The sequence below is a fragment of the Cupressus sempervirens genome, chromosome 6 (assembly GCF_028749045.1).
Source record: "Cupressus sempervirens isolate cs-2001-9-10 chromosome 6, ASM2874904v1, whole genome shotgun sequence".
Taxonomy (NCBI): domain Eukaryota; kingdom Viridiplantae; phylum Streptophyta; class Pinopsida; order Cupressales; family Cupressaceae; genus Cupressus; species Cupressus sempervirens.
The window spans coordinates 357,483,218-357,627,396 of record NC_143123.1 but is presented as its reverse complement, the minus strand read 5'-3'; positions in this window follow the sequence as shown (position 1 = coordinate 357,627,396).

Sequence of the window (144,179 nt, the reverse complement as noted above, 5' to 3'; positions counted from 1 at the left end):
GAAAGAAAAGGTGCAACAGGCACCAAAAAAAATTCTACCACCTCGAGCCTTAGCAAAAGAAGACTCCTGGTCAGTACCCAAAAGAGCCTAAATAGAGATGATGGTTGTAGGTGTAAAGAGGAGACTAAAGAAGAAGAGTAACCCCTTACCACAAATGCCAAAAACCATCCATGAGGTGGAATATGAGGAGGAAGAGAAAAAATTAAATTTGTACCTTTGAGTAAGAGAACTCACTCAACTACCATGGTTGAACAATAGAGGAGAAGAAGTTCAACTTAGATACCTCCATCTATCCATAGGGAGCCCATCAAGGTTTAGACCTTTGAAGATGAGAAACAAAAATAGATTGTAGAAATGGAGGGAAAAGGGGAAGAAAATTTTGACCTCTCAAACTTTGATTTTATGTCTGTAGGCATCAAGATGGTAGTACAAAAAATATGGGACACCCTTAGGAAGGAGCCATTGGGGTAAGATTTCTCTAGAAAATGCATTGGAAATTAGGGAGACAGGGCCACAAATGGATTCCTTTTTGGATGCTTTTCAGAAATGGCTTCACAGTTTGGAGGAAAGCGGAGTGCAAATAATACAAGGTAATTTGAACCTTTTGCACAACATCTAGAAAAATGCTTACAAATTGGTTGTCGTTATTAACCATAATTTTGGGCTGATGGATGAGGTATGTACCTAGGCCAATGAATTGAAAGCACTCATATCTATTAAAGGGAAAAAGTACTGGAAGTTTACGAAAATATAATTGGTGAAGGAACTAGATAATTTAGATGGCTGGATAGAGAAGATATCTTTTGGGAATAAAGTCATGGAAGGACTACACAAGGATATTCAACAAATAAACAATAAGACTCGAGAGAAATTGTTGGAAGTGGATAAATAATACAACATTGCGAGCCTTGAGATTTTTGAAGGTGATTCAAAGACTAAACTATCCTTAGTACAAATAGTAGTTCAACAATTTAAGGATACATTTGAGAAAACTTCATCAGAAGATGATATTAGACAAGCTTTCAAAATAGAAGAACCATTATTAGAAATTGATTCTTAGCTTGAGGATTTTGTGGATATGAGGATAGAAGTGAGAAACTATTGACAAGTAATTTGAAAAAAGTATGATTCATTAGATTTACTAGAGGCTAAGGAAGTAATGGAGATAATAAAGAAATTCAAAAGAAAGCATCCGAATATCATTTTGGTATAAAAGGGAAGAAAACCTGGATGTTGGAAATCAAGCATTGATAGTTAGAAGAATTTTTGGATTTTTGGGTCCTGTCACCAAGGTGCACTTTTCCAAGGAGCACTTTTTGAAGGTAAACTTTTCCAAGGAGCACTTTTTTAAGGTGCACTTTTTTCAGAAGTGCACCAACAATTTTGAATAAGAAGCAGTGCATTGATAGTTAATTTTTAGTTACTATTTTAGATTGTTCTATGCATCGGAAGCACATTTTGATGGTAGTTCAACTCCCAAAAACACCTAGAGAAGTTTAAGCTTCCATTTTTAGAGCTCTAAGTGACACCTAGATCATCTCATGGCCTCTATCTTCTTTTATCCTTCTTCTTTTATTATTTTAAGTCATGTAGAAGCTCATACACCCGGTAATTGATAAAACCAAGGGTGGAAACTTGCTTAACACCATTTAGAGAGTTATTTTGTAAGTAAATAAATTTATTTTATTAGTTCTTTTAGTATGAGTCATATTAGAAGAGCTCTCACTCCTTAAAAAAAAGGAGGGGAGGATCTTTTTTAAATACATAGATGTAATATGTACTCTAAGCTGTCATTTTGATGCAATAATATATGTTATTATAGCTCTCATTTTGAGTGTAGTAAATCTTGTTGGAGGGTGTTATTTTTTGTGAATGCATGTTCATGAATAATAGTGGAGCTAGTGGTTTTATTATGTTGTTATGATTGTGTGACCTTTTAGTTCTAATATTTTCCTTATGTTAACAAATTTTGTTGTTGTGACAAATTGGAGAAAGGATCAATATTGTTCTTGCATACCATTTTATCTCATGTGAACTTTTTGTGGCCTCGTGATTTGATGAAATGTGAAACATCTTTTGGTTACTGTTGAAGTTCCTATCGACAATTGTATATGTGATGTTGAGGAGTGTTGCTCCAATTTTCAATGGTTTCCTACCAGATCCTTTTGATAATAATTTGCAGACATGTTGTTACTTTGGCTTATATCCATTAGGAATTTCCTATTCAATAATTTTATTTACTTTTTTGTTACTCTATCTTCATTATTTTATTTTTAGAACATTTGATTAAAATATGAATTCATATAGTTACATTATTTAGAAATTAACAAAAAATACAAAAATATCTCTTTTGTGGTTACATTTAAGCAAAGTTGTGCAGATTGATGGGTACCAACAAAGACCTCCTTGTGAACATTCACATTTATCTTTAATTCAGTTACCTAGCAGGTTGTAAAATAGCCATCTAGAACCTTGGAGTTGGTCATTGATCAACTTTTCAAGAGAGAGATATGAAAGGATTTCTTTCATTAAGCATTGTGCAAAATGATCACTCAATAAAGTGTTCTCATGGAGATTTTTAGTTCCTACAAAGGGAAAAATAGGAATATTTTCCTATATTAATGTCATGCCCAAAATAATGGGGCTAAGATACACGATTTTTTTTTTAAAGGTCAATAAGTCCACTATGTTGATGACTAAGGCTCACATGACAATTGGGGTTTGACATGATTCTATATATTCATTTTACAAGTTAAACTATAGGTATATTAAAATGCAGACATAGGCTTCCCTAGCACTACCTTAATACATTACCTAAGGATTTATTACTCAAGGATGCATTAATGTTTCATCAAATCAAATAAAGCAGCAAATACAATTTTCCAATCGTAATATGAATTTCATCTTATTGTTAAGTTCATGACACAATTATAAAGTGAGATACATTATTTATCCCTAATATAACATCCCCACTAACTATCTTCACTAACTAACTCATTTCACTTTCGAATCAAAACAATCGATTATTTAAAATAAAGCAACCATATACAATTTAATTAAAAAGATCTAAAGCATTAATACTTTTAAATCATAAACTAATTAAACAAACTATTGTAACTACTATCCACTAACTAATTTCTAAAATAACATTAATTTCTACTTTTAACCCTTTTTAAACCTTTATTAAAAATATATCAAATTAAATTATAATAGGCTAAAATAATACTTCATAAATACTAATTCTACTTACAAAAGAAAGTTAAATAAAAACAAACTTAAATTTTACTATATTACTATTAATTAAAACTAATTATAAATCTAAACACTTAACAATAAAAATTTATCTAAGACTAAATAATACTAACTAACCAAAAATTAATATTAAAACATTTAAATAAAACTTACTACAACTATCTACAACTATCACCTAACTACATACATATTAACCATTCTACTAACCAAATCCTGACATATCCTAACACCTTAATCCCTTACCTATTGTCTAACCTTACCCCCTTAACCCCATTATATTTTCCACAGCCCCCTTTCCATGCTACCCTAGGCTCATGTGGACACCCCATACATGGGTCATATTGACCAAGGAATATTGCAGGTGGGTGTGACTTGGAGTGTGTGGAGGGAAAGTCAAGGGTGGCAGATGTACGTCTCCTCCCCTCTACCAGCTTTAAATATGACCTTGTTTATAATGTTGGACCCCTCCTTTCATCAACCAAACTCCCTCCACATGTCATCAACAAATTTTTTAGAAGGTTTCACATGGACCTAGGCATGTACTAATAGCCACCAAGTATAGACCCTAATCTTAGTATGCAAGGTTTCATAAAGACATGCTTTGAAGTCTAAAATTTTATTGGAGGGTGGGGTTTAAAAAGATAGTTATGTTTATGTGTTAAAGTTTATTAGGTAAAGCTTAGGATAAACATAGATAGGTTTTTAAATATTTTATTTATTATTTATTTTTTATTCATTTCTTTTTATTACATAATTCTCTTTTAAAATGTATCCGAAGATACTAAATGGGATCTTAAAAGGAATATTGGTGCAGGAGCATCTTGGGTTGCCTTGTTATCCTACTCATTTTTTGTTCATTATATATGTTGATGCCAAGTTACTATAGTTCTAGTGGATGTTGAGTTATTGTAACTCTAATGGATTTTGAGTTATTGTGGCTCTAATGTGTGCTAAGTTATTATAGCTCTAGTGGATGTCAAGATCCTATAGCAATCTAGTGTCAATCAAGTGCTCCTTCATGTGTTGAGATACCTAGTGTATGCTGAGTGTCTCTTCATGTGCTGAGTTATCTAGTGTATGTTGAGTGACCCTTCATGTGCCAAGTTTTCCTAATTTTAGGTTTAAGTATATTTTAGTTTTGAAGTATAATTGTTCAAGTTTTGAAAATATACAACTAAAAGTTTCAGTTCTATTTCAGTTCAACTAGTTCAAGTTTCAGTTTGTAATGGATATATATAATAGTCTAATTTTTGGTTTTAGTTCAACTAGTTAACAACTAGTAGTGTTCCAATATAACCAGAGCTCCCAATATAGAAACTTAGGCTCTGATACTAGATTTAACACCCCACCAAGGGATCCAAAAGAATTAACCTAAAGTCTTACTAAGTTTTACCAAGCAATAACATATAGTCATAATTAAGCAACTAAAATAGATTGCATTCCTTAAGGATCCCAAGATGTTGAATCATATTTAAATATAATTTATACTAAGTCTAATAAATGCCACATCCATAAGAAAGAATAATTCAAAGTCCAAAGTCCCTATAATAATATACATTTGTTCTAAATGGCGCTTGGCAATAAAATTTAGAATACTCAATCACCTACTGTACATGTCATAGGGTATGAAAAGCTAAAAGAATATACAATTATAAAAATAGAATTACATTATCCCATTCAGATCCATGATACAAAGTACAATATAATAAATGAAATCATCCATCATAAAGATATAACTATCCATCATAAAGATACAACCATCCATCATAATACACAAGAATAGAATGAAAGGAAATGCAGACAAGGAAACTCTAGCCACGGCATCTATAGATGGATCTCAATGGTAAGAGTAACAAGCACTACTACCTAACCACATGGTAACCCAAAAAGGCCCACTCCCACCATGCTAAGGAGATAGTCTCAAGTCCCAAATAGGATATCAATCCAAATATCAAAAGTACTCTCTAAGTCTAGGAAACCCTAAAAGTAATCTAACTCAAAGGTTCCAAGATAAATCAACATCTAGACCTAGAGGCACAAAAAACACATAGGAAACCTACTATGTAAGTGGATAAGTGTCATCACAAGAATCAACACTAGAGTTACCCTAGCAATCTATTAGGACCCCAACCCCCTTGTGTTCCTATGTGACACTAGAATCCTCTCATACTAACAATACAAGGTCACAACCAAGAATTCTCTCTACTCTCATCCTCATCTATATTAGCACTCAAGGCATGGACAAGAACATACAAAGACTCTTATTAGGTTCATTTTACTCTCATTTAGTGTAGTGTTTTCACTTATTAAACAACTTACAATGGGTTACCCTGGTAACTACTTAGGGCCCCAACCTCCATTGTGAGCCACTTCTTGACATTACATATAGATAACCTACCCTAAACTTATGAAATCACAAATCAAAAAATCATAGTAAATCACCTTACTCCTACACAAGTGACTAGAAATCATCAAAAGATAAATCACAATACCCATCAGTTCTCTATTACCATCTACAAAGTATTCCAAAAATACTGATTGAAGACTCAAAATGTTTAAGTCAAGTAGGTCATAACACTCATCCTGTTATCCCATAATAACACTAAAAACAATAACTAACAATATAAACAAAATCATCAAGGAGCATACCAATCACATTACCATGGTTGAGTTTAAAAGATCAATCAACATAATACCACAATCACAGAACTCTCAAGCCTTTGGTAGATGTCCTAAAATTGGTCAACACTCTAGTCAACCCAAACCAAAAACATAGACAACATACATACAACAGAGTGTAGGTTTCATAGTTTGGTTTGATTTTAAAAATATATTATTGAGTTAAATGTAAGGTTTTAGTTTTCATTTGAATGTATATTCTAGGTAGATGAGATTCATAGTTTACCATAAAATTTAACTCATTCATTTATTCAAATTAACTATAGAATTACCCACTACTAACATTATTCCCCTTTGAAAGTGATGAAATAGATTAACAAAACAAAACAACTAACATTATTCCCCATTATGAATGCAAAAATTGGGCATGACAGGAACAATGATATTAAACATTGGGGTCAACATGTGGTTAAATTGACAAGTGAATGGATTAGGAAACCTTTTTGGATGGATCCAATTCCTATATCTCTACCTCTTCAAGCTACAACCTAACCAAAGAAAGGAAAAGGAACAAAGGTCACCATATCAACTTACCCTACCAAATCACTAGTGAAGCCAAAGATGGTACACTAGCATGACAAGGAGGTTGATTATTTTGAGACACAAAAGGGTAAGGGTAAGAAGATAATGGAAGCCCCTAGAAGGAGAGAGAAAGAGGAAGTGGCTCAAAAAAAAATGGCTATTCAAGAAGAACAAGCTCAACAAGAGAAAGAACAGGTGCAATAGGCACCAAAAAATATTTTGCCACCTTGAGTCTAAGCAAAAGAAGACTCCTCATCAGTGCCCAAAAGAGCATGAATAGAGATGATGGTTGTGTATATACTAATATGTTAGCAAAGGAATACTAATCTATCAAAAGAAAAAAGCATTAACTAACAAAGATTAACATAACATATAAGAGAGACTAAAAGAGGAAACAACTCAAATGAGAATATGAGCCATGGAAGAGGCTCTCTCAATGAGATTGTTCTCTTGATTTGGTGATGAGTCTATTTGCTTAGATTTGGTATGTATGCTCAAGGTTCTTAAAATAGCTTCAATGAAGATGGATGGGTAAGGGAAAATTGGTAGCTTTGTGAGCTCTCAATTTGGCATTATAAGGGTATGATTAAAAGGCTTTGTTTCTCAAACTAGCAGTATAATTTTAGCTCAAAGGTTTTGATGAAATTTCTTGGGAGGGGATTCAATTTATAGGATAAGGGCTTGAGGGATGGAGGGATAAGATGCAAGGAGAGATGAAAGCTTAAGGAGGGCTAGGATGCACTCAAAGGGGAGCACATGGATTCTTCTTGTTTAGCACCAACCAGGGAGTGACACATGTCACAGGGTGAGTGGATGGAGGAAAGAGCAAGGATGAGTCAACAAAGGAGGCTCAAGGGATAATATATTCATAAAGACCCTTCATAAATGGCTTGTAAGAGAAATGAATGGGCTTGTAAGAGTCTTTATGGCTTATGGTTGGGATATTTTGGAGGGAGCTGAGATTGTTGACTTTGCTTGGCTTAGGAAAGTCTTAAGCTTACTTAGGGAATGTGACAAGGTTAGGGGGGGGATTAGAGATAGTTTAGGATTAGACTAAGCTTGTTAGAGATATGCAAGTGAATGGAATTCATGAGGGTGGGTGAGTTAGTGACTAAGCTTAGTTAGTATGGGTTGATGGGGAGGATTAGGCTAAATAGAGGATTAGGAATAGGTTAGGGGTTATTGAGGGCTTTATTTATCAAATAGATTTATTTAATAAATGGGGATTTTGGAATTAGATAGAAGAATAGGATTTAATTGTTAAATGATAAGTTATTTTATTTATCAATTAGGACTATAGATGATTAATTATATTAATCAGCTAGGGGATGGTAAAGGATTAAATAAATAGGAATTTAATTAATGATGCCTTTAGAGATAGCCAAATAGGATTACCAAAGTGATGTAATCAAATTTAGGTGTCTACATTTTGCCCCTCTTTGACATAGTGTTGAGACAACATTATTTTAAAGAAGTTCGAATGAAGATGACATGAGGAAGATGTTTTAGCAACAAGGTTGTCCCAGTCTCGGATAAGAAGAGGAGAGACTAGACTTAGATGATGCCCCCTCAAGAAGGTGGCAAAGAGAGAAATGAGGCTCGACGACTTCTTGAAAAGCACCAAAAATTGAGATGAGCAGAGACACAAATTGGCAAAGAGAAGGGGTTGAATTAGCTCAAACTCTCACTATGAGAGAATGATAAAGGGAGGTCAGATTCACCAAAGGAAGCAAGCTTAAGACATTCCAAGATTGGGGGGAGGAAAGAGAGGAGTGCTATAAAAAGGAATCCAGGATAGGGTGAGGGATGAGGGGATGAAAAAGCTGATGCAATAGGATTTCAAAGAGTTAGATTGGCGGAAGATGGGTTTCAGAGATCCCTAGGACTAGGATTGTGGATCTTGAAAGATGAGGCTTGGGGGATTGATTGGATTGGTGGATCCCTAAGGCTAAAAGTGAATATTGATTCAAAGGGATACTGATGCATATGCTGGGGTAGGAGAGAAAGATGCTAGATATAGATGGGGGATAATGGAGATGAAGGGAATCCATTGAAGCTTTTTGAGCGGGGGGATACTTCAAAGAGAAGTACCACCATGTAGTTGAGTACTAGATTTTATATAGGACTATTGGTTAATTTCCAAGGTTACCAATAACATCAAGGCCTTTTCACCAATGGTCCAGAGGACTAACAAACTGACTCAAAACAAACACGTAAGGATTGCCCCAGCATCACACATGAATCCCAGAGGAAGCAGCATGGAACCGACATTGGGTAACCCTTAAGCAGAAAAGAAAAATAAAAAAAAGATCTGATCAAGACCTCATGCTCAGATTGCCCCATTTGCAGCATACCATGATATGGAAGATTGTGGAAACCTTGAGGAGGGAACAAAAATATTTCTTGGAAAAGATATTTCAAGACCCAAAAGGGAAGATTCGAAATCAAAAGAAATCAAAAATCCAAAAGAGAACTGTTTGCCAACAAAATGGGTAGGACGAGGTACTAACAGACCAAGATTAGACATGAGGAAAGCTATATCCTATAAGGATCTATTGGAGGGTACCTAAGCTGATGGATCTTGATGAGTGATGTGTCTGGCAAGCTGAACTAAGAAGGATAACACTTTGGTGACAGGAGTTCTAGCTAAAGGATGCATTGGAATAGCTAACCAAGGGTTGTACAATGTGTACAAGATGTTGATCAAGGATGAACTGACACAAAAGTTGGATAGATACAATGGTACGAAGCTAAAGAGGATGTACAAGCTGACAGACCAAGATATGTTACAAATGTACAAGGTTGTTTTGGACAAGATTGGATATACAAGCTATGATACAAGCGTGTGATACATGCATTGGATACAAGATTATTTACAAGCTGTATAGGAACTTTGGATGATAAGATAGTGGGATAGCTCAAGTTGGTGCAAGATGCAGAAGCTAAGGATGAGGTGATAGTGGAAGATATGGATTTGGTAGGATGCATCCAATGATGATGATAAATGTGTGACCAAGGATGGGGACAATGCTAAGGCTGGTGGTAGTTGAGCTAATAGAAAGTGCTAGAGTAAATGGCTAATGAGAGGATGACATTGGATTTGCATGAGGATAACCTAGAGAGAGATACCAATGACAAGGGAGGATGGACAAGACAAGATCTCCAAGGAATACAGTGGCCCTAGTTAGAAGATGACATGTGGAAGGAGGTCTTATGATGGATGTGATAGGATTGAACCTAGGATGGAAAAGCTGAAGGCGCTAGGGAGATGGATGATAGAAAGGATGATGGGGTGAGGTTGCAGAAGATAAGTGGATAGTGATAGATAAAAGCTGGAGGATGAAAGATAGGTGGATAAATTGAAAGATGGAGCTGGATGGCAAGATGTGACCAAAAGCATGAGGATGATAGGCTAAGCTGGGGATGGTTGGATTATGCATGATGCTTGTTTGCCAAGTTTTCACCAGTGGACACTTTATTTTTCTTTTCTTTTTTTGACTTTTTGACATTAGACTTAGCTGGAATGATTTTGGCTTTCTTCAGCTATTTTTCACTTTTTTGGGATTTTTCACTAGTTGTTGGAATGTTCAATTTTGTTGCTAGTTGTTGGTACACTAGATGTGTGATTTATGCAAGAGATTGGATTAGATGGGATTGATGGTAGGAGATGGAGGGATGAAATGGCTAGAAAGGAGCATGAGATGGGGATGATTGCACGATCAACATTGGTGCATGTTGGGACGAGTGTGAAAAGAGCATATGGGAGATAGATGGTAGATGCAGGATTGATGGAGGATTTGTGGAAGCATGCTTGGGGATATAGGCACCCAAGATGGAGTTAGGAGATGGGGGACACAAGTCACTGGATTAGGGATTAGCAATGGTGGATGTCATTATGCATTGGGTTTCAACTTTTTTCTTTGGGATCGACATGGTTTTGGATTTTCTTTTCATAGGCTTTTGCATTGTTTTGCATTCTTTGATTGTATTTTTCCTTTTTGGAGTATGTCTTTTAGAATAGACATATGATTGCCTAGGATGTGGATTTTCAGCTTTGTGCATTTTGAAGTTGGCATTCACATTGCTGTGGTAAGCTTTGGGAAGATGGTTAGGAGAAGCCTTGCGAGATGGAGAGGATATGTAGGAGCTTATAATTGGAGGATGATGGATAATAGGTAGAGAGGTGTGCCTTTGTTGATCTTGAATAGGAATGAAAGGAGTGGGATTTTTATGCTGGATGACAGGAGGATGGAGGATGGTAGATTTTGGGACATAGGGACCCAAAATAGATTTAGCGGATGAAGGGGGGAATATGGTAGGTTGTTTTGGGTTGCAAAGATGGTGGAGGAGGGATGACATAACATTTCTTGAAGGAGTGATGGGAGGCTAGCATGGTGGGCCTAGAGATAGGCTTGCTTTGGGGATGGCATGTACCAACACTTTTAGATGGTGAGCCTTTGGATACATATCCAAGACCATGAAATCCTGGATTCTTTTGTGTAATAATAGGCTTTATGATTTCTTTCTCTTGTGGTCCTAAACCTTGACCTTGATAATGCCATTGATTGAGCATTTGAACGAGCTGAGGAAACTTTTTGCTTATAGAAAATGGTAGAAGTGCTTTATTAGATGTACTACAATAGGGAGATATTGTACTTAATTCTTTTGCTGAGAGGAGGCCACCATGGATGAATGTAAGTGAACCAAGAGGGTAGATTATAGATGGTGGAATAGCTTGGATAAGTGGTAAGATGGAAGCATGGAGTGGAGGAGATGGTAGGATAGGATCTTGATTTAGTAGTAGAGGAGGTATGGCTTGAGGTTTTGGAGATGGAGGGAATGGTGACTGGACTATGGATGGAAGACATGGTATGATGATCTCTTCATTTATGCTTTGAGGGATGTCAACATGCTTTTGGGTAGGATCTTGATAGGATTGGATTGGAGTGGATGGTGCAATAGGAGGTGAAGGGATGGATTCTTCAAAGGCAGCAGATGGATAGACAGGAGATTTGGTAGTGGAGATGGATGAGTAGAAGATGGATGCATAAGGGCCATTACGGGATATTTGGGAAATGCTTGGAGGTGATGTGGATAGGATTTGGAGGGATTTGATAGGTGGTGGGGTTTTAATGCTTGTAGGAAGTGGAAAGATTTTAAGCAATTTGATGGATGGTATGGGGATGATAGCTATGGGAGATGGAGGTGATATTATAGATGGGGAAGCTTCATCACTGACTACTTCACATGGTTGGATTAGATGACATGGCTTATCGGCTATTGGAGGTAGCCTTTCTTATATTTTCTCTAGGAGATTCCTTGGAGACTCATGTGTTGGAGGTGGAGGTGGAGGTGGATTGATAGGAATAGCTAGTGTGATGGGGGTGGAAGATTGGAAGCTTGGTTGATTGGGTGATGGAGGAGAAGCTGGGATATCAGATGGCATGACTAGATAGTTTGGAATAACTCTTTGATTTTGGAGGATGGTTGGTGAAAGGCTTCTAAGACTCTCAAGATACCTGTCATAGTCAACAAGATTTTCATCATCATTAGAATAGGATGTAGTGGGAGAAATGACAATATGAGCAAACATATCATGATAGGTTTGGGATTTCATGTTTTGATGATGAGTTGGATGGGGATGGGGTCTTGCATATGGATGAACACGGAAGCTTATGGTTGGATTTGGATTAAGCATTGATTTTGGATTGGCTGATGAAAGATTTCTTAGGGAGAGTCAAAGCTGCATGAAAAACCTAAGGAGGATTGGCTGGAGAGTTTTGGCTTTCCTGTGGATGGAAGACTTCAAGGGCATGCTGTCAAAAAGTGAGAGTTTTGTTTTCATATGTGCAGGATTGGTGGTTGTGTCAACTTGAGGATAGACTAATGATCCTATGGGCATGGCACAAGATTGACCAGTTCTGGATCCCAAACTTTAGCTCAAGGTGATGAGGGATACAAGTGACAAAGTAGGATTACCCTAGACAATGCTCTGTCAGAGGGATAACCTTGGTGAGATTGGTTGATTTGGATGGATTGATTGGATAGCAAACTCTGGTAGAGTAACAACAATTCTGAAGGCTTGGGTGATTTTGGATTGGGTTTCTAGTTGGCTGGGGGGATGATTTGGATGGACTTTCTAATGAGGCAGTGACTACACTAAGTATGCCTTGAGCTAGTAGATTTTTTATTTTCTAGGATTTTGACTGAAGTTGGCAAACATTCATTTCAAAAGCTATGAACAAGCAAACAAAAATTTTGGAGCAAGCATGTCAAACACACCAACATCCTAGGAAGCTTTCTACAAGGATGAAATTTGGTTTAGCTAGGGAGTCCTCGATATACCCAAGGTACGTGAGGCCCAAATCTGTAGATGAAACCAAAAAGATGTCATATAGCCAAGAGGAGTGGTAACTGACTTCTCCTCTTTCACTTCTCAAGGGTATAAAGTTCCTTGAGGCTTAGCCCGAGTGACAAAATCTTGATCCCAAGAGAGGTGTCTTTTGATTCACCTCCCAATTCTTATACTCTTCTGAAATGCTGGAGTTGAGTTCATCCTAAGGGGTGATGAAATCCACAAGCAGGCCTCCTAAAAAGTGTAAAACAAGACTACATACATGATCTTGGTTTTAAAAGACACGCGTTCATTCCAATTGATGATTTAGATTTTGTAAGCTATGATTGAAGACACTTGTCATTATGACATACAATGTTCATTTGAATTTGACAGTGTCATCAACATAATGGAAATTGAGAGATCGTGAACATAAGAAATGCAAGCGTCATTGAAATGTGTCAAAACCACGCAATGTTCATTGATTTTTAAGCATTCAAGATTGAGTGAACTCTTTTTAAAGCCCAAAGTTGAAGTGTTAGCGAGCCTAATGTGCATTCAAAGAATTTTTTAAGTTAAAAAAATCACTAAAAACCTAAGTGAGTAGAGTTTGATATTTGTAGAGCACTTAACACCCTCTTAGGTGGACCCATCCCCATAGATGGCACTGAGATTGCAACCAATGGTTAAATTGATGGGTGATTAAAGAGGGTGAGTCCAATGAAAAACTCACTCAAAGCATTCTTATTTATTTTTATAACTTAGAAGATTACAAAAATGTGGATTTAAATATTTTGTATGCCCAAAAATTGAAATGTGAGATACTGCAATGGTTAATTGATCTTTTTCATTCAAGATTGATTTTGTTTGTTTTAAGCATGCATTCTAAGAAAGATTGATTTTAATCCATGGAATTAGGGATTATGTTTGAGCAATATTCATTCAAAAAAAAATGTGTTTAACCATGCAAGTTCATTCCAAGAAAAACCTAAAAAACATGATTAAGTTCGTTGCTCCAACCTACAATGAGACAAAAAAGCAATTTGATTAGTCACCCAAAATCTTCCAAAAGGAAAGCTTAACTATGGGAAATTTTTTTTTAACTTTTTTTGTTATTTTTCCTAGGCGGAGATGCCAAACTACAAAGATGCTGAAATGTTAAGATGCCAATTTGCATAGATGACAGAGAAAAGGGAAAAGATGATAGCTTAGTTTGGCGGTGCAGTTAATTGGAAAACAGATAGAGATGCCGATTTGCAGAGACGATAGTTGAGGTTAGTGGCGGCGGAGATGACAAAAGACTACAGGCAGCGGCAAAGATGATAGAGTATTTGACAAAGGCACTAATTTGCGGAGACAATAGACAAGGATGCAAGGAGAGATGAAAGCTTAAGGAGGGCTAGGATGCACTCAAAGGGGAGCACATGGATTGTGCTTGTTTAGCACCAACCAAAGAGTGACACATGTCATTGGGTGAGTGGATGGAAGAAAGGGCAAGGATGAGTCAACAAAGAAGGCTCAAGGGATAATATCTTCATAAAGACCCTTCATAAATGGCTTATAAGAGCAATGAATAGGCTTGTAAGAGTCTTTATGGCTTATGGTTGGGATATTTTGGAGGGAGTTGAGATTGTTGACTTTGCTTGGCTTAGGAAAGTCTTAATCTTACTTAGGGAATGTTACAAGGTTAGGGGGGTGATTAGAGATGGTTTAGGATTAGACTAAGCTTGTTAGAGATATGCAAGTGGATGGCATTCATGAGGGTGGGTGAGTTAGTGACTAAGCTTAGTTAGTATGGGTGGATGGGGTGGATTAGGCTAAATAGAGAATTAGAAATAGGTTAGGGGTTATTGAGGGCTTTATTTATCAAATAGATTTATTTAATAAATGAAGATTTTTGAATTAGATAGAAGAATAAGATTTAATTGATAAATGATAAGTTATTTGATTTATCAATTAGGACTATAGATGATTAATTAAATTAATCAGCTAGGGGATTGCAAAGGATTAAATAAATAGGAATTTAATTAATGATGCCTTTAGAGATAGCTAAATAAAATTACCAAAGCAGTGTAATCAAATTTAGGCATCTACAGGTTGTAGATGTGAAGAGGAGACTAAAGAATAAGAGTAACCACTTGTCACAAATTCCAAAAAAAATCCCTAAGGTGGAAGATGGGAGGAAGGGAAAAAAATTAAGTTTGTACCTTTGAATAAGAGAACTCACTCACCTACTATGGGTAAAGAAGGGAGGAGAAGAAGCTCAACTTAGACACCATCTTCTATCCATAGGAAGCCCATCTAGGTTTAGACCTTTGAAGATGAGAAACATAAATAGATTATAGAAATGGAGGGCAAGGGGGTAGACATTTTTTACCTCTCAAACTTTGATTTCACATTTGTAGGCATCAAGATGGTAGGATAGAAAATATGGGACACCTTAGGAAGGATCCATTGGCGGAAGATTGGAGTCAACTACCTCTACTACCACAAGGACCTCTTGGCATTCCTCCCCCGCTAGCACAAGGTATGCCAAAATTAATAGAACAAGGATGAGTGGCTCCACCTCCTCTGATGATTGAATCTAAAAGTCAAAATCTAGAAGAAGGAGAATATGTTGCATAACGATGAACTATCCAAGGATAGATAGTAGGAGAAATGCAACTAGATCCTCTGCATACAGAGGCTAGGTCTCCAACCCAACATGATATAGAAACTCACTCTAGAGTTCTTCCTCAACATAAGAACACTCTAGAGAAGAGCAATAAGGGAAAGGAACCTAGAACAGAACCAACCTCTTTAGCACAATATATGTCATAAATTGGCATGACACCATCATGGTTGAAGAAGGAGGTTATGTTCAAACAAAAGAGATAGACGGAATTAATTGAACAAGATGAAATTTTGGAATTAATAAAGGTAATCTGGAAACCTGAGCCACTTAAGGGTGATGTTAGAACAATTGCCTTCATAATGAATAATTAAGATCAAGACCTCTTGGCACACATTTTCATTCCACCTCCCCATCTAAACACTAAATAGTTGACTCTAAAGAACTATCAGATGAAGGAGATCATAATGGGTAAGTCTATGGTGGATATTGTAAAGCTTTTGAATAACTAAATGAGGTAGTGGAGCCAATAGACTTTGTGTATCATGATATTTCTCTTGCAAATGCATTGGAAAGGAGGCAGACGAGGCCACAAATGGATTCCTTTTTGGATGCTCTTCAGAAATGGCATCATGATTTTGAGGAAAGGGTAGTGCAAATAATACAAGGTAATTTGAACCTTTTGCACAACATCTAGACTAGTACCGATAAATTGGTTGTCATTATTAACCATAATTTTGGGCTGATGGATGAGGTATGTACCTAGGCCAATGAATTGAAAGCACTCAAATCTATTATAGTAAGAAGGTACTAGATGTTTATGGAAATATAATTGGTGGAGAAACTAGATAATTTAGATTATTGGATAGAGAAGATATCTTTTGGGAATAAAGTCATGGAAGGACCACATGAAGATATTTAGCAAATAAAGAATAAGACTCGAGAGAAATTTTTGGAAGCAATAAATAATACAACATCGCTAGCCTTGAGATATTTGAAGATGATTCAAAGACTAAAATATCCTTAGTACAAATAGTTGTTCAACAATTTAGGGATACATTTCAGACAACTTCATCAGAAGATGATATTAGACAAGCTTTCAAAATAGAAGAAGCATTATTAGAAATTGATTCTTAGCTTGAGGATTTTGTGGATATGAGGATAGAAGTGAGAAACTATCAAAAAGTAATTCGAAATAAGTATGATTCATTAGATTTACTAGAGGCTAAGGAGGTAATGGATATAATAGACAAATTCAAAAAAAAGCATCTAGATATCATTTTGGTATAAAAGGGAAGAAAACTTCGATGTTGGAAATCAAGTTTTGATAGTTAGAAGAATTTTTGGATTTTTGGGTCTTGTCACCAAGATGCACTTTTCCAAGGTGCACTTTTTTAAGGTACACTTTTTGAAGGTGAACTTTTCCAAGGATCACTTTTTGAAGGTGCACTTTTTCAGAGGTGCACCAACAATTTTGAATAAGAAGCAATGCACCGATAGTTAACTATCAATTGCTATTTTAGATCATTCTATGCATCGAAAACACATTTTGATGGTGTTCAACTCCTAGAAACACCTAGAGAAGGTTAAGCTTCCATTTCTAGAGCTCTCAGTGACTCGTAGATCATCTCATGGCTTCTATCTTCTTATATCCTTCTTATTTTATTCTTTTAAGTCATGTAGAAGCTTATACACCCATTAATTGATAAAAACAAGGGTGGAGACCTACTTAACACCATTTAGAGAGTTAGTTTGTATGTAAATAGACTTATTTTATTAGTTCTTTTAATATGAGTCATATTAGAAGAGCTCTCGCTCCTAAAACAAAAGGAGGAGAGGATCTATTTTAAATACATTGATGTAATATGTACTCTAAGCTATTATTTTGATGCAATAATATATGTTATTGTTGCTCTCATTTTGAGTGTAGTAACTCTTGTCAGAGTGTGTTATTTTTTTGAATGAATGTTCATGAATAATAGTGGAGCTAGTGGTTTTTTTATATTTTTATGATAATGTGGTCTTTTAGTTCTAATATTTTTCTTATGTTAACAAATTTTGTTGTTGTGACAAATTGGAGAAAGGATCAATATTTTTCTTGGATAGCATTTTATCTCATGTGAACACACTTTTTGTGGACTCACAATTTGATGAAATGTGAAACATTTTTTGGCTATTATTGAAGTTCCTATCGATAATTGCATTAGTGGAGTTGAGGATGTGTTACTCCTAATTTTAATGGTTTCCTACTAGATCCTTTCGATAATAATTTGTAGACATGTTGTTACTCTAGCTTATATCCATTAGGAATTTCCCTTTCAATAATTTTATTTAGTTTCTTGTTACTTTATCTTCATTATTTTATTTTTAGAACATTTGGTTAAAATAGGAATTTGTATATTTGTATTGTTTAGAAATTTCATTCATCATAAAACATAAAATACAAAAATATATCTCTTTTGTGGTTTCAACAAAGTTGTGCAAATTGGTGGGTACAAGCAAAGGCCTCCTTGTGAACATTCACATTTATCTTCAATTGAGTTACCTAGCAGGTTGTAAAATAGCCATCTAGAACCTTAGAGCTGGTCATTAATCAACTTTTCAAGAGAGAGATCTAAAAGGATTTATGTCATTAAGCATTGTGCAAAATAATTTCTCAACAAAGTATTCCATGCAAATTTTTAGTTCCTACAAAGGGAAAAATAGGAATATTTTCATATATTAGTGTCATGCCCAAAATAATAGGGAAAAGATACACAATTTTTTTTTAAAAATGTTAATAAGTCCACTACGTTGATACATGTTTGACTAAGGCTCACATGACAATTGGGGTGTGACATGATTCTAAATATTCATTTTACAAGTTAAATTATAGGTATGTTGAAATGTAGACATAGGCTTCCCTAAAAATACCTTAATACATTACCTAAGGATTTATTACTCAAGGATGCATTAATGTTTCATTAAATCAAATAAAGGAGCAAATACAATTTTCCAATCATAATATGAATTTCATCTTATTGTTAAGTTCATGATACAATTATAAAGTGAGATACATTATTTATCCCTAATATAACATCCCCACTAACTCTCTTCACTAACTAACTCATTTTACTTTTGAATCAAAACAATCAATTATTTAAAATAAAGCAACCATATAAAATTTAATTAGCATTAATACTTTTAAATCATAAGCTAATTAAAAAGACTATTGTAACTATTATCCACTTACTAATTTCTAAAATAACATTACTTTCTACTTCTTACCCTTTTTAAATCTTCATTAAATATATATCAAATTAAATTCAAATAGACTAAAATAATACTTCATAAATACTAATTCTAATTACAAAAGAAAGTTACATAAAACCAAACTTAAATTTTAATATATTGTTTAGAAGGTTTCACATGGAGCTAGGCATGTACCGGTAGCCCCCAAGTGTAGACCCTAACCTTAGTATGCAAGGCTTCATAAAGACTTGCTTTGAAGTCTAAAATGTGATTGGAGGGTGGGGTTTAATAAGATAGTTCATTTTATTACATAATTCTCTTTTAAAATGTGTCCAAATATACTAAATGAGATCTTAGAAAGAATATTGGTGCAGGAGCATCCTGGGTTGCCTTATTATCCTATTCATTTTTTTTCATTCTACATGTTGATGTCAAGTTACTATAGCTCTAGTGGATGTCGAGTTACTGTAGCTTTAATGGATGTTGAGTTATTCTAGCTCTAATAGATGCCAAGCTATTGTAGCTTTAGTTGATGTCAAGTTATTATAGCAATCTAGTGTCGATTGAGTGTTCCTTCATGTGACGAGTTACCCATAACTCAAGTAGTTTAAAGTAAGAACCCTGCATCAATAGGAATAAATCATTGGAATATCAGAAGAATGATGGAGAGGATGACAGAAGGAGCAGAAACTCCAAATCAGTCACAAGCATGGTGACAGAGGGAGAAGACATCAAGAAGCCAAAGCTTATATTTTTCATCATAAAGATGCTACATCTTTAGGATTTATGTCAAAGAGGGAGAAATATGTACAAAACTGATCAATACAAAGAAAGAGCGAGATATATATGAAAAAGGTAGCTATAAGAGATTAGTAGTAAGGATGCAATAGCCAAGAAAAGTAGCAGACAATGTATACAATCTTGGTGGTAACTAAGTTGATCAATTGATCAGTTTGGTTTGCCATCAATGTCAAAGAGGGAGATTGTTGGAAATGATTGAAAAGATCATGAGGGAGATTGATGTCAAACAATGGAACTAGTAAAGAATGTTCTCAATCATTGTTTTGTCATTGATATCAAACTTGCTACTTGCAGGAATGACAATTGCTTTAGTGATCCAAATACTATCAATTTGTTGGTTGATAAGGAGGAGGCAATCAATAAAGATGTAACTAGAACACCTATAGAAAGGTTGAAGTTATGATGTTACAATGAAGTACAAGGATCAGCTAAGTCATTGATGAAAAAGTGTATTGATGACATACTCTAAGACACAGAAAATGGGCACACTAAAACATATCAAAGATGTAAGGTTTTAGCTAAGACATTTGTAAAGCCTAACTAAGTAAAAAGGAAGTTGAGCAAGCTATTAAGTGTCCAACAGATTCCTAGTTGAAGCCAAGCAAGTTCAACTTCAAGTGCTGAGTGAACTTCAGATGCCGAGCAGATACAAGTGCCGAGTAAAATCAAGTGCTAAGAAAATACAAGTGCCGAGTAAAATCAAGTGCCAAGAAGAATCAAGTGCTGAGAAAATACAAGTGCCGAGTAACACAGAGGTTCTGAGCATCAGTAAACCAATAGTGTCGAGTTGCTACATTATTTCAAAAATTGAAGGTTTTCCAGAACTAAGCCGAAAAGATTGTTATCTAGAATTCTGTGAATCAAATAGATGATAAGAATGATGAGCTGGTGGCACAGAACACCATGTAGAACATTTTTGGAGAATACAACTAGACTCTAGATGAAGTTTTCTAGATAAAAGCAAGATATGGGGTAGATATATTGTATTCTACCTAATCCATTTGAAACCCTAAAGTTGGAAAGGGAGAATCGAGTAGCAAAGGCAAATTAGATTTCTATTTAAGGAGTCATAAGGTCATGAAGCAAAGTGAGAGAGGAGGTCAAGCATGAAAGCATAATTGCTGAAGGAGGTGCTAAAGAGAAAGAAAGCACATTCACTTCACTTCAACAGATGACCACAGATATGGATCCATTGGTATGATGAGTAAGAAGACTCAAGGAGACGATGCTTGAGATGTCAAGATATAACAATTGAAGTGATTAAAAGCCAAGCAAAAGGACTGAACTAAAGAGTGATCTAAAATCTGCAAAGTATGTTGTAAGTTGTATTAGATCAACAATCCATTATTATCACTCTCTAGCAATTGTAATAGATAGTTTAAATCCTATGGACTTAGCTTGGTTTAATAGCCATGTTGTAAATCCTTTAACAGGGTGACATTCCAAGTGAATGTTCTAAAGTCTTTTGATCAGGCCCATTCCTAACAGTATGGTGAAATCCTCTAACAAGGTCACATTTAATAGTGTGTTGTAAGCCTTTAACAGGGTAGGCTTTTAACAGGGAATCACTTTAGAAGAGTGAAAATCAAGTAGCATGTTACTGGTGGTGTTTCCCAAATTGGGTTTCCACGTAAATCACTGTGTCATGTGTTGATCTTGCATGTTTTATTCCTGCATATTGATTTACTGCAATTTGCTAAGATGATTATTTTAAGCTTGTATGGATGAAAAGTTTATGGATTCATTATAAGAAGTGAAAAAGTATTATTAGGGCATTTGGACCTTGGATAACTGATTCACCCCCCCCCCCCCCCCCCCCCCCCTCAGTTATTCTAAAGAATTCTAACAATTCGATCGTGACATTTATGTTATGATCTTTTATTGGGATGTATCCAGACCATTGTTCAGTCGACCTTTCTCTTATGTAATGTTTTAGAATAATCTATAAGGAATTTTGACAAGTAGATATAGAGTGTTTAGACTTAGAGTTAGGGTATTTTTTGAGGGATTTTGGAGTAGAATGTGAAATTTTGGAAAGTTTGTTGCATATTTATTTGGAGCTACAAACTTGATGTTGGATCTTTGATCTGGAATATATTTTTTATCTATCCATAACCCAGGAGGTCTTATATTTGGGCATGTATGCTTATTATTTGATGAATGAACAAGTGTCTTCTTTTCTTCCTTCTTTGGTTGTTGTTCAGTGTATTGTGTTTCTGCTGTGTTAACTCATGAAAAGTGGTTCAGATAGCTAGATGTGCCTTTGGCCTTAGTTATTCATCCCTCCTTGTGTTAGGTGGTATCAAATCTTGAGGTTCATCCTTGTGGTGATTGGATCATGTAGAACCTTGAGTGAATTGGGTTGTAGGGTTGCAGATCTATGAATTTGACCTATAACTTGTAGAGGGTTATGATCTTGTAGGAACCTAATTTGTAAAGATTGTTTGAGGTAGAGGAAATGTTAAAAATGTAATATTAAATACATTGAGACAAATTGCAGCCATATTAGATTCTATGAAGACATCCTAGAGGATAGGAGCACATCTAGATGATGTAAGTGATGATGAATTAGTTGTACCAAACTCTAATCTAGAACCTAAAGAAGACCAAGATGAAGCAAGGTTATTGAGAATGTTGTTTAGGGAAAATTCAAAGCTTGTTGTAGAAGTTGTTCATTATGATTGAAAATTTGATACCAATGTTGTGTTGGATTGGATCTCAAATATGGAGAAGTTTTTTGAGTATGAAAACACTCTTAATAATAAGACGGTGAATACTGCAATTACTAGGTTTAAAGGTCATGCTTCACTATGGTGGGAGCATTTCCAAACTCATAGACAAAGGAGAGGAAAGGAGAAGATCGAAACTTGGCCAAAGATAGTGAATAAGGTAAAGAAAAAATTTCTTCCGATTGATTACCAAGTTAGCTTGCGAAGAATGATGCCAAACTTGAGACAAAGAGACATGAGTGTGAAGGAGTATATTGAGGAATTCAACAGATTGGAGAGGTAATTCTTATTCTAGAGGTGGTTTTCGTGGTGATTGTTTTACATGTGGTAAAGAGAGACATAGATCTTTTAAATGTAGATCCTTTGAAAGTGGACAAGGTAACATAAATGTTATGACTCAAGGAGATGATGAGGGTTCACCAAGTGGACCTAAGGCTGGAAAAAATCTAATGGTAAGAGGAACCTTATGTAATAAGGGAAGTGGTGAGGAACTTGTTTTAAGGAGAAGTCTTTTCAAGACAAGATGTAAGATGGATTGAAAATGCTACAAAGTGATCATTGACAGTGGAAGTTCTAAAAATTTGGCATCATAAGAGTTGGTTACAAAGTTGCAATTGCAAAGGCTAAAGCATCCTAAACCCTATCATGTTTCATGGATCAAAGATGAGCACAAGATATTTGCAAGTGAGAAATGCCTTGTGAAGTTCAAGATTGAACATTACTTTGATGAAGTTTTGTGTGATATCATGCCTATGGATTTTTGTCATATTTTGTTGGGTAGACCTTGGCAATACAATAGATATGCTATGCATGATGGAAGATTGAATCAATATACTCTTTTGGTGAATAGGAAGAAACAAATATATTTGCCTTTAATTAGAAGTCCAACTGAGCTTAATTATATTGCTGTAAAAATTTTTATGGTTAATGGGAAACAATTTGACAATGAAATGAAAAAGAGTCAAGTTTTTTTTGCTATAATTACAAAGAAACTAAGTTATGTCAACACTAACCAAGTGTTAAAAAATAGTGTTAACCGAGTGCCAATCAGTGGTGACCTAGGGATAGCTAGTAGTATTGATCGAGTACCAGAAGAAATTATAGAATTGTTGAATGAGTTTAAAGAGATTATTGTAGAGAATATACCTAATGGTTTACCTCTAATGAGAAGTATAAGTTACTTTATGGATTTGATTCCTGGAGCTAGTTTTTCAAACAAAGCACCATATAAATTTACACCTACAAAGAATGAAGAACTTAATAGATAAGTGCATGAGTTATTGTCGAAAGGTTTGATCAGAGAAAGCTTGAGTCCTTGTGTTGTACCTATTGTATTAGCACTTAAAAAGAATGGAGAATGGAGAATGTGTACTAATTCTAGAACTATTAACAAAACCATAGTAAAATATAGGTTTCCTATGCCAAGGATGGATGACATAATTGATTTTTTGAGTGGAGCAAAGTATTTTACAAAGATTGATTTGAAGAGTGGCTATTATTAGATTAGAATTAGAGAAGGCGATGAACGGAAGACTGCTTTCAAGACAAAAGATGGTTTGTATGAATGGTTGGTTATGCCTTTTGGTTTGACTAATGCACCTAATACTTTCATGAGGTTGATGAATTAAGTTCTAAAAAGATTCTTGGGTAAGTTTGTGATTTTTTATTTGAATGATATTTTGATATTCAATGAGACTAAGGCAGAACATCTTAAGCATATTAGACAAGTATTACAGAGGTTGAAAGAGGAAAAGTTTCTGATCAATCTAAAAAAGTGTTCTTTTATGCATGAGGAGATTATGTATTTGGAATTTGTGATTTCAGCTGATGGATTGAAGATGGATCCTTAGAAGGTTAAAGTAATTTTTGAATGGCCTACAACTAAAAATGTGGGTGAGGTAAGATCATTTCATGGTTTGGCTAGATTCTATAGAAAGTTTATAAATAATTTTAGTGTTTTTTGTAATGCTATGACTGAGACAATGAGGGGAGATAAAAAGGAATTCAAGTGGACACATGGAGCTGATAAGAGTTTTGAGACTTTGAAATAAAAGGTTGTTGAATTACTTGTATTGGCTTTGCCTAATTTCAAAAAAGTATTTTAAGCTGAATGTGATGCAAGTGGTAATGCAATAGGAGCTGTATTAAGTCAAGAAGGTAAACCATTTTCTTTCTTTAGTGAAAAGTTGAATGATGCTGAAAGGAAGTATTCTATGTATGATCAAGAAATTTATGCTATTATTCAACCATTGAAGAAGTGGAGATATTATTTGATTCCTAAGGAGTTTGTGTTGTATATTGATCACAAAGCTTTATAATACTTGGGAAATCAACATAAATTGAATCAAAGACATATGAAGTGGGTTGAGTACTTGCAAATTTTCACATTTTTCATTAAGCATAAGAGTGGAGTTACTAACAGAGTTGCTGATGTATTAAGTAGAAGACATTCTTTGTTGACTAAAATGAAGGGCGAATTTGTTGGTTTTGATGAAATGAAAGAGTTGTATGATGCTGATCCTAATTTTTTTGAGGTGTGGAGAGAGTGCAGAGCACCAAATCTGACATATCACATAAGTAAGTATGATGAGTATTTCATTCAAGAAGATATGTTGTTCAAAGGCATTTATTTGTGTATTCCTAGAAGCTCTATGAGGTCAAATCTAATTAAAGAAAAGCATAGTGGTGGATTGGCTAGACATTTTTGAATTGATAAGACATTGAAATTTCTAAAGAATAAGTATTATTGGCCACAAATGTATAATGATGTTTAGAAATTTGTAAAGAGTTGTGGAGATTGTCAAGTTGCAAAGGAGTAAGTCAAAATATTGGTTTGTATACACCTATTACTATTCCTGAGAAACCTTGGAGTGATGTCAGTATGGAATTTGTTCTTGGATTACCTAAGATAGTGAAGGGGTATGATTCTATATTTGTTGTGGTGGATAGATTTTTTAAGATGGCTCATTTTATACAATGTAAGAAGATATTAGATGCTAAGCATGTTGTTAAACTTTTTTTTAAAAGATTGTGAGATTGCATAGTGTCATGCCCAAACTACAAGGGCAAAAACACAAATCTTTTTTTTTTTTTTTTAATTATAATAATTAATTAAGTGCTCTAAGTTGAAATGATTGTGATAACTATTTAAATACAGGTTCTCTACATCACGTCTTAAGATAATAAACATGAGGACGATTACATCATTAAGATTTTAAAACTTTTTTTATAAGATTGATATCGATAAAATTATGTTCTTACCTTTTTTATACCACACTATAGTTAAAATTATTTAAATTAAAAAGTGTAGATGACTCCGAGTTAGTTGGGTCGAAATATCTAAGCAAATAGAATCTACTTTAAACTTGTTTTAATTAGCCAATAACCTTTAAATTAAACTAATTAATACTCAAAAATAAAACTAGCTAACCATCTTTAAAATTTAACCAACTTATCGACACCAATAACAAATCTAACTAAATTTAAAGAAAACTTTATTCCATAAGTAAAGCTTCTAATCTAGAAATACTTTAATACAAATAAAACAACACTAAACAAAATTGTATTAAACACTTAAAATTCTAAACTATCTAAAAACATACTTAGTTAAAACTAAATACTATTTAACATTTCAACTATCTTAATAAAGCAACTAAAATTGCTAACATTAATTAAAATCTAATATTTTAAAAATATATAAATCAACAATACTACTTCCACTTATTAATTATATTAAAACCTAAAACTTATTATTATTCTCTTTTAAAACTTACTAATACTATTTACTTAACAATAAAAAAAAAAGTAAGTTAATCAAACTAAATTACCCAACATCTAGCTTGACCCACTCCACAACTAACATATAATAACAACTTGAGATGATGTAACTCCATAATTTAAATCATTAATTGCATGATCTTAAACAAATAATTCTTTAAGACTTCCCTCCCATTCTTAACAAATTTTAAAAAAACTACTAACAAACTGACTATTGCTAACTCATAACATTAACAACTAACATTATTTGATAAATAAATAACACATGTTAATACTAATCTAACTCAATTAACTAACCACAACATTTAACATACCTAACTCTAACCTATACTAACCCATCCCAAACCATAACACTAACTCATAATCAAAACCATCTAATCCTACCTTATTTCCTTGATACCTATACTAGGTCTGCGCTATCCACTCTCCCTTCTCTCTTGGTGGTGCCCAACTACCACATAGATAACCATCATGACCAAGTTTCAGCACTTCCCAAGTGTTTTCCAAGTTGAACACTCTACCTGAGGTGATATAGTGCGTTGACCAAGGTGGAGTGCAAGGATAATTTTAAAAAAATACTATGCAAGACTTGGCCAAAAACTTACTTCCCCTTGCACTTTTCCCAAATGCACTGACCACATGAGGCACTTTGCCCAAGAGTTCCCAGCACTGACCCGAATCTAACAAGAGAAGAGGCAACCAAAGATGGAAAAAGGTGGGAGAAAGTTTTGAACAAATTCTCTCTGAAAAAGCATAAACAAAAAGTCACTTCTCAAGATTGCAAGAGCTACGAATTCTTATGGGGAAGCCAGGGTGATGTCACCCTGACAAGCTAAAATCTACTAGCAAAAAAAAAAAATCGTATCCTTCCTAAAGAGCTCATGCCAAGAAGTGGAAAATGCAAAAATGTTTATTTGGTGGAAGATAGATATTTAAGATATTTAAGCTATAAAGGTTTTATAACTTAGGCATTTTACTAGATATCGTTTACTTTTAATTTCTAAATTTAAACACAAAAAGATTTTCAAAATATTCTCTGTTTCAAATCAAGAATTATTGCATTCTCTCATACAAACTCCAACATCTTGTAGGTGGATATTTGATAATTTTTCTTCTCTCTCTCTCTCTCTCTCTCTCTCTCTCTCTCTCTCTCTCTCTCTCTTGAAAATCATTGTATATTTCTTGGCAACTATATTTCAACAATAGGTGTATGCATTCTCTTATGAATTCCTGATTAATAATTTCCATGAACCTCAAATGCCATGCATTTCAATGAAACCCAAATTACCTCATATATTCATCTACATATTCATTTATCTATCTATTATAAGTGATAGAGCTCATAATTGAATAACATAGTAACTAAACTCATCTTAGGGAAATTGAGAAAATAAGAAGATCAGAATGATAATGTTCTATTCATTTAGAAGGGAGTATCAAACACACAAAGTTCTTTCCTCTATCATGTTTCAAATTTAAGTTTGGATATCTTGACATAATTCTTTCCTACATGTTCTTGCACATTTACTTTCAACACAACCAATAATGAACTAAATCATTTCAAATTCAATGGAGATACCATACATTTACATGGATTTGAAATATCTCTCTCTATGGCCCATATGAATGGAGACAACACCACACTTTAAAAATTGAATCTTGCATAATTGAAGATCATCGTTTTACCTTATCCTTGATATACATTCATATATTAGAAGAAGAAAAAAAAATATCAAAACCTCAAGAGAAGCAAAATTACTCAATCACTTATTTTATTTACAACCTGATTCAAGGGCTCAGCTGGGAAAGAACCAGAAAGAAAACCCGGCTTCATTACCATTACAACAAACTTATTAAATACAATTTTCCATAGGATTTTAATCCCAAATTTTCAACAATCAAATAATTTCCTTCATGTCCCTTATCAAGGGATCTATATCATATTCTGCAACACATTGCTAAGATCATGGAGAGAATAGAATCTAATAAAGTGTCAACAAGCATGACTAAAAGACAAATCAAACATGCATATTCACACTAGGTTTTTACAATAGGATTCACAATGAATCAAAAACTAGGGAAAGGTGGATTCTTCCAACCAGGAGAAGTCAAGCACAACACCAAATAAATGCCCAATCGGAGCTATATACCAAGAACTTCCGTTCTTCCATTTCAACTTACCATTATCATACAAGGTTTGTGCTAATAGGTAGGGGCCCATAACACCCTACCCTTTCTCCCTCTTCTCATCCTGAGAAGAGACTCTACACTGGTTGGAGTCCGAGTAAATAGACCTTTCCCAAAATTGGTCACTTCTGCCCTCTCCAAGGGTGAGTAATACCAAAACACCCATGCAAGAAAAATCTCAAAATTTCAAACATAAATATTAAAAGAAATCATCCAAAATAACATGGTTTTCAAATCTTCCCAACATACACACAAACATACAAACATTCAAACAACAACAAGGTAGCATAAGCATGAAACAAGAATAAAATTTGAATAAAGGATATGAGAATTCCAACCTTCACAAAGAGGTAATGGCAATGAACAAGTTTGAGTAGAGTTTCCTTCTCCTTGCTTCAATCTTCAAGAACTCCTCTCTAAATCTAGAGATTGGGTAACACCCTCCACTAGTCCAAGAAAGGCCTCAAATAAGCCTCCAACTCAACCACCCAAAAGGAGAAATAACTACTTCCACCCACTAGCAATTCTAGAAACTCCTAACTCAACCCACACTAGGGTTAAACACTAAGTGGAGGTGAGGTGAGGTGACTCAAGATAACTACTTGCAATTTTCGCACAAAGGTAAAATGAGACTTTTTGAGTGATCTCAAAAGTCAACAAAAGGGGCTTAGGGGTTGGAAAAGACCCCTAACCCACACCCATACCCCTTGGGTATAAAAATTTCATGTTTTAAGGCCTTAGGAATAGGTTTAGAGCCAAACAAAATTTAGGAATAATTAGGACCAACTAACAACTCAAGAAATACAGATTAAGCACTAATCTGGATTAGGGTGACAAAACTCGATTAAGAACCAAATTAGCAAAAGATACTAACTTAATCCAACTTAGGTCCAAGGGTTACATAGCTAACCCTAACTAGCACACTAAAGATCACAAATAATTCACGAGTGTCAAGTGACACTAAAAGAACATAGTTACAAACATTAACATTCACTGAACACAGAAATAAAATACATACATCTCATAGTTAAAATACTTGAATTACGAATAACAAGGTTTTCAAAATTAACACATAGAGATCAGTTCTATTCCTCCATCAGTTTCCTCGCCTAAAATATTTGTACACTTATTGCACACATCAGTAGTCCCAAAAATCACATGTACATATGTATATATAAGTATCAAAAATTCACATAAATTGCAACATACATCAATCAGTGTTTCTTTCATCCTACTTATATCCTTAATCATAAAGATTCCAAAAATCAATGTGTTAATCCTACATTTTACTTAATTCATCGACATACATATACATAAAGCATTAAATGAAGGACATCAAATTTCTGAAAATAACATCACACAACATGAAATAATATGATATGTTCAAGTATCTGATAGTCTCTTGACATCTCGAGTCATGAGTATCAAAAAGATAAAATAAAAACTAAGGCTACGAAGGGTTAGGGCAAGGCCTCACATCCTCCCCCACTAGGCATGAACTTCCTCTTGGAGTTCATCAAAAGACAAGGGTATTGAGATTGCATACGTGCTGCATCCTCTGAAGAAATTGTGACCTCTTCGTAACATTCCCACTAGACCCTAACTTGGTCCAGCTCTCGACCTCAAGGAGCTAGGGTCTGTCGAGCAATAATAAGGATAGGCTCTAGAGCTAACTGGCCAACCAACTCCATCTATAGCCCCAATATCTGTAGCCTAATACTCAACCTGGTGGTTGTCAACCTCTGCAAAAATACTGTGGAACCTGCCCATGTCTCCAACTGTCGGCTCTGAAAAAGCCCCTCTCTGACCACTAGATGACTATCCCTACGGACACTCTCTAGCTATATGACCCATGCCACCACAAGTATAGCATGGCCCACAAGTATACATCACTAGATGAGTAAGACTTAGTTTTGAAACTTGACTTAGTCATTTTCCTAATTTAACATTGCTTACACAACACATTATCAATTTTTGATAAGCTTAACAATCCTCTTACTCTTTTCTTTCTACAAACCTTGTTTATGTTGTCAAAATTAACATGACATAGCCTTTTGTGACATAGATAAACAAATTCAATTCTTGTAATAAAACATGTATTCTCAATAGAACCCAAGAAAAATAAGCTACCTCTTGAATATTCACTAGTACCCATCAGATTTCTAGCATCATCATATATCTTCACTTTTTGGTTTTGAAATTCTAGTTAGTGACATGTGTTGTTCAGCTGAGCCATACTCAACATATTATTCTTTATTCCTTGTATCCAATATGCATTATCACATTTGATCTTCTCATTCAAAATAATATAACCTTTTTCCTTTCATAGGGAATGGATCATAAATTCCAAGTTTAACATATTCACCATCATAGTGTTCTAGACTCTCAGATTTACCAATATCACTAGTCATATGGTGAGTGCAACCACTATCAATAATCCATAAATCATTTTTACTTACTTGAAAAATGAGAGTCTTCCTCCATTGCAATATACAAAACTTCCTCACCATCCTCTTGATTAGAAGTTTATTATTCAATGTCTTCATCTTCAACTATGTAACAAGCCTTCTTTCCTTTATCTTTGTAGTCTCTCTTTTGTCATTCCTTTCATCTTTTTTCTAGACATATATGTACATGCAATGTGACCAACCTTGTTAAATTTAAATAAAATAAAAGATAGTCTACCTTTATACTTTCCTTCACCTCTCACTAGCCTCTTAGAAAATAGTACTTCAAGTTCTTCTTGGTCATTATCATCTGACTCATAATCACTGTCATTCTTAGTATGATGAGAACTCTTATCTTTCCTTGAACTTCCAATAGTTAGAGATGTCTTAAATAAATATACAATATTAGGAACTAAACAATCATCAAATTTATTCATCTCAAAATTAGCTAGTTTACCAACCAAAGCATCAAGAGTAATTTTATTTCCAGGTATAGATCTCAACTCTTGAATAGAAGAAACTCTAATAGCATAGATAGGTAAAAGTGTTCTAAGAAATTTTCTTACAACAACTTCATCACTTATGACTCCACCAACTGCTTTGATAACATTAACAACTTCCTTGATTTAGTTATTTTTTTAAATAATGTTCTCACCTTCTTTCATTCTCATGTTGTCAAACTTACCTCTAAATTTTTTAAGCCTTTTCTCTTAGCACATTCTGATCTCCTCCATGGAAAAGTATTGATTTGCCCCACATATCCTTAGTAGTATCACAATATTTGATGTCACCAAAATCAAGATCATTCAAGGAAGAACCAAGCTCTATCATTAGAGAATTGTGCTCTTTTTTTTCTCTCATCTTCATAATAGTCATAGGACGAGGGGGTGCTGCTAAGTATTGATTTTCTAGGTAGTACAATACACAGTTTCTAGTTCTAGATAATGTATAGTCTCATTCTTCTTTGCAATGATGGAAATTTCTCCTTGTCATCTTCAATAACTCTCTCTTAGATATCTTTGGATCTTTAGCTTAAGTATGTAAAGCTTGTTACTCCAACCACCAATGCTATGATACCAATTGTTCGATAACTAAGAGGGGGTGGCTAGAAAGTTATACTAAGGCCCTTTAAAAAAATTCACCACTTTTATAACAACTTATACTTATCAATAATCAACTTAGTAAACACGTTAACTTTATCAATATGTAAACTGATATTCTATCTGTAACTTCCACTGAGTATCAACATCATTAACCAACTTACATAAATGATAAAATTTTAACATATAAAAGAAAATAACATGAAAAATATCCATAAACATATGAACACCAATATTTTAAACTTGGAAACCCAATTAGGGTAAAATCCACAAGGTACTAGTCCCCAAAATATATTTACTCTTATGAAGTGAGCTTCATTAAGATCCAACCCTGTTAAAGGTTACGAGTACAGTGTTATGGGTGACCCTATTAGGGTATTTTTACCAAATTTCATCTAGACCTTTTCACTCTTTAATAAGTGGCCTCTCTAAATGATTTTCAAACATTCAATGGAATATCACCATACAAATAGATTTAAAAACTAAGACTGTTAATTCTAATTGGTTAATCATTTTTTGCTACAATGGTTACAAAGCAAAAATCAAATGATCTATTAAAAGTAACAACTCACTTTTTTTTATAAGATCTTCATTTTTTTCAATATCTCTTCTCATTGTTTGACCATCACAATAACACTTCACTTTGTTTCAACTTCGCACTCTGATTTACTTGATAGAATATTCTTTAGCACTTCACATTGACTTATCTATTAACTATACAAGTAATGAATTCCTTCTTGTATCTTCCTCTTATAGACATATTTTTGTTGCTTCAACCCCTTCATATATTTTTCCAGTCAACCACAATCGTCGATTAATATTTTCCAACTCATATTCATTGAATTTAGATACACTTTGACCTCAAACTTTGAACTTCTCCTTAGATCACCATGTTGGAAATATTCAAGATATGATAGCTTACTGAGAGGGGAGGGGTGAATCAGTAACATCAAAACTTTAAAAAAATTCAACACTTTAACCATATATACTATTCACCATTCATTCATCTAATCTACTGCATATATGAGAGAACAAACATTTATAACACATGTACACAGTTATTTGGTGACCCAGAAAGCTTCCAAATAGAAAGTAAAACTGGGGTGGGGATGATACCCACAAAACTTCATTACTATAGTAAGAAGTTGGCCTATTAAGGCTTACATTGACCACTTCTGCTGATCTTCCTAGTTAGGAGCACAAAGGACTGCTAGGTCCACCTTGTTAGAGAATTTTACAAACATACACTGAAATATGCACTCTGTTAGGAGATTTATATAAAAGACTGTTAAGTCTACCCTATTAAAGGATTTACGAAATTGATTCACCTATTAGGATGAAATAGTGGATCTACTTACAAACTTGATTGCTGATTAGATCCTTGAAAGATAGATCACCTCTTGTGACTAATGAATCTTTACTACTCCTTGTAGACCTTGCTGAATACTCTACTCTACTGATGATTCGCTTTCATTCAAATCTTTTCATATCCATTCCTTCACATACATCTCTGACTTGTAAATGATATATTACATTACATATATACCATTCCAATAATTATAATTGCAAGGTCAGCTAAAACACAAGTGAACAAAACATTACTAAGTCGGCCAAACAGTAGAAAACTCAGGTTCTTCAAGCTAACTTGGTGACCTTCTAATACTTGACATCCACTGTATTACTCAGCATCACCATGCACTCTGTAGAAGTAGAGGCTCAATCCATACTAACCACACAATGAAGCTTGGAACTCGGTAACCATTGGAGACTCGATAGATATAGTGTCACTTGGTAAAAACTAGATCCTTTGTTTACCTTGATTTCACTCGATAAACACTATACTTTCGTTACTTGGTAAACACTACACTTCCATCACTTGGTAAACATTGTGAAGCTCGGTGAACACTGTAAACTTGGTAGACACTGCTAGATTTCACATTCACTTAGGAGCTTCATGAATGCTGGTAAGTGATGAACCTACAAGGCAACCAAGAAATGCTCGGTATACACTGTAGATGCTCGGTGTAAACTGCAAAGCTCAGTTAACACTAGAATGCTTGGTGTGAACTGTGAAGTTTGGTTAACACTAGAATGCTCGGTGGCTATACTGATGTAGATAAGTGTTGTCACTAATGGAAATAATAACTTAATGCCAACAATCTCCCCCTTTGGCATTAGTGACAAAATAGTTATAAGCCAAAACATATGTACATAACTTGACTCAATGAATTTTGGATCTTCAAAATTGATCTTTGTAGAACTATTGCATATACATTTCTATATATCTTCTTGATGACTTATAATTTATATATAAATATTATTATGTACACATGCTAACTCTATTGAGTTCTAACTCCCCCTATCACTTATAGTGATAACTCTCCTCATTTATTAGGTTGAATCTCTCCCCCTTTTTTATAGTAATGCCAAAGGACTACATATATACAATTTTTTTGACTACACCAAAGTGAGATAGAAATTCTTGATATACCTTGAGGATGGTGGAAAACATATTATCCCAAGTCTGTTGCAAGATTTGATAGGTGGAGAGAGAAATTTGAACTTCTACTGATAATTGGATCAAGTGATCAGCCACTAAGAAGTTATGATCTTGGACCAATGTTTTGCAATGAGTAATATGTTTCTACATTATGTCCATGATAGGAAGGATCATGTTTTGGATGTCTATGAGTGTAGACCAAATCCTTGATTCCTCTCTCAATAGTCCTGCTTGTACATTTGCCAAATATCTAATTTTGGTGTGATGGGAGGTTGTACAAGAGGAGTCCACCTTTAGCTTGGAAGCACTTGATTGCATATCAATGTCAATCTTAATTAACTTATCCTTTATTTCTTTGGTAAAACTAGAAACATCACAAAGTTTGGCAAAAAGTGATGCTACATTATTAAATGAATTTTCAAAATTTCTCAAAAATGTTGAGAATTCAACTTGCTTGATTGCTATCTTTTGAGCAATATGCTCTAGCACCTTATTATCAAATTTCTTTTTAGCTTTCTCAATAATTTTCTCTTGTTTGGAAGAATCTTCATTAAAGTTTTGTATAGCCTCTTCTAAATAAATCAAAATGTGTTGAGTATAATCTACTTCAACATTTATAGCATCTGTAATTATATTCTTGGAATTTTCAATTATTCTATCTTCCTTATCCCTTTCTGATCTTAACTATTTTTGCATAGCTTTCATCTCTATGAGGTGACTGGCTAACCTCATCTCTTCAATGGTAGCATTGTCATAGTCAATATTTGGAATCACTATCTCTGTGTCTAAGTCAACGTCTTCTGCAATTTCCTTTCCAGTGATCAAAAGTTTTAATGGATACTTTTGTTTGACTTTTGTGATGACTGGTTTGACCTTAGGAATAGACACAATAGTGGAGATAGAAGGGCTAGTAGTGAAAACTAGGATAAGACTTGAGGATTGAATGCTAATAGAAATACTAACCAGATCAAAAATTGAAACACTTCCCAAAAATGGTATCGTACTTAGTAGAGTACCCATAGTAGTATCTAAACTAAATGTAGTCGAAGTGGATATAGATGATGCTGACAGAAACAAAATTGTAGAACTTACTAGAACTGACTGAGACAAAATTGTAGGACTTGCTGTTGCACTTACTGATGATGAAAGGGTTAAGAAGGATGACTCGGTGGCTGAAGAAGTGATAGATAGCTTGGTAGATGAAGTGCTTCGCACATCTATTTCAGATACCTAGAGCTGGGAGGATGTTGGTGAAGATTGAGCAATTGATGTGACTATTGTGCTCACAATCTCACTTGCAAAAACTATCTCCAAAGTAGATGTAACTGTCTTTTGTGGAGAGTGAGGAAGGGATGCAATAACTTCTGCTATAATTTTTACTGGATCTTCTTCATCTATTTCTTCCTCCTTGTCCTCTTCCTCTTTTTGTTCCATTAGTGCATGCAACTCTCCTAGAGTAACTGTGATGGATGGAGTGCTATCAAAATCATCACTGTCACTGCTATCATCATCCTTGATTTCAACAGGATCATCACTAGGATTTTGTAGATGATAGATGTTCTTCCACATGTTTGTTGTATCACTTACAACATGCTCAATGCCCTTAGTTAAAATCAAACATGTGTAAAATCCAATCATCATTTTACCTTTATGGTTCTTTATTGCTGCCTTTATGTCTGGTTTAGTAAGACTCGGTAGAAGATTCTTTAAGGATTTCTCATATATATCTTTGGCTGTTTGGGTGGCTGACTCCCACCTAGGTTGCAATCTCTCCAATAGTTCTTTGGAGATTTGAGGGGCAAGCTGGTCTGGGGAGTATTTCTATTTTCCCATCTTATTGAGTACCAGTTCCTCAATTGGCATTTTCTCTACATCTGTCTTTGTTTCAAATTCCAATGCCTTGAAATTTGTGATGCCAACTCCTTCTTCCAATTGTTTCAATATTTCTTGGAAGGTCAGTTGGGGCTTGCTAAATACTACTTCACCTTTGTTCTTACCTTTTTCTCACCTAGTGAAAATAGTTGTGGAGGCTTTGGTTTGCTTGGTAATGATTACCTTACCTTTCTTTTCGAATGGCTCTACCTTGTTCTCTATTTCTTCCTCTCTATCTTCTAGTTCCTACTTCCCTTCTTCATCTTCACCTTTTCCTTTAGTAAGCATAAGAGGGTCGGTTTCAGTTTTCAACTTGGCTATCTTCCTCTTTCTTTTGCTTATAGCCTAGGGTAGCTTGATTTCAAGCTCAATTTTGGCCTTGGCTTCATCAAAGGTGCCAAAGTTAGGAAGCTTAGGATCTATAGGCTCATTTACTAGTGCTTCAATAATGTCCCTAGTTTCATCAATATTAACTTCATAGGGAAGAGGTTTTACCCATACAACTTGGGGTTTGACTGCCTGAATGTACACTTTATCATAGTCAACCATGAAGCATACATCATCTTTGTAATCTTCAACAAGTTTTGGTGGAATTCGAAACCTATTATTCATCCATTCCTTGAAATCTTCAAAATAATTATCCATGATGGTATCAAATTTTTCACCCATTTTTGCTACAAACTCATTTATCTAATATAGAATAGGAATGTCTTTTCTCCACACTACAGTTCCTTTTGATGGAAAGAATTTTTGAACATAGAAAATAAAACAAGTCAATAAGGAACCAAATTTGTAGGGATTAATCTTTGAATTCCTTATGCTTTCCATCTTCTTGTTCAATTATTTCAATAATAATTCTGACAGGTCAAATTCAAGGTTCTTTTTCACAATTTTGAAAGCCAAATCCATAGCCTCACAGGGCACACTATTCAGATGACTGGAGCTATAAATTTTGTGGGCAATGATGTGAATGCCAGACCTTAATTCAATGTCAAAAATAGTGCTAACCTTTAAACCTCTCCCATCCCACTCAGCTAGGGTTTTCTTCTACAACTCCTCCCGACCTAGGGTTTTGATGGTTTTTGCATTGCTGAGTATGGGGAGAGCAATAATCTTATGAATCATCTTCTTGGTGATTAACACTAGTTACTCTAACCATAGTTTCCCATTTTGACAATAAATGAGTATGCACCTAATCCACTTAGTTTGAAAACTTCTTGGCATATGCGAGATGTGGGTTAACCCTTTGGTCTCTAGATGTTTATGCTTAGGTTTCAAATAACTATCAACACTCATTTCTCCTAGGGAATTATCCATCTCTAAGTTTCCAATCTCTTGAACAGAACATTGAAATGATTATGAATGTCATTTATGAGAAGTACCTTTGGTGGAGTTTGTGATTGAGCTCCATTAGGGTTGAGTGATTCTGCAATTGTTGGAACTAGTTTGAAATTCGATGTATTCCACTCCACACCTTTAACTAGCATTTTTTAACCTCATTTTGCCTTGGTGCTACTACTACTCCCGGATGCCATTGCTGCTCAGTAGTGTAAGAAAATTTTGAACAAATTCTCCTCTTAAAAATTTCTTGAAATTACTTTAGAATTTTCTTTGTAATTGTTGGAAATTTATTAGCTTTGTAATCGTGGTGAAAAATGAAATGAAATTTTGCTCTTTTGATAAAAAATTTGTCATAAATGCTTAGTACAAAGGTAGCTGAGATGACATAGTGCTTGATCGGTTGTCATTCAATTGCTTGGTAGAAGCTTGCAACTCGATGATTGAATAAAAATTTTGTTGCTCCCAACCTAGCTCGGTAAGGTCTTCAACTGACTTTCCTCGGTAGATGCAACTTAGCAAAAGATACACTTTCTTTGATCGTTGTGTATCTAGAATACTGATTTGATCATTTTGCTTTCTTTTATTTTGGAACTGCGTGAGATATCACTAGAAGATGTAATTCCATATTCTTCTTTATGAATCTAATTGGAAATGGTGGAGTCACCCACTTCTTGAGTGACATTGCCATCATTTGAACTATCTTGCTCAATAGATTTTGGAATCCATTGTTGCCTCATCTACTTCTGAATGTTATCAACTTTAGTTTTCTTTTCATCTTTGATTCTTCCTATGTTCATTTAGTGTTTAGCTATATGACCATGTTCAGTGCATGTATAACATCTTACAATAATGTCCTTTTTCCTTAGGTGTTGTCTTGCACAGTTTATACCAATATGTCCATATTCTCCACAATGATGACATCTACACTAGGTATTGTAGTCCCATCCAAATATTGCTTTAACAAGTTTTTCTTCTAGATTAAATGATTTGAATTTGCATTGTAGTTCATTGTGACCATGCTTCTTGCATTTGTGACAATTGCCTTCAAATTTTGGTTTCTCCTTACATCCATTAGCTTTATGACCATGTGACTACAATTGTAGCATTTACCATTGAATTTAGCTTTTCCATTACTCCAATTTTTTTTTGATGTATGACCTAACTTACAACAGTGATTTCAAGTAGGTCTTTGATTCCTTCGGGCACCTTTTTTGGAGGTTTCACCTTTTTCCTTATAACCAAGTCCAACTTTACCTTTTTGTTTATGAAAATTCTGCTCACTTTGTTGATTTAATTGAGTCATGTTTGCTTGAGATTTCATCATTCTCTCATTGATTTGTTTTTCAGCATTTAGGTCATTTTCCAAACTTTCATTGATTTTTCTTTCAGTGATTATATCATTCCTCAGGCTTTCATTCTCAAATTTTAGATTCATAACTTCTTTATTTGCATTAGATAGTTGATCTACAAGATCTTCATGCTGAAGGAATTGATTATTTCTTACCTCTAAGTCTTCATTTGCCTTGTTTCTCTGTTCCAAAACTTCACATAGCCTGATTGATTGCATTTCTTGTTCTCTTTTAAGCTTTCTTAACTCTTCCTACAGAGAGCCATTCTTTGTTAGGAGTTCCTTGATAGCCTCATTTGCTTCATTTGAGCTACTTGATGCTAAAAGGTCTTCAATCTTCTCTTCAACATACTGATGGTCATTCCTTTGTTTTGCAAGTTCCTTCCTTCTCTTTAGGGATTGAGAAAGATGCTCCTTAGCTTCTTTGAGTTGAGCCATGGCCATTTCCAGATCTAGCTTTTCATTTTCAACAACTTTGTCAAGTCTAAATATCTCCATTTTCCTTGATCTTTGCTCAAGTTGTCAAGCTTTGTCCTGAGAACCAAACTACTCTAATACCAATTGTTGGAAATATTCAAGATATGATAGGTTACTAAGAGGGGATGGATGAATTAGTAATGTCAAAACTTTAAAACAATTTAGCACTTTAACCATATATACTATTCACCATTCATCCATCTAATCTACTACATATATGAGAGAACAAACATTTATAACACATGTACACAGTGATTTGGTGACCTAGAAACCTTCCAAATAGAAAGTAAAATGGGGGTGGGGATGATACCCACAAAACTTTGTTACCACAATATGAAGTTGGCCTGTTAAGGCTTACATTGACCACTTCTGGTGATCTACCTTGTTAGGAGCACAAAGGACTGCTAGGTCCGCCTTGTTAGAGGATTTTACAAACATACACTAAAGTATGCACTTACATAAATTAGTACTATTAGATAGCTTGACATTAATGACAATATGATGATTGATCTAACTCTTCTACATATACTTTGTAGCTTGGTTCTGACCTTCATCTTCATTAGCTTCACTTTGTCATGCCCAAAACCTATAGGGCAAAAACACCACAACAAAAATAAATTAAAAATTGAAGGAACCTTTATGTTATGCAATGGGGTCGGATGGTGTGATGTTAGTTAGATGAAATTTACATTTTCATTGAGTTGGGTTAATTTTTAAAAGGTAAACTATTATACTTAATGTGTATCCATTTCATTCTAAGGTTACGAGTTATGATGGGAATTTAGACATTGGTTGACTACTTTGAATGTCAATAAGAGAAGTAGGGTATACTTCAACTTCGTTAGTTAGTTTAATGTAGTTTTTTTGTAAGTTACATCAAAATTATGAGGTATGGTTATGTTGTTCTTAACCTAATGTATATCATGTTTCAAATACTTCTAAATTGCTTTTATAATTATTGTTACATATGTCTATCAACTAGCAATTAATCCTTGCATGGTGATGATGATTCATTAGTTTTCAATATCGAGGTTTGATACCCTATCTAATCATTAATTCATATCTTATAAAACTTACTAAATTATCATCTCATTACATCACTTCTAACCACAATTTATTGAAGAAATTCATTGCTTCCTAAGTTAACTTTTACACCAAATCAATTTCAAATCTATTTTACTTCTACTCCCTAATTTATTCCAATTTCCTAATTAAACCTTGGTATACTATATGTAAACATTAATTTACTTTTTGTTTAAAAAAAAATCCTTAATATAAATATAAATTAACATTTCCTTTAAAACCTAACTATCCCATTTTAAAATTTCCTAAGAATAATCAACACTAACCTACTACCCATCTACCTATCTTACTACCTTATCATGATAATTCATTTAAACTATCCTACCCATAATATACCATAGATTACATGTACTTACTATTTATTATTTTACCCTTTACATACTAATTTATATCTTATTTTACCTACCCCACATTTTCCTCAGTCTTAGCCCTCCTTTTTCCTAGCTACTTTCCCCCCCCTACCTCCTAAGTACATATGTCCTAAGTACTACCCATGCTTTACTTCTCTTATAAGGAGATGTAAATTGGCATGGATTTAATATAAGCTAGCTCTTTAAATTAATGCCAAGGTAGGTGGGAGGTGTGGGAAGTGATGAGGGGGTACTAAGGAAGAGTAAAAATTTTAATACTTCTTTTTTTGAAGGGTACTTGCAAATATTTAAGACCCCCTTGTCCCCTATATATATATATATATATATATATATATATTTCCTTTTTGTTTTTTCACCTTATAATTGATTTGCTAACATTGTACCTGGTCCCTTCATTTTGATTAACTTCTTGTAAGGCAATATTATTATAATGGGTATTGGTAGGAAAATGTTTATTTTATTCTGATTGTATTATTTTATTGATTGTATTTGAGGAGAGGCTTTTGTTTGAGTTGTCATACATTTTCCAGCAAGTGAATATGCACCTACAGGCCTCTTTTTTTATAGAGTTAAACTTATTCTCTATGATTGTTTTAAAATTGAGTTGATGATATTTTAACATTGTATAATCCAATCCAATGCATATTCTATATAGTAAATCTAATGATTGTGTACATAGCAATTACCTTATTGCTATCAACCTTAATTACAAGATACTTTTATATGAAACATAACTAAAATATTTTGCATGCAACTTCATGAAAAACAAGTATTCAAATTTCATTAATGATTTCCACTTTATGACTATAACTAAATATGAATTATATTAACTATTGAATGCCTATTCTACATCGATATATAACTCAAGATTGATCATATAATACATCTAATTGTTTCTATGAGAATGGAGAATAATATGATACAAGAGATAATTTCCTTTCAATCTTACTAATTTATACAATGATGCTTAATCCTTTTCTCCAATACATTCGTAAGCAAGATAATGAAACAACAACATGAATACAATGAAATACTCTTTCATGATCCTCTCAAAGCTTCCATCCAACACACTTGTCAAGCATAAGCATAGGGTGGTGAAATCACCATATCAAAATATACACAATGTCAAGAACTTTTTACAATACATGGAGGATTCACAACCTCTCTATTGACAAAGGGATGAGAACAATAACAATACTCTTACAAATACAAATAAATCACATAATAAGATGGAGCTTATTTCTCCATTTTCAACACAAATACAATAGTATCCTCCCTTCCTATGCAATGGAGAATCTTGAAGAACTCCAAAAGTCCAAGGCCTTAGTAAAACCTGCAATAAGAGACAAAATGTAGAACCATGGAGGCTCATCTCCCATCCTAGGCCTCAAGGAGGCCATCCACTGAGCTTGGGGAAACAAGGCACAACTGGTTGCACACCTTCAAACTCACATATCATGCATAACCATAACAACTCAACTAAACACAACACAACACAATACAACCCATCCCAAGGCTTGCACAAAGATTCAACAATAGAATCAAGAAATGTGGTGAAGGTGGGCTCTCCATGAGGAGAATGCCATATCCATGAATCATATATACTCACAATTTCTTCAAGGCTTAACAATGATTTTCCTTTTCATACACCTCCTTATACCTCCTAAGAATGCAAGTAATCATGAAGTCCATACTCCATTGAAACACATCAAATTCATCTCCACACATGGGAGAGTTTCTCAACTACATGGTTGAGCCCAACTAACCCCTTCACCCAAGCATCTCTTCCCTCCCAAGGGTGAGTGATACTTCACACCCATTTACACAAACAAGCAACAAGAACAAAGCAAGATTCAAGGAAAATATACACATAAACTTTTCACATTCAACAATACATACAACAAGATTCTTCACAAAGCCATAACAACACCATATCAAAACCTACAATACAATGAAGAGAACACCCTTGATCATGGATACCAACCTTACTCCAAGCAATGGAAATGGAAGTTGTTGTAGATCTCCTTATCCTCCTTCCTTCAAACCCTAAGTGTCTCTAAAATTAAAGAGTAGGTAAGTGGGTTCCTAATTTGGCCAATCCTCTATATAAGACTTCCATTTTCGGATTTAATTAAAAAATGCATTCTTTTTGGGGTCTCATTGGTCTTCTAGGCACTCTAGTGGTCAATTTTAGCCCCCTAACTTGAAGTATTATCATGGGTAAGGTTTATTTTCATCACAAATACACTTTGGAGCTACTTTTTGGCCCTCATAATGCCAATTTCAAATTTCCTATGGTGGTAACCTTTGTTTCCCTTACTAAGTCAAAGAAATATGTCTAATTCTTAATTAAGGATTTTAACTTGAGATAAGGTGGCCACATAATCCATCTTAAGAGAACATGTCATTTTCACATAACAAGTACAAGTGTCAAGTGACACACACAAAAATCACTACACAACACACATGACATGTTTTGAATCTACTCATGAAATACATACTACACACATACATCTCACATTTGCAAAATAAACACATCACAATGAGGTTTACAAATCTTCTAAAGATTCACCTTGGCAATGTCATATTAACATGTGTTTATACCTTGTTTCCCCATTATGTTTCCATGTTTCCTTTCCTGCACACTAAACTCGAGCATTAGTATACCAATGAAAAGTTGCATATAAAATACATATGAAAGTAATTGTACATGATAATTCCATTATTTGATAATTTACATATAACACATTTCATAATTAACTTCCTATTCTCCATCATTTTCTTATAAAGCATTTAATTATTAAACCTCAAAAATCTACATATTACTGACTTTCCCAACAAGATCAATTTAAGCATTTTGAATCACGTTATTTTTCCATTTTCTATCATAATAATGAAGTACTGACTAAATATCCATTAATTCATTGACTATGCCAATTAAGTCCTAATACATATCATAATGGAAAATCACAAGGTAACTATCATCGGATAAGTAGCAAAATTTACTGTTCATCAAGTCTAAAAATAAATAAATGTCAAGATATCTAGTACTAAGTAACAAAATGAAAATATAGTATCTATGTTATGATGGGTCAGGGTGAGGCCTCACACACTTCTATCCAACAATCTCCCCTTTACTTTCATCAGCATTAGTTGTGTCCAACAATTTCTTTATAGAGTATCCTTGTAAAGACCTAATGGTTTACCATAATGGAATAAGTTACACCAAATAGATCTATTCCAATAGATGCTCCCATCTTTCTCCATTAAATTGCTACCACCAATTTCCAGTGCTCCGAATCCTCCAAATGGGTATAAAAATATCAAACTAATGATTTTGATACCCACCCTTATTTAGCATGAGTAGCGACAAACCTAAAAATGTTGTTCCTAATAGGAATCATCTAGGGCTCATCCCCTTGGCTTGCCATTGACAATCTATTTTGTAGCTCAGACAACCCTTTGAGTCCTCAAGTCCTTTAATCTTAGACTCGCTAGTTCTCTACTTCTAGTGCAACAATCCCAACTAATAGCATGCCTCTTTGTATTTCCCTTTCCATCAAAATACAAGAAATATTGGGTATTTTGTTGCAAGAAATTAAACTATCCATGGTTAAACAACCAGGATTAGAAGAAATAAATGGAGTAGGAGGGTAGTACCTTTTGATAAATCTAAATTCTAGTAGAAAGAGACATAAATCTATTGTTCCACTTATTGAGTTTCTTCTCAACTTTAATTCTTATCCAGTCCCACACACTCTTCAAATTGAGATTAACTACAAATGGGATACCTAGATATTTGACCACGTGATTAGGAACCCCCCACTAAATAGAGAACTTACCATACCAAGATAGAAAATTCTCATCCCATATAAGGAGAATGGATTTAGAGAGGAAACTTTACTACATGGTGGTAAACAACACAGATCCAACTTTTTCATGAGATTTTTCATGTTTTCTTCATTTAGACCAAACATAATAGTTGTGTCATCTGTAAATTGTATATTCAAGGTCTCACTATTTTCTAGAAAGACTATTTCATCCACCTTGGGAGATATGGATTCATCTCTTAGAATATAAGTTTTTGTAATTACAAATAGGGAAGGTGTCAGAGGACATCCTTGTCTAATAGATCTAGAAAGAGAAAGTTATCCTGATCTAACATCAATGATCTTGATAGCGGCTACTATTTCATTCATAAGAGTAGAGACCATTTTATATAAGGTTGGAGGAAACACAATTCCTTCTAACATTGCAATAATAAAACTCCATTTAATCCTATCATAGGCCATTTCATAGTCTATCCACAACATATTACCACATTTTGACCTAGAGACTTGTCCTAATCCATAGATTCCCAAGAAGTAACGAGATTTTCCAAGATGCATCTATCTTTAAGAAAACCAATTTGAGAATGATTGATGATATTTGGGAGAGATTCTTCCATTTTGATCACCAACACTTTTTCTAAAATCTTATATGATACATTGAGAAGGGTGATTAGCCTTTAGTTCTTGATCAAAGTCTTGTCTTTGCCTTTTGGTAACAACTTAATTAGTCTAGGGTTAATGTCTAAACCCAAGGACTTATTGTTAATTTCTTCAGGTCATAAATCTATAGTAGCTCATCTCTAATCCATTCCAAATTCTTCTTGAAGAACTCCACATGAAGACCGTCTAGTCTACATGCTTTATCATTACACATCTTGCATATAGCATTCCTAATCTCCTAATCTAATATGTCTAGGCCCAACATTCCAACATCTTCCTCCAAGACCTTGGTTGGGATGAGCTCCTTGATATTACACTTAGCATCATCTATACATTGACCCTCATCTTCTAACTTAAACAATCTAATATAGAAAGAAGAAAAGGAAAATATGGTATCCTCCTAAGAGTCAAGAGTTGTCTCATCATCTATAATGAGATGTATTATATCCTTGTTTTCCTTAGTTATAAGAGTTTTAAAGAAGAACTATGAATCCATATTCTAAGGGTTGAGATAATGGGTCATGTTCTTAACCTTAGTTCTTTGGATCCTCTTTACTAAGCAATCTCCTTTGTGCTTCTTTGATATGCGACAGGAGATCTGTTGATTACATATCAAAAGGGTTGGACTACACTCCTAGTTCAACCTCCTGAAGGGAGGGGGAAAGGCACACCTCATCTTTCCTTGCATCCTTGGCAAACTTCTTACCTACCACTTGGAATACTAATCTCTAAGAAACCACATTCTGCTTCAATCTCTCAATGGCACTCTCATGATTGGGAATCTTTTGACTGAACAATTTAATAACATATACTATAGCCAAAACATCATCCTCACATAGGAGAGAGGTATTAAGGGTGAATCCATGCTTACTCCTTCCTTCCATCATATTCAAGTATTTCTAAAATAAAATGAGTTGACAATATGGTGGTGATCAAATAAAGAATATGAGATCACCTCTACACACCCACCCTTAGATCTATTAGGACAATAAAAAAGTCCTTGTTCATATAGAATCTATCCAACCTATTATACATTCTCTTGGAACCCTTCTGAAAATGGTGAACCAAATATGTTTAGTCTTAAAAAAATTTAATACTTTTGGTTGTGAAAGGTTAGAATAATTGATTAATTAACACATATACTATTTTTAAATAATTAAAATTTTCATCTAATTGTGCATCATGTTTGTAGTGGCTCATGATACAACTAACTCAATTGGAGTTGAATAATGAGTTTTATAGTGTAGAAATGGTCAACTTCTATTATGTGACATATAACCTATGATATCATGGACCATCACCATAGTTGGATAGTTTCTTTCGATGTATTTAGCAATAGGATTGAAATTTGAATTTTTTTTCCCTAATTTTATACAACATATTATAACTTCAAAATTGGTTAGATTATCTAAATTTATATGTTACAAAACTGTATATATAATCTTTTCAATTAACAATAAACCTATAAAGGATCTTCTAAATATAAATAACATATTATTAAATACAATAAACTATTCTCACTTGTAATGTGTATATAAGACATTTTTTGACATTCTTATAAAAGTATAAAAATTGTCAAAATATTGATTTTTTAAAATTTTTAAAATAATTTTTAATATAAAATATAATTTGAATTCATGCATTTAGCAAATTAATTTAGCAATTTCTAATTTTCTTTTTCCGTGATGCTACATGTTACTTTATTTTAGCAATTTTGATCTTGGTTTAAATATAAATTTTTTGCAATTTGATTGTTTCAGAGTATGGTAACTTTCTTATTTTGTCTGCACTACCGCTGCTAATGTTGAACATGGATGGTAACTTTCTTATTACTAAAGTTTGCAATTTTTTTTAGGTTTGATTATTACTAAAGTTTTAATAAATATTTCTTTAATTTAAAATTTGATATAATTGATTTAATTCCCTTCTAATTGACTCAATCAATTTTCTCCCTTTCTTGGAGGAGTTCTCCATATTCATAATTTTTGGCAAGGTTTTAGGATTTGTTAAATTTTATTTCTCCTTGAAAATCTCTAAATTAATTTTATTTTGCACTAATGCTTTATCTATTATTTGAATTTGTGGCTATAACTTAACCTTTTATTAAACTACAACTAGGAGTGTTTTCATGATTTTTAAGTCTTGAATGGTATTAAACAACTAATTTAATTTTTAAATTGAACTATCTTTTGTAATCAATTTTCTCTATTCTTATGATGATAAATTATTAGTATTTAGTAGTTTTTTATTATTAGTATTTAGTAGTTTTTTAATTTAACAATTCATATATTCATAATGGAAATATTGCTCATTGTACTTTTCTTGGTAAAATTTATACTACAAACAAAAGAAAATCTAAATTTTCAAACATTGATCATCATAACTTAACTATTACAATTTGACAAAAATCATACTTCAAACAATGTTTAAATTTTAAAATTAAAATAGATAATTATTATGTGAATTTTTTTTTTATGTATATATTATTAAATTTTAATGATATTGATAATGTGTATATTTCAAAATAGTATATCACTTTGATTAATTATTTTGATTTTCTTCTTAACATTGTGTGTTTTCTTAACTATATGTTATTTATTTTTTTCAAAATTTAAAAGAAAATCACTTTCTATTCTTATTACAATTTACTATAAGGTAAGTACACGCCACTAGTGGCACTTGTTAACATGGTAATGAGTTTAGAACATGATTGTCCAATATTTTGTATTATTTCACATTTCTTGTCGATGCCTCTAGAATGTCTCACATACTTGTTGTGAGACTACAATCTCATCAAATATATATTATTATAGTATGAGAAAATCCTAATAAAACTAAAAATTTCTCACTCATTACTAATATATAATATTTTGAAAAATAAATATTTATTATTTTTGACATTTTTTACTTTAATCAGTTTGCTTTTAATAATTTTATTTCTACACATCACTCGCCATTTCAACTTCAAATATTGTAGACTTTATAATGAAGACAGACATGAAATGATTTTGTTTGATTATGACAATTATTTTTTTTCTCCTACTAATTTAGTATAGGTTACAATTCACCGCTATACTGTGAAATGAGCTTTCCATGTCTTGTAATTAATCAACACACAAATATATAATTAACATTTTAGCATTTTACCGCTTCCTCGAATGAGAGCAATCTACGTAAAATGACAAATAAAACCACAATTCAAAATTTCATTCAACCATGAAAATTTCATCAAAATAAGAAAGTTGAAATTATATTTCTTGGTAAGTTGGATGTCGCAGTAGCAGTGCAGACGAAAAATGCCATCTACGTTCAACACAGAGGGAAACTTGTCATGAAAAAAATAAGAAAGTTACCATACTATGAAACAATCAAACTGCAAAAAATTTATATTTAAACCAAGATTAAACCTTTCTTGCAGCAACCCATCGCACAACCCAAAAAAATGGAAAAAGAGCAAGAAATTTCAAAGAGTAGAATGGCAATTGATGAGATAATAATGAGAAGAATTGTGGATCCAACCAAGCATTTTATTAAAGAATATGTTGTAAAATGCTTCAAATTCATCTCGAGGAAGCGCACATTTGAACAAGCAGTGGAGGAAGATGTGCAAGATGCAGAGCCACAATGGAGAAAAAAGGCAAGGACTGAAAGAAATGTCAGTTTTGTGCTGCAGCATGCAGAGCCAGAACAAAAGAAAATGAGGAGGGAAGGAAAACATGTTCGTTTTGCTTTAGAGCATGTAGAGCCAGAAAGGAAAGATAAAAATGCCAGTTTTAAGAACAGAAAAACAAGTCAATTTTGTCCTGCAATTGCATGGAATACAATTGCAGAACAAGAACAGGGGAAGCAGGGGCAAGAAATTGATGTTTCTAAATCTGATCCTGTCAAAATTGCTAAAGATTACAAGGCTGAGCTATCTCATGAGCATTTTGTGAAGAAGTCATTTCAAAGGCATCAAATTGCTGGAAATAGGCCTCAGTTTCTCAAGCACGGTAGCAATTTGTTTACAATTGCAGAGGACACCAATATAAATACCTCAGAATTGGGGAGGGCACCATTGCAATCTCCAATTGCAGGTGAAAGACGGGTGAGAATTTAAATTTTACAATAGTTTTCTCAAGTTTTTTCATTTTCTTTGATTTTGGTTTTATAGATTAATTGTTCACGATTCTCTTTGATTTCAATTTTTGTTTCTAGATCCATCATCAAAATAAGAGAATTAACTCAGGATGATAGATGAGCTACTGGTTATAATTTTCTCTACAGGCATTGAAAAGGAGGAGTAACTTAGAATTTGAAGACCCTTTAAGGAGGACTCGACGAAGGATGGGCTCTTACAATTCATGGGGTAATTTTAATTCATATAATTCAAAATTTGTAACTCTGTTTAGTTAAGTTTTGATCAAATGATTTCTTTATCATTACATAGGAATAAATCTTAATCTTCATAAAATGCAAACTGATTGCAGTTAATAAGAAACTAATGGACACAAAGAAGTAGACTATTTTGCCAGCAATTGGATGGGGAGTGCCACAACAATCGAAAGAAAATGCTCAAAATTTTTTAGAGCATGTCGAACAAGCTCAGTCATGTTTTAAGGAAAAGTCTTGAAGGTTGTACACTGATGATCTTCCAATTTTATCACAATCTTCAAAACCTTTGGATTTAACATTTAAAGGTAGGTGCATTTTCTTCATATATACAATTATTGACATATTGTTTAAAGGTAGGTGCATTTGAAGTTTATATGTACAATTACAGAGGATACTAATATGAATACACCCATAAACACCCTAGAATCTGAGAAGGTACCTCAACACTCTGCAATTACAGGTGAAAGACAGGTGAGAATCCATGTTTAACAACATTTTGCCCAAAAATTTCTTTAATTCTCCTTAATTTTGGTTTTAGAGATTAACTATTTGTTTATGATCTATGGATATTAAAAAGAGGAGTGGATTAGAATTCAGAGATCTCTTAAGGGAGACCCAACAAAGAATGAGCGCGTTAACCTCATTGGGTAATTTTAGTTCATTTTTTTTTCAATTAGGCCAGTATATCACATATTCTTTATCACTTCAATCAAATGAATTATTTTTATCATTATATGTGAACAATTCTTAATCTAAATGAAATGCAAATTGATTGTAGTTAACAAGAGACCAATGGAAAAGGAGAAACAAAATGTTCCATGGGCATTTGATTTCGAAGTGCCACCACATTTGAAAGAAACATTTCAAAAAACTTTAGAGAATGTGGAGAGTGTTCAATCACTTTCTAAGGAAAAGCCTACGACTGATTATTTTATTTGACATATCTGCTGTTCAATAAAAAATTCTAGATTTCTTCTTTATTTGGAATGCTGAAAATGAGAATTTTTTTGTGATAGTAATAGCTCAAAAAATCAGTATCTTGAATTGCAAACATTGTTGCTATGCAGGTGAAAAACAAAAGAGATAATATTGAAGGAAGATCCATTGCTAATAGACAAAGTGAAGAATGGGGAATGACAACTGATGACACTGTTTATGATTCTGATGGATGCCCAATTCATAAAGATGTGAAAGATTAACAACAAAATTAATATAGATTTGTATTGTTATTTATTAGCATTGAGGATTGTTGTTCTTTTGGAAGCTTTGTGATCAAATTCAAGTCATACCCATTTGAGATATCTTCAGCAAAAGCTCAGAGACATTGGTAGAAGTCACAATATGTCAATTTGGTCTTGTGAGATAAGAAAATGAGCCCAATTAGAAAATTACCTTTCCTATAAATTAGATCTTCTGAATCAACCATGAAGACATATTCTGTGGAATTAATTTTATTTCGTCTCCTTATATAATCATCTCCAATTGATTAGTAATAAACTAATAAAATCCATACTACATTTGGCCAAGAAGTTAATCTAAAAAAATTACTATGCAGAACCGATTATAAATTGGCTTTCATTTTCATAGAAGAGAACTAACCTTTCATTTCCAAATCATGCCTTCATTCTCAGACCCGATAGCATTAGCATTTTTTTTAAAACTTTTAAAAGGGAGATCCTTTTAATATCAAACATTAAAACTATATTGTAAAATAATATTTAACTCATTTAGTAACAGATTCATGGAACCAATTTATATTCCCATCCATTCAAATTGGATTTTAGTAAGCCAACTGATAATATCATAATATCAATTTCAAAAAAAGGAATTCCATACTCAATCAGATGAAATTATTGATAAACACTAGAATTGGCTCTAACCCATAACTGCCAGAAATAGTGTTACTGTGTCCTTCGATATGGGTTGATACTATCAGGAAATAATATGAAATAAAATCAGAACTCTGAAACAATTCTGGATCAAATCTTGAATAGGCTAATTATAAAAATCTTAAAGTCGATACCATTCAATTCCCAAATTATATTTTTGGGATCTTTGAGGGTAAAAGAGAGTGATCGAATTCTTACTAAAATGGAATTGAAGTTGTGTGTTTTGTAACCAATTTTGGATCGGTCTCCATTCTAAACTCCAAAAAAAATTTAAGTCTCATCAAATCACATATTAATTTTTAGAATTTGGATTGGTCCAAACCAAGTTTAGCTATTTATCCTTGGATTTTGATTTATATAAACTGTTTAATAATCTCAAAAAGGAGAAACATATTGGAACAGACTTTTATGATTATGTTTTAAATAGAAAATTGATGATAAATTCGTGCATTTAGAGATGGGCATATACACAGTGTTCATATGCAATTTGTAATCTAGACTTGGTATTTAAATTGGTCAAATGATGAAAATAGGAACACAAGTTTGCAATTCGAAGTTACATTTTAAAACTTCCATAATTGTGCTCCAGTGCTTTGTCATGTCAATAAATATTATACTCACAATTTATGAAAATATATTTTAGAGTTTTCGGTTCCAACTGGTTGAAGAAATTATCCATGTGCTTCAAATTTAGGGTTGTAGGCACAAGTTTTTTTCACTGCTCATGGTAGTCCTCAAAAAAATTCTAGATAAACTGTGTTAGTTTCGAAATCTGTTGTCAAGAATTTGTGTGGGGTTTCGTATGATTTTAAAAACCTATGATCTCTAGTTAGGGTTTCAAAATTTTGTTGTTTATTTTCCTGATTGATTTATTGGTTTAGATGTAATATTAGATTTTGGGTTCATTATAATCTAAGAAATTTAGTTTGTCTCTTTTCTTTACTTACTGATTCAGAGTTCTGAAATGTGCTTTCAAATTTGTTTTTGCTAGTGGCCACTTTTTTTTTTTTTGACTTGATGGTTTTAATATATGTTTTATGATGTTGATGGTTTTAATATATGTTTTATAGTGTTTGGGAAAAATAATTGAGTGTTCCTCTTTTTTATGACCGATTAATTTTGTGGTTGTATAGCTTGTGTATACAAGAATTCTTTCTAGATGGACTCATCTTTCTAGGTTCTGCATAAGAGAAGAAGGTCTAATTATAATATTTGTCATAGACCACTTTTCCTTCTGACAATTTGTTAAGAGAGATCAATGAATATCCAAAAGAAATCTTGCTTTAAGCCATTCACTCATACATAGAGATACAAAAATAAATTGACAAAATCCTTACAATTTAAGATTTCTAGATATATCTTCCCTTATATTGTTAATTTATACCACTTCAATTTCACAATGATAATTCCCTTCTTAATTAATTCATCCTTTTTATTTCTTGTACATTACTGATGGAGAACAGTTTTTAAAAAATAAAATACTAAACTCTTACTTACTGATTGAAGTCTTCAATTTGGAAAAGAAATTTTTTCTATTTTTAAATTAAGCCTCAAATCAATAATAATTATGATAGTACAGTGTGAGTACAATAACATACCTTGGATCCTAGGCTCATTTATAGCATAGAAAATGAAATCACTTATTTTTCGAATATCTAATATCCATAAAACTTCCAATATCCATCTCATTATTCTTCTTGAAATCAATACCACTCTATCTCAAAAGTTCAATAGAATCATTGGCATACAGATCTACGTCAATGGTAAATTCTCTAAAATTGTATTACTAGATATGATACTTATCAGTTATCCATGTGGGAAGGTTTCCATCTTCATTTGAAAAGGGCAGGTCCAATTGAGTAAGCTTGAGCATATCAACACTAGTCTTTAAAGCTTGGTAATGATATTCTAAAGTAGGCTTAAAATTTCCTGTAGGTCTTACCAATATGCCTAGAAATTCTATATCCATGGCAACGTAAGGATAATTGTCTACTATCTCCTAGATCAGAGCAATCTCCTTTTCTAAATTATCGACCCACGCCTCCTTGATTTTGGTTTCATCAGTTAAGTCAATTTTGAAGGGATATCATTTGATTGTGAACTCTAAAATCAAAAAAGTTATCTTAATTATATCAATAGAATGTTTTAATATTTGGAAAAGATTGAGAAAGTAAAATGTAGACAAATTGAATGAGATAAAAAAAAAAAAAAATTGTGAGTAGGGAAAATAGTTTCTAAAAACTTAGGAAGAAAGAGAAAGGGAGCAAAATCTATAACTGTATTGCACATTGGTGTCTCATTTTCAAAAATCTAACCTACATGAAACAAGACCATGGTTTTCAATTTGTGATTATGTTGCTAAGCTGGAACACCCACAAGATTGACTTCTCAGAAACTCTAACTATATTTCACATTGGCATCTTCTTTTGGTTGTTCTATGTTTTAAGACTTTCTATATGTTTCAGTGATAGATGTTGATTTTCTTCTTTAAATTGTGGATAAGGAACATCTGGTGGATTAATTAAGTATTTTAAAAAATTTTGTTTATATTATTCTTCCATAATTATGTTGTAAAATAGAAAGCGTACCCTCTTCTTTTGGTTGTTCTATGTTTTAAGACTTTCTATATGTTTTGGTGATAGATGCTAATTTTTTTCTTTAAATTGTGGATAAGGAACGTCTGGTGGATTAATTAAGTATTTAAAAAAAACGATATGTTAAAAGATAAGGAACATCTCGTGGATTAATTAACCATTTTTTAATTTTTGTTTTTATAATTCTAAGTTATATTTCAATGAAGTAATAGATATATTAATAGATAAGGAACCTATGGTGGATTAATTAACCATTTTTAAATTTTTTGTTTTTATTATTCCAAGTTATATTTCAATGAAGTAATAGATATGTTAAAAGATAAGGAATGTCTGGTGGATTAATTAATCATTTTTAAGTTTTTGTTTCCATTATTGTAAGTTATATTTCAATGAAGTAATAGATATGTTAAAATCTTAATTCTTGGGAGGACATATAATATTATTCAAATTTTAGTTATGTTTTTAGATTTATGATTGCGTGAAATTTTTTTTTTGTCAAAGGACAAGAACAAAAGGGTTATTTTTTATATCAAGAAGCACAACACGAATATTTACTAGTTATATCTTAATATTTTGTGATTTTGTATATTTCAATTTCTATTATTACTAATATAATGTTATCTTTGTAGTCCATCAAAAAATTGTAAAATCAGATTTTAGATTCAACTCTACTCAAACTTAATAAATAATAATTAATCTCAATCAATAATACCCATCAAAATGAATTTGATAGTTTTAGACATATTAATTAAATATTTGAATTTTTTTGAATTGAAAACAAATAAATTCTCACAATTCATAATATTGCTTCCAATATTATTTTTGAATTCCATTGTGTAACTATTTTTGCAAAAAATAGTTTATTTAAATAAAATTCATATATATATATATATGATAGAAAATATATATTAAAACAAAAATTTGTAAAAATTTCTTTTTAAAAAGAATTGGAAATTTATAATTACTATAGAGTGACAAAAAAAAAAAAAAAAGTCATCTAAGTTAAGAAAAAATAGTTATCTTAATTTTTTTCTATCATATGGAAATGCAACTACTTGTATCTATTGAAAATATGTATTGATAGGATAGGTGATGGTGTTATATTCCTAATTAAGCTCTTGTTGGATCTAGAGGTTTGTTTTTTCCATTTATATTGTATTTGTTTAAATTTGTATGTTTTCAATATTATTTTTAAAATGATCTTTATATGTTCTAGTTATACATTGTGAAAGTTTAATTTTATAATTTTTATTAAATTATTTATGATTTTCATCAATCATCTAAAAACATGTGATATTGATAATTAAATGGAAAAGGGAATAGTACAAATATAAGTATGTTTCATTCATGAATATTTAGTTTATTTAAAGTAAAAAAATTAACCATAACTATGAGTTAGAATGAGGGATTTTCAAAAAGTCCTAACATAAAGAACAAAAGAGAAAATACAAAAGTTAAAGGATAGTTAAAAAAACATTCACATAAGATCAACAAGGAAAAAATAAATAATATATTTAGATATATATACATATACATATGTATATATGTGTATGTGTATGTATGCATATATTTTTAATTATTTTTATTATGTTCTAAACAATAATGAGTTGTACAAAATAGATATCACTTAATCTTTAATTTTTGTTATCTCAATATATGAGTGGAAAAATAAAAAGTCTCACCTAGTCTAGGACCGTTCAAATGTTGATCATTTCTCTATATCTCTTGATAAATAGAATAAAATTAATCAAAAACCATACCCGTTTAACATAATATATCTATGATATTCATAGAGAGAAATTATAATTAGAAATAAATTATTCACTACCATTCATATATCAACAGAGCCCCAAAAAATATTGTTTATCTTAGGAAAACCTATAAGATTAATGTTGGGTAAAGACTGGTCGGTTATTTAATACCTTTGAACATCCTTTCATAGTGATTCCATGGTCAGACAACATCATGTGTTTTACTTAAAATAGTAGACTGACTTTATTTAATTTGTCAACCTAGGAGCATAAACTTGAGAGGATGACTGCAAAGTGTATGCTCTAATTCTCCTTTAAGTCACTACAACTAAAGAAAAGGCAATGCTGAAGGAAATTTATGCTAGCAACTAAAAGAACAACTTAACTCAAAGCTTAAAAGTAATGCTGCAACAGTAAACCTATCTATGCACCTATGCTCTAGGAACAACTCACCAATTCTGTCATCAATGGTTGCAGGAGCAACATACTTCTACTTTGCAAGGAAACAAACAAGGAAATGAAATCTACTCTAATTGAATAATTCACTCACCAAGTGGGCCCCCTTGGATGAGTAAACAAAAAATATAATCCAGATAAAAGAAATAAACTTGAACTACTCATTCTATTCATTCATGGTGAAAAGATTACACTTAAAAACAATATCACAATCTGCTGCTATGAAAATCAACTTATTATTCTTCTTCAAAAATTGTGCTTAAAGCTACAACATATATTATTTAAAGTAAACTACAACTACTCCCTAACTCTACAATCACTCCATTAATGAGGATCAATTAAAAACTCATAAGGTTTGAAACAGAATCAATATTAATCAAGATTAAATCCTCCAAGAATGTAGCCAATTGTGGGAGCTACATTTGTGTGTTGTTCCAACAAAAAGAATAAAATGACTTGCTCCACTCATGATGGTTTAACAATATGGTTGGCTCTAACTTTAATGCTGAGGCATTGACCCTTGAATATTTATGACAAGTACTTGAAAACCATTCAATGTGCACGCAAATTCCACACACACACACACACACATTTCATCATCAATATTAGAAAAGGTATAAGGTTCAAATTACCACTCTTGCAAATCCTATGGTTATAGGAGGAAAACTACCCAAGACATACCATAAATGGAGAAACATTTATTAGCATGTAATATTACTTCATTATACCATTTTTGTGCATAGATTCAAGAAAATGTAGCATATTTGAACTATCCATACTTCTACTTCATGTCTTAACACACACACACACACACACACACACACATATGCATAAACATAAGTTCATCTTCTTAAAGCCAAAATGTCATGACTGTTTCTGCAAGATAACTTCTTAAAAATAAGATAAAAAGATCTTAAAACAATGGCCTTTTAGAGGCACATCATTCCCCTTAACTGAGTTGTTGTTGGTCCTTAGCAACCATGAAGTTTCTGATTTTGGCCTGAACTCTCCAATCACTAGTTGTCCTCTCCCCTAGCTCATTCTTAACATAGTCAAAGTACCCATAATCTGCCTTGAACCTTCTTCATCACCAAACTTTGGTTGTCATGTCATGATCCTCTGCATTTTCATTTACTACTAGTAGTGGTTGTAGGATAATAGGGGGTTGATACCTTAATGGAAGCCAATATTTGCATTGATTCCTTCCCAAATAAATATACCATGGAATTCTAATAGTAGTAAGGGTTAAATTTTGATGAGAGTGGGGTTCTCTTATCTTTAGGTCATGTGGCATCCATGTCCACTATTTTCTTGAAGAAAAAAATATTTGTCTCAACATCTTGACAGGAGTGCTACTCCTAGTCTACAAAGGCTTGTTCTTTGACTGAGCATACTTTACTAACTCCAGCAAGGTTTCCAAGGATAGAAATCCAAACCATAAATGTCTTTCTAGTGTCTTGAAATTTTGGTCTCATGAGAAAAGGGACTGTCATTTCTTTATTCCTATAAGGCTCAGCTTGATGTTCCATACTTATTTCATTATGCATCTAAGACATCACTACTCTTAACTACACATCCCCTATATAGAAGAGTGAGTTCCACTCTGTATCATTAGGTATTGCCAAATTATGGAGATACAACTCACATAGTAAGTTCTTTAAAGGCATTGGAATAGATTGCAATGTGTCATAAAACTCATGTGGAGTTCAAATGGAGGGATTAAATCCTTCCACAATTCTTGTTAATTTGAAGTTCAATAGCTGCTCTTTGAGGAACAATGCATACACCGGCGATGGTGATCTACATTCCATTAATTCAGGAATCAATCATATAACTTGTTCAATCCTCCTTTTTAAAACATCATTCTGGTCTATGCTCTATTTCAATTGATAGCTCTATTCATTAATAACATGTTCAATTTTTATTTTTCTAGCTTCTATTGAGCTCTTTCCCATAACAACTGTTGAAACAAATTGATTCCTGCAAAAAAAGGTGTAGACAAATTGGGTGGTGGAAATGGTTCTTGGTTAAAACTGTCTGTCCACTCAAAGGTCAAATGAGGAACTTTTTTGACACTTTTTGGTGTGGAGCATTCTCCTTTGCTTATGACAATTATTGTCACCACATTCTCTTCCTTACTAGATTCAGCCACTGCTATGGCTAGTGTATCTAGTCCATCCTAATTGAGTTTTTCTATTACTTCCTCAACAATTTCTTGCCTGAATTTTTTATAGTCCTTGAAAGGAAGGTCTTCTAGATTCTCATATATTTCCTACATAATAGGGCTTTCTTTAAATTCCTCAGATGTTTTAGGTTCATCAAACTCCTTATCCTTATCAACAAGCACATAGTTAACACTAAGGTCAACTTCAGGTTGTGAAATCTGATTATTGCACTCATTATCAGTGGCTACAATCTTTTGCAATTTTTCCTCCAAAGAGGATTGCTTCTCTACCCTAGAAGACTCTAGGTCAACCATTAGAACAGGGGTTTCAGTAACCCTACTTCCTTTAGAAAACCTCGCACTTCATTTTGTAGGAGGTGTCAGGAGGCACAAAGAATTCTTTCACTTCCTCTTTCTTGCAGATATTTCTATAGTAGGTTCTTCAAGAGGTTTTTGTAAACCTCCGTCTTCTTATGAGTGCAGGGTTTCATTAACATTACTTTCATCATCAGCTTGTTGTACTAATTTCTCTTCTTTAGGTCCCACAACTTTACCTTTTCTTTCTCTAATAGTAGACCTAGTCTTAACAGACAATGGGGTCATGGGGGCACTAACAACTTCTCTAATTTTTTTTTCTTTTTTCTAGAAACAAAGTTATTAGCTTTATAAATCCTTTTCTTATCTAGTCTAGGACTAGAGGAAGAGGCTTCAGGAACATTTTTAGTCTAGGGGATAACCTTACAAAAACTAGTAAATGTCAAATCCCTATGTCCAACCCCTTGGCCTCTAGGGCCAACCAACCTAGGTTCTACCTCTTTTAACTAAAAAAACTCTTCCCATGTCCCAATTAATTGTTTGTTAAATTCTCTTTCCACAACTAATTTTATCAAGAAATGATGGGAGATAGATTGATCCTTTTCTGATTGCACTAAAGAAGCTTGCTTCTTAACAATGTTAAATAGGAATTTGGGAAGATTTACCTATCAATAATCATGTCATAGATGAGCCAAAATCTTGAAATGTAGGGCATGTAGATATTTGTAACAACCTTCACAAGTGAAGTATTGAATGATGAATGTTGTTGGCTAGATAAACTCCAAAGGAAATGATAATCTAGAGGTACCCTTATTTCTTGTCAATGTCCAACGGAGGGTCAGAATGCACACTGAACTATGCCCTAGTCATTCGTAGGTCAAAATATTTTGCCCAATTTTCTCCTTCCTTGGGTAACCCAATGACTTCGACTACCACATCTTTTGTAAATTAAATTTTGAGGCCCTTAACCATTCCAAAGCCATCCTACAGGGTGCTCAAGAGTTGAACAGAAACCTCCTCATCAAATCCTATAAGATTGAGGTAGTAATCTAACCATCCTCTTCTCTAGAACATCTCGCAACTGGTCACATCACCCAACAAAACTTGATAATCAACTAGTTCATATCTCTAAAGACTTCCACCCATTGTCACTCATAGTAGAATTTTGACAGAATTATAGAATTTTCCATAGTTGAATACAGGTGAGTTAACAAAATTTGCAATATTATGGAACTGAATACAAAAATTGACACACTGTCACTTTGTGTTTCATAAAGATTTTTAATGCATGCAATCTCATGATATTCTTCATTACATCTAGTGTCATAATTTTTTACTCATGTACAGGTCTGTCACCCCGAGCACATTGCCAATTATCATTAAAAGTTAAGCTCAACATTAATGTTCTTAACTCCCTTAATGAATCAATCATAGAAGGATATGTCATCAATATGTGATGATAGTCATATCATAAGACAATAGCTTTTAAAGTTTACATGTGATTTGAAATTTTGAAAAATGAATATTCCCCCCCCCCTTCCAACTAAGTATAGGCATGCGTCCCACCAGGATAGGATATATGCAAGAGTAATAAAGTTAAAAAACACAATTTTTTAATAAAGAGTGAGTAAAATAAAATATATGCAAGAGTATGCGGCACATACCTGGTAGGTGCCGCAAGAAAGTGTGTCGAAAAAGATCATCAAAAATGATGGAGTGCTGGGATAGAGTGGAATGATAGAAAGAGAGAGGGTGACATGAAATATGAGGCTAGGAAAGTACTTTAAGAAAGAAAATTTTTATTATGAAAATATTGAATGGAATCAAGAGCTAGTAGTAGTAAAGGTAGAAGACCCAAATTGCTCAGCTATAGGAATGAGTATATTTGCGTTGTGTTGAAACTACTGCAAGAACTCCTCTAAACTGATTGGCTTTTTGTAGAGCTTGAGGTGATGCCCATTGACAAGTAACTTGAATCGAACATGATCAATAGAAGAAAACTGGACCACTCCATTTGGAAATACAACAACAATTTTATACAGTCTTAACTAGTGAGTTTGAAACTTTCCTGGATTGTGCCAATACTTGGAATCATAAAGGAGGGCCCAATCTCCTATAGAAAACATTTTATCTTTGATAAACTTATCATGCCATTGTTTTTTGTTGATGTTGTATGAGTTTGGTGTTGTTCAATGTAGATTTGCGCCAATCATCAAGACCATTTAAACTCAATATGCGGTCTTGTTATGCAATAGTGAGTTCCATACCAAGCTCCAAAGTAGTCCTCAATGTTTTATATTCAAATTCTATAGGCATTACATCTGACCTACCATAAAAATGCTCAAAAGGAGTAAAATCTATTGTAGATTTCTAGGTGGTTTTATAAGCCCAAAGAACTTTAGGAAGGCATGTGGTCCAATCCTTTCTATGGAGTGCTACTATTTTGGTGAGAATGGATTATAGCTCCATGTTGGTAACTTCTACTTGGTCATTATCTTGTGAGTGGTAAGGTGATGATTTACCATGCTAAATAATATATTCTTTCATGAGAATAGCTATCAAGTTACATGTAAATTGAGCTCCTTGATCAGATGTCAACTCCCTAGGAACTCTAAATTGTGTAAAGATGGATTCATACAAGAACTTTGCAATATTTTTATCCCTTGGGTGTTTCATGGATTTGGCCTCTGCCCACTTAGTTGCATAATCAATGCAAACTAAGATATAGGATTTAACTTGTGAAGAGGATTCAATAGGAGTGACAAAGTCAATCCCCCATTTATCAAAGGGTGCAACAACTGCTTGAGGCTACAGGGGCATTTCATTTGATTTAGTGGGTCTTCCCATATGTTGACACTTATCACATTTCTTAGTGTATCTAGTTGCATCCTTGTGTAAACTTAGCCAATAGTACCCAGTTCTCAATATTATAAAGGCTATACTTTTGGCTAAAAAATGACCTCCACAAGGTTCATCATGACATGCCCTCAACATATCATATGTTTTATCTTCCCTTATGCACTGACAAATTACTTGATCAGGTCTGGTATAAAACATAAATCCAATAATCCAAGAATAGTTAAAACACTTTTCAGAGAGTAACTTCCTTTCTTTGGCACAGAAGTGGGCTAGCATCTTTCTTGTGGTTAGGTAATTTGCAATATCTACATACCATGAATTTTGGGCGGATAATAGGAAAAGGTGTTCATCTAGAAAATTTTCATCAATGGTTGCAACATCATCAAGGACATGCAACTGAGAAAGAAATTTAGCTACCATATTGGCCTTGTTAGGTTTATCTATTATCTTGATATAAAATTCTTGCATAAGTGACAACTAGCGAGCCAATCTTCCTAATATTGCAAGAGTATTCATCAGATACTTTATAGCAGAGTGATTAGTATGAACAAATATTGCATATCTAGTAATATGGTGCCTAAATTTATTCAGTGCATAAATAATTACATTATGACCTAGTAGCATTGCATCCTCCAAATTTTCATTCTCTAAATTTTCAATCATGGCATTATCATTATCAATTGGTACATTTTCATTTCCCAACTGCACATATTCATTATCTGACTCTATAATTTGACCTTCGACCAATTCATCGTCAACTTGACTCACATTTAACATACCTTTCCTTTTCCTTCAATGATTTACCTTGTCCCTTTCCCTATATGCCACAATGTCTTCATTGGATACCTTCCTTTTGCGTTTAGCCTTTCGATGACTACTGCTCCCCATTCAAATGACAATATAGGACACCTAATGATATATTATCAATCATTTTTTGATCGTTTGGGCCCCAAAACATGAGTTTTCCCAAAACCTGTGAAAATGGCCCATAAAAAGCGATGTCGAGTTTGCAGTGATAGGGAATATTTTTTGGAAAATCATGCCAATTTAATCGGGTATCCGATCTAAGATCAGATAACCAATAATAAATCAGATATCCAATTTCAAATCGGATATCCGATATCAATGCCAAAATTTTGGAGGGAATTAATGGGAGTGTATGATGAGTAATATTATTTAGGATTATTATTATTAATATATGCGATTATTATATTATATTATTATTAAATATAATAATATATATTATTATTATTATCTATAAATATTATAACTATATATATATTATTATTATTTTTACTATATTATTGTTAAATATAATAGCATAATATATTAAATATAACAACATATATTATTATTGTTATTATTATTATGACCTATGATCCATTTAATTGGTTCTAAAATGCTTCGAGAGGAGTCATAGGTTAACCTATGACCCCTATCGATGCATTTCATGATAGCGTATGTCCCTAGGGGCCCTAGGACCCCTAGGGACGCATGTGGTTGGTTCTAATACATCAAGAGCAACAAATTTCATGAAAATCTATGTCCCTAGGGGCCCTAGGACCCCTAGGGATGCATTTGGTTGCTTCCAATGCATTGAGAGTTGTTATTGGTTAACCTACGACCCCTCTCGATGCATTTCATGACAACCTATGTCCCTAGGGGCCCTAGGACCCCTAGGGATGTATTTGGTTGGTTCTAATGTGTCGAGAGTTCAATGCATTTCACAATAAATATGTCCCTAGGGACCCTAGGACTCCTAGGGATGCATTTAGTTGGTTCCAATGTGTCAAGAGTGGTCATAGGTTAACCTATGACCCCTTTCGATGCATTTCATGACAACCTATGTCCCTAGGGGCCCTAGGACCCCAAGAGACACATGTGGTTTTTTCTAATGCGTCGAGAGGGGTCATAGACTCTTTGATGAATTTCATGACAACGTATGTCCCTAGGGGCCCTAGGACCTCTAGGGATGCATGTGATTCATTCTAATGCATTGAGAGGGTTCATAGGTTAACCTATGACCTCTCTCGATGCATTTCATGAAAACGAATGCCCCTAGGGGCCCTAGGACCCCTAAGGATGCATGTGGTTGGTTCTAGTACGTTGAGAGGGGTCATAGGTTAACCTATGATCCCTCTCGACACATTTCATGACAACGTATGTCCCTAGGGGTCTTAAGAGCCCTAGGGATGCATGTGGTTGGTTCTAATGTGTTGAGAGGGTCATAGAGTAACCTATGACCCCTCTTGATGCATTTCACGAAAACGTATGTCTCTAGGAGCCCTATGACCCCTAGGGTTGGTTGGTTCCAATGCATCAAGAGGGGTCATAGGTTAACCTATGACCCCTCTCGACACATTTCATGACAACCTATGTCCCTAGGGGCCCTAAGACCCCTAGGGATGCATGTGGTTGGTTCTAATGCATCAAGAGGTGTCATAGGTTAACCTATGACCCCTCTCGACACATTTCATAACAACATATGTCCCTAGGGGCCTTAAGATCCCCAAGAATGCATGTGGTTGGTTCTAATGCATCAAGAGGTGTCATAGGCTAACCTATGACCCCTCTCAATGCATTTCATGACAATGTATGCCCCTAGGGGCCCTAGAAACCCTAGGACACATTTGGTTGGTTCCAATGTGTCGAGAGGGGTCATAGGTTAACTTATGACCCCTTTCAAAACATTTCATGACAACGTATGTCCCTAGGGGCCCTAGGACCCCTAGGGACGTATCTAGTTCATTCTAATATGTTGAGAGGGGTGATAGGTTAACCTATTACCCCTCTCAATGTATTTTATGACAACGTATGTCCCTAGGGGCCCTAGGACCCCTAGGGACAGATGTGGTTGGTTCTAATGCATCGAGAGGGGTCATAGGTTAACCTATGATCCCTCTGGATGCATTTCATGAGAGCATATGTCCCTAGGGGCCCTAAGACCCTTAGGGATGCATGTAGTTGGTTCTAATGCGTTAAGACCTCTCAACATATTTAATGACAATGTATGTCCCTATGGGCCCTAGGACCCCTAGGGACCCATTGGGAATGCGTCGAAAGGGGTCATACATTAACCTATGACCCCTTTTGATGCATTTCATGACAAGATTATATTTAATAATAATATAACACTATATTTATTAATATAATAATAATAATATATTATTAGATTATATAACAATAATAATCATATCTGTTACTAGATTATAGATTTGATAATAATAATAACCATATATATTATTATTTATAATAATATTTATCAGATATATTACTATATTATATTTAGTTATAATAATAATAATTATATTTATAACTATATTAAATTTAATAATAATTATTATACATATTACTATATATAATAATAATTATAATCATATATAATAATAATAGTTAATAATAATCATCATCATCATAATCATATGTAATAATAATATTAATGTCCACATTTCCCCCAAATAAATTTCCCTCTAAAACCCTCTAAAGTTTCCCTCTCAAATTTCTCTCCAAAATTTCAATTGGAAAATTTTTTTTCTCTCAAAATTTTCTCCCTCCAAAATTGCAATTGGAAAATCTTTCCACTTAAATTTCCCTCCAAAATTGCAATTGGAACACTCGCCGTGATCGGATACCCGATTTCATATCAGAAATCCAAAAGTTGTGTCACATTCTATGCTTCACCTAGTATAAGGGAAAAAAAAAATTAATTTGGTAAAGTTTTCAATTAGTTAAGGTGGTCAGACACGAGAGTTTTTTTTTCCAAATTTTTTAAGTGGAAATTTCATATTTAGTTATTTATTTGGAATAAAAATATCAAAAAATATGCATCACATCTGTGCATGAGTCTACTTTTTATATCTATAATTATATTTAAAAATATTATCATTTGATTTTGATTAAGGTGGTCAGACATACACCTACTTTTTATTTTTGCCTTGAAATTTTCACAGTACTGCATTAAAATCCAAACTTTTGACCAATCAAATATTTTCTTCTCCAAATAAGGACTAGTAGTTTAGAAACTACATTCAATTTCTTATAGATTATTTTCTTACAACTTTTTGATATAAAGTCCAAAACCACTTTAAAATTATGTGTCAAGTTGGCATAACCCTGATTTGCTAGTTTTTCACTACCACTTAAGGCCATAGTTTGGTTGACCATGATCCTTCACATACCATCACATAACATACGTAATCTAATGAAGGGCCTCCTTGTGAAACCTAATTACCAATTCTTTCAATTAAGGAATTCTAAGTTCAATAAAACACATTTACTAGATGTTGAATGTAGGAAAGGTGTGTTCATTGTTGTTACTTAGCTATGTATAGATAACAATAATACCTATAACATTGTTTAGTTTCATGACCTATACTTATCGAGTCCTTGCATTGCATATACTATGCAACTTCTATTGGCATGCATATTTTGGAACATTTCAAGTCTAAATCAATTTATGCTCCTACATGTTTACATAAAATAAATAGTACAAATCTAAGATAATATACATGACATGTAACATCTAGTAATCACCAAATTAAATTATTATATGTCTTTATGAAGTATATATGTGTAACATACATGTGGGTACATATATGAGACTACCACACACACACACACACACACATCGCAAAACCTGAGGTGACTAACGTTACTTTTTTTTTTATCGATTATTACAAAATACATTGACTTAATAATAGCATATAGATACACTTATATACCTTCATATATATATATATATATGAAGGTATATTAGTGGATATATACCCTATTATAAGTGTGTGTGTGTGTGTGTGTGTGTGTGTGTGTGTGTGTGTGTGTGTGTGTGTGTGTGTGTGTGTACACATACACACTTATAATAGGGTATATATACACTTATATCTCTTCTAAATCATTAAAAATCCTAAAGCCTAAAGTTATTGCATTCCCTTATCTATGAATATTAGTATCCTTAGAAGCATGAAATTCATCTTACCAAAAATCTACAAGACTAAATGTAGTTAAAGATAATCTAGGCAAAGTAAGGATTTTTGAAGGCTTGGATTTCGAAGATCCCTGTGATTTAGTTTCATAGGAAGATTTTGTTTTAACCAGATACTCCTTTTATGTTTATCTAGATATATTTCTAATATTTTGATATGTATGTGGCTTTAAGAATCTCTATAATTAACAACTTTGAGTATTCTCTACTATATGAATTGTTTAACTTTACCATTAATATTTTATGATGTTACTTTTGTAATGGGTAACTTTTTAATAATTTGTAGTTCCAAGTCACGTCTATTAGCTAAGGTCATAAGTCTTATATAAAATTGTAATGAATTTATCAATTATCTTTGTTAATAAGATGTTTTATGTTCCCTTCCTTCTTTTCTCTATTACATAATTAGACTCAACACTCTCAACCTATTCATTACTTCGATCTATGTTTCCCTTCGTGGGCTCTTCCTCTACTCCTAACTTTAGAAACTATATACGTATTAACATGAAATATTAAGATAAATATTATATATTTAATCTATTAAGTAGTATGAAGTTTTTCTCATTAGTTATTATCTCTCAATTTAGATTAATAAAAGGTAGTTTAACATCTCATATATGTATACGATGAACTATTTGAAAATGTAACTCAAATCCTCCATAGCATATAAACTATAACTTCAAACTATATGAAGAAAGTACATCTTCTTTTTAGAATATTTATAATATTACTTAGGTTCCCTAATCAAAATTGACCTCATTGTCAAGGAAAATAGAGGTATGTCTATTCGTAACTATGGACAAGTAATATTTGTAAAATTTAGTTTAAATCTTGATTTATTTCATCAAGTACTACATATTTATAAATGCATTATTCTCTAACAAAGATTTGAGCCAGAGTTTAGTGTGCAAGAAAAAGATGTATCCCTTTGCCAAAGGAAATGCAACAAGTAGCAAGCACAAAGCACTAATTTAAAGCACATATTCTCTAATAGAAATAATTATAATCTATGTATATTAATCCCAAAATTTGGGAAAATATATTCTAAGCATGTATAAGAGAAGGCTTATATTATCCAAATAATATCCAAAATTAGAATAAATGTACTCTAAAAAGTGGCATATGTATATTTAAGTAGACAGGACACTATCATCCCAAGTGAGACATGGGGTTTTCTTCCCCATTCTTTTCCCTTGATGCTTGCAATTTAAACACTTAGATGAAAATAATTAGGTAAAATATTTAAATTTATTTAAACTATGGCAATTGCCTTTTATTGATTAAAAAAATAAAACTTGAAAAATGCTTTATTGTAAAATTAGAGCTTAATATTTTAAAATAAAGTTGAGTTAAATGACTTAACTAAATGAATTAATTATTAAACTATTTAATTGAGTCTCTTATTTTAGAAAACATGTTGAGTCTTCTATAAATGAGGTTTTTGGGTTATTATTTTGGATTATGTATATCATTTTGAAGAAGAATTTTTGGTGCAAATATTTGAGACTTATTTTGAAAGCTTGGATTTGGAGTTGTGTTTTTTTCTTTGTTTGTTATTTCTATTTAATTGTGATTATAGGCAGGGTTTGGAAAACTCGTGTTGATATTTTATTTGAAAAGATTGTCTACCTTGCATCTAAATTGATTGATTTCCATTAAATCATGTTATTGGTTGATTTGGCTTTCCATGTTTACGACAAAATATTAGAAAACAAAAACCTTACTAGAAACCCTAAAGGAAAAAGAAAATTTTATCTCGTAGGGTTTAAAATAATTAAAAAATGAGAAAAGCATGTTGGTATATATTTAGAAAATTTAATATTTTCCTTTGAATTTATTTTTTTAATTATTCTTTAATTTTTTATTTTTTTAAAAAAATTTTCCCCCAATTTGTAAAGTTATTATTTATTTATTTTAAGAGTTTAAATAAATAAATAAATAAAATGTATTTTTTAAGATTTATAAAAAGTATAAATTAAGTTTTAATGTAATTTTTATTTAATTAATGAAAATTAAATTTTGATATTTATTAATGTAAATAAACTTAGAGCTTTATTAAGTTTTGAATTTAAATAAATGTTCAAATTAGTTTAATATTTATTTAAATAAAATATAAATGGAGTTGTAAATAAAAGAAAGGATATTTAAATGAATAAATTATTTATTAGAGAGTTAATACTTTCTATTAATGAACTTTATTATACAAGGAGAATTAATTGAGACTTTACATTGTTAAATAGTTAAATGGTTATGAAATATTAAAATGATATATTTTATAGTCAAGCTAAACGTTTGAAAATAAGTGAACTTTTATTCATTAAGAATATTTTTTGTGAAATGCATGTGTTTACGTTGTCTTTGTAGTTATTGGGTATTGTGGGATTTACGTTGGCTATAGTGGTTGTACATTGAGGCTTACGGAGGGTTTATTATACTTCATTGTGGTTATGTTAAGTACTTTTTGTTAATGTTTCAGTCATGATTACTTTTTCCCAACCAATTTTCTAAGACCTATAATTTTATCCTTATGACAGTGTTTTATGTAATTGTTTGAGGGTCAATCTTAGATTTGTTAAATTGTAGTTTAAGGACCCATATGTACTTATGAGAATTATGATTTTAGGACCAGATTTAGATTTTTCTAAATATAGATTTGAGGACCCATGTGTATTAATGAGAATTATGGTTTTAGGACTAGTGTGTGTGTTCCAGTTACCTTTGTAGTGCCTCTCCCATTTGTTTCTATGGGCAAAATTTTATTAGCATGGTGTGACACAAAAATGTATCGCACACCCATTGAAACTTTGTCGTGCATCCCCTAATTCTATCACATGCTTTTTGGAGAAGAATTAGGTGATACTGGAAAGTATCGCACCTCCTTATGAGAAATTTCATACAACACCCTAAAAGTGTCGCATGCCTTTGAGAGAAGTATCGACCAATCCCTGAAAGTGTCACCCTCCTTTAGAAATTTTGCGCAATACTTTTCTATGCTATATTAAAGTATCACCTAATTCTTATAAAAACCTGTGTAGGCAGGTAGCGGGCACTTTTTGGTCATGTTCAAACTTTTTGAGAGTTGATTTGGATACCCTCTTCGGTGTTCTTCAACCCTATAGTGTTGCTTTTTTATTTTTGTTAGGTGTGTTTCAATAGTCTGTCTGTTGGGGTTTAAAATATATTGTTTTAAATATAAGTTGACGTATATTTAATTCCTTAATGTATATTTAATTCCTTATACTTAAGATATATTTTAATATAAGCGATGAATCTTTTGAGATAGCTTTTAGACCTCTCCGAGATAAGATAAAGATTCTGGGAAATTTTAGGGCTTCAAAAATCCAGACTTAGCCAAATTTTAGGATTCTGCATTCTCTGTTGAAGAGAAACCTCCTCGTCAAATCCTATAAGACTGAGGTAGTAATCTAACCATCCTCTTCTCTGGAACATCTTGCAACTGGTCACATCACCCAACAAAACTTGATAATCAACTGGTTCATATCTCTAGAGACTTCCACCCATTGTCACTCATAGTAGAATTTTGTCAGAATTATAGCATTTTCCATAGTTCAATAAAGGCAAGTTAACAAAATTTGCAATATTATGGCACCGAATACAAAAATTGACATACTGTCACTTTGTGCTTCATAAAGATTTTTAATGCATGCAATCTCATGATATTCTTCATTACATCTAGTCTCATAATTTTTCACTCATGTACAGGTTTGTCACCTTGAACACATTGCCAATTATCATTAAAAGTTAAGCTCAACATTAATTTCCTTAACTCCCTTAATGACTCAATCATAAAAGGATAGGTCATCAATATGTGATGATAGTCATATCATAAGATAATAGATTTTAAAGTTTACATGTGATTTGAAATTTTGAAAAATGAATATCCCCCCCTCCCCCCCCCCCCCCCCCCCCCTTCCAGTTAAGTATAGGCATGGGTCCCACCAGGATAGGATATATGCAAGAGTAATAAAGTTAAACAACACAAATTTTTAATAAAGAGTGAGTAAAATAAAATATATGCAAGAGTATGTGGCACATACTTGGTAGGAGCTGCAAGAAAGTGTGCCGAAAAAAATCATCAAAAATGATGGAGTGATGGGATAGAGTGGAATGATAGAAAAGAGAGAGGGTGAGATGAAATATAAGGTTGGGAAAGTACTTTCAGAAAGAAAATGTTTATTATGAAAATATTCAATGGAATTAAGAGCTAGTAGTAGTCAAGGTAGAAGACCCAAATTGCTCGGCTATAGGAATGAGTACATTTGCGTTGTGCTGAAACTACTACAGGAACTCCTCACAACTGACTGGCTTTTTGTAGAGCTTGAGGTGATGCCCATTGACAAGTAACTTGAATCGAACATGATCAATAGAAGAAAACTGGACCACTCCATTTGGAAATACAACAACGATTTTATATAGTCCTAACTAGTGAGTTTGAAACTTTCCTGGATTGTGCCGATATTTTCATTGATGTTGGATGAGTTTGGTGTTGTTCAATGTAGATTTGCGCCATTCATCAAGACCATTTAAACTCAATATGCGGTCTTGTTATGCAATAGTGAGTTCCATACCAAGCTCCAAAGTAGTCCTCAATGTTTTATATTCAAATTCTATAGGCATTACATCTGACCTACCATAAAAATGCTCAAAAGGAGTAAAACCTATTGTAGATCTCTAGGTGGTTCTATAAGCCCAAAGAACTTTAGGAAGGCATGTGGTCCAATCCTTTCTATGGAGTGCTACTATTTTGGTGAGAATGGATTCTAGCTCCCTGTTGGTAACTTCTACTTGGTCATTATCTTGCGGGTGGTAAGGTGATGATTTACCATGCTAAATAATATATTCTTTCATGAGAATAGCTATCAGGTTACATGTAAACTGAGCTCCTTGATCAGATGTCAACTCCCTAGGAACTCTAAATTGTGTAAAGATGGAGTCATACAAGAACTTTGCAATATTTTTATCCCTTGGGTGTTTCATGGATTTGGCCTCTGCCCACTTAGTTACATAATCAATGCAAACTAAGATATAGGATTTACCTTGTGAAGAGGATTCAATAGGAGTGAAAAAGTCATTCCCCATTTATCAAAGGGTGCAACAACTACTTGAGGGTACAGGGGCATTTCATTTGATTTAGTGGGTCTTCCCATATGTTGAAACTTATCACATTTCTTAGTGTATCTAGTTACATCCTTGTGTAAACTTAGCCAGTAGTACCCAGTTCTCAATATTATAAAGGCTATTCTTTTGGCTACAAAATGACCTCCACAAGGCTCATCATGACATGCCCTCAAGATATCATATGTTTTATCTTCCCTTATGCACTAAAACATTACTTGATCAGGTCTGGTATAAAACATAAATCCAACAATCCCAGAATAGTTAAAACACTCTTCAGAGAGTAACTTCCTTTCTTTGGCACAGAAGTGGGCTAGCATCTTTCTTGTGGTTAAGTAATTTTCAATATCTACATACCACGGATTTTGGGCGGATAATAGGAAAAGGTGTTCATCTAGAAAATTTTCATCAATGGTTGCAAGATCATCAAGGACATGCAATTGAGAAAGAAATTTAGCTACCATATTGGCCTTGTTAGGTTTATCTATTATCGTGATATCAAATTCTTGCATAAGTAACAACAAGCAAGCCAATCTTCCTAATATTGGAGGATTATTCATCAGATACTTTATAGCAAAGTGATTAGTATGAACAAATATTGCACATCTAGTAGTATAGTGCCTAAATTTATTTAGTGCATAAATAATTACATTATGACCTAGTAGCATTTCATCCTCCAAATTTTCATTCTCTAAATTTTCAATCATGGCATTATAATTATCAATTGGTACATTTTCATTCCCCAACTGCACATATTCATTATCTGACTCTATAATTTCACCTTCGACCAATTCATCGTCAACTTGACTCACATTTAACATACCTTGTCTTTTCCTTCAATGATTTACCTTGTCCCTTTCCCTATATGCCACAATCTCTTCATTGGATACCTTCCTTTTGCGTTTAGCCTTTTGATGACTACTGCTCCCCATTCAGATGACAATATCAGACACCTAATGATATATTTTCAAACATTTTTTGATTATTTGGGCCCCAAAACATGAGTTTTCCGAAAACTTGTGAAAATGGCCCCTAAAAAGTGATGTTGTCGAGTTTGCAGTGATAGGGAATATTTTTTGGAAAATCATGCCAGTTTAATCCGGTATCCAATCTAAGATCAAATACCCAATAATAAATTAGATATCCAATTTCAGATTGGATATCCGATATCAATGCCAAAATTTTGGAGGGAATTAAGGGGAATGTATGATGAGTAATATTATTTAGGATTATTGTTATGTATTATATATTATTATGACCTATTATTATTAATAGATGTGATTATTATATTATATTATTATTAAATATAATAATATATGTTATTATTATTATTATTATTATATATAAATATAAATATTATATTATTATTATTTCTACTATATTATTGTTAAATATAATAGCATAATATATTATATATATTATATATATTATTATTATTATTAAATATAACAACATATATTACTATTGTTATTATTATTATTATGACCTGTGATCCATTTAATTGGTTCTAAAATGCATTGAGAGGAGTCATAGGTTAACCTATGACCCCTATTGATGCATTTCATGATAACGTATGTCCCTAGGGGCCCTAGGACCCCTAGGGACGCATGTGGTTGGTTCTAATGCATCGAGAGCGACACATTTCATGAAAATGTCTATCCTTAGGGGCCTTAGGACCCCTAAGGACACATTTGGTTGCTTCCAATGCATTGAGAGTGGTTATAGGTAAACCTATGACCCTTCTCGATGCATTTCATGACAACCTATGTCCCTAGGGGCCCTAGGACCCCTAGGGATGCATTTGGTTGGTTCTAATGCATCGAGAGTTTGATGCATGTCATGACAACATATGTCCCTAGGGGCCCTAAGACCCCTAGGGATGCATTTGGTTGGTTCCAATGTGTCAAGAGTGGTGATAGGTTAACCTATGACCCCTTTCGATGCATTTCATGACAACCTATGTCCTTAGGGGCCCTAGGACCCCAAGAGACACATGTGGTTTGTTCTAATGCATCGAGAGGGGTCATAGACTCTTTGACAAATTTCATGACAACCTATGTCATTAGGGGCCCTAGGACCCCTAGGGATGCATTTGATTCATTCTAATGCATTGAGAGGGTTCATAGATTAACCTATGACCCCTCCTGATGCATTTCATGACAACGTATGTCCCTAGGGGCCCTAGGACCCCTAAGGATGCATGTGGTTGGTTCTAGTATGTTGAGAGGGCTCATAGGTTAACCTATGATCCCTCTCGACACATTTCATGACAACGTATGTCCCTAGGGGTCTTAAGAGCCCTAGGAATGCATGTGGTTGGTTCTAATGTGTTGAGAGGGTCATAGAGTAACCTATTACCCCTCTTGATGCATTTCACAACAACGTATGTCTCTAGGGGCCCTATGACCCCTAGGGTTGGTCTGTTTCGATGCATCAAGAGGTATCATAGGTTAACCTATGACCCCTCTCGACACATTTCATGACAACCTATGTCCCTAGGGGCCCTAGGACTCCTAGGGATGCATGTGGTTGGTTCTAATGCATCAAGAGGTGTCATAGGTTAACCTATGACCCCTCTCAATGCATTTTACGACAACGTATGCCCCTAGGGGCCCTAGAACCCCTAAGACACATTTGGTTGGTTCCAATGTGTCGAGAGGGGTCATAGGTTAACCTATGACCCCTCTCGACACATTTCATGACAACGTATGTCCCTAGGGGCCCTAGGACCCCTAGGGACATATGTGGTTCATTCTAATATGTTGAGAGGGGTGATAGGTTAACCTATGACCCCTCTCGATGTATTATATGACAACGTATGTCCCTAGGGGCCCTAGGACCCCTAGGGATAGATGTGGTTGGTTCTAATGCATCAAGAGGGGTCATAGGTTAACCTATGATCCCTCTGGATGCATTTCATGACAACATATGTCCCTAGGGGCCCTAAGACCCTTAGGGATGCATGTAGTTGGTTCAAATGCATCGAGACCTCTCAACGCATTTAATGACAATGTATGTCCCTATGGGCCCTAGGACCCCTAGGGACCCATTGGGAATGCATCGAAAGGGGTCATACATTAACCTATGACCCTTTTCGATGCATTTTATGACAAGATTATATTTAATAATAATATAACACTATATATATTAATATAATAATAATATATTATTATTAGATTATATAACAATAATAATCATATATGTTACTAGATTATAGATTTGATAATAATAATAACCATATATATTATTATTTATAATAATATTTATCATATATATTACTATATTATATTTAGTTATAATAATTATTATTATTCTTAATAACTATATTAAATTTAATAATAATTATTATACATATTATTATATATAATAATAATTATAATCATATATAATAATAATAGTTAATAATAATAATCATAATTATAGTCATATGTAATAATAATATTAATGTCGCCATTTCCCCCGAATAAATTTCCCTCTAAAACCCTCTAAAGTTTCTCTCTCAAATTTCTCTCCAAAATTGCAATTGGAAAATTTCTTTTCTCTCAAATTTCCCTCCCTCCAAAATTGCAATTGGAAAATCTTTCCTCTCAAATTTCCCTGAAAAATTGCAATTGGAAAACTCATCATGATCAGATACCAGGTTTCATATCAGAAATCCAAAAGTTGTGTCACATTCTATGCTTCACCTAGTATAACGGAAAAAGAAAATTAATTTGGTAAAGTTTTCAATTGGTTAAGGTGGTCAGACATGAGAGTTTTTTTTTCAAAAAATTTTTAGTGGAAAATTCATATTTAGTTATTTATTTGGAATAAAAATATCAAAAATTATGCATCACATCTGGGCACGAGTCTACTTTTTATATCTATAATTATATTTAAAAATATTATCATTTGATTTTGATTAAGGTGGTAAGACATACACCTACTTTTTATTTTTGCCTTGAAATTTGAGTAGTACTGCATTAAAATCCAAAATTTTGGCCAATCAAATATTTTCTTCTCCAAATAAGGCCTAGTAGTTTAGAAACTATATTCAATTTCTTATAGATTATTTTCTTACAAATTTTTGATATAAAGTCCAAAACCACTTTAAAATTATGTGTCAAGTTGGCATAACCCTGATTTGTTTGTTTTTCACTACCACTTAAGGCCATAGTTTGGTTGACCATGATCCTTCACATACCCTCACATAACATACGTAATGTAATGAAGGGCCTCCTTGTGAAACCTACTTACCAATGGTTTCAATTAAGGAATTCTAAATTCAATAAAAAACATTTACCAGATGTTGAATGTAGGAAAGGTGTGTTCATTGTTGTTACTTAGCTATGTATAGATAACAATAATACCTATAACATTGTTTAGCTTCACGACCTATACTTATCGAGTCCTTGCATTGCATATACTATTCAACTTCTATTGGCATGCATATTTTGAAACATTTCAAGTCTAAATCAATTTATGCTCTTACATGTTTACATAAAATAAATAGTACAAATCTAAGATAATTTACATGACATGTAACATCCAGTAATCACCCAATTAAATTATTATATGTCTTTAAGAAGTATATATGTGTAACATACATGTGGGTACATATATGAGACTAGCACACACACACACACACACATCGCAAAATATTTTGAAAGCTTGGATTTGGAGTTGTGTTTTTTGCTTTATTTGTTATTTCTATTCAATTGTGATTATAGGCAGGGTTTGGAAAACTCATGTTGATATTTTATTTGAAAAGATTGTCTACCTTGCATCTAAATTGGTTGATTTCCATTAAATCATGTTATTGGTTGATTTGGCTTTCCATGTTTTTAACAAAATATTAGAAAACAAAAACCTTACTAGAAACCCTAAAGGAAAAAGAAAATTCTATCTCGTAGGGTTTTAAATAATTAAAAAATTAGAAAAGCATGTTGGTATATATTTAGGAAATTTAATATTTTCCTTTGAATTTATTTTTTAAATTATTCTTTAATTTTTTTTTAAAATTTTTTTTCCCCCAATTTGTAAAGTTATTATTTATTTATTTTAGGAGTTTAAATAAATAAATAAATAAAATGTATTTTTTAAGATTTATAAAAGGTATAAATTAAGTTTTAAAGTAAGTTTTATTTAATTAATGAAAATTAAATTTTGATATTTATTAATGTAAATAAACTTAGAGCTTTATATTATATTAAGTTTTGAATTTAAATAAATGTTCAAATTAGTTTAATATTTATTTAAATAGAATATAAATGGAGTTGTAAACAAAAGAAAGGATATTTAAATGAATAAATTATTCATTAGAGAGTTAATACTTTCTATTAATGAACTTTATTATACAAGGAGAATTAATTGAGACTTTACATTGTTAAATAGTTAAATGGTTATGAAATATTAAAATGATATATTTTATAGTCATGCTAAACCTTTGAAAATAAGTGAACTTTTATTCACTAAGAATTTTTTATGTAAAATGCATGTGTTTACATTGTATTTGTAGTTGTTGGGTATTGTGGGATTTACGTTGGCTATAGTGGTTGTACATTGAGGCTTAGGGAGGGTATATTATACTTCATTGTGGTTATGTTAAGTACTTTTTGTTAATGTTTCAATCATGATTACTTTTTCCCAACCAATTTTCTAAGACCTATAATTTTATCCTTATGAGAGTGTTTTATGTAATTGTTTGAGGGTCAATCTTAGATTTGTTATATTGTAGTTTAAGGACCCATATGTACTAATGAGAATTATGATTTGAGGACCAGATTTAGATTTTTCTAAATATAGATTTGAGGACCCATGTGTATTAATGAGAATTATTGTTTTACGACTAGGGTGTGTGTTCTAGTTACCTTTGCAGTCCCTCTCCCATTTGACTTCTGTTAATCATTCTGATGGATGCAACCTTGTTGATCTTTTGTTGTGATGGATCATGATTGTGACCATGAGTGGTCTACACCGTTGAGGTGTTTGGATTTATGTTTATGTATCAATTATTTTGATTATACTTTGACTGATTTAGGAGATTGTGATATGATTTATGGTTCATTAAGGTTTGTGCCAATGCTTACTGAGATCAATGAGGTATCATGAGGTTTTTCCATAATTACCTTGAGATGTGTGCAGAGATTGCACTATGTTCTATTAACATGCCACACTGGATTAGGTTCCTATAGCGGTGGTTAGTCATGTTTATGATTGTGTTCACTTATGTATTTTAAGTGCCTTTTCATGTTGTGTTAACAATCATTATTAAATGCTTAAATTATTGAAATGGATTGTTCATGTTGGATTATTTGGTTATGTGTTGCAAACATTTACGTTGGTATATTTTGATTTGAGAGATATCTGTTACTTATGTGATGTTTTATATTTGAGAGGACCTAAGGGTCAGATGTTATATTTTGATTTCAATATCATAAATTTTAGACTACTATGTTGTTCAGTTGATCATATTGCATGATGATGTCTTTTTGAGATGACACTGAGTTTTATGATGATATCTGGTTATCCGACATTTGGACATATCACTGATTATGTTATGTGTTGGATTTAATGCTATGGTTATTTACTCCATTCTTGCATTGTTATGCTTAATGCGAACGTGAGTGATGTAAATATATTATTTTAATATAATTAAATAAATGGTTAAATTAGGTGATTTAATGCATTTATTGCTTTGGCTATGTTATTATATGCAATTGCACTTGATTGTGTTGTTTAGTGTGCATGATCTATATCCCTGGCAGTGACACATGGAGTTAGTGATTCAACCATTCATATTTTACCAATGTCATCCTTGTATGGTCAATGTATCCTTATTTTAATTATTTTATTATCCCTTTCAATGATTATTAAATCTGAACTCATTTGCATTATGTGATTAGACCAGTAAGCATGTCTGTGCATTTAGAGGTTCGCATTATCGTGAAAGTTGTTAAGGCAATTTATGTGTTTTTGGGTTTTCCAGCTTTTTAATTGATTTATTTTAATTTCTTGTAGCTTTTTCATAGATGAATTCTTATTTATAGGAATAGCCTATTTTCATTTAGGTCGATTCTGGGTTTAACTAGGTTGGTTGGTTATTTTTCCTAATTGATTATTCACTTGAAAAGTGAATAAATATCCAAAAAGAAATTTAATTTCTCACTTCTCACTTTTGAATTAGAAAGTTGGAGAGTAAAACCCAAAATCCTCTTCATGAGGATTTACTATTTTGTTCATTGTGGGAGCTATGGGCATAGGATCATCATGAGGTTGAGCTCATTGGATCCAACTCAAGAAAACCTTGGATTGCCATGTTTTTCAGCTACTTCTGTGGGCTATTTATTTTATAGTTTAGATTCTTGTTTTGCCCTTTTGGCTGTGAGGTAGGGCTTTCTTGTTTTATTGATTCTGCTTTTGTTTTTGGTAGCCATTTTTTTAAGGCTAAGAACTAGTGTTCCCCTCCATTTTTGTATGCTAATTCTACCTGGTTGGGCGGGTATGAACATTTCCCTATTTTTCGGGATGAGAGTTTGGAGTTTTATGCCGTTATGCTGGCTATTTTTGCATACGGTGTTTGTACTTGATTATTTTTGGATTTTTGGGGTTTTTTTGGTAAAATGGGTTTTGATTTTGAAGTTTTCCAAATTTTGGGGTTTCTACCTCATTTTGCGTGCTACCCTATTTTCTCAAGTTTTCTTGGCACAATGTGGGTCGTGGACCTTGATGATCCATTTGGATATTAGTCAGACCACTATTGCACTTTTATGTTGCATTGGGGTGCATGTCACATCCGTACTCCTAACACTATAGTTGGTTGAGTGATTTTATACCTAGTTTTATGGATTCTTTTGGACGTTTGTTTTTGTTTCGTGGACACTAGGATTCATGTAGAATCCATATTCTCAAATTGAGGCTAGTTGAGTGAGTTCATGATGTCTAGTTTTATTGCATCATTGGGATTCATGTAGAATCCATACTCCTAGATTGAGGCCAGTTGAGTGATTTCATGATGTATGGTTTTATTGGCTTTGGAATTCATGTAGAATCCGTCCTTCTTATGTTTCTTTCAGTTGGGTGTTATCTTTTGCATTGTGTTCTCATCCTGTCCTTGTGTTTTGATCTTTGTGATTGTGGTGCACCACACATGAGTACATGTGCATACATTTTTTGGGTGACTTGCAAGGCCGGATCTTCCGTGGTACTTCCAGAAGTTATGATCATTGGGGTTGGGATGGGAGTATGCATGCCCATGGGCACTTGTCATACGATGAGCATGGGTAGGGTAGGGTAGCATATGGAGGGGGCTTCTATCTCACAGCCTAGTGTCATGATGCCATAGGGTTGACAGAGGAAGTTTTAAGTAAGTGATAACTAAATAAAATGTGTGAGTGTTAATAAAACTAAAGATAATAAAATAGTGCTTTAGTGTATGAGCCTTCCATTGAGGGAGTTGAATCTGCACAAATTTGAGCTTGGGCTTGCCGATGCCAAGCGACTCTCCATGATGTCATCCCCTACTTAGTAGCCTATTGAGTGTCTGACTAGGACCTGTAATCCTTGCATTGTCTTAAGTTCTTGGTTACAACCATCATACTGTCTGGCATGAGTGTTAGCCATGGATTTTGTTTTTGTGTGTTTGTGGTTGGATCATTATCTCCATCAGCATAGTGGGTGTGGACCTATAGGTGCCATGTGGTTTGGAGGCGTAGCAACCTTCACCATTACTAGGGACCGGTGTACAGAGACGGTCTCTTATCCTAGTGCAACCATTGCTGGATGTTTTCACTTAATGCTTTGAGTTTCAGAGTATGCTTTCTTGTGATTTATGCTTTCATTAGTATTCTTGGATATCATGTTTAGCTGATGTTATTTTATTTGATGCATTCCCATATTATAAAGTTTAACATATGACTAGATGATGTGAATTGTTGTATTGGATTATCTTATGCTTTACTACTAGCATGTTAGATTTCCTTATGCTTATATTGTAGCATTCTTAGTAGTGACATCCCTATTACAATAGTACCAATGATTTGATCGATGGCTTGGGATGTTATGTGCAGGGGATGGCTAGGGCCCATGATAGTCTTATGATGCCATTAATGGTTGGGAAGAACTGTGTACTTAGTTAGTTGTTTTATCATTTCATTGTGATGTTGCTTTCTGTATGTTCTTTACTGCTTTGATTTAGATGGATAGATGTTCCTCTTTCTTGTTCCTTGGAATATTGTTGATTATGCTCTTGAGTGTTTGCTCCTCAATCTATGTGGATCTGGTACGCCCCAGTGTGAAGGTTCTGAACTTAGTTTTTCTCTTCTTTTTTCCCCTGTTGTGTTTTCCTTAAGTGTTTTTTTTGTTTCTATGGGCGATATTTTATCAACATGGTGTGACACAAAAATGTATCGCACACCCATTGAAACTTTGTCGTGCATCCCCTGATTCTATCACATGTTTTTTGGAGAAATATCAGGTGATACTGGAAAGTATCACACCTCCTTATGAGAAATATCGTACAACACCCTAAAAGTGTCGCATGCCTTTGGGAGAAGTATCGCCCAATCCCTGAAAGTGTCACCCTCCTTTAGAAATGTTGCGCAATACTTTTCTATGCTATATTAAAGTATCGCCTAATTTTTGTAAAAACCTATGCGGGCAGGCAGCAAGCACTTTTTGGTCTGGTTCAAACTTTTTGAGAGTTGATTTGGATACCCTCTTTGGTGTTCTTCAACCCTATAGTGTTTCTTTTTTATTTCTGTTGTTTGTGTTTCAGTAGTCTATTTGTTGGGGTTTAAAATATATTGTTTTAAGTATAAGTTGATGTATATTTAATTCCTTATACTTAAGATATATATTAATAAATGTGATGAATCTTTTGAGATAGGTTTCAGACCTCTCCGAGATAAGATAAAGATTCTGGGAAATTTGACAGTTTCAAAAATCTAGACTTAGCCAAATTTTAGGATTTTGCATTCTATCCTAGCTTGGTGTTTTGTTGATGTGTGGTCATTTCTTCGAGCCCTCTTCTTGTGTGTGGTTGTTGTTGGCTTTTGTTTGTGTGTGTTAGTTTGGAAGTGGCATTCAGAGATTTGTTGGTTGTCGAGATTGTGGTGAAGTCTTCTATTGCAATATTTGTGATCCTTGTATGATGTTGTCATGTGCATTCATGCTTGTAAAAAAAAAATATCTTGGCTTGTATTTAATCCTTGTTGCAAGGATCTCCGGGCAGGGCATTACAAACTTCATATGGACCATACTTGATAATTACTTTGATCTAATTTATAACTATTTATGATTTATTAGATTAGGGTAATTTATCTAAGCATATACATGGTAGTGGCTTGTAATAAGCACCGATGCCCGCAAGTGGCTACTAGGATCACTTATTGTAAGTAAGTTAATAAATCTATTAGGATAGGAGTATTAATAATACATATGCCTCACCCATGCCTAGCTACTTGATTGAGATCTTGACTATGATGGGAGTGGGAAAAGATACTTGATTAGGTCTTGCATGATTAGTAACCTTGTATGTATGAAAGGTTTATTGATGTCACATGTTTTCACTTTAGTATCAAGGTCTAGAGAGGATACCAAGATGAGACTCAAGGGTTAGATTTATGTGATGACACTTCCCTATATACATGTAAGATTTCCTACATGTGGTGTTGCCTTTGGATTAGCGTGTACTAACTTTGCATTTGAGTATTGACTTTGAGATTAGATAAATTTTTAGGATTGCATCCTTGAACTTTTTGATTGGTTTATGGTTTAACATATGTGTGGAGTCTATGGTTATCTTCTTATTATAGAGGAAGTGGACCTTTTTGGGTTCTATGAGGTTGGGTGGTATTGTGACCTTTATCATTGAGATATGTTCTAGATTCCTATTCTAGTGTTGGATGATCCTTGCAGAAGTTATATTATCATGATTCATCTTTAGAGACTTGTTTTATCTTCTTATATTATTCTTGTATATTAATTTATGTATTGGTCATAAAACCTATGGTGTATTTATACTTTTATCTATAACTCATGCCCTATGACATGTGTATTGGATGTAGAGTCTTTATGTGTTTTGATATTGTATCAATTTGATTTGGGATTCTCATATGTGGTGATGTTCTTATTGATTCATCTATATTAGGTGTAGTTGTATATATCATTTGTATTTAGTAGATTTTAATATATATGTAATTCTATGTTATGGAACCCTTGAGATTTGTAATCTATGTTTTGACTTGTAGTGTATGCACATGTTATCTTATTGTTTCTTACTTCCACATTATTTTACATTATTGTTTGTAAACTCCTAAGGAAAAAAAAATTCAATAAGCTTAGTTTCACTATTTAGGTTAATCTCTCTTTGGTTCCCTAGCGAGGTGTTATAAGGGACCCTTGTATATTTTTGTAGAAATTAACACCTTGTTTGATATTTACTAGGAATGAAGTTAATGTCCTAATAGTTTCCAAAAAGAACCTAGGAAATAAATTACTTTGGAAATTTGAAATAATGTTAATAATTGTTATTCATTTGAAAAGATACAATCTGAGCAAGGCATTTGTAATTTTGATCAAGCATTCTAATGCAACTTGAGAAGGCATTCAAATTTGAGTAGGTATCTATTATATATGAAGTTATAATATAGCTAAAAAATAAGAAATACATAGAATTATTTATTTTTTGAAATGATAGAAATAAGTTGCTTCACTTATATAGTGTTGCTAAGTGATCTATTTGCCTAGTTGTGTAACAATGAATGGGATCTTATAAAACTTGAAAGGTCAAGCTTCTTGCAGATGTCATCTTCAAGAATGATGAGGTTGAAGAAGAAGATGGAAAGGAATTAGATTTTTTGTTATCAGTATATTGCATAAGAAAATTCAATGGATTATTTCATTTATTTGGATGAGTTTTTGTGAATTGTATTATAGCAGAAAATAATGAAATCAAAGAAGAAAAGGAAGAAATAGTTGCAATTGATAGCAGTCTAGTAATAATAAAGATTAAGGAAAATTGTAGAATGATTATTATGTCTCCTCTCACTCGACCTCAAATTTCTAATAGATTTTCCATAAATATTTCAAAATGTATTCTTAATCCTATAAAATATAAATTCTGAGCCTTGTTTATGTAATAAGATGTATCATTAAAAATTTGTGCTAAAATTTTAGGGTTTATGTTTTATGGTTATATATTATATTCGGTTCAAAAATATTGTATTTTAATAGTACTCTAAATGTAGAGAGAACTAAAATTAAAAATATCTAAAGTAAATGATATGTTATATTGATCATATGTAATTTTTGTGAATATCATCCTTGCAAGAAAAAACATTTTGTGAAATGCAAATGATTGTTGTGAGAGAATGTGAAAAAGTACAACTTTAAAAAATTTATGTAAATCTAATGTTATAGAATAATTAAAAATACCAATATGCAGAAACAGATTTAGAAATTTTCATAGGATGAAACTTGGATTTTTGTAAGAACTTGTAGTTATTACAATTTATGAAGCCATGTTTGTTTAGAATATCTATTTTTAAACTTTACATTCAATAAGCACTAATGTGGATGTCATTAAGGAGTGGAACCATAGATGATCATCAATAAATATCCATGTGTTTGTCCCCTCTTTTGCAAAGTGATCATTCAAGTGACTCTATAGCCCCATGGATAAAGCATTGCTTTAATTATTCTAGATTCGAGCTTCATCCTTGTCAGTCCTTGTCCCCAGTCAGAGCCAGCTGTTGGTCGATTATAAAATTGTTTCAATTTTATAAGCCATGATTAATTTTTGAAACTTGCCTATTTTATGCTTTAAATTGGCCATTTTATCTTTGAATTTTTGAGTGTCTAAAAACTTTCATGTCTCTGGCTCGTTCTCAGCTTTGCACAGCATTTGAAATTTTTAAAATCTGACTTCTAAGCCTCAAATTATTAAAGGTTAATGATAGCTATCAAAAACATGCTTTCATTAACCTCTCAAAAGGTTAATGATAACCATCAAAAACATGTTTTAACTAACCTCTCAAAAGGTTAATGATAACGTCCAAAAACATGTTTTTCTTAACCTATACAAGGCAGTTATTAACTTGTTTGAAAACTCTCCCATAAGAAGTCAGACATGTACATGGCAGAAATTGGAAATAACCATGGAATTGAATCACATAGAGTCCTTGATGATTCATCATGTGCAGTAAAAGGTGTTTTAAATTACATAAACAATGAGAAGCTTCTTAGCTACATATTTGAGTTCTAAATGAATTATAAAGGTGATTAATTGGGTACCTGCCAAATAAAAACCAAGGCATCAAATCAGTAAATTAGTCTCAAGGGAAGTAAGAGTTTATAAGCCTCCAAATAATAGGGCAGACTATACAAATAGCATAAACCATGGCAAACTAAAATACTCCTACAATGTGCAATATAAAGCCTTCAAATTTTTGGTTTTTGGATTGCGATAGATATTATTATGCTATCATTTCAGCACTCACTAAAAAGGTTGCTTGACTCCTGCTAAATGTGTGATTGGTGCGAATGTTGGTAGATTCTCAAGAAATTTTCAAACTATTTCAAGTTTCAAGTTTTATAAAGGAACACACTATTCTATCCATGTGAGGAAGAGAAATGATCATATAAAATTCATCTTGTATGTCACTATGGGTGAACATAAACGGCTTCCACTTCTGGGCTGATTGCTATACATTCATTTGATAACGAGACTATATAATAATACATTCACAATGGATTTTCAGATTACCGCAACATGCACAAAAGAGTGCAAGATTATCTTTAAGCTTGCAGGGCAGAGATAGTTTAAAGAAAAGGAAACTGAGCTTAAGGCCAAGTCACCTGTCCACTCTATCGCCAAATCTCAACCTTGAAGGTGCCAACAGGGAAGGCTTCTTAAGAGCTTTCGTGGTAGAATGTTTGTAGTTATCGATCACAATTGGTGCTAGACAAATGTTTGATAGATTTCCCAATTGGTAGAATGTTAAGGAATCAAATGATTTTTGGTATGAGTCTCATATGGATGAATTGGAAAGGTTATTGACGCCTTTAGTAAATCCAATTCGGCAGGTGTAAAGGTAAATATAATTGTAGCTTGAGAAGAAAATATAGAAGGAGTCACTGCCTACGTAGATGATGGTGTGTGAAGCTATATCTCACATCAATTGCAAATAGCCTCTCTATGCATGCCCAATTGGAGCAACACATAGACCTCTGCTAGATTGTCAATTATAGAGGATAAAGTACAATGTTGTTTAATGGAGGGCTTTGTAAGTTTTGATATAGTACCTAAGAAAAATTTGGTGTCTTGATCAACAATGGTTACATCATATGCTCAGAATGGGAAGGTTGATAAAGCTCAAAGTATGTTTGACCAAATGCCTGGAAGGAACTTGGTTTTGTGGAATCGACCGATTGCAGCATATGCTCAAAGTAAATGAGTTGGTGATGCTCAAAAACTCTTTGAGGATATGCCTAGATGAGACTTGGTTTCATGGAACATAGTGATTACTAGATATACACAGAGTAGATAGCTTTATGAGGCCTTGGTGGTTTTTGAAGAACAACTACCTCAGAGAGATCTTGTCTCTTGGAATATAATGATTTTATGATATACTCAAAGTGGATGTTTTGGGGAAACTTTGATCCTCTTCAAGGAAATGAGGAAAGCAGGTATGAAGCCATGCCTTGTTGCCTTTGCAAGTGTTCTCCCAACATATGCTCACATAGGGGATATTCAATAGAACAAGGACGTCTACAAGTAAGTACATAGATGATCACGAAGAAGAGTCTGCATCAAATAACTCAACAAGCTGATGATTCAACCATCTGAAGACATGGTCCAAGCTATACATTCTGACTAGTGGTCATTGTTATTTGAGGTTAGTTTTATTGAGGTTAATTAACCTCACCCAAATCATGTATTTGGGAGGCAGTTATTAACCACAATGAGGTAGTTATTAACCTCTATGTCTATATAAGGGCTCTTTTGGGCTTTGTAAAGGGACCTTTTGGTTTGAAAAATAAGGGAACACACATGCTGAAATTTTGATTAAGAGATAAATTTTGGAAAATATGTACACTTTTTATCTCTGAAATTGAAAATCTCTTTTGCCTTCTTGGTGCAAGGAAACGAAATGAGATATGCTTTGGGTTTCTTATTCTAAAATCAAAATTGTTATCTATTGTAGTAAATATTCTCATGGTACTATACAAGTGTTTATAAATGTTAATGAATGTGCTTGGTAATACTGGTTGTTTTCAAGCGTAGTTCTTGATCACCTTTTTTATCAATCTTGTTTACCAAAGAAGGTTGTAAGGGCATGTGGTGCATTCGTCTTGAATGATTTTCTCCTGATCTTTGAAGTTTTTAGATTCTTTATTTGAAAATCTTTTAAAAATTATATCATACGAGGGAGCTTTCCCTCTAAATGGAGAGGAAGGTCGCATACCAAGGGCCTCCCCAACTGTTGTGAACGGTCTGCCACACACTCTGTTGGGAAAGTTCTACTATGACAAATCTATTTACCAACAGATTTTTGGCGACTCCTCTAGGGAGACTGAACAAGAAGATTGATAGTCACCTATTATGAAGCATGATGGTGCTACCACATGAGAACATTTTTCCAGTTCTCCAACCAAACCTTGGCTTCCAAGACACCCAAGAAGATATTATTTCAGATTTGAACACTTTAGCCTAGAGGTGTAGATGAAGTGCTCAACAATACCATCTGGTGAATCAGTTCTTGAAGAAGAAGAAGAGTTTGAAGAAATCTTGCAAAGGGCTCCTATTGGTTAGAATGTTGTAGTTATAGAAAGAATAGTAGTCATTCCAAGAAGAAACAGGAAAAATCTTGGTCAAATCCAAAACCAAGTGAACAATAATCAATAACATGATTGATAAAAGGTACCTTCCCTAGAACTAAGGTTGGTGACTCTATTTTAGAGATTGATTATCGGTGACTCTTTGAAGGCAGCAACTCAAAATCATGGTTTGGTACAAAGGAAAAATTGAAAGTGATTGGACCCTAAATTGGTTCATCCCCACTTACTTCGAGCTTTTCAAAAGATTGAAGAAGAGGATGGAAAGAATTATGGTTTTATTTTTCATGATCAAAAATCCTTTTTGGAAAAAGATTCAGTGTATAAAGATAAAGAAGGCTTTGCCAAAAAATGTACTTCATCTAAATTAACAATGAAGAATACTAAAAATGTCTCTCATGCACCTATATCTCAGAAAAATTAGATTGATCTTAAGGAGGCAAGCTTCTTGAAAAGTTTCTATGGTGGACGGAAACTAGACCCAGGAGGGATTCATCCACATTTGCTTCGAACTTTGCAAAAAATAGATGAAGAATATGGTAAAGATAATCAATTTTTCTCACACAGACCCAAATCATTTTTGGAAGGAAGCTCCACATGTGAGCATAAGGAATAACTTGATAATAAAAGTGTTTCTTGTCAATCCAAAATGGATAGTGGTGGTCAAAAATGGTGTCCCCATACTTGCACCTATTGCTCATCAAAGTCATACTTCCTTTGATCCCAATCAGGTTGAATTTTTAAAAAGCTTCTATGGCAATGCACACCTGGATCCTAACAAAGTACATCATTCTTTACTTCAAACATTGCGAGAACTTGAGAAAGAAGACCCATGCAAGAATTATTTTCTTGATAGTAGAACATCTTCCAATCAAAATATTAAAAAGGATTCATCTAAATCTTCATGCTTGAAAGAAGACTTCCTATGTGGAGAAAATCTTCCAAATCATCCTTTGATGACCATTCATGATGATGAATCTATTGACAACATCAATACATTAGTTGTCATGAGACAATCAGAAACCACTACCATTGATGGACATAAAAACAGCCATGAACTTCTACAAATATCCGCTTTCCCTAAGGAAATGGAGAGCTTTACATTTGATGAATTTATTAACTTGTGATTAAACGGTCAATTGATGAAAAAGTTAAAAATCCACTTCTAGGAGAAGAAGATGAACCATGTAATCTTAATTCTTTATCATGCATGCCAACTTTCACAATTCATGAAAATTGTCTTGGAGAAGAAATGATGATTCAAGAGGAGATAGATATCATTGAGCATATTGAAGATGAAAGCTATATGGATATGAAGACAAGTTCCCCTATTCCAATGAAAGTGAAATTAAATTCCTATGGATCATTCAAAGTTCAAGGAAATCCTCTTTTTGAGTCTTTTCAGAAAATAGGAAATTCTATGCCAAATAACTTCTATGAGAAGAATAACCTTGATGAAGAAAGTATTGAGTTAGTAGGTGATCTCATGGAGGAATTTGAGGAATGAAACTCTAATGATGTTTTTATCCCAAGTTTGTGCTCAAAAGCTTTGGATGGTAACTTCCTCTATGGAGAAAGTGTTTACTTTAATCCTTTATTCTTAGAGAAAAGCATTTCTATTGATGATTCTCAAGTTGGTATTCAAAGACAAGTTTTGCTGGCCATAACTCCACAAGTTACTTCACACCACAGATTAGATGAAGGCAATCCAATATGAGGTTTGATATCTTTGAGTCTTAGTCAGCAAAAGGATCTTCAGAAGGATAATTTTGATATTAATGGAAGGGAAATTGAAGTGATGACCAACCATGTTGACCATGATATCAGTATAACTTCACAGTACTTAAGACTTCAAGACAATCTTTTGGAAGATAAGGAAGAAGAAATAGATCATGGGAAAATTCAATATAACATGGATGTGCATCCTAGTCAGAATAATTTTATAGAGGAATTAACCATGACCATGCCCATGGAAAAAGAAGAGGGTTCGCCAAGCACAAGAGAAGATAAAAAATGCATTAAGAAACTCGAGAGCCTTATACTTCAACTCTTTCAAAATGAAGTCATCTATGACATGCAACAAGAAGCATATTTGATTTTAAAGTCAAAGATTTTTTATGAAGCCTGGTTATTTGGATATGCTCTCTCATCTAGAGATGTGGGGTGTGCTATGAACTTTAGAGTTAGTATTCAAGTAGCACACTTATATTCGAACCCATGGAAGCTTAAGAATTGTCACATGTTGGTGCACCATGGTACTTATTTTCCCCACCCTATGAATGGATTTGCATGATTATACCTTGAGTCACTAGAGGTAGGGAAACCTGCCTTGTACATAGTCTAGTTAGGAAGGCTGCATACCAAGGGCCTCTCCAACTCTTGTGAATGGTTTGCCATACACTCCATTGGGAAAATTCTACTGTGAAAAATTTGTTTACCAACACCACGTCAGTGAAAATTTGGAGTATTCATGATGCATGGATGGGAGCTGTGTATTCACAGGGATATGAAGTACAAACTATTGCATTGAGCACTAATCTTTTCAATGATGGGTTGAGTTGTGGGGGTGTGTGTTGAATAACATTTATTCTTAATTTTAATGAAATGTAAAACATCTTTACAAACTTTGCATCTCAATTTTGAGAAGGCAAAAGAAACAATTTCATTTTCTTTAATCTCACCTATTTGTGTTAGTTAAAGTTCTCCAAATTTATCTTACAAAGTCTAAGAATGTGTCCAGGAAGTATCATTTCTTTGGTTAAAGACTTCATAGTTTGAGTACTATAGTATTATTATAATTATTATAAGGTTGAAATTTGACTATTTTTTGGGAAATAAAATTCTCCATGGAATGTTTTTATAAATGTCCTAGTTTGAGTAATGTAGTATTATTATAATATTCAAATTGTAGATTATAAGATATGTTATATTTAATAACTAGAATTTAACAGAAAAAAATTAGAAAATTTTTAAGTTTTTTAAATTCTAATTATACAAATTAAAAAATATAATATTGATATATTGTTATCTTAAATCTTGAAATATTTTATATATTTAGAAATTTATTTTATCTTGAAATTTTCTTGGAATCCTTGGTAATTATTAAAATTTAAATTACATGATACATTTTCAAAGTTTTCATATTTTTTTGTCAAGAATAGTTGGCAAATATTTTAATGGTGTGTACAATGGTAAAACTTTAACAACTTTAATAGTTTTCCATAGTAATGAAAAAAGAGTGTTATCTGTCAGACTTTGAAAATAATTTTATCAAATAACCAATTCAAAAATTGAGAAATGGTGTAGATAAAATCTTCTCATAAGGTGTGTCAAATTTGCATCTTAGTTAAAGTATATGTGTTCTAATTACTTCCTTATTATAATATTGGATTAAGTCTTGCCTTGATAATTTAAATTTAAGATGTACAACTTCAATTCAATAGTTCATATAAGAATGAATGAATTCTAAAATTAAATTTTAATGATTTTGGTTAAAAAGAATGCTTCATTTAGACTTCATTATTTTTTATTAATGTTGTTTCATATTCTTATTATTTGTAGATGAGTACTTTGAAAAATTTAATAATTTAATACATAAAATATATAAACTCATCATTTTTAATGAAAATAGAATTTTTGTTTTTACAAAGATGAGATGGTGAAAAATTAAATAGAAAATCTAAAGATAGAACATTTAGAATTAGAAGGAAATTACATATTACAACTTTACAAGTATGAATTGAAGAAAGTAATGTAAAAGAGGGTTAGAATAAAAATACTTATATTTCCATCCAATCGTGAAATAGTTTAACTTTGAAGTGAAAACAGTTTATGTGTGTCTATGTGTATGTGTGTGTGTGTGTGTGTGTGTGTGTGTGTGTGTGTGTGTGTGTGTGTGTGTGTGTGTGTGTGTGTGTGTGTGTGTGTGTGTGTGTGTGTGTGTGTGTGAGAGAGAGAGAGAGAGAGAGAGAGAGAGAGTTATATAGAGAGAAAATTATAGAGGGGGGGTTAGATTGTCAAAGAAATAATTAAATAGATACAAAGGGATATATGAAAGAAAATATAGATTAATAAATTTTTTTCTAATATTAGTACATAGTGTGCTCATGAAGAAGCCTTCTTACATCTTATATTTTATTTTTTGATTATGATATGTGATGTGGAATGAGATGGGGTTATAAAGGAGTGGATAGATTCAAAGAAATAATTGAATAAAGACAAAAAAAGATTATGTAGACATGCAAGAGGTTTTAGAGATGACATAGGAGATAAATATATATAGAAAATTTGTTGGCAGTGTGTTTTTGTAAATGTCCAAAATGAAGAGAAAGCAATAGTAAAAGATAACATTAATCATTGATTAATTTTATTTTATATTCTAATGGGGCTATTTTTTGCAAGCTAGTATTATTCTTAATGATCATTTGTTGAAGTTATCTCTTTGTCTCACTTTCCTCTCTAACTTTAATTTCTCAAATATATGTTTAACTAAGAGTAAAGAAAAACAATGCTTTCCATTTTGTGTGTAATGAATGAAAACAATTCCTTGTGTTGTAGATTTCTAAGTTAAAGAAATCTTTAGATCAAATACTTCTCCTTAAATAAAGTTGCACCGGATTATAGATAGTGGTAGGATAGAGAATACTATGGAAATGAGATACTAGATAAGTCAAGCCTTACAATAATTAGGCATCCATGTCCTTATAAAGTTTCATGGTTGCAAAAACATCAACAATTATTGGTAAGTAAATAGGGTCATATTGATTTTCAGATTTTTGGAGATAATAATAGTGTTTAGAGTTTGACAAAGGTTTTTCATACTCTATGCAAAGTCAAATAGAAAAGCTAAAGATTTCAATTCCTCAATCATTCTATGAAAATAGAATCCTATTCCACCATTTTAGATTTTTTCATATTCCCCTTGTAGTTAAACCCTACAAAATATTTATTCATATATTTTAATTTTATTTAAATAGATTTTGAATAAGATTAAGAAATAGGATTTATGAGTAATGATTAATTAAAATTATGGTTTTTGTAGTTTTACTAATAGTTTAAGTTAGGGTACATGTCAATTAAATTCAAATAAGTCAACCTTTGATATGGTTAGAGAATTAAATGAAGAAAGAAGAGAGATAAAGAGGTGAAATTTTGGAAATGATAAGACATAGGGAGGGAAAAATATTGAAAGAATGTGTGAAGGGAAAGATATAGAAACTAGAAGTTGGAGGGATATGAATAGAAAGAGGAGAGCAGGGAGATGAAGATATAGAATAAAGATATTTGAGGTGATAGATAGTATAAGATAGATACATATATAAGATCAAAGAGAAATTGAGAAAATATAATATAGATAGTGAGAGCTAAATGGTAAAGAAAGGGGTAAGACAAGATAGAGATAGCAATAAAGGAAACGATAGGGAGGTAGATAGTGAAAATTTGCAAAATAGAGAGATATACAAATATAGAATAAGATAGAGAGGAAGAGATTGATGAGAGTTAGAGGGATAGATAATTATAATGACAGGGTGAGGGAGGCAGGGGAGAGTGACCAAGATGAATAAAATATAAGTAGTTGAAGTATGTTATGGTCTCACAATGCATACCCCATTTTGAGTCACAAAATGGGGAACCCCTAATTTCAAAATAATCTTATATCACCCAGTTAGGTGCCTCAGTCATCTAGGACCCTCCTCTAGGTTCGCAATTAGGTAGTATCGTGCATGTGAAAAGGTGTAAAATCCAATTTTGGGGTTTTTTAAGTGTTGAAGTGTGCACTTGCACACATGTTCTTAGTGTGCACCTACACACTCACCTCCTTTAAAGGATGTGCACATGCACACTTTCTCATGTGTACACCTTCAGATGTGTGCACATACACAAGTGTGCAACCTTGGAGGTGTACATTAGAACCCTAGGTCTTTAAATATCCCCCCATGCTCTCTCTCTCTCTCTCTCTCTCTCTCTCTCTCTCTCTCTCTCTCTCTCTCTCCTCACTTTTCTTCTCTTCTCTTTCTCATCAATGCACCTATGCACCCTCTTATGCCCTACACATCCACATCTCCAAACCTTCACATCACCAAACCTTTTACCTTTTCTAACATATAAACACCACCTATTGAGGTATGCACATACACATGTGCATACCCTTAATAGGTGCACATGTACACATCCTTAATAGGTGTGCATGTGTATAACTAAAAATTGACAAACCCTTTAAAGACATAGACAAACACATCTGCATGTGCGTAGGTCAACTATGCACATTGTTTTAAAATTGCAAATTTACAAGAACACTTGTGCACCTTGTGCACCTATGTGATTGTGTATTCCAGGAACTTAATGAGATTTTTGGTCTATTTTAGCCTATTTTGGGTTGTTTAGTTGTCAATCTGGGTCCCATCTAAGTATCATCATGGTTTTTATAACATTAAGATATTGACATTCCTTCCTTTTTGCAAATATAATGGTGGCATCCTCATCCTCCATGGAAGCAAAGATGGCATCAAATTTGGTGGCTTTCATGTATCAAGGAGCATCGAAGAAATCCCAATTCCAAAATAAATACATGAATATCTAAGACACTAAATTGAGGCACACTGATTGGAACATATTTTTCATGTTGTGCAACAACCATAAGGAGAAATTAGGTATGGTTTCATCTCTAATCTGGAATGGGTTGATGGACATGGCTTCTCACCCAACATTAGTTCAATCATTTGAATTAATCATGACCTTAGCACATCACTACATGCCTAAGGAGAAGGTCATCAAGAGTGTAATAGGAGAGATAGTCATAGATCTCATGTCATAAAATATTGAGAAGGTCTTCAACCTTCCACAAATAGATCAATATCTTCAAATCTCCTATAAGGGTGTAGACAAGTGGTATAGGGAAGATTAAATAGAGGCCAAGGATTTGGTACAATCAAAGTACCTAATTGACAGGACACCCTCAGACTAAAGATTGGGGAAAGTTGATATGACACGTGGATATATGATGGATGATATTGGATACTCAATAGTTCTCTTGAGTAGAGCTATGGACAAATGCAAAAAACCATCCATGAGGTGGAATATGAGGAGGATTGGAAAAAAATAAATTTGTACCTTTGAGTAAGAGAACTAAATCAACTACTATGGTTGAAGAAGAGAGGAGAAGAAGTTCAACTTAGATACCTCCATTTATCCATAGGGAGCCCATCTAGGTTTAGACCTTTGAAGATGAGAAAAAAAAATAGATTGTAGAAATGGAGGGCAAGGGGGAAGAAAATTTTAACCTCTCAAACTTTGATTTTAGGTCTATAGGCATCAAGATGGTAGGACAAAAAATACGGGACACCCTTAGGAAGGAGCCATTGGGGTAAGATTGGAGTCAACTACCTCCACTACCACAAGGACCTCTTGGCATCCCACCCCCCCCTATCTGCCCCCCTCCCCCCCCCCACCAACTAGATAGTAGAAGAAAGGAAATAAGATCCTCTACATAAAAAGGCTAGGTCTCCAACCCAACATGATATAGAAACTTGCTCTAGAGTTCTTCCTCAACATAAGAAGACTCTGGAGAAGAGCAATAAGGGAAAGGAACCTACAGCAGAACCAACCTCTGTAGTACAATATATGTCATCAATGGGCATGAAAAAATCATTGTTGAAGAAGGAGGTTATGTTAAAAAAAAAGAGGAAATTTTGGAATTAATAAAGGCAACCCAGAAACTTGAGCCACTTAAGGGTGATGTTAGAACACTTGCCTTCATAATGAATAATCAAGATCAAGACCTCCTGGCACACATTTTCATTCCACCTCCCCATCCATACATTGAAGAGTTGACTCTAAAGGACTATTAGATGAAAGAGGTCATAATGGGTAAGCCTATGGTGGATATTTTAAAGCTCTTGATTACCTAAATGAGGTAGTGGAGCCAATAGACTTTGTGTATCTTGAGATTTCTCTAGAAAATGCATTGGAAATTAGGGAGACAGGGCCACAAATGGATTCCTTTTTGGATGCTTTTTAGAAATTGCATCACAGTTTGGAGAAAAGGGGAGTGCAAATAATACAAGGTAATTTGAACCTTTTGCACAACATCTAGAAAAATTCTTACAAATTGGTTGTCGTTATTAACCATAATTTTGGGCTAATGGATGAGGTATGTACCTAGGCCAATGAATTGAAAGCACTCAAATCTATTAAAGGGAAACAGTACTGGAAGTTTATGGAGATATAATTGGTGAAGGAACTAGATAATTTAGATGACTGGATAGAGAAGATATCTTTTGGGAATAAAGTCATGGAAGGACTACACGAGGATATTCAACAAATAAACAATACGATTCGAGAGAAATTGTTGGAAGTGGATAAATAATAAAACATTGCAAGCCTTGAGATTTTTGAAGGTGATTCAAAGACTAAACTGTCCTTAGTACAAATAGTAGTTCAACAATTTAAGGATACATTTGAGAAAACTTCATCAGAAGATGATATTAGACAAGCTTTCAAAATAGAAGAAGCATTATTAGAAATTGATTCTTAGCTTGAGGATTTTGTGGATATGAGGATAGAAGTGAGAAACTATTGACAAGTAATTTGAAATAAGTATGATTCATTAGATTTACTAGAGGCTAAGGAAGTAATGGATATAATAAAGAAATTCAAAAGAAAGTATCCGAATATCATTTTGGTATAAAAGGGAAGAAAACCTGGATGTTGGAAATCAAGCTTTGATAGTTAGAAGAATTTTTGGATTTTTGGGTCCTGTCACCACGGTGCACTTTTCCAAGGAGCACTTTTTTAAGGTGCACTTTTTTCAGAAGTGCACCAACAATTTTGAATAAGAAGTAGTGCATCGATAGTTAACTTTTAGTTACTATTTTAGATTGTTCTATGCATTGGAAGCACATTTTGATGGTAGTTCAACTCCCAAAAACACCTAGAGAAATTTAAGCTTCCATTTTTAGAGCTCTTAGTGACTCCTAGATCATCTCATTACCTCTATCTTCTTATATCCTTCTTCTTTTATTCTTTTAAGTCATGTAGAAGCTCATACACCTAGTAATTGATAAAAACAAGGCTGGAAACTTGCTTAACACCATTTAGAGAGTTAGTTTGTAAGTAAATAGATTGATTTTATTTGTTCTTTTAGTATGAGTCATATTAGAAGAGCTCTCACTCCTTAAAAAAAAGGAGGGGATGATCTTTTTTAAATACATAGATTTAATATGTACTCTAAGATATTATTTTGATGCAATAATATATGTTATTATTGCTCATATTTTAAGTGTAGTAAATCTAGTTGGAGGGTGTTATTTTTTGTGAATGCATGTTCATGAATAATAGTGGAGCTAGTGGTTTTATTATGTTGTTATGATTGTGTGACCTTTTAGTTATAATATTTTCCTTATGTTAACAAATTTTGTTGTTGTGACAAATTGGAGAAAGGATCAATATTATTCTTGCATAGCATTTTATCTGATGTGAACTTTTTGTGGCCTCGTGATTTGATGAAATGTGAAACATCTTTTGATTACTATTGAAGTTCCTATCAAAAATTGTATATGTGGTGTTGAGGAGTGTTGGTCAAATTTTCAATGGTTTCCTACCAGATCCTTTTGATAATAATTTGCAGACATGTTGTTACTTTGGCTTATATCCATTAGGAATTTCCTATTCAATAATTTTATTTAGTTTTTTGTTACTCTATCTTCATTATTTTATTTTTAGAACATTTGATTAAAATAGGAATTCATTTAGTTACATTATTTAGAAATTAACAAAAAATATAAAAATATATCTCTTTTGTGGTTACATTTAAGAAAAGCTATGCAGATTGGTGGGTACCAGCAAAGACCTCCTTGTGAACATTCACATTTATCTTCAATTGAGTTACCTAGCAGGTTGTTAAATAGCCATCTAGAACCTTGGAGTTGGTCATTGATCAACTTTTAAAGAGAGAGATATGAAAGGATTTCTTTCATTAAGCATTGTGCAAAATGATCACTCAATAAAGTGTTCTCATGCAGATTTTTAGTTCCTACAAAGGGAAAAATAGGAATATTTTCCTATATTAATGTCATGCCCAAAATAATGGGGCTAAGATACACGATTTTTTTTTTTTAAAGGTCGATAAGTCCACTATGTTGATGCATGTTTGACTAAGGCTCACATGACAATTGGGGTTTGACATGATTCTATATATTCATTTTACATGTTAAACTATAGGTATATTAAAATGCAGACATAGGCTTCCCTAAAACTACCTTAATACATTACCTAAGGATTTATTACTCAAGGATGCATTAATGTTTCATCAAATCAAATAAAGCAGCAAATACAATTTTCTAATCGTAATATGAATTTCATCTTATTGTTAAGTTCATGATACAATTATAAAGTGAGATACATTATTTATCCCTAATATAACATCCCTGCTAACTATCTTCACTAACTAACTCATTTCACTTTCAAATCAAAACAATTGATTATTTAAAATAAAGCAACCGTATAAAATTTAATTAAAAAGATCTAAAGCATTAATACTTTTAAATCATAAACTAATTAAACAAACTATTGTAACTATTATCCACTAACTAATTTCTAAAATAACATTACTTTCTACTTCTAACCCTTTTTAAAGCTTTATTAAAAATATATCAAATTAAATTATAATAGGCTAAAATAATACTTCATAAATACTAATTCTACTTACAAAAGAAAGTTAAATAAAAACAAACTTAAATTTTACTATATTACTATTAATTAAAACTAATTATAAATCTAAACACTTAACAATAAAAATTTATCTAAGACTAAATAATACTAACTAACCAAAAATTAATATTAAAACATTTAAATAAAACTTACTACAACTATCTACAACTAAGACCTAACTACATACATATTAACCATTCTACTAACCAAATCCTGACATATCCTAACACCTTAATCCCTTACCTATTGTCTAACCTTACCCCCTTAACCCCATTATATTTTCCACAGCCCCCTTTCCATGCTACCCTAGGCTCATGTGGACACCCCATACATGGGTCATATTAACCAAGGAAGATTGCAGGTGGCTGTGACTTGGAGTGTGTGGAGGGAAAGTCAAGGGTGGCAGATGTACGTCTCCTCCCCTCTACAAGCTTTAAATATGACCTTGTTTATAATGTTGGACCCCCCCTTTCATCAACCAAACTCCCTCCACATGTCATCAATAGATTGTTTAGAAGGTTTCACATGGACCTAGGCATGTACTAATAGCCACCAATTATAAACCCTAATCTTAGTACACAAGGTTTCATAAAGACTTGCTTTGAAGTCTAAAATTTTATTGGAGGGTGGGGTTTAAAAAGATAGTTATGTTTATGTGTTAAATTTTATTAGGTAAAGCTTAGGATAAACATAGATACGTTTTAAAATATTTTATTTTTTATTTATTTTTTATTCATTTCTTTTTATTACATAATTCTCTTTTAAAATGTATCCAAGGATACTAAATGGGATCTTAAAAGGAATATTGATGCAGGAGAATCTTGGGTTCCCTTGTTATCCTACTCATTTTTTGTTCATTATATATGTTGATGCCAAGTTACTATAGTTCTAGTGGATGCCGAGTTATTGTACCTCTAATGGATTTTGAGTTATTGTGGCTCTAATGTGTGCTAAGTTATTATAGCTCTAGTGGATGTCAAGATCCTATAGCAATCTAGTGTCAATCAAGTGTTCCTTCATGTGTCGAGATACCTAGTGTATGTTGAGTGTCTCTTCATGTGCTGAGTTACCTAGTGTATGTTGAGTGACCCTTCATGTGCCAAGTTTTCCTAATTTTAGGTTTAAGTATATTTTTGTTTTGAAGTATAGTTGTTCAAGTTTTGAAAATATACAAATAAAAGTTTCAGTTCTATTTCAGTTCAACTAGTTCAAGTTTCAGTTTGTAATGGATATATATAATAGTCTAATTTTTTGTTTTAGTTCAACTAGTTAACAACTAGTAGTGTTCCAATATAACTAGAGCTCCCAATATAGAAACTTAGGCTCTTATACTAGATGTAACACCCCACCAAGGGATCCAGAAGAATTAACCTAAAGTCTTACTAAGTTTTACCAAACATTTTTTTTAAAAGAAGGAATAACATACACTTCAAACATTAAGTAGTGGAAGCAATAACATATAGTCATAATTAAGCAAACAAAATAGATTGCATTCCTTAAGGATCCCAATACGTTGAATCACATTTAAATATAATTAATACTAAGTCTAATAAATACCACATCCAAAAGAAAGAATAATTCAAAGTCCAAAGTCCATATAATAATATACATTTGTTCTAAATGGCACTTGGCAATAAAATTTAGAATACTCAATCATCCACTGTACATGTCATAGGGTATGAAAGGCTAAAAGAATATACAATTATAAAAATAGAATTACATTATCCCATTCAGATCCATGATACAAAGTACAATATAATAAATGAAATCATCCATCATAAAGATATAACTATCCATCGTAAAGATACAACCATCCATCATAATACACAAGAATATAATGAAAGGAAATGTAGACAAGGAAACTCTAGCCATGACATCTATAGACAGATCTCAATGGTAAGAGTAACAAGCACTACTACCTGACCACATGGTAACCCAAAAAGGCCCACTCCCACCATGCTAAGGATATAGTCTCAAGTCCCAAATAGGATATCAATCCAAATATCAAAAGTACTCTCTAATTCTAGGAAACCCTAAAAGTAATCTAACTCAAAGGTTTCAAGATAAATCAATATCTAGACCTAGAGGCACACAAAACACATAGGAAACCTACTATGTAACTGGATAAGTGTCATCACAAGAATCGACACCAGAGTTACCCTAGCAGTCTCTCGGGACCCCAACCCCCTAGTGTTCCTATGTGGCACTAGCATTCTCTCTACTCCCATCCTCATCTATATTAGCACTAAAGGCATGGAAAAAAACATACAAAGACTCTTATTAGGTTCATTTTACTCTCATTTAGTGTAGTGTTTTCACTTATTAAACAACTTACAATGGGTTACCCTGGTAACTACTCAGGGCCCCGACCTCCATTGTGAGCCACTTCCTGACATTACATATAGATAACCTACCCTAAGCTTATGAAATCACAAATCAAAAAATCATAGTAAATCACCTTACTCCTATACAAGTGACTAGAAATCATCAAAAGATAAATCACAATACCCATCAGTTCTCTATTAGCATCCAAAAAGTATCCCAAAAATACTGATTGAAGACTCAAAATGTTTAAGTCAAGTAGGTCATAACCCTCATCCTGTTATCTCATAATAACACTAAAAACAATAACCAACAATATAAAGAAAATCATCAAGGAGCATACCAATCACATTACCATGGCTGAGTTTAAAAGATCAATCAACATAATACCACAATTACAGAACTCTCAAGCCTTTGGTAGATGTCCTAAAATTGGTCAACACTCTAGTCAACCCAAACAAAAAACATAGACAACATACATACAACAAAGTGTAGGTTTCATAGTTTAGCTTGATTTTAAAAATATATTATTGAGTTAAATGTAAGGTTTTAGTTTTCATTTGAATGTATATTCTAGGTAGATGAGATTCATAGTTTACCATACAATTTAACTCATTCATTTATTCGTATTAACTATAGAATTACCCACTACTAACATTATTCCCCTTTGAAAGTGATGAAATAGATTAACAAAACAAAACAACTAAGATGATTTTACTTATAATAATTTTTTAATATAAATCATTAATCAAATATGAAACCATAAAAGGATTGTTGAAAACCTTTTTTTGTTTCTGACTTTATAACAATTAACTTTTCATAACAAAGTCGCAAACTAACATTTGAAAAATTCATTGAGAAGCTAAAAATAGAGTCATAGGCTAGCATCAACAATGATTGAGAAGCCAAAAAATATTATTTTTATTGATTATATTTGAGATTGTACAATGTACATACTATTAATTCATAACATAGATATTCAAAATAGCTGATTAAATTAGCCTAATTTTACTATTTCCTAATTTTCATTAAAGGGCAAGGCTTAATATGAAGAAAAACAAATATCTTTAAAATATTTTTTTGGCCAAAGGGTAAGGGTCAAGGAAATAAGAAGTAGGGAACCATAGGACAGGGAGGATTAGTAGGTTAAGGGCTTGAATCCTTGAATTAGAAAGGTCTATAAGCCCCTTTATGAGGAATCTCTTGGAGATGATAATATCACTAAATTCATGCAGCTATGTGAAGTTGATGTAACACATAGAGACACCCCTCAAAGCATGGGACAAGGATGTCCCTCAGATAATAGATCCCTTGTACAACAATGACAAGATCTATGAAAGACCCATTATGAATGCAAAAATTGGGCATGATGGGAACAATGATATTAAACATTGGGGTCGACATGTGGTTAAATTGACAAGTGAATGGATTAGGAAACCTTTTTGGATGGATCCAATTCCTCAAGCCCTACCTCTTCAAGGTACAACCTAACCAAAGAAAGGAAAAGGAAGAAAGGTCACCATATCAACTTACCCTACCAAATCACTAGTGAAGCCAAAGATGGTACACTAGCATGAAAAGTAGGTTGATTATTTTGAGACACAAAAGGGTAAGGGTAAGAAGATAATGGCAGCCCCTAGAAGGAGAGAGAAAGAGGAAGTGGCTAAAGAAAAAATGGCTATTCAAGAAGAACAAGCTCAACAAGAGAAAGAACAAGTGCAATAGGGACCAAAAATTTTTTTTCCACCTTGAGCCTAAGAAAAAGAAGACTCCCCATCAGTGACCAAAAGAGCATGAATAAAGATGATGGTTGTGTATATACTAATATGTTAGCAAAGGAATACTAATCTATCAAAAGAACAAAGCATTAACTAACAAAGATTAACTTAACATATAAGAGAGACTAAAAGAGGAAACAACTCAAATGAGAATATGAGCCATGGAAGAGGCTCTCTCAATGAGATTGTTCTCTTGATTTGGGGATGAGTCTATTTGCTTAGATTTGGTATTTATGCTCAAGGTTCTCAAAATAGCTTCAATGGAGATGGATGGGTAAGAGCAAATTGGTAGCTTTGTGAGCTCTCAATTTGGCATTATAAGGGTATGATTAAAAGGCTTTGTTTCTCAAACTAGCATTATAATTTTAGCTCAAAGGTTGTGATGAAATGGCTTGGGAGGGGATTCAATTTATAGGCTAAGGGCTTGAGGGATGGAGGGCTAAGATGCAAGGAGAGATGGAAGCTTAAGGAGGGCTAGGATGCACTCAAAGGGGAGCACATGGATTGTGCTTGTTTAGCACCAACCAAGGAGTGACACATGTCACAAGGTGAGTGGATGGAGGAAAGAGCAAGGATGAGTCAACAAAGGAGGCTCAAGGGATAATATATTCATAAAGACCCTTCATAAATGGATTGTAAGAGAAATGAATGGGCTTGTAAGAGTCTTTATGGCTTATGGTTGGGATATTTTGGAGGGAGTTGAGATTGTTGACTTTTCTTGGCTTAGGAAAGTCTTAATCTTACTTAGGGAATGTGACAAGGTTAGGGGGGAGATTAGAGATAGTTTAGGATTAGACTAAGCTTGTTAGAGATATGCAAGTGAATGGCATTCATGAGGGTGGGTGAGTTAGTGACTAAGCTTAGTTAGTATGGGTGGATGGGGTGGATTAGGCTAAATAGAGGATTAGGGATAGGTTAGGGGTTATTGAGGGCTTTATTTATCAAATAGATTTATTTAATAAATGGGGATTTTGGAATTAGATAGAATAATAGGATTTAATTGATAAATGATAAGTTATTTGATTTATCAATTAGGACTATAGATGATTAATTAAATTAATCAGCTAGGGGATGGTAAAGGATTAAATAAATAGGAATTTAATTAATGATGCCTTTAGAGATGGCCAAATAGGATTACCAAAGTGGTGTAATCAAATTTAGGTGTCTACATTTTGCCCCTCTTTGACATAGTTTTGAGACAACATTATTTTAAAGAAGTTTGAATGAAGATGACATGAGGAAGATGTTTTAGCAACAAGGTTGTCCCAGTCTCAGATAAGAAGAGGAGAGACTAGACTTAAATGATGCCCCCTCAAGAAGGTGGCAGAGAGAGAAATGAGGCTCGATGACTTCTTGAAAAGCACCAAAAATTGAGATGAGCAGAGACACAGATTGGCAAAGAGAAGGGGCTGAATTAGCTCAAACTCTCACTACGGGAGAATGATAAAGGGAGGTCATATTCACCAAAGGAAGCAAGCTTAAGACATTCCAGGGTTGGGGGGAGGAAAGAGCCAAGTGCTATAAAAAGGAATCTAGGATAGGGTGAGGGATGAGGGGATGACAAAGCTGATGCAATAAAATTTCAAAGAGTCAAATTGGCGAAAGATGGGTTTCACAGATCGCTAGGACTAGGATTGTGGATCTTGAAAGATGAGGCTTGGTGGATTGATTGGATTGGTGGATCCCTAAGACTAGGATTGTTGATCCCTAAGGCTAAAAGTGAAGATTGATTCAAAGAGATACTGATGCATATGTTTGGGTAGGAGAGATAGATGCTAGATATGGATGGGGGATAATGGAGATGAAGGGGTGGGATACTTCAAAGAGAAGTACCACCATGTAGTTGAGTACAAGATTTTCTATAGGATTTTTGGTTAATTGCCAAGGTTACCAAGAACATCAAGGCCTTTTCACCAATAGTCCAGAGGACTGACAAACTGACTCAAAAAAAACATGTAAGGATTGCCCCAACATCACACATGAATCCTAGAGGAAGCAGCATAGAACTAACACTAGGTAACCCACAAGCAAAAAAGAAAAACAAAAAAAAGACCTGATCAAGACCTCATGCTCAGATTGCCCCATTTGTAGCATACCATGATATGGAAGATTGTGGCAACCTTGAGGAGGGAACAAAAATATTTCTTGGAAAAGATATTTCAAGACCCAAAAGGGAAGATTCCAAATCAAAAGAAATCAAAAATCCAAAAGAGAATTGTTTGCCAACAAAATGGGTAGGACGAGGTACTAACAGACCAAGATCAGACATGAGGAAAGCTATATCCTATAAGGATCTATCGGAGGGTACCTAAGCTGATGGATCTGGATGAGTGATGTGTCTGGCGAGCTAAACTAAGAAGGATAACACTTTGGTGATAGGAGTTCTAGCTAAAGGATGCATTGGAATAGCTAACCAAGGTTTGTGCGATGTGTGCAAGATGCTGATCAAGGATGAATAGACACAAATTTTGGATAGGTACAATGGTACGAAGCTAAAGAGGATGTACAAGCTAACAAACCAAGATATGTTACAAATGTTAAAGGTTGTTTTGGACAAGATTGGATATACAAGCTATGATACAAGTGTGTGATACAAGCATTGGATACAAGATTATTTACAAGCTGTATAGGAACTTTGGATGATAAGATAGTGGGATAGCTCAAGTTGGTGCAAGATGTAGAAGCTAAGGACGAGGTGATAGTGGAAGATATGGATTTGGCAGGATGCATCCAACGATGATGATAAATGTGTGACCAAGGATGGTGACAATGCTAAGGTTAGTGGTAGTTGAGCTAATAGAAAGTGCTAGAGTGAATGGCTAATGAGAGGATGACATTGGATTTGCATGAGGATAGCCTAGAGCGAGATACCAATGACAAGGGAGGATGGACAAGACAAGATCTCCAAGGAATACAGTGCCCCTAGTCAGAAGATGACATGTGGAAGGAGGTCTTACGATGGATGTGATAGGATTGAAGCTAGGATGGAAAAGCTGAAGACGCTAGGGGGATGGATGAAAGGGAGGATGATGGGGTGATGTTGCAGAAGATAATTGGATAGTGATAGATAAAAGCTGGAGGATGAAAGATAGGTGGATAAATTGAAAGATGGAGGTGGATGGAAAGATGTGACCAAAAGCATGAGGATGATAGGCTAAGCTGGGGATGGATGGATTACACATGATGCTTTTTTGCCAAGTTTTCACTAGTGGACGCTTTATTTTTCTTTTCTTTTTTTGACTTTTTGACATTAGACTTAGCTAGAATGATTTTGGCTTTCTTCAGCTATTTTTCACTTTTTTGGGATTTTTCACTAGTTGTTGGAATGTTCAATTTTGTTGCTAGTTTTTGGTACACTAGATGTGTGATTTATGCAATAGATTGGATTAGACAGGATTGATGGTAGGAGACGGAGGGATGAAAAGGCTGGAAAGGAGCATGAGATGGGGATGCTTGCAAGATCAACATTGGTGCATGTTAGGACGGGTGTGAAAAGAGCATATGGGAGATAGATGGTAGATGTGGGCTTGATGGAGGATTTGTGGAAGCGTGCTTGGGGATGGAGATAGGAGATGGGGGACACAAGTCACTAGATGGGAAATTAGCAATGGTGGATGCCATTATACATTGGGTTTCAACTTTTTTCTTTGGGATCGACATGGCTTTGGATTTTCTTTTCATAGGCTTTTGCATTGTTTTGCATTCTTTGATTGGATTTTTCCTTTTTGGAGTATGTCTTTTAGAATAGACATATGATTGCCTAGGATGTGGATTTTCAGCTTTGTGCATTTTGAAGTTAGCATTCACATTGCTATGGTAAGCTTTGGGAAAATGGTTAGGAGAAGCCTTGTGAGATTGAGAGGATATGTAGGAGTTTATAATTGGAGGATGATGGATAATAGGTAGAGAGGTGTGCCTTTGTTGATCCTGAATAGGAATGAAAGGAGTGGGGTTTTTATGCTAGATGATAGGAGGATGGAGGATGGTAGATTTTGGGACATAGGGACCCAAAATAGATTTAGTGGATGAAGGGGGTAATATGGTAGGTTGTTTTTGGTTGCAAAGATGGTGGAGGGGGGATGACATAACATTTCTTGAAGGAGTGATGGGAGGCTAGCATGGTGGGCCTGGAGATAGGCTTGCTTTGGGGATGGCATGTACCAACACTTTTAGATGGTGAGCCTTTGGATACATATCCAAGACCATGAAATCCTGGATTCTTTTGTGTAATAATAGGCTTTATGATTCCTTGCTCTTGTGGTCCTAAACCTTGACCTTGATAATGCCATTGATTGAGCATTTGAACAAGCTAAGGAAACTTTTTGCTTATAGAAAATGGTAGAAGTGCTTTATTAGATGTACTGCAATGGGGAGATACCATTCTTAATTCTTCTGCTGAGAGGAGGCCACCATGGGTGAATGTAAGTGAACCAAGAGGGTAGACTATAGATGGTGGAATAGCTTGGATAGGTGGTAAGATGGAAGAATGAAGTGGAGGAGATGGTAGGATAGGATCTTGATTTAGCAGTAGAGGAGGTATGGCTTGAGGTTTTGGAGATGGAGGGGATGGTGACTGCACTATGGATGGAAGACATGGTATGATGATCTCTTCATTTATGTTTTGGGGGATGTCAACATGCTTTTGGGTAGGATCTTGATAGGATTGGATTGGAGTGGATGGTGCAATAGGAGGTGAAGGGATGGATTCTTCAAAGGCAGCGGATGGATAGACGGGAGATTCGGCAGTGGAGATGGGTGAGTAGAAGATGGATGCATAAGGTTCATTATGGGAGATTTGGGAAATGCTTGGAGGTGATGTGGATAGGATTTGGAGGGACTTGATAGGTGGTGGGCTTTTGATGCTTGTAGGAAGTGGAAAGATTTTAAGAAATTTGATGGATGGTATGGGGATGATAGCTATGGGAGATGGAGGTGATATTATAGATGGGGAAGCTTCATCACTGACTACTTCAGATGGTTGGATTAGATGACATGGCTTATCGGCTATTGGAGGCAGCTTTTCTTGTATTTTCTCTAGGAGATTTCTTGGAGACTCATGGGTTGGAGGTGGAGGTGGAGGTGGATTGATAGGAATAGCTAGTGTGATGGGGGTGGAAGATTGGAAGCTTGGTTGATTGGGTGATGGAGGAGAAGCTGGGATATTAGATGGCATGACTAGATAGTTTGGAATAACTCTTGGATTTTGGGGGATAGTTGGTGGAAGGCTTTTAAGACTCTCAAGATACCTGTCATAGTCAACAAGATTTTTATCATCATTCGAATAAGATGTAGCGGGAGAAAGGACAATATGACCAAACACATCATGATAGGTTTGGGATTTCATGTTTTGATGATGAGTTGGATGGGGATGGGGTCTTGCATATGGATGAACACGAAAGCTCATGGTTGGATTTGGATAAAGGATTTATTTTGGATTGGTTGATGAAAGATTTCTTAGGGAGAGTCAAAGCTGCATGACAAACCTAAGGAGGATTGGCTGGAGATTTTTGGCTTTCCTATGGATGGAAGACTTCAAGGGCATGCTATCAAAAAGTGAGAGTTTTTCTTTCCTATGTGCAGGATTGGTGGCTGTGTCAACTTGAGGATAGACTAATGATCCTATGGGCATGGCATGAGATTGACCACTTGTGGATCCCAAACTTTAGCTCAAGGTGATGAGGGATACAAGTGACAAAGTTGGATTACCCTAGACAATGCTCTGTCAGAGGGATAACCTTGGTGAGATTGGTTGATTTGGATGGATTGATTGGATAGAAAACTCTGGTAGAGTAACAACAATTCTGAAGGCTTGGGTGATTTTGGATTGGGTTGCTAGCTGGCTGGGGGGATGATTTGGATGGACTTTCTAATGAGGCAGTGACTACACTAAGTATGCCTTGAGCTAGCAGATTTTTTATTTTCTGGGATTTTGACCGAAGTTGGCAAACATTCATTTTGAAAGCTATGAACAAGCAAACAAAAAGTTTGGAACAAGCACGTCAAACACACCAACATCCTAGGAAGCTTTCTACAGGGATAAAATTTGGTTTAGCTAGGGAGTCCTCAATATACCCAAGGTACATGAGGCCCAAATCTATAGATGAAACCAAACAGATGTCATATAGCCAAGAGGAGCGGTAACCAACTTCTCCTCTTTCACTTCTCAAGGGTATAAAGTTCCTTGAGGCTTAGCCTGAGTGACAAAATCTTGATCCCAAGAGAGGTGTCTTTCGATTCACCTCCCGATTCTTATACTTTGTTGAAATGCTGGAGTTGAGTTCATCCTAAGGGGTGATGAAATCCACAAGCAGGCCTACTAAAAAGTGTAAAACAAGACTACATACATGATCTTGGTTTTAAAAGACACACGTTCATTCCAATTGATGATTTAGATTTTGTAAGCTATGATTGAAGACAATCATAATTATGGCATACAATGTTCATTCCAATTTGACAACGTTGTCAACATAATGGAAATCGAGAGATCGTGAATATAAGAAATGCAAGCGTCATTGAAAGTGTCAAAACCACGCAATGTTCATTGATTTTTAAGCATTCAAGATTGAGTGAACTCTTTTTAAAGCCCAAAGTTGAAGTGTCAGCGAGCCTAATGTGCATTCAAAGAATTTTTTAAGTTAGAAAAATCACTAAAAACCTAAGTGAGTAGAGTTTGATATTTGTAGAGCACTTAACACCCTCTTAGGTGGACCCATCCCCATAGATGGCACTGAGATTGCAACCAATGGTTAAATTGATGGGTGATTAAAGAGGGTGAGTCCAACGACAAACTCACTCAAAGCATTCTTATTTATTTTTATAACTTAGAAGATTGCAAAAATGTTGATTTAAATTTTTTTTATGCCCAAAAATTGAAATGTGAGATATTGCAATGGTTAATTGATCTTTTTCATTCAAGATTGAGTTTGTTTTTTTTAAGCATGCATTCTAAGAAAGATTGATTTTAATCCATGGCATTCAAGATTATGTTTGAGCAATATTCATTCAAAAAAAAATGTGTTTAACCATGCAAGTTCATTCCAAGAAAAACCTAAAAAACATGATTAAGTTCGTTGCTCCAACCTGCAATGAGACAAAAAAGCAATTTGATTAGTCACCCAAAATTTTCCAAAAGGAAAGCTTAACTATGGGAAATTTTTTTAAAACTTTTAAAAAAAAATTTCCTAGGCATAAAAATGCTTAAAAAAACCTCTACCCTATTAAACCACCAAAAGTTAAAATTTTATTTATACTCTTTTTAAAAATTTAAAAAAAAAGTACAAAAATAGAGATGTTAAAACATAAATGCAACAACAACAGGCAGAGATGATAGTTCATCAGGCGGAGATGCCAAACTATGAAGATACTGAAATGTGAAGATGCTAATCTGAGTAGACGATAGAGAAAAGGGCAAAGATGATAGCTTAGTTTGGCGGTGCAGTTAATTAGAAAACAGACAGAGATGCCAATTTGCGAAGATGACAGTTGAGGTTAGCGATGACCGAGATGACAAAAGGCTAGAGGCGGCGGCAGAGATGACAAAGTATTTGGAAGAGGCACTGATCTGCAGAGACAATAGACAAGGATGCGGAGATGACAGTTTAGTGGCGACGCTGACAGCGAAAGACCAGGCGGAGGTGCCAAACTTTAGAGACGTTGGTTTGGTTGCGAAGACGACAAAGTAGCTCACGTAGATGCCAATCTGCGAAGATGACACTACGCAAAAAAAATTGAAATGCTCAAATTTTTTAAATTTTTTGGTTTTTTTCAAAATTTTGAGGGTATTTCTTCTTCCCAAGTGCACCCTTCAACTTGCAAAAACAAGTGAAACACCCTACAACTCACTCAAACAACAAGAAACATTAGATTATTAGAAAAAACAACATATAGATAGAAATGGATGATTAAATGACCCATAGTGGGGCCCCACCGGGCACACCAAAATGTGTATACTAATATGTTAGCAAGAAACACTAATCTATTAAGAGAACAAAGCATCAACTAACAATACTAATATAACCTTTAAGAGAGACAAAGAAGAAACCAACTCAAATGAGAATGTGCGCCATTAATAGGCTCTCTCAATAAGTTTGTTCTCTTGATTTAGGGATGAGTCTATTTGATAAGATTTGGGATGTATGCTCAAGCTTCTCAAACTAGCTTCAATGGTGTTCTTGATAGATTTTGGCTTGGGTGAATGGATTTGATGTAAAACTTGCTCTCAAAATGGCATTATAAGGGTATGATTAAAAGGCTTTATTTCTCAAACTAGCATTATAACTTTAACTCAAAGGTTGTGATGAAATGGCTTGGGAGGGGATTTAATTTATAGGCTAAGGGCTTGAGGGATGGAGGGCTAAGATGCAAGGAGAGATGAAAGCTTAAGGAGGGCTAGGATGCACTCAAAGGGGAGCACATGGATTGTGCTTGTTTAGCACCAACCAGAGAGTGACACATGTCACACGGTGAGTGGATGGAGGAAAGGGCAAGGATGAGTCAACAAAGAAGGCTCAAGGGATAATATCTTCATAAAGACCCTTCATAAATGGCTTATAAGAGCAATGAAAAGGCTTGTAAGAGTCTTTATGGCTTATGGTTGGGATATTTTGGAGGGAGTTGAGATTGTTGACTTTGCTTGGCTTAGGAAAGTCTTAAGCTTACTTAGGGAATGTGACAAGGTTAGGGGGGTGATTAGAGATGGTTTAGGATTAGACTGAGCTTGTTAGAGATATGCAAGTGGATGGCATTCATGAGGGTGGGTGAGTTAGTGATTAAGCTTAGTTAGTATGGGTGCATGGGGTGAATTAGGCTAAATAGAAGATTAGGAATAGGTTAGGGGTTATTGAGGGCTTTATTTATCAAATATATTTATTTAATAAATGGAGATTTTTGAATTAGATAGAAGAATAGGATTTAATTGATAAATGATAAGTTATTTGATTTATCAATTAGGACTATAGATGATTAATTAAATTAATCAGCTAGGGGATCGCAAAGGATTAAATAAATAGGAATTTAATTAATGATGCCTTTAGAGATAGCTAAATAGGATTACCAAAGCGGTGTAATCAAATTTAGGCATCTACAGGTTGTAGATGTGAAGAGGAGTCTAAAGAATAAGAGTAACCACTTGTCACAAATTCCAAAAAAAATCCCTAAGGTGGAAGATGAGGAGGAAGGGAAAAAAATTAAGTTTGTACCTTTGAGTAAGAGAACTCACTCACCTACTATGGCTAAAGAAGGGAGGAGGAGAAGCTCAACTTAGACACCTTCTTCTATCCATAGGAAGCCCATCTAGGTTTAGACCTTTGAAGATGAGAAACATAAATAGATTATAGAAATGGAGGGCAAGGGGGTAGACATTCATTACCTCTCAAACTTTGATTTCACATTTGTAGGCATCAAGATGGTAGGATACAAAATATGGGACAACTTAGGAAGGATCCATTGGGGGAAGATTGGAGTCAACTACCTCTACTACCACAAGGACCTCTTGGCATTCCTCCCCCACTAGCACAAGGTATGCCAAAATTAATAGAACAAGGATGAGTGGCTCCACCTCCTCTGATGATTGAATCTGAAAGTCAAAATCTAGAAGAAGGAGAATATGTTGCATAACGATGAACTATCCACGGATAGATAGTAGGAGAAATGCAACTAGATCCTCTACATACAGATGCTAGGTCTCCAACCCAACATGATATAGAAACTCACTCTAGAGTTCTTCCTCAACATAAGAAGACTCTAGAGAAGAGCGATAAGGGAAAGGAACCTACAACAGAACCAACCTCTTTAGCACAATATATGTCATTAATTGGCATGACACCATCATGGTTGAAGAAGGAAGATATGTTCAAACAAAAGAGATAGATGGAATTAATTGAACAAGATGAAATTTTGGAATTAATAAAGGTAATTTGGAAACCTAAGCCACTTAAGGGTGATGTTAGAACAATTGCCTTCATAATGAATAATTAAGATCAAGACCTCTTGGCACACATTTTCATTCCACCTCCCCATCCAAAAACTAAATAGTTGACTCTAAAGAACTATCAGATGAAGGAGATCATAATGGGTAAGTCTATGGTAGATATTGTAAATCTTTTGACTAACTAAATGAGGTAGTGGAGCCAATAGACTTTGTGTATCATGAGATTTCTCTTGCAAATGCATTGGAAAGGAGGCAGACGAGGCCACAAATGGATTCCTTTTTGGATGCTCTTCAGAAATGGCATCATGATTTTGTGGAAAGGGTAGTGCAAATAATACAAGGTAATTTGAACCTTTTGCACAAAATCTAGACTAATACCGATAAATTGGTTCTCATTATTAACCATAATTTTGGGCTAATGGATGATGTATGTACCTAGGCCAATGAATTGAAAGCACTTAAATCTATTACAGTGAAAAGGTACTAGATGTTTATGGAAATATACTTGGTGGAGAAACTAGATAATTTAGATGATTGGATAGAGAATATATCTTTTGGGAATAAAGTCATGGAAGGACCACATGAAGATATTTAGCAAATAAAGAATAAGACTCGAGAGAAATTTTTGGAAGCAATAAATAATACAACATCGCTAGCCTTGAGATATTGGAAGATGATTCAAAGACAAAACTATCCTTAGTACAAATAGTCGCTCAACAATTTAGGGATACATTTGAGACAACTTTATCAGAAGATGATATTAGTCAAGCTTTCAAAATAGAAGAAGCATTATTAGAAATTGATTCTTAGCTTGAGGATTTTGTGGATATGAGGATAGAAGTGAGAAACTATCGAAAAGTAATTCGAAATAAGTATGATTCATTAGATTTACTAGAGGCTAAGGAAGTAATGGAGACAATAGACAAATTCAAAAAAGAGCATCTAGGTATCATTTTGGTATAAAAGGGAAGAAAACTTCGATGTTGGAAATCAAGTTTTGATAGTTAGAAGAATTTTTGGATTTTTGGGTCTTGTCACCAAGATGCACTTTTCCAAGGTGCACTTTTTTAAGGTACACTTTTTGAAGGTGAACTTTTTCAAGGATCACTTTTTGAAGGTGCACTTTTTCAGAGGTGCACCAACAATTTTGAATAAGAAGCAATGCGCCGATAGTTAACTGTCAATCACTATTTTAGATCATTCTATGCATCGAAAACACATTTTGATGGTGTTCAACTCCTAGAAACACCTAGAGAAGGTTAAGCTTCCATTTTCAGAGCTCTCAGTGACTCCTAGATCATCTCATGGCTTCTATCTTCTTATATCCTTCTTATTTTATTCTTTTAAGTCATGTAGAAGCTCATACACCCATTAATTGATAAAAACAAGGGTGGAGACCTACTTAACAGCATTTAGAGAGTTAGTTTGTTTGTAAATAGACTTATTTTATTAGTTCTTTTAATATGAGTCATATTAGAAGAGCTCTCACTCCTAAAACAAAAGGAGGAGAAGATCTATTTTAAATACATTGATGTAATATGTACTCTAAGCTATTATTTTGATGCAATAATATATGTTATTGTTGCTATCATTTTGAGTGTAGTAACTCTTGTCAGAGTGTGTTATTTTTGTGAATGAATGTTCATGAATAATAGGGGAGCTAGTGGTTTTTTTATGTTTTTATGATAATGTGGTCTTTTAGTTCTAATATTTTTCTTATGTTAACAAATTTTGTTGTTGTGACAAATTGGAGAAAGGATCAATATTGTTCTTGGATAGCATTTTATCTCATGTGAACACACTTTTTGTGGCCTCACAATTTGATGAAATGTGAAACATTTTTTGGCTATTATTGAAGTTCCTATCGACAATTGCATTAGTGGAGTTGAGGATGTGTTACTCCTAATTTTAATGGTTTCCTACCAGATCCTTTCGATAATAATTTGTAGACATGTTGTTACTCTAGCTTATATCCATTAGGAATTTCCCTTTCAATAATTTTATTTAGTTTCTTGTTACTTTATCTTCATTATTTTATTTTTAGAACATTCGGTTAAAATAGGAATTTGTATATTTGTATTGTTTAGAAATTTCATTCATCATAAAACATAAAATACAAAAATATATCTCTTTTGTGGTTTCAACAAAGTTGTGCAAATTGGTGGGTACAAGCAAAGGCCTCCTTGTGAACATTCACATTTATCTTCAATTGAGTTACCTAGCAAGTTGTAAAATAGCCATCTGGAACCTTAGAGTTGGTCATTAATCAACTTTTCAGGAGAGAGATCTAAAAGGATTTATGTCATTAAGCATTGTGCAAAATAATTTCTCAACAAAGTATTCCATGCAAATTTTTAGTTCCTACAAAGGGAAAAATAGGAATATTTTCATATATTAGAGTCATGCCCAAAATAATAGGGAAAAGATACACAATTTTTTTTTTAAAATGTTAATAAGTCCACTATGTTGATACATGTTTGACTAAGGCTCACATGACAATTGGGGTTTGACATGATTCTAAATATTCATTTTATAAGTTAAATTATAGGTATGTTGAAATGTAGACATAGGCTTCCCTAACAATACTTTAATACATTACCTAAGGATTTATTACTCAAGGATGCATTAATGTTTCATTAAATCAAATAAAGGAGCAAATACGATTTTCCAATCATACTATGAATTTCATATTATTGTTAAGTTCATGATACAATTATAAAGTGAGATTCATTATTTATCCCTAATATAACATCCCCACTAACTATCTTCACTAACTAACTCATTTTACTTTTGAATCAAAACAGTCAATTATTTAAAATAAAGCAACCATATAAAATTTAATTAGCATTAATAATTTTCAATCATAAACTAATTAAAAAGACTATTGTAACTATTATCCACTTACTAATTTCTAAAATAACATTACTTTCTACTTCTAACCCTTTTTAAATCTTCATTAAATATATATCAAATTAAATTAAAATAGACTAAAATAATACTTCATAAATACTAATTCTAATTACAAAAGAAAGTTAAATAAAACCAAACTTAAATATTAATATATTATTATTAATTAAAACTAATTATAAATCTAAACACTTAACAATAAAAGTTTATCTAAGACTAAATAATACTAACTAACCAAAAATTAATATTAAAATATTTAAATAAAACTTACTACAACTAACTACAACTAACACCTTTAACTACACACATATTAACCACTCTACTAACCATATCCTGACATATCCTAACACCTTAACCCCTTACCTATTATCTAACCTTACCCCCTTAACCCCATTATATTTTCCACAACCCCCTTTCCATGCTACCCTAGGCTCATGTGGACACCCCATACATGGGTCATGTTGCCCAAGGAAGATTGCAGGAGGGTGGGACTTGGAGTGTGTGGAGGGAAAATCAAGGGTGGCAGATGTATGTCTCCTCCCCTCTACCAACTTTAAATATGACCTCATTTTCAGCCAAACTCCCTCCACATGTCATTAGTAGATTTTTTAGAAGGTTTCACATGGACCTAGGCATGTACTGGTAGCCCCCAAGTGCAGACCCTGACCTTAGTATGCAAGGCTTCATAAAGAATTTCTTTGAAGTCTAAAATGTGATTGGAGGGTGGGGTTAAATAAGATAGTTCATTTTATTACATAATTCTCTTTTAAAATGTGTCCAAATATACTAAATGAGGTCTTCGAAAGAATATTGATGCAGGAGCATCCTGGGTTGCCTTGTTATCCTATTCCTTTTTTTTCATTCTACATGTTGATGTCAAGTTACTGTAGCTCTAGTGGATGTCGAGTTACTGTAGCTTTAATGGATGTTGAGTTATTCTGGCTCTAATAGATTCCAAGCTATTGTAGCTTTAGTGGATGTCAAGTTATTATAGCAATCTAGTGTCGATTGAGTGTTCCTTGATGTGCCAAGTTACCCCTAACTCAAGTAGTTTAAAGTAACAAGGTAACTGCCCTGCATCAATAGGAACAAATCATTGGAATATCAGAAGAATGATGGAGAGGATGATAGCAGAAGCAGAAACTCCAAATTAGTCACAAGCATGGTGACAGAGGGAGAAGACATCAAGAAGCCAAAGCTTATATTTTGCATGATAAAGATACTACATCTTTAGCATTTATGTTAAAGAGGGAGAAATATGTAGAAAACTGATCAATACAAAGCAAGAGGGAGATATCTATGAAAGAGGGAGCTATAAGAGATTAGTAGTAAGGATGCAGTAGCCAAGAAAAGTAACAGACAATGTATACAATCTTGGTGGTAACTAAGTTGATCAATTGATCAGTTTGGTTTGCCATCAATGCCAAAGAGGGAGATTGTTGGAAATGATTGAAAATTTCATGATGGAGATTGATGTCAAACAATGAAACTAGTAAAGAATGTTCTCAATCATTGTTTTGTCATTGATATTAAATTTTCTACTTGTAGGAATGACAATTTCTTTAGTGATCCAAATGCTATCAATTTGTTGGTTGATAAGGAGAAGGCAATCAATAAAGATGTAACTAGAACACCTATAGAAAGGTTGAAGTTATGATGTTACAATGAAGTACAAGGATCAGCTAAGTCATTGATGAAAAAGTGTATTGATGACATACTCTAAGACACAGAAAATGGGCACACTAAAACATATCAAAGATGTAAGGTTTTAGCTAAGACATTTGTAAAGCCTAACTAAGTAAAAAGGAAGCTGAGCAAGCTATTAAGTGTCCAACAGATTCCTAGTTGAAGCCGAGCAAGTTCAACTTCAAGTGCCGAGTGAACTTCAGATGCCAAGTAGATACAAGTGCCGAGTAAAATCAAGTGCCAAGCAAATACAAGTGCCATGTAAAATCAAGTGCTGAGAAGAATCAAGTGCTGAGAAAATACAAGTGCCGAGTAACACAAAGGTTTTGAGCATCAGTAAACCAATAGTGCCGAGTTGCTGCATTATTTCAAAAATTGAAGGTTTTCCAGAACTAAGCTGACAAGATTGTTATCTAAAATTCTGTGAAAAAAATAGATGATCAAAATGATGAGCTAGTGGCACAGAACACCATGTAGAATGTTTTTGGAGAATAAAATTGGACTCTAGATGAAGTTTTCTAGATAAAAGCAAGATATGGGGTAGATACATTGTATTCTACCTAATCCATTTGAAACCCTAAAGTTGGAAAGGGAGAATCAAGCAACAAAGGCAAATTAGATTTCTATTTAAGGAGTCATAAAGTCATGAAGCAAAGTGAGAGAGGAGGTCAAGCATGAAAGCATAATTGTTGAAGGAGGTGCTAAAGAGAAAGAAAGCACATTCACTTTGCTTCAACAGATGACCATAGATATGGATGCATTGGTATGATGAGTAAGAAGACTCAAGAAGATGACGCTTGAGATGTCAAGCTATAAGAATTGAAGTGATTAAAAGCCAAGCAAAAGGACTGAACTAAAGAGTGATCTGAAATCTGCAAAGTATGTTGTAAGTTGTATCAGATCAACAATCCATTACTGTCACTCTCTAGCAATTGTAATAGATAGTTTAAATCCTATGGACTTAGGTTGGTTTAATAGCCATGTTGTAAATCCTTTAACAAGGTGACATTCCAAGCGAATGTTCTAAAGTCCTTTGATCAGGCCCATTCCTAACAGTATGGTGAAATCCTCTAACAAGGTCACATTTAATAGTGTGTTGTAAGCCTTTAAGAGGGTAGGCTTTTAACAGGGCATCACTTTAGAAGAGTGAAAATCAAGTAGCATGTTACTGGTGGTTTTTCCCAAATTGGGTTTCCACGTAAATCACTGTGTCATGTGTTGATCTTGCATGTTTTATTCCTGCATATTGATTTACTATAATTTGCTAAGATGATTATTTTAAGCTTGTATGGATGAAAAGTTTATGGATTCATTATAAGAAGTGAAAAAGTATTATTAGGGCATTTGGACCTTGGATAACTAATTCACCTCCCCCCCTCTCAGTTATTCTAAAGAATTCTAACAATTCGATCGTGACATTTATGTTATGATCTTTTCTTGGGATGTATCCAAACCATTGTTCAGTCGACCTTTCTCTTATGTAATGTTTTAGAATAATCTATATGGAATTTTGACAAGTACATATAGAGTGTTTAGACTTAGAGTTAGGGTAGTTTTTGAGGGATTTTGGAGTAGAATGTAAAATTTTGGAAAGTTTGTTGCATATTTATCTGGAGCTACAAACTTGATGTTGGATCTTTGATCTGGAATATATTTTTTATCTATCCATAACCTAGAAGGACTTATATTTGGGCATGTATGCTGATTATTTGATGAATGAACAAGTGTTTTCTTTTCTTCCTTCTTTGGTTGTTGTTCAGTGTATTGTGTTTCTGTTGTGTTAACTCATGAAAAGTGGTTCAGATAGCTAGATGTGCCTTTGGCCTTAGTTATTCATCCCTCCTTGTGTTAGGTGGTATCAAAGCTTGAGGTTCATCCTTGTGGTGATTGGATCATGTAGAACCTTGAGTGAATTGGGTTGTAGGGTTGTAGATCTATGAATTTGACCTATAACTTGTAGAGGGTTATGATCTTGTAGGAACCTGATTTGTAAAGATTGTTTGAGGTAGAGGAAATGTTAAAAATGTAATATTAAATACATTGAGACAAATTGCAGCCATATTAGATTCTATGAAGACATCCTAGAGGATAGGAGCACATCTAGATGATGTAAGTGATGATGAATTAGTAGCACCAAACTCTAATCTAGAACCTAAAGAAGACCAAGATGAAGCAAGGTTGTTGAGAATGTTTTTTAGGGAAAATTCAAAGCTTGTTGTAGAAGTTGTTCATTATGATTGAAAATTTGGTACCAATTTTGTGTTGGATTGGATCTCAAATATGGAGAAGTTTTTTGAGTATGAAAACACACTTAATAATAAGACGGTGAATACTGCAATTACTAGGTTTAAAGGTCATGCTTCACTATGGTGGGAGCATTTCCAAACTCATAGACAAAGGAGAGGAAAGGAGAAGATCAGAACTTGGCCAAAGGTAGTGAATAAGGTAAAGTAAAAAATTATTCCTATTGATTACCAAGTTAGCTTGCTAAGAACGATGCCAAATTTGAGACAAAGAGACATGAGTGTGAAGGAGTATACTGAGGAATTCAATAGATTGGAGAGGTAATTATTATTCTAGAGTTGGTTTTCATGGTGATTATTTTAGATGTGGTAAAGAGAGACATGCATCTTTTAAATGTAGATCCTTTGAAAGTGGAAAAGGTAACATAAATTTTATGATTCAAGGAGATGATGAGGGTTCACCAAGTGGACCTAAGGCTGGAGAAAATCTAATGGTAAGAAGAACCTTATGTAATAAGGGAAGTGGTGAGGAACTTGTTTTAAGGAGAAGTCTTTTCAAGACAAGATGTAAGATGGATTGAAAATGCTGCAAAGTGATCATTGACAGTGGAAGTTCTACAAATTTGGCATCATAAGAGTTGGTTACAAAGTTGCAATTACAGAGGCTGAAGCATCCTAAACCCTATCATGTTTCATGGATCAAAGACAAGCACAAGATATTGGCAAGTGAGAAATGCCTTGTGAAGTTCAAGATTGAACATTACTTTAATGAAGTTTTGTGTGATATCATGCCTATGGATTTTTGTCATATTTTGTTGGTTAGACCTTGGCAATTCAATAGATATGCTATGCATGATGGAAGATTGAATCAATATACTCTGATAGTGAATAGGAAGAAACAAATATATTTGCCTTTAATTAGAAGTCCAACTGAGCTTAATTATACTACTGTAAAAATTTGTATGGTTAATGGGAAACAATTTGACAATGAAATGAAAAAGAGTCAAGTTGTTTTTGCTATAATTACAAAGAAACTAAGTTATGTCAACACTAACCAAGTGCTAAAAAATAGTGTTAACCGAGTGCCAATCAGTGGTGACCGAGGGATAGCAAGTAGTATTGATTGAGTACTAGAAGAAATTATAGAATTGTTGAATGAGTTTAAAGAGATTATTGTAGAGAATATACCTAATGGTTTACCTCTAATGAGAAGTATAAGTCACTTTATGGATTTGATTCCTGGAGCTAGTTTTTCAAACAAAGCACCATATAAATTTACACCTACGAAGAATGAATAACTTAATAGATAAGTGCATGAGTTATTGTCGAAAGGTTTGATCAAAGAAAGCTTGAGTCCTTGTGTTGTACCTATTGTATTAGCACCTAAAAATAATGGAGAATGGAGAATGTGTACTAATTCTAGAGCTTTTAACAAAACCATAGTAAAATATAGGTTTCCTATGCCAAGGATGGATGACATAATTGCTTGTTTGAGTGGAGCAAAGTTTTTTACAAAGATTTCTTTGAAGAGTGGCTATTATTAGATTAGAATTAGAGAAGGTGATGAATGGAAGACTGCTTTCAAGACAAAAGATGGTTTGTATGAATGGCTGGTTATGCCTTTTGGTTTGACTAATGAACCTAATACTTTCATGAGGTTGATGAATTAAGTTCTAAAAAGATTCTTGGGTAAGTCTGTGATTTTTTATTTGAATGATATTTTGATATTCAATGAGACTAAGGCAGAATATCTTAAGCATATTAGACAAGTATTACAGAGGTTGAAAGAGAAAAAGTTTCTGAACAATCTAAAAAAGTGTTCTTTTATGCATGAGGAGATTATGTATTTGGAATTTGTGATTTCAGCTGATGGATTGAAGATGGATCCTTAGAAGGTTAAAGTAATTTTTGAATGGCCTACAGCTAAAAATGTGGATGAGGTAAGATCATTTCATGGTTTGGCTAGATTTTATAGAAAGTTTATAAATAATTTTAGTGTTTTTTGTAATGCTATGACTGAGACAATGAGGGGAGATAAAAAGGAATTCAAGCAGACACATGGAGCTGATAAGAGTTTTGAGACTTTGAAATAAAAGGTTGTTGAATTACTTGTATTGGCTTTGCCTAATTTCAACAAAGTATTTTAAGCTGAATGTGATGCAAGTGGTAATGCAATAGGAGCTGTATTAAGTCAAGAAGGTAAACCTTTTTCTTTCTTTAGTGAAAAGTTGAATGATGCTGAAAGGAAGTATTCTATGTATGATCAAGAAATTTATGCTATTATTCAACCATTGAAGAAGTGGAGACATTATTTGATTCCTAAGGATTTTGTGTTGTATACTGATCATAAAGCTTTATAATACTTGGGAAATCAACATAAATTGAATCAAAGACATATGAAGTGGGTTGAGCACTTGCAAAGTTTCACATTTTTCATTAAGCATAAGAGTGGAGTTGCTAATAGAGTTGCTGATGTATTAAGTAGAAGAAATTCTTTATTGACTAAAATGAAGGGTGAATTTATTGGTTTTGATGAAATGAAAGAGTTGTATGATGCTGATCCTAATTTTTCTAAGGTGTGGAGAGAGTGCAGAGCACCAAATCTGACATATCACATAAGTAAGTATGATGAGTATTTCATTCAAGAAGATATGTTGTTCAAAGGCATTCATTTTTTTATTCCTAGAAGTTCTATGAGGTCAAATCTAATTAAAGAAAAGCATAGTGGTGGATTGGCTAGACATTTTTGAATTGATAAGACATTGAAATTTCTAAAGGATAAGTATTATTGGCCACAAATGTATAAGGATGTTTAGAAATTTGTAAAGAGTTGTGGAGATTGTCAAGTTGCAAAGGAGCAAGTCAAAATATTGGTTTGTATACACCTATTACTATTCCTGAGAAACCTTGGAGTGATGTCAGTATGGAATTTGTTCTTGGATTACCTAAGATAGTGAAGGGGTATGATTCTATATTTGTTGTGGTGGATAGATTTTTTAAGATGGCTCATTTTATATAATGTAAGAAGATATTAGATGCTAAGCATGTTGTTAAACTTTTTTTAAAAAGATTGTGAGATTGCATAGTGTCATGCCCAAACTACGAGGGCAAAAACACAAATCTTTTTTTTTTTTTTAAATTATAATAATTAATTAAGTGCTCTAAGTTGAAATGAGTGTGATAACCATTTAAATACAACTTCTCTACATTATGTCTTAAGATAATAAACATGAGGATGATTACATCGTTAAGATTTTAAAACTTTTGTTATAAGATTGATATCGATAAACTTATGTTCTTACCTTTCTTATACCACACTATAGTTAAAATTATTTAAATTAAAAAGTGTAGATGACTCCGAGCTAGTTGGGTCAAAATATCTAAGCAAATAGAATCTACTTTAAACTTGTTTTAATTAGCCAATAATCTTTAAATTAAACTAATTAATACTCAAAAATAAAACTAGCTAACTATCTTTAAAATTTAACCAACTTATCTACACCAATAACAAAACTAACTAAATTTAAAGAAAACATTATTCCATAAGTAAAGCTTCTAATCTAGAAATACTTTAATACAAATAAAACAACACTAAAAAAAATTGTATTAAACACTTAAAATTCTAAACTATCTAAAAACATACTTAGTTAAAACTAAATACTATTTAACATTTCAACTATCTTAATAAAGAACCTAAAATTGCTAACATTAATTAAAATCTAATATTTTAAAAATATATAAATCAACAATACTACTCCCACTTATTAATTATATTAAAACCTAAAACTTATTATTATTCTCTTTTAAAACTTACTAATACTATTTACTTAACAATAAAAAAAAAGTAAGTTAATCAAACTAAATTACCCAACATCTAGCTTGACCCACTCCACAACTAACATATAATAACAACTTGAGATGATGTAACTCCATAATTTAAAACATTAATTGCATGATCTTAAACTAATAATTCTTTAAGACTTCCCTCCCATTCTTAATTTTTTTTTAAAAAACTACTAACAAATTGACTATTGCTAACTCATAACATTAACAACTAACATTATTTGAAAAATAAATAACACATGTTAATACTAATCTAACTCAATTAACTAACCACAACATTTAACATACCTAACTATAACCTATACTAACCCATCCCAAACCATAACACTAACTCATAATCAAAACCATCTAATCCTACCTTATTTCCTTGATACCTATACTAGGCCTGCACTATCCACTCTCCCGTCCCTCATGGTGGTGCCCAACTACCACGTAGATAACCATTATGACCAAGTTTCAGCGCTTCCCAAGTGTTTTCCAGGTTGAACACTCTACCCGAGGTGATATGGTGCGCTGACCAAGGTGGAGTGCAACGATAATTTTAAAAAAATACTATGCAAGACTTGGCCAAAAACTTACTTCCCCCGCGCTTTTCCCAAATGCACTGACCAGATGAGGAACTTTTCCCAAGAGTTCCCAGAACTGACCCGAATCTAGCAAGAGAAGACGCGACCAAAGATGGAAAAAGGTGGGAGAAAGTTTTGAACAAATTCTCTCTAACAAAGCATAAAAAAAAAGTCACTTCTTAATATTGCAAGGGCTACAAATTCTTATGGGGAAGCCAGGGTGATGTCACCTTGACAAGCTAAAATCTACTAGCAAAAAAAACAAATCGTATCCTCCCTAAAGAGCTCATGCCAAGAAGGAAGTGGTAAATGTAAAAAAGTTTATTTGGTGGATGATAGATATTTAAGATATTTAATCTATAAAGGTTTTATAACTTAGGCATTTTACTGGATATCATTTACTTTTAATTTCTAAATTTAAGCACAAAAAGATTTTCAAAATATTCTTTGTTTCAAATCAAGAATTATTACATTCTCTCATACAAACTCCAGCATCCTGTAGGTGGATATTTGATAATTTGTCTTCTCTCTCTCTCTCTCTCTCTCTCTCTCTCTCTCTCTCTCTCTCTCTCTCTCTCTCTCTCTCTCTCTCTCTCTCTCTCTCTCTCTCTCTCTCTCTCTCTTTTGAAAATCATTGTATATTTCTTGGCAACTATATTTCAACAGTAGCTGTATGCATTCTCTTGTGAATTCCTGATTAATAATTTCCATGAACCTCAAATGCCATGCATTTCAATGAAACCCAAATTACCTCGTATATTCATCTACATATTGATTTACCTATCTATTATAACTGATGGAGCTCATAATTGAATAACATAGTAACTAAACTTATCTTAGGGAAATTGAGAAAATAAGAAGATCAGAATGATAATGCTCTATTCATTTAGAAGGGAGTATCAAACACACAAAGTTCTTTCCTCTATCATGTTTCAAATTTTAGTTTGGATATCTTGACATAATTCTTTCCTACATGTTCTTGCACATTTACTTTCAACACAACCAATCATGAACTAAATCATTTCAAATTCAATGGAGATACCATACATTTACATGGATTTGAAATATCTCTCTCTATGGCCCATATGAATGGAGACAACACCACACTTTACAAATTGAATCTTTCATAATTGAAAATCATCGTTTTACCTTATCCTTGATATAAATTCATATATCAAAAGAAGAAAAAATAAATATCAAAACCTCAAGAGCAGCAAAATTACTCAATCACTTATTTTATTTACAACCTGATTCAAAGGCTCAGCCAAGAAAGAACTAGGAAGAAAACTCGGCTTCGTTGCAATTACAACAAACTTATTAAATATAATTTTCCATAGGATTTCAATCCCGAATTTTCAACAATCAAATAGTTTCCTTCATGTCCCTTATCAAGCGATCTATATCATATTTTGCAACACATTGCTAAGATCATGGAGAGAATAGAATCTAATTAGGTGTCAGAAAGCATGACTAAAAGACAAATCAAACATGCATATTCACACTAGGTTTTCGCAATAGGATTCACAATGAATAAAAAACTAGGAAAAGGTGGATTCTTCCAACCAGGAGAAGTCAAGCACAACACCAAACAGATGCCCAATCGGGGCTATATACCAAGAACTTCCATTCTTCCATTTCAACATACCATAATCATACAAGGTTTGTGCTAATAGGTAGGGGCCCATAACACCCTACCCTTTCTCCCTCTTCTCATCCTGAGAAGAGACTCTACACTAATTGGAGTCTGACTAAATAGACCTTTCCCAAAATTGGTCACTTCTACCCTCTCCAAGGGTGAGTAATACCAAAACACCCATGCAAGAAAAATCTCAAAATTTCAAACATAAACATGAAAGGAAATCATCCAAAATAACATGGTTTTAAAATCTTTCCAACATACCCACAAACATACAAACATTCAAACAACAACAAGGTAGCATAAGCATGAAACAAGAATGAAATCTGAACAAAGGATATGAGAATTCCAACCTTCACAAAGAGGTAATGGCAATGAAAAAGTTTGAGTAGAGTTTCGTTCTCCTTGCTTCAATCTTCATGAACTCCTCTCTAAATCTAGAGATTGGGTAACACCCTCCACTAGTCCAAGAAAGGCCTCTAAATAAGCCTCCAACTCAACCACCCAAAAGGAGCAATAACTACTTCCACCCACTAGCAATTCTAGAAACTCCTAACTCAACCCACACTAGGGTTAAACACTAAGTGGAGGTGAGGTGAGGTGACTCAAGATAACTACTTGCAATTTTCGCACAAAGGTAAAATGAGACTTTTTGAGTGATCTCAAAACTCAAAAAAAGGGGCTTAGGTGTTGGAAAAGACCCCTAACCCATACCCATACCCCTTGGGTATAAAAATTTCATGTTTTAAGGCCTTAGGAATAGGTTTAGAGCCAAACAAAAGTTAGGAATAATTAGGACCAACTAACAACTCAAGAAATGTAGATTAAGCACTAATCTAGATTAGGGTGACAAAACTCGATGAACAACCAAATTAGCAAAAGATACTAACTTAATCCGACTTAGGTCCAAGGGTTACAAAGCTAACCCTAACTAGCATGCTAAAGAGCACAAACAATTCATGAGTGTCAAGTGACACTAAAAGAACATAGTTACGAACATTAACATTCACTGAACACAGAAATAAAATACATACATCTCACAGTTAAAATACTTGAATTACGAATAATAAGGTTTTCAAAATTAACACATAGAGATCAGTTCTATTCCTCCGTCAGTTTCCTCGACTAAAATATCTATACACTCATTGCACACATCAGTAGTCCCAAAAATCACATGTACATATGTATATATACGTATCAGAAATTCACATAAATTGCAACATACATCAATCAGGGTTTCTTTCATCCAACTTATATCCTTAATCATAAATATTCCAAAAATCAATGTGTTAATCCTACATTTTACTTAATTCATCGACATACATATACATAAAGCATTAAATGACGAACATCAAAATTTTGAAAATAACATCACACAACATGAAATAATATGATATGGTCATGTATCTGATAATGTCTCGACATCTTGAGTCGTGAGTATCAAAATGATAAAATAAAAAATATGGCTACGAAGGGTTAGGGCGAGGCTTCACATCCTCCCCCACTAGGCATGAACTTCCTCCTAGAGTTCATCAAAAGACAAGGGTATTAAGATCGCATACATGCTGCATCCTCCCAAGAAATTGTGACCTCTTCATAACATTCCCACTAGACCTTAGCTTGGTCCAGCTCTCAACCTCGAGGAGCTAGGGTCTATCAAGCAATAATAAGGATAGGCTCTAGAGCTAACTAGCCAACCAACTCCATTTGTAGCCCCAATATCTATAGCCTAATGCTCAGCCTGGCAGTTGTCAACCGCTGCGAAAACTCTGTGGAACCTGCCCATGTCTCCAGCTGTCGGCTCTGAAAAAGCCCCTCTCTAACCACTGGATGACTGTCCCTATGGACACTCTCTAGCTATATGACCCATGCCACCACAAGTATAGCATGGCCCTCAGGTATAAGATCATGTATCTTATGATCCAAACTGTTGTGGGCCCCCTGACCTGCTAGACCCACTGTATCCACCCCTAGAAGATTGTTGAGTCTGTACTGACTGTGACTGTGGGGTATGTACTTCCTGATCCTGCTGTAACTGCCACTGCTTGGGCTCGAAGCCCTGGTAACCTTGTGAGAGTTCCTGCTACTGCTGCTGAGACTATTGGCCCTTAAAGGACCTTGGTGTATAATTCTGATTCCCTTTCCAAGGGGGTTTCTAACAGGTAGAGTTTCAATTCTGAGACCGATCTCGTGATTCCTGTCTACCTCGAGTATCCTCTACCACTAGTGCTATCTCCACTACATGTCTGAAGGTGGTAGGGAAGGCCATCTGGACTAGTCCCTGAAGTGAGAAATTCATCCCCATGATAAAATGATGTACTTGTAGTTTCTTGTCCTTCATGTATTCCACATAAGGAAGGAGCTTGAGAAACCTGCTCTCATACTGTGCCACTGTAAGACCTCTCTAATAAAGAGAATGGAACTCCACTATCTGTTTCTGTCAAAAATGCTCTGACAAGTACCTCTCTCAAAATATTTCTAGGAATGATTCCCATGTGAGGGTATCCATCCTCACTCCACCTATGATCTCCTCCTGATGCCACCAATTGGAGGCATCCCCTCTCAACTGATGAATTGCTAGGTGTGCCTTTAGATTACTCCCATAGGGTCATAATCCAAAGCACCATTGTAGGCTCTGCAATCATGCCTCTACTATTGTCCCCTCAATGGAACCTGTAAATAATCGTGGCCCAAGTCGAATCAATTCCCTGATATCATCTCCTATATTTCTAGGAGGTCTATCAAGTGGGGGTCTTCTCTGGTGTATTGACTCAACTTCATGCTCATCCTGCCCCTCTAACTATCTTGGCAGGGGACTCCTAGTCCTCTCTCTGCCTCTGGGCCCACCTCCTCCGGGCCCCTTTACTTCCACTACTGGAATCTGTTGAACTGGCTGAACTATAGGTACTACTCTCTGCTGAACTACACCGATCAAAGTTTGAAGTGCATCTATAATGTCCTGGTTTGGGTTTGGTGGTGGAGGTGGAGGTGGTCCATCCTCCTATCTTACTCTACCATCTCTCACCTTACGACCTCTGCCTTGTTGGTTGCTTTGAGTAACAGGAGGCATCCTACACAATTTAATGTTTAGATAAAGTTTCAGAAGCATAAGGGTTTAAGGCTCCTAGTGTTGAAACACGAGTTCTAATACCAAAATTTCATGCGCAAACTACAAGGGCAAAAACACAAATCTTTTTTTTCTTTAAAATTATAATAATTAATTAAGTGCTCTAAGTTGAAATGATTGTGATAACCATTTAAATACAAGTTCTCTACATTACATCTTAAGATAATAAACATGAGGACGATTACATCGTTAAGATTTTGAAACTTTTGTTATAAGATTGATATCGATAAACTTATGTTCTTACCTTTCTTATACCACACTATAGTTAAAATTATTTAAATTAAAAAGTGTAGATGAATCCGGGTTAGTTGGGTCGAAATATCTAAGCAAATAGAATCTACTTTAAACTTGTTTTAATTAGCCAATAACCTTTAAATTAAACTAATTAATACTCAAAATAAAACTAGCTAACTATCTTTAAAATTTAACCAACTTATCTACACCAATAAAAAAACTAACTAAATTTAAAGAAAACTTTATTCCATAAGTAAAGCTTCTAATCTAGAAATACTTTAATACAAATAAAAAAACACTAAACAAAATTGTATTAAACACTTAAAATTCTAAACTATCTAAAAACATACTTAGTTAAAACTAAATACTATTTAACATTTCAACTATCTTAATAAAGCAACTAAAATTGCTAACATTAATTAAAATCTAATATTTTAAAAATATATAAATCAACAATACTACTCCCACTTATTAATTATATTAAAACCTAAAACTTATTATTATTCTCTTTTAAAACTTACTAATACTATTTACTTAGCAATAAAAAAAAAGTAAGTTAATCAAACTAAATTACCCAATATCTAGCTTGACCCACTCCACAACTAACATATAATAACAACTTGAGATGATGTAACTCCATAACTTAAAACATTAATTGCATGATCTTAAACTAATAATTCTTTAAGGCTTTCCTCCCATTATTAACAAATTTAGAAAAAACTACTAACAAACTGACTATTGCTAACTTATAACATTAACAACTAACATTATTTGATAAATAAATAACACATGTTAATACTAATCTAACTCAATTAACTAACCACAATATTTAACATACCTAACTATAACCTATACTAACCCATCCCAAACCATAACACTAACTCATAATCACAACCATCTAATCCTACCTTATTTCCTTGATACCTATACTAGGTCTGCGCTATCCACTCTCCCTTCCCTCATGGTGGCACCCAACTACCACGTAGATAACCATCATGACCAAGTTTGTAGCGCTTCCCAAGTGTTTTCCAAGTTGAACACTCTACCCAACGTGATATGGTGCGCTGACCAAGATGGAGTGAAAGGATAATTTTTGAAAAATACTATGCAAGACTTGGCCAAAAACTTACTTCCCCCTGCGCTTTTCCCAAACGCACTAACCAAATGAGGCACTCTGCCCAAGAGTTCCGAGCACTGACCCGAATCTAACAAGAGAAGAGGCAACCAAAGATTGAAAAAGGTGGGAGAAAGTTTTGAACAAATTCTCTCTGACAAAGCATAAACAAAAAGTCACTTCTTAAGATTGCAAGGGCTATGAATTCTTATGGGGAAGCCAGGGTGATGTCACCCTAACATGCTAAAATCTACTAGCAAAAAAAAAAAATCGTATCCTTCCTAAAGAGCTCGTGCCAAGAAGGAAGTGGTAAAGGCAAAAAAAATTATTTGGTGGATGATAGATATTTAAGATATTTAAGCTATAAAGGTTTTATAACTTAAGCATTTTACTAGATATCATTTACTTTTAATTTCTAAATTTAAACACAAAAAGGTTTTCAAAATATTCTCTGTTTCAAATCAAGAATTATTATATTCTCTCATACAAACTCCAGCATCTTGTAGGTGGATATTTGATAATTTGTCTTCTCTCTCTCTCTCTCTCCCTCTCTCTCTCTCTTTTGAAAATCATTGTATATTTCTTGGAAACTATATTTCAACAATAGGTGTATGCATTCTCTTATGAATTCCTGATTAATAATTTCCATGAACCTCAAATGCCATGCATTTCAATGAAACCCAAATTACCTCGTATATTCATCTACATATTCATTTATCTGTCTATTATAACTGATGGAGCTCATAATTGAATAACATAGTAACTAAAATTTTCTTAGGGCAATTGAGAAAATAAGAAGATCAGAATGATAATGTTGTATTCATTTAGAAGGGAGTATCAAACACACAAAGTTCTTTCCTCTATCATGTTTCAAATTTAAGTTTGGATATCTTGACATAATTCTTTCCTACATGTTCTTGCACATTTACTTTCAACACAACCAATCATGAACTAAATCATTTCAAATTCAATGGAGATACCATACATTTACATGGATTTGAAATATCTCTCTCTATGGCCCATATGAATGGAGACAACACCACGCTTTACAAATTGAATCTTGCATAATTGAAAATCATCATTTTACCTTATCCTTGATATACGTTCATATATCAGAAGAAGAAAAAAAAAATACGAAAACCTCAAGAGAAGCAAAATTACTCAATCACTTATTTTATTTATAACCTGATTCAAAGGGTCAGCCAGGAAAGAACCATGAAGAAAACTCGGCTTCGTTGCCATTACAAAAAACTTATTAAATATAATTTTCCATAGGATTTTAATCCCAAATTTTCAACAATCAAATAATTTCCTTCATGTCCCTTATCAGGGGATCTATATCATATTCTGCAACACATTGCTAAGATCATGGAGAGAATAGAATTTGATCAGGTGTCAACAAGCATGAGGAAAAGACAAATCAAACATGCATATTCATACTAGGCTTTCGCAATAGGTTTCACAATGAATAAAAAACTAGGGAAAAGTAGATTCTTCCAACCAGGAGAAGTCAAGCACAACACCAAACAGATGCCCAATCGAGGCTATATACCAAGAACTTCCGTTCTTCCATTTCAAAATACCATAATCATACAAGGTTTGTGTTGACAGGTAGGGGCCCATAACACCCTACCCTTTCTCCCTCTTCTCCTCCTGAGAAGAGACTCTACACTGGTTGGAGTCTGACTAAATAGACCTTTCCCAAAATTGGTCACTTCTGCCCTCTCCAAGGGTGAGTAATACCAAAACACCTATGCAAGAAAAATCTCAAAATTTCAAACATAAACATGAAAAGAAATCATCCAAAATAAAATGGTTTTCAAATCTTCCCAACATACCCACAAACATACAAACATTCAAATAACAACAAGGTAGCATAAGCATCAAACAAGAATGAAATCTGAACAAAGGATATGAGAATTCCAACCTTCACAAAGAGGTAATGGCAATGAAAAAGTTTGAGTAGAGTTTCCTTCTCCTTGCTTCAATCTTCAAGAACTCCTCTCTAAATCTAGAGATTGGGTAACACCCTCCACTAGTCCAAGAAAGGCCTCTAAATAAGCCTCCAACTCAAACACCCAAAAGGAGCAATAACTACTTCCACCCACTAGCAATTCTAGAAACTCCTAACTCAACCCACACTAGGGTTAAACACTAAGTGGAGGTAAGGTGAGGTGATTCAAGATAACTACTTCGAATTTTCGCACAAAGGTAAAATGAGACTTTTTGAGTGATCTCAAGAGTCAAAAAAAGGGGCTTATGGGTTGGAAAAGATCCCTAACCCATACCCATACCCCTTGGGTATAAAAATTTCATGTTTTAAGGCCTTAGGAATAGGTTTAGAGCCAAACAAAAGTTAGGAATAATTAGGACCAACTAACAACTCAAGAAATGCAGATTAAGCACTAATCTGGATTAGGGTGACAAAACTCGATTAAGAACCAAATTAGCAAATGATACTAACTTAATCCGACTTAGGTCCAAGGGTTACACAACTAACCCTAACTAGCACGCTAAAGAGCACAAACAATGCATGAGTGTCAAGTGACACTAAAAGAACATAGTTACAAACATTAACATTCACTGAACACAAAAATAAAATACATACATCTCATAGTTAAAATACTTGAATTACGAATAACAAGGTTTTCAAAATTAACACATAGAGATCGGTTCTATTCCTCCGTTGATTTCCTCGGCTAAAATATTTGCACACTCATTGCACACATCAGTAGTCCCAAAAATCACATGTACATATGTATATATATGTATCAAAAATTCACATAAATTGCAACATACATCAATCAGGGTTTCTTTCATCCTACTTATATCCTTAATCATAAAGATTCCAAAAATCAATGTGTTAATCCTACATTTTACTTAATTCATCGACATACATCTACATAAAGCATTAAATTACGGACATCAAATTTTTGAAAATAACATCACACAACATGAAATAATATGATATGTTCAAGTATCTGATAATGTCTTGACATCTCGAGTCGTGAGTATCAAAATGATAAAATAACATATAAGGCTACGAAGGGTCAAGGCAAGGCCTCACATCCTCCCCCACTAGGCATGAACTTCCTCCTGGAGTTCATCAAAAGAAAAGGGTATTGAGATCGCATACGTGCTGCATCCTCCCAAAAAATCATGACCTCTTTGTAACATTCCCACTAGAACCTAACGTGGTCCAGCTCTCGACCTCGAGGAGCTAGGGTCTGTCGGGCAATAATAAGGATAGGCTCTAGAGCTAACTGGCCAACCAACTCCATCTGTAGCCCCAATATCTGTAGCCTAATGCTCAACCTGGCAGTTTTCAACCACTGCAAAAACTCTGTGGAACCTGCCCATGTCTCCAACTATCGGCTCTGAAAAAGCCCCTCTCTGACCACTGGATGACTGTCCCTATGGACACTCTCTAGCTATATGACCCATGCCACCACAAGTATAGCATGGCCCACAAGTATACATCACTTGATGAGTAAGACTTATTTTTGAAACTTGACTTAGTCATTTTCCTAATTTAACATTGCTTACACATCACTTTATCAATTTTTGATAAGCTTAACAATCCTCTTACTCTTTTCTTTCTACAAACCTTGTTTATGTTGTCAAAATTAACATGACATAGCCTTTTGTGACATAGATAAACAAATTCAATTATTGTAATCAAACATGTATTCTCAATAGAACCCAAGAAAAAAAAGCTACCTCTTGAATATTCACTAGTACCCATCAGATTTCTAGCATCATCATATATCTTCACTTTTTGGTTGTAAAATTCTAGTTAGTGACATGTGTTGTTTAGCTGAGCCATACTCAACATATTATTCTTTATTCCTTGTATCCAATATGCATTATCACATTTGATCTTCTCATTCAAAATAATATAACCTTTTTCCTTTCATAGGGAATGGATCATCAATTCCAAGTTTAACATATTCACCATCATAGTGTTCTAGAGTCTCAGATTTACCAATATCACTAGTCATATGGTGAGTGCAACCACTATCAATAATCAATAAATCATTTTTACTTACTTGAAAAATGAGAGTCTTCCTCCATTGAAATATACAAAACTTCCTCACCATCCTCTTGATTAGAAGTTTATTATTCAATGTCTTCATCTTAAACTATGTAACAAGCCTTCTTTCCTTTATCTTTGTAGTCTCTCTTTTGTCATTCCTTTCATCTTTTTTCTAGACATATATGCACATGCAATGTGACCAACCTTGTTAAATTTAAATAAAATAAAAGATAGTCTACCTTTATACTTTCCTTCACCTCTCAATAGCCTCTTAGACAATAGTACTTCAAGTCCTTCTTGGTCATTATCATCTGACTCATAATCACTATCATTCTTAGTATGATGAGAACTCTTATCTTTCCTTGAACTTCCAATAGTTAGAGATGTCTTAAATGCATATACAATCTTAGGAACTAAACAATCATCAAATTTATTCATCTCAAAATTAGCTAATTTACCAACCAAAGCATCAAGAGTAATATTATTTCCAGGTATAGATCTCAACTCTTGAATAGAAGAAACTCTAATAGCATAGATAGGTAAAAGTGTTCTAAGAAATTTTCTTACCACAACTTCATCACTTATGACTCCACCAACTGCTTTGATAACATTAACAACTTCCTTGATTTAGTTATTTTTTTTAATAATGTTCTCACCTTCTTTCATACTCATGTTGTCAAACTTACCTCTAAATTTTTTAAGCCTTTTCTCTTAGCACATTCTGATCTCCTCCATGGAAAATTATTGATTTGCCCCACATATCCTTAGTAGTATCACAATATTTGATGTCACCAAAATCAAGATTATTCAAGGAAAAAGAAAGCTCTATCATTAGAGAATTGTGCTCTTTTTTTTCTCTCATCTGCATAATAGTCATAGGACAAGGGGGTGCTGCTAAGTATTGATTTTCTAGGTAGTACAATACACAGTTTCCAATTCTAGATAATGTATAGTCTCATTCTTCTTTGCAATGATGGAAATTTCTCCTTGTTATCTTCAATACCTCTCTCTTAGATATCTTTGGATCTTTAGCTTAAGTATGTAAAGCTTGTTACTCCAACCACCAATGCTATGATACCAATTGTTCGATAACTAAGAGGGGGTGGGTAGAAAATTATCCTAAGGCCCTTTAAAAAAATTCACCACTTTTATAACAACTTATACTTATCAATAATCAACTTAGTAAACATGTTAACTTTATCAATATTTAAATTTATATTCTATCTATAACTTCCACTGAGCATCAACATCATTAACCAACTTACATAAATGATAAAATTTTAACATATAAATGAAAATAACATGAAAAATATCCATAAACATATGAACACCAATATTTTAAACTTGGAAACCCAATTAGGGTAAAATCCACAAGGTACTAGTCCCCAAAATATATTTACTCTTATGAAGTGAGCTTGGTTAAGATCCAACCCTATTAAAGGTTACAAGTACAGTGTTAGGGGTGACCCTATTAGGGTATTTTTACCAAATTTCATCTAGACCTTTTCACTCTTCAATAAGTGGTCTCTCTAAATGATTTTCAAACATTCAATGGAATATCACAATACAAATAGATTTAAAAATTAAGACTATTAAGTCTAATTGGTTAGTCATTTTTTGCTACAATTGTTACAAAGCAAAAATCAAATGATCTATTAAAAATAACAACTCACATTTTTTGATAAGATCTTCATTTTTATCAATATCTCTTCTCATTTTTTGACCATCACAATAACACTTCACTTTGTTTCAACTTCGCACTCTGATTTACTTGATAGAATATTCTTTAGCACTTCACATTGACTTATCTATTAACTATACAAGTAATGAATTCCTTCTTGTATCTTCCTCTTATAGACATATTTTTTTTGCTTCAACCCCTTCATATATTTTTCCAGTCAACCACAATCGTCGATTAATATTTTCCAACTCATATTCATTGAATTTAGATACACTTTGACCTCAAACTTTGAACTTCTCCTTAGATCACCATGCTGGAAATATTCAAGATATGATAGGTTACTGAGAGGGGAGGGGTGAATCAGTAGCATCGAAACTTTAAAACAATTCAGCACTTTAACCATATATACTATTCACCATTCATTCATCTAATCTACTGCATATATGAGAGAACAAACATTTATAACACATGTACACAGTGATTTGGTGACCCAAAAACCTTCCAAATAGAAAATAAAATTGGGGTGGGGATGATACCCACAAAACTTTATTACTGCAATAAGAAGTTGGCCTATTAAGGCTTACGTTGACCACTTCTGGTGATCTTCCTGGTTAGGAGCACAAAGGGCTGCTAGGTCCACCTTCTTACAGAATTTTACAAACATACACTAAAGTATGCACTATGTTAGGAGATTTATACAAAAGACTATTAAGTCTACCTTGTTAAAGGATTTACGAATTTGATTCACCTATTAGGATGAAAAAGTGGATCTACTTACAAACTTGATTGATGATTAGATCCTTGAAAGATAGATCACCTCTTGTGACTAATGAATCTTTACTACTCCTTGTAGACCTTGCTAAATACTCAACTCTGCTGATGATTTTCTTTCATTCAAATCTTTTCATATCAATTCCTTCACATACATCTCTGACTTGTAAATGATATATTACATTTTATATATACCATTCCAATAATTACAATTGCAAGGTCGGCTAAAACACAAGTGACCGAAACATTACTAAGTCGGCCAAACAGTAGAAAACTCAGGTTCTTCAAGCTAACTTGGTGACCTTCTGATACTTGGCATCCACTGCATTACTCGGCATCGCCATGCACTCCATAGAAGTAGAGGCTCAGTCCATACTAACCACATAATGTATCTTGGAACTCGGTAACCATTGGAGACTCAGTAGGTATAGTGTCACTTGGTAAAAACTAGATCCTTCATTTACCTTGATTTCACTCGATAAACACTATACTTCGATTACTTGGTAAACACTACACTTCCATCACTCAATAAATATTGTGAAGCTCAGTGAACACTATAAACTTGGTAGACACTACTAGATTTCACATTCACTCAGGAGCTTCATGAATTCTGGTAAGTGATAAACCTATAAGGTAACCATGAAATGCTCGGTATACACTGTAGATGCTCGGTGTAAACTACGAAGCTCGGTTAACACTAGAATGCTCGGTGTGAACTGCGAAGCTTGGTTAACACTAGAATGCTCGGTGGCTATACTGATGTAGATAAGTGTTGTCACTAATGGAAATAATAACTTAATGCCAACAATCTCCCCCTTTGGCATTAGTGACAAAACACTTATAAGGCAAAACATATGTACATAATTTGACTCAATGAATTTTGGCTCTTCAAAATTGATCTTTGTAGAACTATTGGATATACATTTCTATATATCTTCTTGATGACTTATAATTTATATATAAAGATTCTTATGTACACATGCTAACTCTATTGAGTGCTAACTCCCCCTATCACTCATAGTGATAACTCTCCTCACTTATTAGGCTGAATCTCTCTCCCTTTTTGATAGTAATGCCAAAGGACTACATATATACAATTTATATGACTACACCAAAGTGAGATAGAAATTATTGATATACCTTGAGGATGGTGGAAAATTTATTATCCCAAGTTTGTTGCAAGATTTGATAGGTGGAGAGAGAAATTTGAACTTCTACTGATAATTGGATCAAGTGATCAACCACTAAGAAGTTCTGATCTTGGACCAATGTTTTGCAATGAGTAATATGTTTCTGCATTGTGTCCATGATAGGAAGGATCATGTTTTGGATGTCTATGAGTGTAGACTAGATCCTTGATTCCTCTCTCAATAGTCCTTCTTGTACATTTGCCAAATATCTAATTTTGGTGTGATGGGAGGTTGTACAAGAGGAGTCCACCTTTAGCTTGGAAGCACTTGATTGCATATCAATGTCAATCTTATTTAACTTATCCTTTATTTCTTTGGTAAAACTAGAAACATTACAAATTTTGGCAAAAAGTGATGCTGGATTATTAAATGAATTTTCAAAATTTCTCAAAAATGTTGACAATTCAACTTGCTTGATTGCTATATTTTGAGCAATATGCTCTACCACCTTATTATCAAATTTCTTTTCAGCTTTCTCAATAAGTTTCTCTTCTTTGGAAGAATCTTCATTAAATTTTTGTACAACCTCTTCTAACTAAATCAAAATGTGTTGAGTAGAATCTACTTCAACATTTATAGCATTTGTAATTATATTCTTGGAATTTTCAATTATTCTATCTTCCTTATCCCTTTCTGATCTTAACTATTTCTGCGTAGCTTTCATCTCTATGAGGTGACTGGCTAACCTCATCTCTTCAATGGTAGCATTTTCATAGTCAATATTTGGAATCACCATCTCTATGTCTAAGTCAACATCTTCTGTAATTTCCTTTCCAGTGATCAAAAGTTTTAATGGATGCTTTTGTTTTACTTTTGTGATGATTGGTTTGACCTTAGGAATAGACACAATAGTGGAGATAGAAGGGCTAGCAGTGAAAGCTGGGATAAGACTTGAGGATTGAATGTCAATAGAAGTACTAACCAAATCAAAAATTGAAACACTTCCCATAAATGGTATCGCACTTAGTAGAGTACCCATAGTAGTATCTGAACTGAATGTAGTTGAAGTGGATATAGATGATGCTGACTGAAACAAAACTGTAGAATTTTTGGGAACTAACTGAGACAAAATTGTAGGACTTACTATTACACTTACTAATGATGAAAGGGTTAAGAAGGCTAACTCGGTGGCTAAAGAAGTGATAGACAGCTTGGTAGATGAAGTTCTTGGCACATCTATTTTAGATACCTAGAGCTGGGAGGAGGTTGGTGAAGATTGAGCAATTGATGTGACTATTGTGCTCACAATCTCACTTGCAAAAGCTATCTCCAAAGTAGATGTAACTATCTTTGGTGGAGAGTGAGGAAGGGATGCAATAACTTTTGCTATAATTTTTACTGGATCTTCTTCATCTATTTCTTCCTCATGTGCTTCTTCCTCCTTGTCCTCTTCCTCTTTTTCTTCCATTAGTTCATGCAACTCTCCTAGAGTAACTGTGATGGATGGAGTGCTATCAAAATCATCGCTGTCACTGCTATCATCATCCTTGATTTCAGCAGGGTCATCACTAGGCTTGTGTAGATGATAGATGTTCTTCCACATGTTTGTTGCATCACTCACAACATGCTCAATGCCCTTAGTTAAAATAAAACATGTGTAAAATCTAATCATCATTTTACCTTTATGATTCTTCATTGCTGCCTTTATGTCTGGTTCAGTAAGACTCAGTAGAAGATTCTTTAAGGATTTCTCATATATATCTTTGGCCATTTGGGTGGCTGACTCCTACCTAGGTTGCAATCTCTCCAGTAGTTCTTTGGAGATTTGAGGGGCAAGCTGGTCTGGGGAGTATTTCCATTTTCCCATCTTATTGAGTACGAGTTCCTTAATTGGCATTTTCTCTACATCTGTCCTTGTTTCAAATTCCAATGCCTTGAAATTTGTGATGCCAGCTCCTTCCAATTGTTTCAATCTTTCTTGGAAGGTCAGTTGGGGCTTGCTAAATACTACTCCACCTTTGTTCTTACCCTTTTCTCACCTAGTGAAAATAGTTGTGGAGGCTTTGTTTGGATTGGCAATGATTACCTTACCTTTCTTTTCAAATGGCTCTAAATTATTCTCTATTTATTCCTCTCTATCTTCTAGTTCGTACTCCTCTTCTTCATCTTCACTTTTTCCTTCAATAAGCATAAGAGGGTCGGTTTCAGTTTTCAACTTGGCTATCTTCCTCTTTCTTTTGCTTATAGCCTAGGGTAGCTTGATTTCAAGCTCAATTTTGGCCTTGGCTTCATCAAAGGTGCCAAAGGCAGGAAGCTTAGGATATATAGGCTCATTTACTAGTTCTTCAATAATGTCCCTAGTTTCATCAATATTAACTTCATAGGGAAGAGGTTTTACCCATACAACTTGGGGTCTGACTACCTAAATGTACACTTTATCATAGTCAACCATGAAGCATACATCATCTTTGTAATCTTCAACAAGTTTTGGTGGAATTCAAAACCTATTATTCATCCATTCCTTGAAATCTTCAAAATAATTATCCATGATGCGATCAAAGTTTTCACCCATTTCTGCTACAAACTCATTTATCTGATATAGAATAGGAATGTCTTTTCTCCACACTACAGTTCCTTTTGATGGAAAGAATTTTTGAACATAGAAAAATAAACAAGTCAATAAGGAACCAAATTTGCAGGGATTAATCTTTGAATTCCTTATGTTGTCCATGTTCTTGTTCAATTATTTCAATAATAATTCTGATAGGTCAAATTCAAGGTTCTTTTTCACAATTTTGAAAGCCAAATCCATAGCCTCATAGGGCACACTATTCAGATGACTGGAGCTATAAATTTTGTGGGCAATGACGTGAATGCCAAACCTTAATTCAATGTCAAAAATAGTGCTAACCTTTAAACCTCTCCCATCCCACTCAGCTAGGGTTTTCTTCTACAACTCCTCCTGACCTAGGGTTTTGATGGTTTTTGCTTTGCTGAGTATGGGGAGACCAATAATCTTATGAATCATCTTCTTGGTGATTAACACTAGCTACTCTAACCATAGTTTTCCATTGTGAACATGACTAAGTATGCACCTAATCTACTTAGTTTGAAAACTTCTTGGCATATGCGAGATGTGGGTTAACCCTTTGGTCTCTAGATGTTTATGCTTAGGTTTCAAATAACCATCAACACGCATTTCTCCTAGGGAATTATCCATCTTGAAGTTTCCAATCTCTTCATTAGAACATTTGAAATGATTACGAATGTCATTTATGAGAAGTACCTTTGGTGGAGTTTGTGATTGAGCTCCATTGGGGTTGAGTGATTCTGCAATTGTTGGAACTAGTTTGAAATTTGGCGTCTTCCACTCCACACCTTTAACTAGCATTTCTGAACCTCATTTTTCCTTGGTGCTACTACTACTCCTGGATGCCATTGCTACTCAATAGGTGTAAGAAAATTTTGAACAAATTTTCCTCTTAAAAATTTCTTGAAATTACTTTAGAATTTTCTTTGAAATTGTTGGAAATTTCTTAGCTTTGTAATCATGGTGAAAAATGAAATGAAATTCAGCTCTTTTGATAAAATTTTTGTCATAAATGCTTAGTAAAAAGGTAGCTAAGATGACATAGTGCTTGACAAGTTGTCATTCACTTGCTTGGTAGAAGCTTGCAACTCAGTGATTGAATAAAACTTTTGTTGCTCTCAACCTAGCTTGGCAAGGTCTTCAACTGACTTTCATCGGTAGATGCAACTTAGCAAAAGATAAACTTTCTTTGATCCTTGTGTATCTAGAATACTGATTTGATCATTTTGCTTTCTTTTATTTTGGAACTGCTTGAGATATCACTAGAAGATGTAGTTCCATATTCTCCTTTATGAATCTAATTGCAAATGGTGGAGTCACCCACTTCTTGAGTGACATTGCCATCATTTGAACTATCTTGCTCGGTAGATTTTAGAATCCATTGTTGCCTCATCTACTTCTGATTGTTATCAGCTTTAGTTTTCTTTTCATCTTAAACTCTTCCTATGTTCATTTAGTTTTTAGCTATATGACCATGTTCAATGCTTGTATAACATCTTACAATAGTGTCCTTTTTCCTTAGGTGATGTCTTGCATACTTTATACCAATATGTCCATATTCTCCACAATGATGACATCTACACTAGGTATTGTAGTCCCATCCAAATATTGCTTTAACAAGTTGTTCTACTAGATTGAATGATTTGGATCTGCATTGTAATTCCTTGTGACCATGCTTCTTGCATTTGTGACAATTGCCTTCAAATTTTGGTTTCTCCTTGCATCCATTAGCTTTATGACCATGTGACTGCAATTGTAGCATTTACCATTGAATTTAGCTTTTCCATTACTCCAAAGTTTGTTTGATGTATGACCTAACTTACCATAGTGATTGCAAGTAGGTCTTTGATTCCTTTGGCACCTTGTTTGGAGGTTTCACCTTCTTCCTTATAACCAAGTCCAACTTTACCTTTTTTGTTTATGAAAATTTTGCTCACTTTGTTGATTTAATTGAGTCATGTTTGCTTGAGATTTCATCATTCTCTCATTGATTTTTTTTCCAACATTTAGGTCATTTTCCAAACTTTCATTGATTTGTCTTTCAGTGATTATATCATTCCTTAGGCTTTCATTCTCAAATTTTAGATTCATAACTTCTTCATTTGCATTAGATAGTTGATCTACAAGATATTCATGCTGAAGGAATTGATTATTTCTTACCTCTAAGTCTTCATTTGCCTTTTTTCTCTATTCCAAAACTTTACATAGCCTGATTGATTGCATTTCTTGTTCTCTTTTAAGCTTTCTTAACTCTTCCTGTAGAGAGCCATTCTTTGTTAGGAGTTCCTTGATAGCCTCATTTGCTTCATTTGAGCTACTTGATGCTAAAAGGTCTTCAATTTTCTCTTCAACATACTGATGGTCATTCATTTATTTTGCAAGTTCCTTCCTTCTCTTTAGGGATTGAGAAAGATGCTCCTTAGCTTCTTTGAGTTGAGCCATGTCCATTTCCAGATCTAGCTTTTCATTTTCAACAACTTTTTCAAGTCTAAATATCTCCATTGTCCTTGATCTTTGCTCAAGTTGTCAAGCTTTGTCCTTAGAACCAAACTGCTATAATACCAATTGTTGGAAATATTCAAGATATGATAGGTTACTAAGAGGGGAGGGATGAATTAGTAATGTCAAAACTTTAAAACAATTCAACACTTTAACCATATATACTATTCACCTTTCATTCATCTAATCTACTACATATATGAGAGAACAAACATTTATAACACATGTACACAATGATTTTGTGACCTAGAAAACTTCCAAATAGAAAGTAAAATGGGGGTGGGGATGATACCCACAAAACTTTGTTACCGCAATATGAAGTTTGCCTGTTAAGGCTTACATTGACCACTTCTGGTGATCTACTTGTTAGGAGCACAAAGGACTGCTAGGTCCACCTTGTTAGAGGATTTTACAAACATAAACTAAAGTATGCACTCTATTAGGAGATTTATACAAAAGACTGTTAAGTCTACCCTGTTAAAGGATTTACAAAATTGATTCACCTATTAGGATGAAATAATGGATCTACTTACAAACTTGATTGCTGATTAGATCCTTGAAAGATAGATCACCTCTTATGACTGATGAATCTTTACTTCTCCTTGTAGACCTTGCTGAATACTTTGCTCTGCTAATAATTCAATTTCATTTAAAGCTTTTCATATCCATTCCTTCACAGACATCTCTCACTTGTAAATGATATATTACATTACATATATACCATTCCAATAATTACAATTTCAAGTTTGGCTAAACACAAGTGAACAAAACATTACTGAGTTAGCCAAACAATAGAAAACTCAGGTTCTTCAAGCTGACTTGGTGACCTTCTGATAGTTGGCATCCACTACATTACTCGGTATTGTCATGCACTGAGTAGAAGTAGAGGCTCGGTCCATACGAACCACACAACGTAGGTTTGAACTCGGTAAACATTGGAGACTCAGTAGATATAGTGTCACTCGATAAAAATTGGATCCTTCGTTTACCTTGATTTCACTTAGTAAGTTACACTATACTTTTGTTACTTGGTAAACACTGCACTTCCATCACTTGGTAAACACTATGAAGCTTGATGAACACTCTAAACTTGGTAGACACTACTAGATTGCACATTCACTCGATAGCTTCATGAATTCTTGATAAGTGATGAACCTACAAGGTAACCACTAAATGCTCAGTATACACTATAGAAACTCGGTGTAAATTGTGAAGCTCGATTAACACTAGAATGCTCAGTGTGAATTGTGAAGCTTGGTTAAAACTAGAATGCTCTGTTGCGATACTAATGTACATAAGTGTTGTCACTAATGGCAATAATAAGTTAATGCCAACACACCAAACACACTTAAAATCTCCATTATCAAATATTGTCTTAATTAATTTGACTATTGATCTTGCTAAAACAAATTGTCCTTATCTTAGAAACTTCTTGAACAATCCAAATATTCATACTATATTAGTCATTAATCAATCTTTCAAAAACTATACTTTATTTACCAAACAATGTTCTTGCATCTGAACCTTCTCCATACTTGATTAATATTGCATTTGGTTAATATTACACTTATCCAGTCAACACTTGACTTTCTTGGTCAATACTGAATTACTTCTCTTTATGACTTCTTCATTTATTGACCACTCTAACTTTCTTCTACATCATCTCAACTCTGCATGAAATCATGTACAACAATCAAACTAACATCATATTGTCATAGACTGATTTATCAATTTTCCAATTAGGTTCTTAGATGATTGCAACTTACATAAATTAGTACTGTCAAATAGCTTGACATTAATGACAATATGATGACTGATCTAACTCTTCTACATATACTTTGTAGCTTGGTTCTGACATTCATCTTCATCAGCTTCACTTTGTCATGCCCAAAAC